Below are 144179 nucleotides of genomic sequence, written 5' to 3' on the forward strand. Positions count from 1 at the left end.
AACGCCCACCTCTGCCCCTATTTAACGCTATTTTTATCCCATCTTCCAAAAACGTGGTGACAGGTTCCCTTTAACTGCAAGCGGATGTATTAAAATTATTACTATATTACATATACAGGTGCTTCTCACTAAATTAGAATATCATCAAAAAGTTAGTTTATTTCAGTTCTTCAGTACGAAAAGTGAAACTCATATATTATATAGAGTCATTAGAAACAGAGTGATCTACTTCAAGTGTTTATTTCTGTTAATGTTGATGATTATGGCTTACAGCCAATGAAAGCCCAAAAGTCATTTTCTCAGTAAATTAGAATACTTTATAACACCAGCTTGAAAAATGATTTTAAAATCCTAATTGTTGGCCTACTGAAATGTATGTTCAGTAAATGCACTCAATACTTGGTCACGGTTCCTTTTGAATCAATTACTGCATCAGTTGCGGCGTGGCATGGAGGCGATCAGCCTGTGGCACTGCTGAGGGGTTATGGAAGCCCAGGTTGATTTGATAGCAGCCTTCAGCTCATCTGCGTTGTTGGGTCTGGTGTCTCTCATCTTCCTCTTGACAATACCCCATAGATTCTCTATGGGGTTAAGGTCAGGCGAGTTTGCTGCCCAATCAAGCACAGTGATACTGTTGTATATAAACCAGGTATTGGTACTTTTGTCAGTGTGGACAGGTGCCAAGTCCTGCTAGAGAATGAAATTTACATCTCCAAAAAGCTTGTCAGCAGAGGGAAGCATGAAGTGCTCTAAAATTTGCTGGTAGACGGCTGCGCTGACTTTGGTCTTAATAAAACACAGTGGACCTACACCAGCAGATGGCATGGCTCCCTAAACCATCACTGATTGTGGAAACTTCGCATTAAACCTCAAGCAGCTTGGATTGTGGCTAATCCACTCTTCCTCCAGACTCTGGGACCTGGATTTCCAAATGAAATGCAAAGTTTACTTTCATCTGAAAACAATGCCTTTGATCATCGAGCAACAGTCCAGTTCTTTTTCTCCTTGGCCCAGGTAAGACACTTCTGGCGTTGTCTATTGGTCATGAGTGACTTGACACCAGGAATGCAACACTTGTAGCCCATGTCCTGGATATGTCTGTGTGTGGCGGCTCTTGAAGCAATGACGCCAGCAGTAGTCCACTCCAGGTGAATCTACACCAAATTTTTGAATGGCCTTTTCTTAACAATACTTTCAAGGCAGCGGTTATAATTTTTCAAGCTGGTGTTATAAAGTATTCTAATTTCCTGAGATAATGACTTTTGGGTTTCCATTGGCTGTAAGCCATAATCATCAACATTAACAGAAATAAACATTTGAAATAGATCACTCTGTATGTAATGATTTTATATAATATACGAGTTTCACTTTTTGTATTGAAGAAATGAAATAAATTAACTTTTTGATGATATTCTAATTTAGTGAGAAGCACTTGTACGTATTATAATGTTTATTTATTATACTATAAGGGATTATTATTGTAAGTGGGTGAGTGATTGTAATCATGTTGCCAGGTGTGGGAGATCAAACTGCAGCATCTTTCCACTATATAACTACAAATTAAGTGCAAATTGCTTGCTTGCTGCTAATGACCACATGGTTTGAGTTTTATGAAACAAATTGTTATTATTTGCTGTTCAGACACTCATAACACGCGTCGAGGACGACATGAGTCCCAAGCTTAAGGATGGGCCGTGCCCCTCAGAGGCAAGTGCTTTGAGCTTGTGCCCCACAGGCCAACATTTGACAGTCGGCCCCCAAGGACAGAAGTTTATTAAGTTGTATACTGGAGATGGGGACAATGCAGGTTATAAACTTTAATGAAGAGGAGATTTCAGGTTGCTGTTAAAGGTTTGCATAGTGGTTGAGTCTTGTATATTAAAGTATGAAATTACTGAGCATGGGGAATGTGCTGAACTTTGGAAACGAAAGAATGAGGAGACAAGTGTAGAGCAGAGAAAAAGGATTTTCAAGAATCAAAGAATGTTTACAGGGAGGTACTGGGAGATTAGGGCAAAAAATGTTAAAAGGAGACAGATTGTGGACTGTCTTGTATGTCATTGTCAGTATTTCTTTATGTATACACTAGGAGATGGATAACCAGTGAAGGCACAGGCAGCGAGGACACGTGGTAGATGAATGAGGAGGGAGGTGGATGAAGTGGTCAAATGAGTCAATGATGGATTGGAAAGCTACAACAATAGTTGGGAGAAGAACAAGTAAGAGGATGTAATCAAGGAAAAGGTAAGGGTATGTGCAAGCGTATTGGTTCACTTAAGAAACCATTAGTAACAGAAAATTACAGATACTATGAAATTACTTTTATTTTGCTTCAAAATACACGCCATGAGTCCCAACTTCCAGAAACCAAATGATGATTTATTGTTCGGCAGGTAAATAAACTACAAGGACCTTGCCATTTTTGTACCTTTGCCTTTAAGGAACTCTGACAACCACCAGGACGGAGTCCACTCAATCCGATCCTACAAACCAGGCATAAATGTATAAAAGGACATTATTAGCTAAGCATCATCCAAAAATAACAATCTTCGGTCTTCCCGTCCTGCGAACGGCCGTCAGCGCCAGCTCCAACCACACAAAGCAAATCTGAAAAAAGATGAAAAACTACCTATACAGACTAAGTTTGTGTAGGTGACATATGACAACTATAAGCAACTCAAAGGGAGTATGTGATCACAAAAGAATGGATCCAACCAAGTACAGGCGCTCGGTGCACCCTTGGTGTGGCCAAACATTTCAGTACAATTTCTTGTTTTCCATCTAATCTATCTCTGCCCTCTTTGGGATATTGCGAAGCCAGAGCTGCCAGTCTAGGAATAGGGCGGTGGAGATAAGTAGAAAACAAGTAGGTGGGAGGGTGCACTGAGCTGTTTGGTCACACCAAGGGTGCACCAAGTCATTCTGTGCTGACAGACTCCCTTTAAGTGGATTATAGTTGTCTTCTGTCACCTTTAGGAGCTCAGTCTGTACAGGTAGCATTCCGTATGCGGTCAGCCCACTTTTTTGCAAATTGCGTTATATCATTGGAGTTGCAGCTGAGGAGGACGGGAAAACCGAAGATTATTTTTGGATGGATACTTAACCGATATTGTCCTTTATACATTTATTTCTGGTTTTCAGGATGGGATTGAGTGGGCTCTGTACTGTTGGGTGTCAGAGTTCCTTGTAGGTGAAGGTACAAAAATTCCATAGTCCTCGCAGTTTGAACAGTCCTTGGATGCTGATGGACTTACTTTAAGAACTAATGAACACAGGAGATAGGGAGGAGTGAATATATGAGCATTGAATTGAACTCACAGTGAGCGGCAGTCATCAAAAGATTCAGCGAGGACTGGACAAGTGATGCAAGGAGCGGAGGGGCCGGAGAGCTGAGCGGTAAGGTGAGTGTAAGTATTTTTTCTAATTATTTTTCCGTCTTACGTTTATTATGCTCTGGGGTCTTCAGAGCATAATAGGGGACATTAATTTTGAGGAGAATAACTTCTTTGTGAATCACATTTCCCATGAAACGCCGAGCAAACAAACAAATTAGAATTTTGCCTGATCCGCTCACGGTGTGATGCTGGGCTTGGATACAGCTTTTATGAGCCAGATGAACCTGCAGCACACCCTGTCTATAACGAAGGGACACTACTGTAATATCTTCAGATGGAAGATCCACATAACCCCCAACCTGAAGTCCTAGGCCAGCTCAATAATTCCAGATAATATTTAGCAGGGAGATCATGAAAAGTCCCAGATAATAATGTCTCAGGGGACACAGGAACATGCACATAATGGACCACCCTTACAATCTCCCGCCTAAATACAGTTCCATTTACTTTGGAAGGTATCTGAGACAGTTCTGTCTGCAAGTCATAGTCTCACTCTTTCCTGTCTCCCTCTTCAAAAGACGGCAGTAAAAATAGGAAATGCTATAGATCTATATAAGCAGATGTGGGTCCAGCTGTGTGGTTTGGTGCTCCAAGTTCACCAGTCTCCCACAGTCCTGCCCTCTAGTCATCAAATGTCACGTTCCTCGCTGACAGTGGGAGCCGTCACCCCCAGACTGACCCATGAGACTGCCGTATCACTGAGTGACAAAAACGAGGACTGGAGGGGGAGATGATTTGTAGGAAAGAAGTCTGAGGATCTCAAATGGAATTGGCAGTCAAAGTGTTAAATGTTAGTTAGCAGCCAACACATACTGGGCACAGTGAGCACCAGAGAAAGTCTTAGGGAAATAAGTTATGGGCGACCTTTAAGAAACATGGACATTGCATTTAAAAAGTAATTCAATGAACTGCACCAGTGATTCTGCCACAGATAGTTATTGGAGCCCTGGTAAGAGAAGTTGGGAGATTATTGTTCATGGCATTGCTGACCCCATCGTACAATGATACTCCAAGCCATGAAGAAGGAACCTCATATAACCCCACTCTCTGCTGGATGTGTCCAGGGAGAGGAAATGGTATTATCCAGCCACTATCACACAGCAGCACTGATTCCATCAGACGTAACAGGGTTGAGCATGTCATTTGCGTTGTCTGTGGATCTGAGACTTCCAAGAAACCTCGGTATACTTTTATCACAAGACAAAAGCAATGCAGCCCCCGAAGCCATACAGCAAATGTTACATCTGCAGCAGAAGACAGGAATCACAGTAGAATTTTTCTTTGCAATGGTTTGAGATATTCTAATATTACACTATAAAATGTATGCAAAATAGTCAACCCCAGCCTAAAGAAGAAACAAAGCAGTAAAAAGTTACCGCAGCACAGTGGCTCAGTGGTTAGCACTATTGCTTTACAGTTCTGGGTTCAAATCCCACCAAGAAAAACATCTGCAAGGAGCTTGTATGTTCTCCCCGTGTTTGCGTGGGTTTCCTCCAGGTTCTCTGGTTTCCTCCCACATTCTAAAGACATACTGATAGGGAATCTAGATTAAATATTAAATATACAAATTGCCTCTTCAGAGAAGAAGAGGACTAGAACTCCAGTGCCACCTATTGGAAGCAGCGATCCTAAACGTCAAAAGTAACCCTCTCTTTTCTCTTTATTAAGCGCCAACATATTCCACAGCGCTTTACAGATATTATCATCGCTGTCCCCAATGGGGCTCACAATCTAAATTCCCTATCAGTATGTCTTTGGAATGTGGGAGGAAACCAGAATACCCAGAGGAAACCCACCCAAACACAGGAAGAACATACAAACTCCTTGCAGATGTTGTCCTTGGTGGGATTTGAATCCAGGACTCCAGCGCTGCAAGGCTGCAGTGCTAACCACTTAGCCACCATGCTGCCCTTTAGAGTCTTGCCACATGACTCAGAATAAAAGTCAAACCAGTATCTCAATTTTCAGACACATGTTTCAGGGTGTTGCCCCCTCATCAGTTCAAATGAAGAGGTCTGACTTGGCTGTATGAGAGGCCATTAACTGGAGAGATAATAACTCTCATACCATGGGAGAGAAGCAGGACGAAGGCACAGCTGTATGACCTCAGGTTGATGAAGCTGCACACACACCAGGGATTACGGGTGCCACTTCTAAAGAAAAAGAATCTGTATGTCCATAGAAAAGAAAGCGGATTGGCACATACCGTCCCGTGCAACAAAATCCTTTATTGTGCCATCATCATACCAACAGCAGGCAGATAAAACAGTGGATATGACCTGTTGAAGCGCAATGTAAGCATGAAACAATTGTCGTCTGTATTTGCTCCACTGTTTTATCTGCCTGCTGTTGGTATGATGATGCCAATTTTGTTGCATGGGACGGTATGTGCCAATCCGCTTTCTTTTCTATGGCGATAATTAATAACTCTTCTTGCAACATATATAAACTAATGGTGGCTTCCAAGTAGAAGCCACCAGAAAAATGTACCATTCCCTACTTTTAACCTCTTCGTGGCTTTTTAAGTCTGAATCTGGTAAATGAAGTGACTAAAGACGGAACATGAGCACAAGTCATTTTCACGTTGCTGTGCATATGCTCATTCTTTTTTAACACTTATTGAGCTCTTTTTTCAGATGGGGGCCAGGCTGAATCAACCTGTGAAAGACGTCGTATGCACAAACCCTAAGGGTGCATTCAGACATCCATGCCAATCGGTTCGAGATTGGGCTGCAAGGCTGCGGGTCTCCCAATCCAAGCGTGACAACTTCATAGAAATATATGAAGCTGTCACACTTCGGTAGGGAGACCCGCAGCCAGTCTGTGCATTGCGAACCAATCTCTGACCGATTTGTACAGACATCTGAATTTCGCCCTTACGGAGAATGCCGAAGATAGCTGAGGGGTTCACTCCCTTTAGAATGAATGGAGCAGTAGTGTACATGACTACCGCTCTATTCTCACGGGGCTCATCAGAGTGCCGGTTCTCGGGGTCAGTCCCCAACGGCTGGATCCCCAGCTAGTGTAAAGTATTCCGTAACCCATTAAACGTGAGAAAACCCCTTAAAGATACCAGTAGTCAGTGTACATGTGCACTAGAATCTGCACCAGCAGGAGAGCAGAAGCAATAAACAGGAGGCTGTGCCTAGAGAGGAGATGGAGAGAAGAAAAGCATGTCTGCAGCCAGCGAACCAGTGGTTGAGGCTATAAGCGACCATGACACCCCTAGTAAAATAATGCTATTTGTTTAATCTTTTTTTAGAAGAGTCTCAGGTCTATACCTAAATGGATAGCCATGGTGATGTTTGCATTTCATCTGTACAGATCAGCCAAATTGGAAAGCAACCCCTTAATGGCTCCATAGTGTAACAGTCACCTGAAGTCTTCAAAATGCTAAAAGTATGATCAGAGACAACCACTTTTAATCCTGTAAACTTCCCACCTTCCTTTTCACTTTCAGTCTTCTCAAAACCATGACCCCGATAAAAGAAGCATTGGGCATGAAATGCTAACCTGCATCACCATCTCGTGGCAAAAACTAGTAATACAGCTAGAGATAGCTCAGCTTCCCTAGAACTGGAGAGCAATCCGAGAGCTATGAGAATCAGACATTTTCTTCTATAAAGCTGAATCAGAAACACTAATGAGATGTCTATTCCAGCATATACAGTTGGGGCCAAAAGTATTGACACCCCTGCAATTCTATCAGATAATACTCAGTTTCTTCCTGAAAATGATTGCAAACACAAATTCTTTGGTATTATTATCTTCATTTAATTTGTCTTAATTTGTCTTAAATGAAAAAACACAAAAGAGAATGAAGCAAAACATTGATAATTTCACACAAAACTCCAAAAATGGGCCAGACAAAAGAATTGGCACCCTCAGCCAAATACTTGGTTGCACAACCTTTAGCCAAAATAACTGAGACCAACCGCTTCCGGTAACCATCAATGAGTTTCTTACAATGCTCTGCTGGAATTTTAGACCATTCTTCTTTGGCAAACTGCTCCAGGTCCCTGATATTTGAAGGGTGCCTTCTCCAAACTGCCATTTTTAGATCTCTCCACAGGTGTTCTATGGGATTCAGGTCTGGACTCATTGCTGGCCACCTTGGAAGTCTCCAGTGCTTTCTCTCAAACCATTTTCTAGTGCTTTTTGAAGTGTGTTTTGGGTCATTGACCCATGACCTCTGAGGGAGACCCAGCTTTCTCACACTGGGCCCTACATTATGCTGCACAATTTGTTGGTAGTCTTCAAACTTCATAATGCCATGTACACGGTCAAGCAGTCCAGTGCCAGAGGCAGCAAAGCAACCCCAAAACCTCAGGGAACCTCCGCCATGTTTGACTGTAGGGACTGTGTTCTTTTCTTTGAATGCCTCTTTTTTTCTCCTGTAAACTCTATGTTAATGCCTTTGCCCAAAAAGCTCTACTTTTGTCTCATCTGACCAGAGAACATTCTTCCAAAACGTTTTAGGCTTTTTCAGGTAAGTCTTGGCAAACTCCAGCCTGGCTTTTTTATGTCTCGGGGTAAGAAGTGGGGTCTTCCTGGGTCTCCTACCATACAGTCCCTTTTCATTCAGACGCCGACGGATAGTACGAGTTGACACTGTTGTACCCTCGGACTGCAGGGCAGCTTGAACTTGTTTGGATGTTGAAATCTCTTGTCAATTTTTCTTTTCCGTCCACATCTAGGGAGGTTAGCCACAGTGCCATGGGCTTTAAACTTCTTGATGACACTGCCAACGGTAGACACAGGAACATTCAGGTCTTTGGAGATGGATTTGTAGCCTTAAGATTGCTTATGCTTCCTTACAATTTGGTTTCTCAAGTCCTCAGACAGTTCTTTGGTCTTCTTTCTTTTCTCCATGCTCAATGTGGTACACACAAGGACACAGGACAGAGGTTGAGTCAACTTTAGTCCATGTCAACTGGCTGCATGTGTGATTTAGTTATTGCCAACATCTGTTAGGTGCCACAGGTAAGTTACAGGTGCTGTTAATTAAACAAATTAGAGAAGCATCACATGATTTTTCGAACACTGCCAATACTTTTGTCCACCCCCTTTTTATGTTTGGTGTGGAATTATATCCAATTTGGCTTTAGGACAATTTTTTTTCTGTTTTTTCATTTAAGACAAATTAAATGAAGACAATAATACCACAGAATTTGTGTTTGCAATCATTTTCAGGAAGAAACTGAGTATTATCCGACAGAATTGCAGGGGTGTCAATACTTTTGGCCACAACTGTATCCTAACACTAGTTTTTGTACACATTTTTGCAGCTGAGTTATTGTGACCTTATCCCTATTGCCTACAAATATATTTTGAAAACTTTGCCCTTAAATTATTTTATTTATTTTAAATGCTTTCGGTTCAATCTCGAGTCATGGCGACTTGATGGGTGAACGATCTATAGGAAGATCCATCTTGTGCAAGCCTAGTTAGGTCAACCAGGGTCTTGTAATGGCTTGTAGCCACGGGCAAGCGTTGAGGCTTCTGCACCCCGGCCCGCTACAGAACTAGAAGGACCCTGTAGTCACTTGGATTCCTGGGTGTGTATGTTGCAGTGTTTCAGTGGAGGAGAACTCCAAGCTTACTTCTGGGGAAGGGATGTGAACTGAAGGTAAACTTCAGGGAATTGAAGGTAAACTAATCAAATTTGCAGATGATGCAAAGCTAGGAGGGATAGCTAACACTAGACAAGAAAGAGAAAGGAATCAGAAGGATCTAGATACTGTAAGCTTGAACAATGGGATGGGAAGCGACTAATAGAATAGTATTTAACAGGGAGAAATGCAAGATTCTACATCTGGGCAAGAAAAACTAAAATTACAGAATGGGAGGAATAGAACTAAACAACAGTACATGTGAAAAAGACTTGGGTATACTAATAGAACACAGACTGCACATGAGTCAAGAGTGTGATGCAGCAGCAAAAAGGCAAACACAGTTCTAGGATGTAGTAAGAAAAGCAGAAAAGAGTCTAGATCACGTGAAGTAATTATCACCCTCTACTCCTCCTTGGTCAGGCCTCATATGGAATACTGTGTCCAATTCTGGGCACCACATTTAAAAAAAACAAAACAAAAAAACTGGAGAAAGTTCAGAGAAGAGCTACCAGGATGGTGAGCGGACTCCAAAGTATGTCCTACGAGGAACGGTTAAAGTATCTGGGAATATTTAGCTTGCAAAAAAGAAGGCTAAGAGGAGACTTAATAGCAGTCTACAAATATCTGAAGGGCTGTCACAGTGTAGAGGGATCATCATTCTTCCCATTTGCACATGGAGACATGAGAAGCAATGGAATGAAACTGAAAGGGAGAAGATACAGATTAAATATTAGAAAAAAACTTTTTGACAGTGAGGGTGATCAATGAGTGGAGCAGGCTGCCACAAGAGGCGGTGAGTTCTTCTTCAATGAAAGTCTTCAAAAAGAGGCTGGACAGACATCTGTCTGATATGGTTTAGTGAATCCTGCATTGAGCAGGGGGTTGTACCAGATGACCCTTGAGGTCCTTTCCAACTCTAACATACCATATCTCCATGTTCCATTTGGACTGTTACTTATTGGTCAATGTAAAGGTTCCAATGGTGCTGATTTTAGATGATTCAGAACATCCTTATACTTCATGGTATTTCAAAGCTTCTGGTGATCAATATAGTTGAAGGCTTTGCTATATTCGGTGAAGCAAAGATACATCTTGTAGTCTTTAGCAGTTTCCATTATCCATCTAATATTAGCAATCACATCGCTTGTTCCTCTGCCTTTTCTGAATCCCGCTTGTTCCTCTGGGAGCTCTTTGTCAAAGTAAGGCTGTTGTGGTCATTGTAGGATCTTCAGTAGTGTTTTACTCACATGAGGTATGATCGCAATAGTCAGATAGTTTCCACAGTCAGTAGCATCTCCCTTCTTCGGAATAGGAATAAACACCAATATTGTCCAGTCGTTGGGCCATTTACCAGTTGCCCATATCTGTTGATACAGGCATGTGAAGACATCAACTGCTGCTTCAGAAAACATTATTAGCTCAATGGGAATACTGTCACATCCAGGCACTTTGCTGTTTAATAGAAGCTTTATTGTAGCAATGACTTTCAGGATGATTGACTCACTATAATTTCCACTCTCAGTTTCTTCCTGTATCACTGAGTAGTTCTTGTAGAGGTTCTCTGTGTATTTTTTCCATCTTTCCTTGATCTGTTCTGACTCAGTTAGTTTGTGCCCGTTGGCATCTTTCAATATTCCCACTCTTGGTTAAAACGTTTGTCGAGCGTTGTCGAAAGCAACACTCGCATTCAAATCAGCTCTCACCTCTGCTAAACAGGCCTACTTCACAACCCTTGTATCTTCCTTATCCCACAACCCCAAACAGTTGTTCAACACTTTTAACTCCCTCCTCCACCTATCACTGCCCCCTCCGAGTTCCCTAATCGTTGCCGAGGACTTTGCCACACACTTCAAAAATAAGATCGACCAAACAAGGCAAATCTTTGTCGTCAAACCACCACGACCCCTTTGTATACCAGACCAATGCCCAAACCCATAACTTCCCTCTCCAAAATCACTGAAGGGGAGCTTGCTCATCTTTTCTCTAAATCACACCTCACCACTTGTGCACTTGACCCCATCCCATCCCACCTCCTCCCCAACCGCACCACCACACTAATCCCATCCCTAACCCTTCTCTTCAACCTATCACTAACTTCTGGTACCTTCCCCACTGCTTTCAAACATGCCACAATCACACCTATCCTCAAAAAGCGATCACTTGACCCAAGGGCTATGCCCAGCTATCGCCCCATATCTTTGCGCCCATTTGCATCAAAACTCCTTGAGCAGCACGTCCATGCTGAATTTTCCTCTCACTTTGCATCTAACTCTCTCTTCGACAACCTACAATCTGGCTTCCGTCCCCACCATTCCAATGAGACAGCCCTGACCAAAATTACTAACGACTTACTTACAGCCAAAGCTAACCGACAATTCTCTATACTCCTCCTTTTAGACCTGTCCTCTGCCTTCAACACAGTTGACCACTGCCTCCTACTACAGATCCTCTCTTCCTTTGGGGTCAAAGAACTCGCCCTATCTTGGATCTCCTCATACCTTACCAACCGCACATTTAGCATTTCCTACTCCCATACTACCTCTTCATCTCGCCCCCTCTCTGTTGGTGTCCCTCAAGGCTCTGTCCTTGGGCCATTACTCTTCTCAATCTATACACTCGACCTGGGACAACTCATAAGGTCCTATGGCTTTCAGTACCATCTATATGCTGATGACACTCAGATCTACCTCTCCGGCCCAGATGTCACCTCTCTGCTCTCCAGAATCCCAGAGTGTCTATCAGCCATATCCTCCTTCTTCTCCTCTCACTTCCTCAAGCTCAATGTAGACAAATCTGAACTAATTATCTTTCCTCCATCTCGCATATCTTCCCTACCTGATCTATCTATCAAAATAAATGACATCACACTTTCCCCTGTCCCCAAAATCCGCTGCCTCGGAGTAACCCTGGATTCTGCCCTGTCCTTCAAACCTCCTGTCGCCTCAAGCTCAAAAATATTTCCAGAATCCGTTCTTTCTTCAACCCTCACTCTACCAAAATGCTTATCATTGCCCTAATCATCTCCCGCCTCAACTACTGCAACATCCTCCTCTGTGGCCTACCTTCTAACACTCTCGCACCTCTCCAGTCCGTCCTTAACTCTGCTGCCCGACTAATTAATCTCTCTCCTCGCTTCACTCCTGCTTCCTCTCTTTGCAAATCCCTTCACTGGCTCCCAATTTCCCAGCGTATCCAGTTTAAACTACTAACACTGACCTACAAAGCCATCCATAACCTTTCTCCTCCATATATTTCCAAACTAATCTCTCAATATCTTCCCTCACGAAATCTCCAGTCCTACCAAGACCTCCTTCTCTCCTCCAAACTTATTCGCTCCTCACCCAATCGCCTCCAAGACTTCTCCCGAATATCCCCCATCCTCTGGAATTCTGTGCCCCAACACGTCCGGTTATCCACCACATTTGGATCCTTCAAAAGAAACCTGAAAACCCACCTTTTCAAAGAAGCTTGCAACCTCTAATGACCACACGGCCACCTCAACACCATCGGAGCTACTGCAACCCTCAACCTACTGTCTCCTTCCCCATAATCCTGTAGAATGTAAGCCTGCAAGGGCAGGGTCCTCTTCCCTCTGTACCAGTCTGTCATTATTACTTTGCTCACTGTAAGTGATATCTGTATTTTGATGTAACCCCTTCTCTTGTACAGCACCATGGAATTAATGATGCTATATAAATGAATAATAATAATAATAATAATCTCTTTGAACTTTTGGTATGCCTTCCTGGTCTTGCCCCTCAGATGTTCACTTTCTATCTCTATACATATCTTTTGGTACTAAAGTTCTTTATCTGCTTGAATGGCTCTCTTTAGTCTTTTACTGATAGTGTCCTGCTTGTTGCCTTTTGCTTTTGTTATTCGTGATATTTAGGGTCTCTTTATGTTAACCGTGGCTGTGAAGGTATCTTCTGCCTCTTGTTTTATTGTCTTACTGTTTTTTTCAGCAATAATAGTCTTTATATGTGTCCATAATGGCCCTTAAATTTCTGGTTTTATTATAAGGCGAAGTTCCCGTGAATTAATATTTGCTTCATTTTTTTCTTGGAAAATCTTAATGTAAGCATTTGTAAAAATATGAAAGTGCTTTAGTCATCCCCCACAGACTGCACATTGGTGAGGAGGCTGTTTCCACTTCAGTCCCTATAGTCTGTGATGGATTAGAAACTTTCCTTCCCATGGAGAGATTTGCCGCTGGAATTACCCTGGGGAAAAAAAACAGTAGAATAATTAACACAGATTATATGCAAAATGTAGAGGGAACATAGAGTTCATGACTGCTTTTTTATTATAGAGAATGATAAGAGTATTGGGAAATGTCCATAAGGGCTTATTCACACATCCTATTTTTTAAGCCTATTTGATTTGCATAAGTGAGATCTGCAAATCGGTCTGCACCTTACTGTATATAGTATAAACGAGACAAATGCACAGACATACAGTATAGCAGAAATAGAAAGGTGGCACTCACCATCCCATTAAAAAAAACTGTTTTATTCAAAACCAACTTAAAATTATGGATGCAGGAGTATATAAACTACATGCAGGATGACGGCCCTTTCGCGTCACACCACACTTCTGACGGAGTAAAGCCGCACCTTTTTTAGGGAACACACCTCATGTCTACGTCACAATAGCCAACAAAATGTGGCGAAAACAGAAAAAAGACAACAAACCACAATATATTTAGTAAAAATATAGACTTATCACTCTTATCATTAAAACCCAAAGGGCCTTGCGCCCACGTGCACATGATCAGTTAACCCTCTCAAGACCTGCGAACCGAAAAACCTCAGGCTTTGAACAATGAACATCCTGAATATGTTTTATCAGCCTCGGAGAGCCTTTGCTTCATGTAATGGATCTAAAGTGCTCCCTAAACCGGATATACAGTGGTCTGATTGTTTTACCGATGTAATCAGGGTTGGACTGGCCCACCAGAGAACCGGTGGGCCCTGGCTTCTCCTTCAGGAGAGTTCATAGTGCAACCTTGCAGTTGCTATGGGGCTCTTCAGTGGGGGGAAAGGTGGGCCTTCAGAATCAAATCATTCGGTGGGCCCAATGTTCTTCAGTCTGACACTGGATGTAATAAAAACATCACAGGCAAAAAATAGTGTAAACCACAAATCGGGTTTTGCAGAAATTAAAATTGGGACATCTAATGTGACATGTGTAAGGGGCTAAGTGGGCTGATTAGAGTCATGGTGATATTCCCTGCAGCCTGCACTATTGGTTCTTCGGGCTTTAAGGTAAGGAATTCCGATAACTCAGCTGTTTCTTCTATCGCCAATGATGCTGCATTAATGGGGAGTCTAAGTGGTAACCTTCCTGACGTTGAGGACCCGGCTGAGGAGATTGCTATTAAACTTTTCACAGGTGGAATTAATTCCACCTTTATGATTCCGGTAGCAATGGGTAATGCTATTGATAATTTCTATGATCAGGCGGTTAGAGATATTGAGGTACTTATGTATCTCTATTAACGACCCCTTGGCTGAAGAGGAAATTAACATCCACTTTACAAGCCAATATCTCCACAATAGACATGAGAAATTAAAAAAAAAAAAAAATAGAAAAATTAAGTTTTAATCAGATCTTCAGCTACTTCATCACATTGTGGACAGTTTAGCTTGTAGAAAAATGGTGAAATGTCCTCTTAATGCAAGCTGCAGATAGCTGAGACAATGCTGATGCAGCAGTACTCTGGGGGAACTGAACAATGTAGCCTAGCACTGATTGGACAAAGCTCAGCCAACCAGCAATAAGCTTCTTTCCTATAGGCAGGCAGGGTGGCGACTCCTCCTCTGCAGGGCTTCTATTGAACAGCTGTTTACTGGTAGGTTAATGTGACCTCAATACACAGTGTATATGAACAACATCACCTCTCCAATTGAACACCAGATCCCAAGAGGATGCAGTCGGGGCCTATTGTTCACCAATCCATCAGCACACGCAGCACATGGACGCAATCAATGAGCTGCTCATGGATGTAATCATTTCTGCAATTTTGGGGATGTGACTGACTGGTGGATTCCTATGTTTAATTGAATTTACCCAAATACAGATGAAATACTGGTGATATGCTGTACTGATACAGTACTAATCACACACTGATAAATCTGTATCTTTCCCATTCTCTATAGACCTCAATGAGCCTAATTCATCAGCAAAAATGGAATTACAGTAGTACATGCAGTTTTTTTTATAATATATGAGTATTTCTTACATTCTTGTACTCTCTAAAGAGAGGAAGCCGCCAAACATAAGAGCTTATACCCTACAGGAGAGAGCGTACCCCACTGACCATAAAGATTTACACTCTACAGGAGAGAGAGGACCCCACTGACCATAAAGGTTTACACTCTACAGGAGAGAGAGGACCCCACTGACCATAAGAGTTTACACTCTACAAGAGAGAGAGCGTACCCCACTGACCATAAGGGTTTACACTCTACAGGAGAGAGAAGACCCCACTGACCATAAGAGTTTAAACACTACAGCAGAGAGAGGACCCCATTGACCATAAGAGCTTATACTCTACAGGAGAGAGAGAGAGGACCCCACTGACCATAAGAGCTTACACTCTACAGGACAGAGGAAGGACACCGCTGACCATAAGAGCTTACACTGTACAGGAGAGAGGACCCCACTGACCATAAGAACTTACACTCTACAGGAGAGAGGACCCCACTGACCATAAGAACTTACACTCTACAAGAGAGAGGAAGGATACCGCTGACCATAAAGCTTACACTCTACGGGAGAGAGAGAGGACCCCACTGACCATAAGAGCTTACACTCTACAGGAGAGAGAGAGGACCCCGCTGACCATAAGAGCTTACACTCTACAGGAGAGAGGACCCCACTGACCATAAGAACTTACACTCTACAAGAGAGAGGAAGGATACTGCTGACCATAAAGCTTACACTCTACGGGAGAGAGAGAGGACCCCACTGACCATAAGAGCTTACACTCTACAGGAGGGAGAGAGAGAAGACCCCGCTGACCATAAGAGCTTATGTAGCGCCCCCACCGCCGCAGGGCCGAGGGGTACCCGGTACCGGGCCTGTGAGTCTCTGCTCTGGGGTTGTCACGGTGGCTAGGCCCGGTCCGTGACCCTGCCGTGGGGCGCACAGAGATAAATATGGTGTAGTGGTGCAGTGCAGTAAATAACGAGGACACCAGGTTGCAGTCTCTTTACCTCTTTACTGAAGATCTCTGGGTCCTCAGTCCGGAATCCAGATCACCAGGCTGCGCAAGTCCGGCCGGTCCAATGGCACCTCCAGAGTTCTCTAAGCAGGTGGAAATCTGTGCCTTCCTTCTAGCGCTAGGTGTTGCGGTCCTTCCCTGCTGTGCTTACGGAAAGTCCCCACAACTGTTGTGTCCGTTTCTTAAGTTCCCTCACAACTCAATTAGATGATGTTCTGCTAATTCTTCCGTTCCTCCCTGTTGTTACGGTTAGAACGGCACCCGTTTGACGGGTAGGCTCGGAGCTCTTCCGGGACCCTAGAGTCGCCCCTCTCCACAAGTTGCCCCCCAAGACTGCATAGGTGATTTAGGTGAGACAGCCCGTCTTAGACTGACTGTCCTGCCGCTGTTTAGAGTATTGCTTGAAGCTGAATATTGTAATACTCCCTCGGCGTTCCGGCCGCCGGTTGTGCGCCTCAGTAGGGTGTTGCCTCGGTCTTACAGCATAACCCCTACTGGTATTCTCCTCTTGCTTTGATCTCGTTTCTCACTCAGCACAATCTATCTCTCTTCCAATCCTTCCTTGGGCACTGCCGCTATACTGAGCAGGCACGGTCCCGTTACGTTCTCTCTAGTTGCCAAGCCTCTGTCAGGATCCCACTCCTGCCAGAGACCCTACCGAATCTTCCCCTGCAACACCCTCTGCCACAAGGTGTTGCCTGGCTCCAACCCAGTCAGCTTTCTCACTAACTTCCTGCCTGACCCCCAGTTTTACCAGTGTGTGAGGAGTGGCCTAATGAATAGAACCCTTAGCTCCCCCTGGAGGCCCGGCGGTGAAATGTATTGGTGTCTGTGATACCTGCTCAGATGAACTCCTTCAGTGCCATCAGACGCACCATAGCTCCCCTTAGTGGCGGAGCCACAGTACTGCAACGACCAGGACTCTGGGGCGCTGCACTCCCCCCTGGTTAAATCCAGTACTCCGGGACTGGGAAGAAAACAACAATACAAGTTAGCAAAAAGACATACAATTTTGTTGAGTGCAATAACAATAAGTATATTTAAACAGAGCTTCCCTGTGAGGACACTTGAACGTTACAAACATGGTTAAATATCATAGCAACATGCTATAAATAACTTTTCTTACCCAACCGGGTATTCTACTTAGTACAAATTCTTGAACAATAATTTAACATCGCCTTTAAGGATGTACACTCTAAATCCGCTAAAGACCTTCCTATAATCACATTATAAGGCAATTTAACTTTTACATTCTCCTTCTTTAAATCTGCAGGACCCCCTGTCCTAACGGCACCAGACCTACTGCCTCTCCTTTCTTACAGGACCGCTCCTTTCAGCCCGAGCCTTCTGTCTTTTCAACTACTATACACAGTATAGAACGTAACATTACTTTCAGTTTAAGAGCACTGAGCCATCTCTATATGGCTCCTAGGAGGACTTAGGGTTTACCTTCTATCCCCATTTTCTGTCAACATTATCAAACATTTTCTATAAAACATTAAACTTTCTCATTACTTTCTTACTAGCAACTATGCAGGACACTACGTCTACCCCTACGGGCCCACTGCATCTTTCTTCTAACTTTCACTTTTCCTTCGGGGAACATTATCAGCATTCTTTTACAATTAACTAGTTAGTCACATTAACGATTACATATCAACATTATCACTTTCTTTTCGGTCAAGACATTATTGCTATCTATCTTAAAGCAATACCATTCTTTAAGTACAACAAGTGAACATCCCCTTTACGAAGGGACCAAGTCTTTATGAGGTAGCATATCTTCCCAAGCTACCAGTCCGTACTTAGCAAAGGTTCCAGTGTGGTATCTTCACAAAGAGTCCTTTCTGAAGTAAAACCAGTAGGGAGCACCTTTAATAAGGTGTAAACTATTTACAAAAAGTTTGTATCATGCACTGTTCATGATTGCGGCAGTTCTGGAAACTTGTGCAAAAACTTAGAGGAACAAACAAAACAAAAGGGATCCCGGGTCAACAAAGGGATCCCTTTAAAAGTTAACCCAGGACGGATTTAGCAGCAAAGACGATAGAACGGTAACTATATACATACTCATGGTATCGAGGTTTATTCCTCCAAATCTGGCGGTGGCTTCCGTGAGTACTGCCCTCCTCCAGCTACCATATAAAGGGCATCCACACCCTGAATAGGGGTCTGAGTACTCACGGTTCTCCTTGGAGTGATGGTCCGCAGGCATTTGGCACACAGGGAGATTGGGGCGATGACCGCTGGTCTTGAGGAATCATCAGAGGGCGGTGCTGTCACTTCCGGCTTGTATTTCCGCACGTGCAAGGCATACCACCCTTTGTCTCCCCAGTGGCGGGTATACCGAACTCGGTCCCCTGGATAGAGATCCCGGCCTGGGTGTCCCTCAATGAGATGCGCCTCTACATCCCGCCGGTTTACAAACACCTCCAAAGTAAGACCGGACTCCTTAATGAAGCCCCAACCTCCCTGCAGTCGGAAGGTGCTGATCACGCTGTAGCGCTGCGGGCCCCAGTTCTCCTCAGCAGCCTGCCTGACCTGAGCTTTAGTTTGGAGGTCCTTCTCTCGCTCAGCCTGACGCCGGAGCTCCTTCTTGCGGGCCCACTCCTCCTCCTGCTGGCGCAGCTGCTGGCGGTATTCCCTCTGGCGGATGACCTCAATACTCTCCCCCTCCTCCTGGACATCCCCTGGAAACCCCATCAGATTGGTAGTGGCTGCTCGGGTCCACTTGAAGGTTACCCATTCTCCTTGGAGCTGCGTGGGCTGCTTGATAGGTCGTAGGGGGCTATCGGCTGTCTGCAGAGTTTCCCAGGGCCTCTCGCATTCAATGCGGCTACACACCCGCCCAGGTGGTTGTGGTGGCGGTGAGTCTACATCCACCAGCAGGGGCTCTTCAGTCGCCGCGCCAGGGTCAGCGCCGTTACCTGCTTCTGAAGCATCTCCGGTGCTGGTCTCCTCTGTTGTCGGCTGCGGGATCGGTGCCTGGTGCTGGTGCGGCTCCTCGCCGGGGGTGGTTGCTCGCTGGCACAGACTCCGGAACTGCCGGCACAGCTCCTCTACCTCCGCCCCAAGGATCTCCTGATTCGCGCAGCCTGGTAAGAGCTCCTTCGGCTCCCATTGGCGGAGCCTGGTACGGGTCTTCTCTCCCTCTCCGGGGTGACTTCCGCACTCCATGCTGCCAATCGGATTCTGCCTCGTGGCGTTCAGAGGTTTTCGCTCCTCACCTTCCGGAGGGCGGCCCCTCTCTCCTCCACCATCCCACACTAGGAGGCGGACCCTTCTCCTTGATGAGCATATCCTCTGGACATAGTAATATCTGTGAGGGGTGGGTTCCATCTTCGCGCCACTCTTCCAAGCTACGCCCACGATGACACGCCCCCTCTCTCCTGCGCGCCACATAGTACTATAATGGCGGCGGTTTTGGCGGGGAATGGCGCAGCACAGTCTTCACAATAAAGTACAGTACAAGCACCATATATCACAGTTCCAAGGCACACATGACCTGATTCTTCAGGCTTAAGTAGATCCTGTTCGTGACGCCAAGTTGTAGCGCCCCCACCGCCGCAGGGCCGAGGGGTACCCGGTACCGGGCCTGTGAGTCTCTGCTCTGGGGTTGTCACGGTGGCTAGGCCCGGTCCGTGACCCTGCCGTGGGGCGCACAGAGATAAATATGGTGTAGTGGTGCAGTGCAGTAAATAACGAGGACACCAGGTTGCAGTCTCTTTACCTCTTTACTGAAGATCTCTGGGTCCTCAGTCCGGAATCCAGATCACCAGGCTGCGCAAGTCCGGCCGGTCCAATGGCACCTCCAGAGTTCTCTAAGCAGGTGGAAATCTGTGCCTTCCTTTTAGCGTTAGGTGTTGCGGTCCTTCCCTGCTGTGCTTACGGAAAGTCCCCACAACTGTTGTGTCCGTTTCTTAAGTTCCCTCACAACTCAATTAGATGATGTTCTGCTAATTCTTCCGTTCCTCCCTGTTGTTACGGTTAGAACGGCACCCGTTTGACGGGTAGGCTCGGAGCTCTTCCGGGACCCTAGAGTCGCCCCTCTCCACAAGTTGCCCCCCAAGACTGCATAGGTGATTTAGGTGAGACAGCCCGCCTTAGACTGACTGTCCTGCCGCTGTTTAGAGTATTGCTTGAAGCTGAATATTGTAATACTCCCTCGGCGTTCCGGCCGCCGGTTGTGCGCCTCAGTAGGGTGTTGCCTCGGTCTTACAGCATAACCCCTACTGGTATTCTCCTCTTGCTTTGATCTCGTTTCTCACTCAGCACAATCTATCTCTCTTCCAATCCTTCCTTGGGCACCGCCGCTATACTGAGCAGGCACGGATCCCACTCCTGCCAGAGACCCTACCGAATCTTCCCCTGCAACACCCTCTGCCACAAGGTGTTGCCTGGCTCCAACCCAGTCAGCTTTCTCACTAACTTCCTGCCTGACCCCCAGTTTTACCAGTGTGTGAGGAGTGGCCTAATGAATAGAACCCTTAGCTCCCCCTGGAGGCCCGGCGGTGAAATGTATTGGTGTCTGTGATACCTGCTCAGATGAACTCCTTCAGTGCCATCAGACGCACCATAGCTCCCCTTAGTGGCGGAGCCACAGTACTGCAACGACCAGGACTCTGGGGCGCTGCACTTACACTCTACAGGAGAGAGAGAGAAGACCCCACTGACCATAAGAGCTTACACTCTACAAGAGAGAGGAAGGATACCGCTGACCATAAAGCTTACACTCTACGGGAGAGAGAGAGGACCCCACTGACCATAAGAGCTTACAGTCTACAGGAGAGAGGAAGGACACCGCTGACCATAAGAGCTTACACTGTACAGGAGAGAGAGAGGACCCTGCTGACCTTAAGAGCTTACACTCTACAGGAGAGAGGACCCCACTGACCATAAGAACTTACACTCTACAGTAGAAAGAGGAATGGAACGCCCACCAGGGCCTAGGGGTACTCGCTACCGGGTTTGGTCATTATTAAAGGGGTGGTCACGGTGGCTGCGACCCGGTCCATGGCCCTGGGTGCCCAAGTAAAAGGGAATGTCTTTAAAGGGGTTTGTGGAATAAAGTTTGTGTTTGTGATGCCACTTGTAGTATTCGGTCAAGGATGACCGACGCTGCTTAAAGGGGTCCTCTAGGGTGATGTTATGGCAGCTAAGATGGTATACCTTCCCACAGGTGAAGCTGGGTCCCCAGGGCTCCCAGTGTGTAGATAAAGATGGTGGGTGGTGTAGTAAGAAACTGAGGACACAGGTTTGCAGTCTCTTTACCTGGTTTACTGATGAATTCAGGCAGCCACAGTCCAGGGTACCAGATCACGGATGCAGGTGTGGTCCGGCCGGCTTGGAAGCGAGTTGGGAGTCCCCCTTACCAGGTGGGGTTGGGAGCCTTCCCTCTAGCTTTGTGGTGTAGTCCTTTGCTACCTTAGGCCTTACACAAGGTCCTCACATATTCTCTCTGTCCCCCAAGTTGGTAGGACACTACCCGTACGACAGGTAGCTCGAGCCTTTTACCAGGGTCTCTATCATGACCCGGGCTCTATGCGCTACTGTGTCCTCAGGTTTCAATGGTGGACAGGTGACATGTAATCAATCCAGCTGTCCTGACAGTTTCTGTTGTGCGACCTGGAGTACTACACAACCCCGGTCTTCCAGCTATCGGTATCTGCGCTCAGTAGGGAGGTAGCTCAATCGCAGCTATCCCCCTAGTTCTTCACTCTCCTGCGCTTCACTTCCCCTCCATGCTCTCGACAGCTTGTCCAGCTTTCTGTTCTATCTCTTTCCAGGAGCTGCAGCTCCCTCGTGGCTGCATGGCCCCTCTTGTCCTCTCTCCTTTGTCCCTCTGACAGACTGTCTTCAGTTCCTGTCTCTGGCAAACTCTGCTCTCCTTTCCCTCCAGACCAGAATATATACAGGGGAGCCACCCACAAACTGGATGAGAGCTCCCCCTTCTGGCCTGGAGTATGAACATGTTGCATGCTTGTGATACCTGATAAAAGGAATCCTTTCTCACTTCCAAGTGTGACATCACTTTCCCCTGGAGGAAAGCAATGCCACTGTGACAACCAGGAACTTGGGGTGTCACAGGAACCCACTGACGATAAGATTTTACACTCTACAGGAGAGAGAGAGAGGACCCCACTGGCCATAAGAGCTTACACTCTACAGGAGAGAGAGAGGACCCCGCTGGCCATAAGAGCTTACACTCTGCAGGAGAGAGGTGGACCCCACTGGCCATAATACCTTACACTCTACAGAAGAGAGAGAGGACCCCGCTGACCATAAGAGCTTACACTCGACAGTAGAGAGAGGAACCCACTGACGATAAGATTTTACACTCTACAGGAGAGAGAGAGAGAGAGGACCCCGCTGACCATAACAGCTTATACTCTACAGGAGAGAGAGAGGACCCTGCTGACTATAAGAGCTTATACTCTACAGGAGAGAGAGAGGACCCCGCTGACCATAAAGCTTACACTCTACGGGAGCGAGGACCCCACTGACAATAAGAGCTTACACTCTATAGGAGAGAGTAGCCTATTGAAGATAAGATCTTGCACTCTACAGGAGAGAGAGGACCCTGCTTACCATAAGCACTTGGACAATGATGGTGAAAAGGGAGCGGTGTGTGGGATGAGAATAAGGAGGACATATAATTGACTTATGAACAGAGGGAGGGAGAGGAGGACCTTAGATATGGATGTACAATTAATTGTGTGGTGGAGAGTGTCCCTGATAGAGTCATACTGAATTGTGAGATGGGGAGGACGCTATCAGGGACTTAAAATTTATTGGGGAAGGGGAGAAGAGGGCATACCTCCCAACTTTTGAAGATGGGAAAGAGGGACAAAGTTCCCGCTTCGCGCGCCGCGGCAAATTTTAGGCCACGCCTCTGACCACACCCATTCATAATTAGTCACACCCATATCCACGTCTCAACCACACCCATTTAGCACTGCCGATCACACTGTTTCATATACAATAGTTATAAACAAAAAAATATGGCCACACATGATGCTCCATACTGTATAATGACCACACATGATGCTCCATACTGTATAATGGCCACACATGACGCTCCATACTGTATAATGGCCACACATGATGCTCCATACTGTATAATGGCCACACATGATGCTCCATACTGTATAATGACCACACATGATGCTCCATACTGTAAAATGACCGCACATGATGCTCCATACTGTATAATGACCACACATGATGCCCCATACTGTATAATGGCCACACATGACGCTCCATACTGTATAATGGCCACACATGATGCTCCATACTGTATAATGGCCGCACATGATGCTCCATACTGTATAATGACCGCACATGATGCTCCATACTGTGTAATGGCCCTACATGATGCTCCATACTGTATAATGGCCGCACATGATGCTCCATACTGTATAATGACCGCACATGATGCTCCATACTGTATAATGGCCCCACATGATGCTCCATACTGTATAATGGCCGCACATGATGCCCCATACTGTATAATGGCCACACAGTGCTCCATACTGTATAATGGCCACACATGATGCTCCATACTGTACAATGGCTGCACATGATGCTCCATACTGTATAATGACCGCACATGATGCTCCATACTGTATAATGACCGCATGCATACTGTATAATGGCCGCACATGATGCTCCATACTGTATAATGAACGCACATGATGCTCCATACTGTATAATGACCGCACATGATGCTCCATACTGTATAATGGCCGCACATGATGCTCCATATTGTATAATGACCGCACATGATGCTCCATATTGTATAATGACTGCACATGATGCTTCATACTGTATAATGACCGCACATGATGCTCCATATTGTATAATGGCCGCACATGATGCTCCATACTGTATAATGACCGCACATGATGCTCCATATTGTATAATGACCGCACATGATGCTCCATACTGTATAATGACCGCACATGATGCTCCATACTGTATACTGACTGCACATGATGCTCCATACTGTATAATGGCCGCACATGATGCTACATACCGTATAATGACCGCACATGATGCTCCATACTGTATAATGACCGCACATGATGCTCCTTACTGTATAATGGCCACACATGACGCTCCATACTGTATAATGAACACACATGACGCTCCATACTGTATAATGACCGCATGCATACTGTATAATGGCCGCACATGATGTTCCATACTGTATAATGACCGCACATGATGCTCCATACTGTATAATGACCGCATGCATACTGTATAATGGCCGCACGTGATGCTCCATACTGTATAATGAACGCACATGATGCTCCATACTGTATAATGGCCGCACATGATGCTCCATACTGTATAATGACCGCACATGATGCTCCATACTGTATAATGACCGCACATAATGCTCCATACTGTATGCTGGCTGCACATGATGCTTCATACTGTATAATGACCGCACATGATGCTGCATACTGTATAATGACTGCACATGATGCTCCATACTGTATAATGACCGCACATGATGCTGCATACTGTATAATGACCGCACATGATGCTGCATACTATATAATGACCGCACATGATGCTCCATACTGTATAATGGCCACAGTTCTCCATACTGTATAATGACATACAGGCACGCAGCTCACACACACGCTCACACACACGCACACAGCTCACACACACGACTCACACACACGCAGCACACACACAGCTCACACACGCACGCAGCTCACACACATGCAGCATCACACACACAGTATCACACATACACACGCAGCATCACAAACGCAGCTCACAAACACATGCAGCTTTGACACAAATGCATCACACACGCAGCCATCACACACACACACAGCCATCACACACGCAGTCATCACACACACACACACGCAGCTATCACACACACACACGCAGCCATGACACACACACACGCAGCCATCACACACACACACACACACACGCAGCCATCACACACACACGCAGCCATCACACACACACACGCAGGCATCACACACACACACACACGCAGCCATCACACACACACACCCCCAGCCATCACACACACACACCCAGCCATCACACACACACACACGCAGCCATCACACACACACGCAGCCATCACACACACACACACGCAGCCATCACACACACACACGCAGCCATCACACACACACGCAGCCATCACACACACACACACGCAGCCATCACACACACACACACGCAGCCATCACACACACGCAGCCATCACACACACACACGCAGCCATCACACACACACACCCAGCCATCACACACACACACACCCAGCCATCACACACACACACGCAGCCATCACACACACACGCAGCCATCACACACACACACGCAGCCATCACACACACACACGCAGCCATCACATACACACGCAGCCATCACACACACACACGCAGCCATCACACACACGCAGCCATCACACACACACACCTAGCCATCACACACACACACACCCAGCCATCACACACACACCCAGCCATCACACACACCAGATACCTCATACACACATGACACACACACAAATGCAGCATCACACACACACAATGACACACACATGCAGCATCAGACACACACACACATCACACACACACACACACAATCTCCTCTGTGTTGCAGGGGCGGCTGATCTGTCCATGTGCAGCTCTTCAGTTTCTCCGGCTGCTCACAGCTCTGCACTGTCCCGGCACCTCCCCCTTCTCTCCTTCTCTGCCGGGATAGCAGATAAAGCAGGAGAAGCCGGAGCGCCGTGCACACACAGGAGGTAGTGAGTCGCTGACCTCTCATCTTGATCGCTGCTGGCTCGCCTCTCTGCCTCAGCGTGGCACCGCCGCACACACAGGGGGCGGGGGGGGCGGGATCGGTCGGGAGGAGACCCAGCATGTATAAGAAAAAAAAAACAGCCACAAACCTAAGTTACTCAGGTGCCACCCCCTGCATTGTTCCCACCCTAGGCACGTAGTGCGGGACATTAGTGTCCCGCCCGGGATCCCGGGGCTGACTGTCAAAATCAGGACAGTCCCGCGGGATCCGGGATGGTTGGGAGGTATGGGAGGGCGTAAGTTGCATAGGACCCTTTATAATGAATATGTGCACACTTTCAGGATTTGGAGGGAAAAATTCTGCTGCACATCCTAATGTGCATGATACTTCAGGGATCTCATTCACTTTGCTTGTACAGTAAAACCTTACATGTTTTCTATAACAAAAATGCAGCATGTGCACATAGCCTTAACGTTAATTAGGGAGAGTAAGGCCGGCGTCACACTAGACGTATGAAAAATCGGTCAGAGTCTCCCTGCCGAGAGTCGCACAAGTTTTCTCGGTATGGTCATCCTTGTGTAATGTGTTTGCAATGCGATGATGCGATTTTCTCGCACTGATGTATTCTTATGACATTCATATGACATCTGTATGACATGAATATGGCTTTACATTTCTTACTGCTTTTCCCCATTTAATTTTATGGCTCAATGGGCTGAAATGAGGAGAATGTGTGCGTATTTGTCGCAAGTCACACTGATGGTCCTTGTGGTGTCCAATTTTTTTCTCCTACCCATTTCTTGCACGGGGGCCCCAAGCTGTCAGTGTCTGCCCCTGCCCCGCAGCATCATGATTTGCAGCTGTTAGAGAGCAGCAACACGTGCGGGGATTGTCTAACAAACAGACAATCCCCGGATGTGTTGCGGCTGTCTAACAGCTGCAAATTTTGCAGCTGCGAGGACTCAAACACATTTTTCGAGCACGCCCTAGATACTTGGATAACATCCGAGCATGCTCAGATAACACCTTATCCCAGCACGCTCACTCATCACTAGTTCCTATAAAAAAAATTGTATCACAAATCAGTACCAAACAACATTGAATGTCTTCCTTTTAACACCATGTTGAATTTCGTTACATAACTATGTGCCAATTAAACTATACAGTATGGATACGAGTCTTAGGTCAGACTTCTCTGAATTCAAGTTTTTCATCCAGTCCCATTGTCACAGGTGTATAGAATCCAGCATCTATCCATGCATATAAAACAGCTAAAAGAAAAGACACATGCAAAAAAGGGAAATGCACATCAAAAAATATTGCCTACAACCTGCAACAGTGACCCCATTCCTTCACATCTCCTGCAGTCTCTCTCACCCGTGGTCACCACTCACCTGACTAAAATATTTAACCTCTTTCTTTCTTCAGGTATCTTTCCCTCCTCATTTAAACATGCCATCATAACCCCTTTACTTAAAAAGCCATCCCTGGACCAGAACTGCACTGCTAACTACAGACCTGTCTCTAACCTTTCCTTCATCTCTAAACTCCTGGAACCCTTGGTCCACTCCCGTCTAATCCGCTATCTCTCGGATAACTCTCTTCTTGACCTCTTACAATCTGGTTTCCTCTCTTTACACTCCACTGAAACTGCCCTCACTAAAGTCTCTAATGATCTAATAACAGCTAAATCCAAAGGTCATTGCTCCCTATCTGAAACTAAATCTCTCCAAAACGGAACTTCTTGTGTTTCTCCCTTCTACTAACCTCACTCTACCAAACATCGAAATTACCTTGGAGGGTTCAACCATAACTCCCAAGCAGCATGCCCGCTGTCTTGGGGTCATATTCAACACTGAACTTTCCTTTACTCCCTATATCCGATCACTCACTCGCTCCTGTTACCTGCATCTTAAAAACATCTCCAGAATCCGACCTTTTCTCACCTTTGAAACTGCTAAGACTCTTACTGTTGCTCTTATTCATTCTCGTCTGGACTACTGCAACTCTCTTCTGATCGGTCTCCCTCTTACCAAACTTTCTCCTCTCCAATCCATCTTGAATGCGGCATCCAGGGTCATATTTCTGTCCAGCCGCTTCACCGATGCCTCCATCTTGTGCCAGTCATTACACTGGCTACCCATTCGCTACAGGGTCCAGTATAAACTCATCTCTCTCACCCTCAAAGCTCTCCACAGTTCTGCACCACTTTATATCTCCTCTCTCATTTCTATCGCCCTACACGTGCCCTCCGTTCTACAAACGACCTAAGACTAATCCCCTGTAATCCGAACCTCGCACCTCCGTCTCCAAGACTTCTCTCGAGCTGCGCCAGCTCTCTGGAATGCACTTCCCCAGACGATCAGACTGATACCTAGCCCCGACCTATTCAAGCATGCTTTGAAAACCCATCTCCTCAAACAAGCCTACCACATCAACTACTCAGTAAACTAACTTTGCCCTGTTCCCTCCTTCCAAATATTATTCTGAATCTGCACCCTACTATTCATCTGTCTCCACACCCTCCAGGCACATGATAACTGCACTTGATACTTGACTATTGCACTTAAACACACGGGCTTAAACACATTATGCTGCTGTCAGATGGGGCAGCAAAATCCTGCTGACTGATTCCCTTTAAGGGTTCAAAACTGGGAGAAAAAGGGGTCTCTTTGACGAGTTGCACAAAAATGAATGCTCAAATTAATTTCCATTCTTGACCTATAGAATAATGCGCTGCTTCAAGGAAACATTCAGATGTGTATAACTACTGTTTATAAAGTATAGAAAAACCTGCTACGGGAAGGACATCATTGAAATGATATATTTGCATAGTTTACATAGAGTGAGAAAGCGGCCACGTTGTACAGGTATACAGCTGAATTAATAACCACAACACAGCAAGTATTGACAGATGGAAACTGTGAAGTAGAAAGTTTAGTCAACTGAAAAATGTATGTTCCATACAGCATAAGTGATTTATACTTATTGAATATGTTGATCCTTACACGTTCACCCTAAAAGTGTGTTCATCAGACATTTTTTTTTCTAATTTGCTTTGTCTTTTCTAAGTGTTGTGTTCTTGGTAAAGTTTTTAGCCGTTTTCTCATAGGCTTTTATACAGGATATTAAAAAACACCTTAAAAAAAAGCCTAAAAGATGTATGAATAAAAAAGAAAAAAACAGTTGTAAAAATCTAAAGGACAGATAGACCTGGCTGGCGTCATAGAAGAGCAGTCTAAAGCTTGTTGATCCACCCACGATTCTCTTGAAGATCAAAAAAGACCTAAAGAGTAAGGCCCCTTTCACACATCAGTTTTTTGCCGTCAGTCACAATCCGTTGACTCGACGGATCCGTCGCAGAATGTAAAAAACTGATGCGACGGATTTGTTTTTTAGAGGAATCCGACTAGGGGGGCTGGCTACTTGGATCCGAAAAAAATCGGAGCATGCTCAATTAAAAAAAATGGAATCCGTCGCCGGATTCCGTCATTTGACGGATCTGGCGCTCATAGGCTTCCATTCTAGCAAACGCTGGATCCGTCGCTGTCCGTTTTTTCGACAGAGACAAAGACCGTTACTTTGTCCGTTGTCTCCGGCTGCCGGAGAAACAATTTTCGATGGATCCGGCGATCGACGGATGAAACGTGAGGCCATCCATCACAATCGGTCGCTAATACAAGTCTATGAGAAAAAACGCATCCGGCAGCATCAGTCGCTTGATCCGTTTTTTTCAAAATTCAACAGATTGTGACTGATGGCAAAAAACTGATGTGTGAAAGGGGCCTTAGGGCTCGTACTCATCTGCCAGGAAATCGCATGAGTGCAATCCGATAAAAAAATCAGACTGCACTCTGACCAATGTTAATCTATGAGTCCCTGCTCAGCTGCCATTTTTTTCTCAGCTCAAATAGTCTGCTGAGATTGTCCTCGTATCTTGGACGAGGCTTGCCAATGCAAGTCAATGAGTGTGGCAAATACTGTATGTAATAATAGTATAACGCACCCCCATACCGGTATAATGTGCCCCATACAGCGGATTTACACACAAAAAAAAAGTTTTCCTTACCTGGCCAAGCTCCAGCAGTGTCGCCCTCTCCGATTCAGATGAGGTGCGCAGCGTCATTCCGCCATGTGACAGAACCGTCATACATCGGCGATGTGCACCCTGATGTCAGCTGCCGGCCTGCGACTGGCTGGCAGCTGTTAACTGTTGCGTGTGGGAGGAGTCTCCTGCACGGCAACAGATTTTAACTGATCGTGCGTCGTAGGACTTGTGATCAGTTACTGAAGCGCATGGGCCCTGTGAGCAGAACAGAGGGGACCCGCTGTGGTAACGCCCGGATGGAACACCAAATCTTGTCCTTGCAACATTTTTATACACTGCTCAAAAAAATAAAGGGAACACAAACAACAGAATATTACTCCTAAGTAAATCAAACTTCTGTGAAATCAAACTGTTCACTTAGGAAGCAACACTGATTGACAATCAATTTCACATGCTGTTGTGCAAATGGAATAGACAACAGATGGAAACCGGTTTTTACTTACCGGTAATAGGATTTTACAGAGTCCACGACAGCACCCACTACGAGAGAGGGGATCCGCCCACCATCCGGACAGGAACCTACAGGTTAAAAAGGGGCGGCCCCCCTCGCCCTCCAGTTTGTGTTCCAGAGTACAAGGGATACCGCCAATGAATCAGTACATGACCACATTATCTTAAACAATACTAAACACCATCACCTCTATAGAGTGATCTCTAAAGGCACACCTTCCAACAGAGTGCAAGAATAAGTATCTAAATACAAGGGGGGGAATGTACGGGTGCTGTCGTGGACTCTGTAAAATCCTATTACCGGTAAGTAAAAACCAGTTTTCCTATCGCCACGACAGCACCCACTACGAGAGACTTTCAAAGACTACCTAACTGGGAGGGACCACAGCACTAAGTACTGAACGGCCAAAGTGTAAGCTGGAATTAGCAGATAGATCAAGGCAATAGTGCTTATAAAAGGTGGAAGGTGATGACCAAGTTGCTGCCTTACATATCATATCAATGGGGACATCTGCCTTCTCCGCCCAAGATGACGCCATAGCCCGAGTGGAATGCGCCTTGATGCCCTCTGGTGGTGTCTCTCCTTTGGCAGAGTAAGCAAGACATATCGCCTCCCTAATCTACCTAGCGATAGAATTCTTCGTGACACTTGAACCCTTCCTTCGATTCTGGAAAGAAACAAACAAAGCCCTACTCTGTCTCCAGCTTTGTGTCCTATTCAAATACTCTAATACTGCCCTTTTAACATCTAGAGTATGATATTTTTTCTCCTGTTCTGAATTTGGATTTTCATAAAAAGATGGTAAATAAATCTCCTGACTTCTATGAAACTTAGTTGCTACTTTTGGCAAGTATGCAGGATCTGGTTTTAAGACAATCTTATCCTGAAGAATTATTAGATAGGGAGGATCCACTGATAACGCTTGTATATCACTGACCCTCCTAGCAGATGTTAACGCTAAAAGTAGAGCTGTTTTTAAGGTCAAATTTTTAATTGGAATAGAATCCAATGGTTCGAAAGGGGGTTCAGTCAACACCTCAAGCACTAAATTTAGATCCCAAGGGGGTAATCTTACAATATGGATCGGGTTAGAACGCTGACATGCTCTAATAAACCTAGCAACCCATCTATTACCAGCTACATCACTGTTATACAGAGCCCCTAAGGCTGAAACATGGACTCTCAGTGCGTTGACTGCTAAACCCAACTCCCAGCCCTTCTGAAGGAATTCTAGAATAGCCGAAATTGGAACTTTGTCTGCTAATGGTTGCTGATAAAATGTAAGGAATTTTTTCCAAATTCTAGTATAGACAAGGTAGCTATCAAAGCCTTGGAGAACCCCCTCTCCTTCAGAAGCTCCCTCTCAAGTTCCACGCCGTTAAGTGAAGAGTCTCCAAATTGGGATGATGAAATGGACCTTGAGAAAGGAGCTCCGGAACCACTGGCAACACCCAGGGATCGGTCACTGACATTGTTCTGAGGAGAGAGAACCAAGGCCTCCTGGGCCAGAAGGGGGCAATTAGGATCATTCTGGCTCTCTCCTCCCTGATCTTCCTGAGAACTATCGGAATCAGGCACATTGGGGGAAAGGCATACGCCAGCGGAAAGTCCCAACGAATACGAAGGGAATCCACTACGAATGGTCGGTCTGTTATCTGTAGTGATGCAAACACCCTGACCTTCCTGTTCTCCCTCGTAGCAAACAGATCTATTACCGGCAAACCCCAGAGATCGACTATCTGCTTGAATATCTGTTTGTTTAGAGACCATTCCCCCTGTTGAAGGGAATGGCGACTGAGATAGTCTGCCTCTATATTGAGTTCCCCTTTTATATGAATTGCCGACAGGGAATGAAAGTGATTCTCGGCTAAGGACAATATCTGTGCTGTAGTGGACATCAGGGATCGTGATCTTGTCCCCCCCTGATGATTGATGTAGGCCACTACAGTCATATTGTCGGTCTGTATCTGTACATGCGAATCCTTCAGGGATGGTAGTAAGTGGAGAAGAGCCTGATTGAAAGCAGAAAGTTCTCATAAATTTGAGGAACTTTGGGATTCCCGAATCGACCACCGCCCTTGGGTTAGAATGTCTCCCATATGGGCTCCCCAACCAAATGGACTGGCGTCTGTTGTAACTACACTGTCTGGCGTGATGGTCCAGAGAACTCCTCTTGATAGATGAGACAGGCTGAGCCACCATCTCAGATCATGAAGAGTGGCTGGTGATAGACTGAACTTTCTGTTTAGAGAACCCCGAAGTTCTTTTTCTGCTTGAAGAATCTCGTACTGAAGCATCCGAGTATGAGCCTGAGCCCATCTCACGGCCGGTATACACGCAGTCAATGACCCTAGCAGAGACATTGCGTCTCTTAAACTTAAGTTTTTAACTCTCCTTACCGCCATGACTTTTCGAATAATCTTTTGCTTCTTTTCCTCTGGTAGAAAAGATGACTGATCTTCTGAGTCTAGAAGAACTCCTAGGAAAATCTGACATCTGGCAGGTTCTAGTTTTGATTTTTCCCTGTTGATTATCCAGCCGAGTTCCTGTAAGGATGATATTATGGTATTTACCCGAGCCGTATATCGAGCAATCGCATTTCCGACTATCAAAAAATCGTCTAGATAAGGTACTACAAGGGTCTCCCTTTCCCTGATATGGGCCATTACTTCCGAGATAACTTTTGTAAAAATTCTAGGTGCCATGGACAGGCCAAAGGGCATTGCCCGAAATTGAAAATGTTTAACCTGATGGTTTACCCATACTGCCATGCTGAGGAACTGTTGGTGATCTCTGTGAACTGGAAGATGGTAGTATGCATCTTTTAGATCCAGAACCGACATGTAGCACCTATGAAACAAAAGCTTAGTTGTTGATTTAATGGATTCCATCTTAAAAGCGTGGTATTGAAGAAATGTATTTAATTTACGCAAATTTATGATAGTCCTAAAGGACCCGTCAGGTTTGGAAATCAAGAACAGTGGAGAGTAGAACCCTGTCTTCTCCTGGTGTTTTGGAACTTCTTCAATAACTCGCTTTGAAAGCAATTGCTGAATCTCTAATTCTAAGGCCTGTTGTTGGGTCGGAGAGTCCAGCGATGTTATCACAAAATGATCTGGGGGAGTTCTCAAAAATTCAAATTTTAACCCTGACGCAACTACCCCCAATATCCAGGCACTAGAAGTTATTTTTGTCCATCTATCTAAAAAGAATTTTAATCTACCCCCTACTGGTAGATGTTTTATCTGTAGTTACGTCTACGTTTTGATGAAGATGAAGGGTTTCTATAGTATCCACCTTTCTTCTTTTGTTCTGATGATTCCCAGTCACGATTATATCCCTGCTGGTCTGACTGAAATTTCCTGAAGGGCATGCGTCTCCGGAAGGCGTTCCTAAAGGTAGGATTAAACACTTTAGGAAATCCCTTCTTCCTATCCTCTGCCTTTGCCAGGATATCATCCAGCAGCGGGCCAAATAGGTACTCACCCCTACATGGAATGGTGCACAACTTGGCTTTAGCCTGAGCATCCCCCTTCCAGGTCTTAAGCCACAGTGCCCGCTGGGCTGCATTTGAAAGACCCGCCGACCTTGCCGCCAATTTCAAAGAATCAATTGAAGCATCAGCCAGATAAGCCACTCCTTCTCTGATCTGGGACAGGGAATTCAATAACTTATCCCTAGGAACCTTCGCTTTAAGTTGTTCCTCTAACTGGCTCACCCAGACCATAACTGATCTGGCAGTACAAGTGCCAGCGATTGCGGGTTTAAAGGCTCCAGAAGATGACTCCCACACCTTTTTAAGGAGCATGTCAGCCTTTCTATCTGAAGGATCCTTAAGGAGTCCCACATCCTCTAGTGGTATCGAGGCTGTTTTTGAAGTAGAGGCTACCGCCGCGTCCACCTTTGGAATCTTCATCCACTGAGATAAGACGTCATCATCAAAGGGGTACCTTCTTTTTGTGGCAGAAGGTAAGAACCCCTTATCCTGCTTATCCCACTCCCGCTTGACCAGATCTTTAATTGTATCTACCACAGGGAAGGATTTACGACTTCTCTGGCACAGCCCCGCAAACATAATCTCCTGGGTCGTCTTTGCTTCCTTACTTTCCGCGACACCCATAGTCGCTCAGACTGTCTTAACCAGTGTTTCCATATTATCAACGGAAAAACAAGGCCTTCCCTCCTCATCCGAGGAGGATGGTGAAGAACTTCCCGAACATTCGCCTTCTTGCAAAGAAGGGCTAGAATCGGACATCATATCCATACTGACTTTCTCATGCCGTCTAGTTTTAAGGGAAGATCTTATCTCTTCCCTAATAACCTCCCTCAAATTTGATGTACGCAGAGGGGCTTCCTCTTCCAAGTACGGCATATACACGTCTGACACAACTTCTTTATATAGCTGTCAGGTAGTGGCTCCGTGCATAAAGCACACTGTTTATGCTTTGACTTGGTAACTTTCTTCCCCTATAACAAAGCATAGTACAAAAACAGTTGTATCAGCTACCAGTTTGGATTTAACACTCACCACGGCTGATAAAGTTGGAGTACCGGTCTCTGAGGGGGCGAGGTGCGACGTGACGTCGGGTTGCTAGAATCCTGCTTCCCGCGTACCACATCACTGCTGCGAGATCTGCTGCTGCTCTTTCTCTGCTGCTCTGCTAGCTGCAGGTGTTCAGCGTCTCCTATGGAGGACATGCTGCCGCACACACTCACCAAAGCGCTGCTCTGTTTTTAAATTTGCCGCGCTCCTCCTCCCGGTCTCCCCCGGAAGTCGAAAGGTACTTCCGGGTCATAAGCGCCGACCTGCTCCAGCAGCATCGCGCGCCCGCGTGGACGACCCAGGGCGGCATGCCTTCCCCCAGAAACGCCACCACTCTTTGCCAGAAGAGGGGGGGGCTGCCAACAGTACACCCCCTGACGCTGCTTCCGGACCCCCGATTCTGCCGTTCCCACCTGGACACCGCACAGAGGCTTGGCAGACCCGGGTAAGAGAAGAAACCTGCAGGCTCCCGCCGTCCGGACAGGAACCCAAACTGGAGGGCGAGGGGGGCCGCCCCTTTTTAACCTGTAGGTTCCTGTCCGGATGGTGGGCGGATCCCCTCTCTCGTAGTGGGTGCTGTCGTTGCGATAGGAAAATTATTGGCAATTATCAAGACACCCTCAATAAAGGAGTGGTTCTGCAGGTGGGGACCACAGACCACATCTCAGTACCAATGCTTTCTGGCTGATGTTTTGGTCACTTTTGATTGTTGGTTGTGCTTTCACACTCGTGGTAGCATGAGACGGACTCTACAACCCACACAAGTGGTTCAGGTAGTGTTGCTTATCCAGGATGGAACATCAATGTGAGCTGTGGCAAGAAGGTTTGCTGTGTCTGTCAGCATAGTGTCCAGAGGCTGGAGGCACTACCAGGAGACGTGGAGGTGGCAGTAGGAGGGCAACAACCCAGCAGCAGGACCGCTACCTCAGCCTTTGTGCAAGGAGGAACAAGAGGAGTACTGCCAGAGCCCTGCAAAATGACCTCCAGCAGGCCACTAATGTGCATGTGTCTGCACAAACTGTTAGAAACCGACTCCATGAGGATGGTCTGAGTGCCCGACGTCCACAGATGGGGTTGTGCTCACAGCCCAACACTGTGCAGGACACTTGGCATTTGCCACAGAACACCGGGATTGGCAAATTCTCATTGGCACCCTGTGCTCTTCACAGATGAAAGCAGGTTCACACTGAGCACATGTGACAGACGTGACAGAGTCTGAAGACACCGTGGAGAGCGATCTGCTGCCTGCAACATCCTTCAGCATGACTGGTTTGGCAGTGGGTCAGTAATGGTGTGGGGTGGCATTTCTTTGGAGGGCCGCACAGCCCTCCATGTGCTAGCCAGAGGTAGCCTGACTGCCATTAGGTACCAAGATGAGATCCTCAGACTCCTTGTGAGACCATATGCTGGTGCGGTTGGCTCTGGGTTCCTCCTAATGCAGGACAATGCCTGACCTCATGTGGCTGGAGTGTGTCAGCAGTTCCTGCAAGATGAAGGCTTTGAAGCTATGCACTGGCCCTCCAGTTCCCCAGACCTGAATCCGATTGAACACATCTGGGACATCATTTCTCGCTCCATCCACCGTCGTCACGTTGCACCACAGACTGTCCAGGAGTTGGGGGATGTTTTAGTCCAGGTCTGGGAGGAGATGCCTCAGGAGACCATCCGCCACCTCATCAGGAGCATGCCCGCACATTGTAGGGAGGTCATACAGGCACATGGAGGCCACACACACTACTGGGCATCATTTCCTTGTCTTGAGGCATTTCCATTGAAGATGGATCAGCCTGAAATTGGATTTTCAACTTTGATTTTGAGTGGGATTCCAAATCCAGACCTTCATTGGTTAATACATTTGATTTCCATTGATAATTTTTGTGTGATTTTGTTGTCAGCACATTCAACTTTGTACAGAACAAAGTATTCAATGAGAATATTTCATTCATTCAGATCTAGGATGTGTTATTTGAGTGTTCCCTTTATTTTTTTGAGTAGTGTATAAAGCTGTGTCAGTGTAGCAGGAGAAGGGTTAAGTTTAAAAAAAAAAAAAGGAGGAGGGGTTTCAGAGAACTTTCCTGGTGTGTGACTCAACCATTGCCTGACACAGATATGGATCCCCTGTCCCTGCTGTTACAGCCGCCTGTCTTCTATCCGGTGTGTACAGGATATTCCTGCTTGTTACTATGATAGGTCGCCACATATCATGTCTGTAGGTGTGTCATTTACTATCAGAAGCGCATTGCTTGCAGTCGTTGAGAGGGGTACGAGGGCCTGTTTTACTCCTGATTCCCCCCTCCCCTAAAGTACGCGCTCTGGAAAGGAAATGGTTAAAAAAAAAAAATAACATTAAAGAGGATTAACGAGACCAATTATAACTCAGTTTAAAACTTTTTGCTACGATTTGGATGCATATCGTATATTGCCGGTATTTAAGTGAGTCCTGTTAAGTAGAAATCGCAAAAATATCGCAGCCGTAATATTGACATTAAAATGTCGCTGCATCATGGTTGTCTGGGGGGAGAGGAGAGGTTTATGTATTGACAGATGGGCACTTACATAACATACTTGTTTCCCCCCACAATCTCCATGCCGTGGGTTCTGCCAGTGTGAACGCAGACCTGTCACTAGTCCACCATTGCAGATGTCAGACTTTCTATAGGGTCTGAGACTTTTTTGCTTCCCCCATCCACCCAGCACAGCTGACAACCTTTCACCCAGATCAGAGCGGCCAGACAAGTAGAGTGAGAGGCTTTGCTATTGTATTGAGGCTGTCGATATTTTCTATTTAAGCGAACGCAGAAAATGTAGTGTTTTATTTTTGCATTAAACATTGTGCAGACGTAACGTCCCCCTTTATGTCTTAAGGGTCACAAGTTATCGTCTCCCTTCATGTCTTATGGGTCACAAGTTATGGGAGGAAACCGTGTTTGTTATTCACTGACGTCAAGAAAGCAAAAACGAAATCTTCCTAAATATTTTCATTACACGTTCTGTAGAAAACGAAGTAGTAAATGTTCTCCTACAAATGAAGGGCCGTGCAGGACGTAACATTTTGTTGGCCACTTTTCAGATCAATTCTCAAAATTTGGTTAGTATGCCTGAGACCAAGTTCACACGTTCAGTATTTGGTCAGTATTTTCCATCAGTATTTGTAAGCCAAAGTCAGGTTTGGCATCATATAAAGTATAAGTTCTATTTATTTGAAATATTTGTGAATATTTGAATGTTTCTTAATAGTAAATATGTAAAGGCGATGAATTTTTTAGTGATTGTGTTACTTTGCCTTATGGTTATGCAGGTTGTTCCTTACGCATGTACGATATTTGGGGGTCTGCAACATGGACGAATGATCCTAATACAAGGACGTGTTGCCAGCGATGCTCTTCGGTATGTGGTTCGGTGCACTTGTCTCCTGTCACCATTTTTCTATTATCTAAAGGACATTCCTGTTTTACCTTATCATATTTAGGTATCATCTGTCTCTGGTAGGGTCTGATTCGTTATTGTTCCTATCACTGGTTTTACTTAGTTTCTGGCGCTTTTAACCCATTGCTGATTTGCGCCAGCTTCGCCTTTTAATTTTCAGCTTTTTTGATGTTTTTTAGACACCTGTTTTGTTTTTTTATTTTTTTTCATTATCGCACTGTGGATGTGATTTATGTTTTACGCTTATTTTGAAGTCAATTCATCAATTGTAAATTAAAAAAAAAAAAAAAAAAATTCTGTAAATGTACTCCAGTCCTTAACCGGAGTAATTATTATTTTTGAAAAAAATTGGAGGCCATGAATTTTTGAGCAAATGTTATGATTGTGTGCAACGGTTTGACGAATTTGGGGGAAATAAAATCAACAAATACATCTGAACCCGCGTAAAAAGGGATTTGGATGCATTTTGCAACAGGGCCATAGACTATAATGGAGACGGCAGAGCAAATATGTGCTCTGCTGTGCAGCATTTTCAAGTCTGTGCACCTACTGGAGGCGAACAGTCGAACATAGGCTCATGCATTCTGTTTTGTGGGAGGTTCAGATGTAAGCGCCATGCAGTGTGAAAGTGCCCTTAGGCCTCATTCAGATGTCCATGTTTCACATTCAGAGTTTTCATGGATAGAACATGCACCCGTTAGTCTATGGTGATGTTCACATGTCCATGTTTTTTTTTTTTTTTTATGGACCGTGTGTCCGTGCAGAAAATCATGGAGACTTGTCCATTTTTCACCTGCATAACATATGAATATTACCAATACAAGTCAATGGGTCTGTGAAAATCACATACATCACACAGATGGCATCGGACAGGAAAGCAGAAAACTTTTCAGTGTATAAATTCCAAATCAAATACATAGACATTTCTTCTTTAAAATACTTTTTTTTTGCTATGTAATCCTGAGAGCAGCATGATGTAGGGACAGAGACCCTGATTCTAGTAATGTGTCACTTACTAGGCTGTGTGCTGTTGTTTTAATAAAATCATTTCTTTTTCAGTAGGAGATTATTACTACAGAACTGGGTGTCTCATGCCTCCTGGCTTTCGTGCTCTGTTCAACCAGGTCCCCACCACAGAATAGCAGCTTTCTGTCTATGCACTGTGTACACAGAAATCTGCCAATCAGTGGTGTGGGTGGGGCTATACACGGCTCAGCATTCAGAGCTCTGCTAGATCTGCAGCAGAAAAAAAATGTAAATTTATCACAACTGCTGCACCCAGTAAACTAAGTGAAACATCGCAGGAATCAGGAACTCTGCCCCTACATTATGCTGCACTCAGATGCGGTAGCAGAAACCTGCTGACAGATTCCCTTTAAGCAATTATAAACATATTTGGAAACAAGATGGGGAAACATTGAAAACCTCCTGGAACCTCGGGTTGATATCTTGTGGATATGTCAGATACAAATCCATATTGGATTCCTCCACAATTACAGTAGCCAAACACTTCTCTGAGGTCCTACTGTACCTCTTCGTGCCTCCAATCTTATATTGTAGGTAGGAAGTCACATTTAGTAGCCGCTAATTAGAAGTACCAACCAGAATCACGCCTTTCATAAGCTACCAATCCATAGTTCTGATGGAATCTGCAATACTGCTCGATGAGCCGTGGGGGTGACATGCTGGAGTCAGGAGGGGGCTCATTTCTGACAGTTTGGTAAAATCTGCTTGTGATTCCCAGGTTCCAAATTGACTTCCAGTGTGGCTGCAGCACCCGTCCTCGCTCTGACATCGCCGTTCACTTCAATCCACGCTTTTCTTCTTCGGATGCACACGTTATCTGCAATGCCATGCGCAGGGACCAGTGGCTAGATGAGCAGAAATTCTCAGGCTTCCCACTTCGAAAAGGAGAGGCTTTTGTGCTTCTTTTTCTTTTTCTTGACGACAAAGTAAAGGTAAGAGGCTGATGGGATGTCATCTGCTAAAGCTTTATCATTTCACAAAAAAGAAATGGCAGCCCAAATTGTAACTTCATCTGCTCCAATGTATATCCAGGAGTCTACAGATTCACTTCTTACTTCTCTCCCCTTGTCTGTGCAACGTTTTGTAAAAAAAAAAAAAATATACTGTATGTATATATGTATATATATATATATATATATATATATATATATATATATATATATATATATATATATATATTTAGTGTTTATATGTTTTTTATTGCATTTACGGTACATGTGTAAAAAAATAAATAAATAAATAAATAAAATAAAAAAATAATATATATATACATAATTTTTTTTTCCCCCTCCAGTGAATGGAGCACAGTATATACAGGGGCATACCCCTCGATGCATAGCTAGGGGGTTCAGCTCCGGCAGAGGGTGCAAAACACCTGAAAGGCCCCTAACCAGTAGTCCTGATTACAACTACGGTGATGCACCTAGCTGTGGATACTCTATAGAATGACACCAACACTGATATTACTGTCATATAGTGACCTTGTAGTGGAGATCAAAGAGTACAGGTATAGATGGTGACTTACAGATGACATTTTTTCTGATGGAGTCGTTCAATTTTCCAAGTGGCCAAGACCGACATGACAAAGCCTCCAGCCACGACGCGGCTGCAGAGATTACAACAACACATCTGACTTCTCACATTTCCAGCACCGTCCATATCTATCCCCAACCTGCACAAACCACTCATCCTGCTGTCATCCTAATTCTAAACCGCTGCTGCTGCATGTGTCTCTAGTAATGCCCCTGCTGTTTAACACAATAAGGCCATGTTCACACATTCAGTATTTGGTCAGTATTTTCCATCAGTATTTGTAAGCCAAAACCAGGAGTGGGTGATAAATACAGAAGTGGTGACGGGTTTCTATTATACTTCTCCTCTGACTCATCACTCCTGATTTTGGTTTAGGAATACTGATGGGAAATACTGACAGTGTGAAAGTGGCCTAACAGTGCTCCATGCATAATAATCCCAACAACTTTTCCCCTTACAAAGTAAAATGCCTCTTTTATGCCCTGTAGATGGAAAATTTGAGCCCTTAAAAATATTAATGCCTTGTGCAAGTGCCCTAGAAAACAAAGTCCACATTTTTCTCTTAGAAAGTAATAATGTCCGATGATCCTTTGATGGTCATAGTACCCACTGTGCCCAATATAATAATAATACTTAATTGATCAGTTAACATTTAATAATGTCACCTGAGTCCCTACAACCACATACAATTTCCTTAAGCACAGTATAATCGGCCCACTGCTCCCCTGTACACAGTATGGTGGGCCCACAGCTCCCCTATACACAGTGTGATAAGCCCACAGCTCCCCTGTACACAGTATGATCGGCCCACAGCTCCCCTGTACACAGTATGATCGGCCCACAGCTCCCCTGTACACAGTATGATCGGCCCACAGCTCCCCTGTACACAGTATGATCGGCCCACAGCTCCCCTGTAAACAGTATGATGAGCCCACGGCTCCCCTGTACACAGTATGATGAGCCCACGGCTCCCCTGTACACAGTATGATGAGCCCACGGCTCCCCTGTACACAGTATGATGAGTCCACGGCTCCCCTGTACACAGTATGATGAGCCCACGGCTCCCCTGTACACAGTATGATGAGCCCACGGCTCCCCTGTACACAGTACGATGAGCTCACGGCTCCCCAGTACACAGTACGATGAGCCCACGGCTCCCCTGTACACAGTACGATGAGCCCACGGCTCCCCTGTGCACAGTACGATGAGCCCACGGCTCCCCTGTGCACAGTACGATGAGCTCACGGCTCCCCTGTACACAGTACGATGAGCCCACGGCTCCCCTGTACACAGTACGATGAGCTCACGGCTCCCCTGTGCACAGTACGATGAGCTCACGGCTCCCCTGTACACAGTATGATTAGCCCACAGCTCCCCTGTACACAGTATGATGAGCCCACAGCTCAGCTATACAAAGTGTGGTGAGACTACAGATACCCTTATACACAGCATGCTGTGCCCACACCACCCATATACACAGTACGATAGACCAATAGCTCCCCTGTACACAGTATGATGAGCCCACTGCTACAACAAAGCACAGTATAATGGATCCCAGAGTAGCCCCCACACTATATAATGGCCTACATTAGTTTGCACGCTGCATAATAGCCCCACATAATCTCCCATGCTGTGTAATGTTTCCACATTAGCTCCCACGCCGTATAATGTTCCCACATTTGCTCCCACACTGTATAATGTTCCTACATTAGCTCACACGCTGTATAATGTTCCCACATTAGTTCCCACTCTGTCTAATGACCCCACATTAACCCACAAATGGTATAAGAGCCCCACATTGGCTTCAACGCTGTTTAATGGCCCCCATAATTGCTCACACTCTGCATACTAGTCCTAACACTAGCTCCCACACTGTATGATTGCCCCCACAATGTATAAGGGGCACCCACAGTATACCCTACAATGTGTGAGGGGGTCCCCATACTTTAACATGCCCCACAGTTACACCACAAGTTTTTTATTTTGTTCAACACACCATATACTCACCTAATCCACAATCTTGACGAGTCCTCTGGCAAAGCACAGGTGGACCAACATACCTTCATCTAACCGGAACACGTACAGGTCAGGAGTCCTGACGCACCGTAGTGAAGTCACTGCGCCAGGACTCTGATGTCCCGTGCGTCACCGGTGTCTCAGCCAGTTCTGTAGACCACAGGCTGAGAGCAGTAATGCAGGGAGATCATGTCTCCCCACACTACGCAGGAAATAACTATACCGTTGCACTGTCCCTGCCAAGATAGTGAACAGTATAAGTAGCTTCAAGTTGGCCCCCCTGAGCGCAGGGCCCGGGGTGATCACACCGTCTGCCCCCCAGAATCTACTCTACTGTCCAGTACTTTTGCAAATATGTGTTCATCGGTGAGATAATAAAGTTCTTTATCTGTCTTTTACTGATCTCCTCTCAGCTGACTTAGACCACAAACTACATCAATGGAGATCTGGACTCTCATGTGCCCTCAACTCCTATTGACATATTATTCTTGTTAGTTGGACGTTTTTAATCCCTCGTGTATATTGTATTCCCCCTATTAAGAAAAACAATAAAGATTATTTGAAACATAAATCATCTGAGAAGCTTAGTAAAAGACATATATATAAAACAAGGCGGCGGTTTATTCTTCCGTTACTTTCTTCTCCCTTATAGGTCAGCATCGGTGGACATCATTTCCTGGACTTCTCCTATCGTCTCCCCCTCCGTGATGTGGACACATTGGGGGTTTATGGAGATGTCACTGTAAAGGAGATCTCATTTCTGAGCACTAATGTAAGTTATAGGGATCTTTACATTCTAACATTGGTTTGTTTTTCGAAACCTGATAATCCGGCTTCTATAACGTAACGACTTTTACTTTGTATTTCTTTCTATTAACTCATGTTTTATGTATTGGAAATATAATATCTAACTTTTTTTTACTTATTTAAATAGCCTTATCATGCTGAAATGACAGATTACCCGCTCTGCCAGGTAATGGATAGAATTTTGACCTAATGTACAACAAAAAGTCATTTTATGCTACTACATTAGCCAGAAAAATCCTAAATACGTTTATGCTCAAAAAATACAAAAGTGTTCTAGGAGTGATACGTTTATTATAATTTTTTTTTTTTTTCTGGTTAGCCAATAAAGGTATCACTCCTAGAATACTTTTGTCTTTTTTGGGCATGAAAGTATTTACATATGACTTGTATGAAATATAAGAAAATGCAATTTTCAGTTTATTCACCCAATGGAGCCACTCTGTGATAATACAATGCGAATGTTCTTCATTTTCAGGATTTTAAAAGTAGTTGTGCTCTAGAGTAAAAGAGGTTGGCCACTACTTTTTTTTTATTTATGACCTATCATCAATATCTGATCAGTGGGAGTGTGAAAAGTAATTGTACACTAGAGTTAAAGGAGTTGGTAACTACTCTTTTTTATTATTATTTTTATTGATGGTCTACCCTTGGGTGTCTGATTGATGGGGTGCAATAAACGGCACCTCCGCCGGTCAGCTGTTACCCGCACTGGCCAGATGTTCTCTGATGCTGCCAGTGCGGGTAACAGTCACCTAAAAATACGGTCATGTGAACTTGGCATAAGTTAGCTGATAAGGAATAAGGGTTCCCCTAATTTTTTTTTACAAAGGGGACCAATTGCTGTCTGTGTCCCCCCTTGCAAACAATAATGGCTATATCGTTATTTGCAAAACTGAAATTAATGTGTTTTATTTGTATTTCTTTTAAGCCTTTAAAACCTGGAAATTCCGATCTGGTAAGTGCTTGTATATAATATGTGATCATATAGAAAATAATTACAAACATTGTAGCACGTGCATCCACCGCACTGAGAGAAGGTGCATCCGGCCATTGAATGCATGTAACTATACTGTACCAGGACAAGGGTACAGTCGTATGATTTATTTGTCTGTGATTGATGTCCACATAATCATTTCATATTTCATCTTTCAATACATTCACATTTTAGGACATAATTTATTGAGTAACCTTCATTTCCTTTGCAAACAGAATCTCCCCCTGTCCAGGCCATTGCCCACGGGCTTGTCAGAAGGTCAGATGATCCTGGTTCGGGGTTTGGTAACTGAAAACCCACAAGAGTCAGTTAACTATGATTTTATTTTGACTTTCATTATGTCGTGTATTTCTATAATATTGTGTTACATTCTCGGTGCTAAAGAGTAGTTTGACTGCAAAGCAAAATCTGCACCCTTCCATTTTATATCTGACCCTCGGGCCTTCTTACGTGGCATTGTCGCCACTGGTTCAGACTAGGCATCAGGGCCAGGGTGCAGCTGCCACTCCTGTACCCCTTATAGATGATCTAGGCTGTATGGATAGTTTACCAAGACCATGATGCTTCATTGGGGGACACAGGAGCCACCTCACCAGGAGGCCGACACTAAGAAGAAATCTTTAGTTTAAAAAAAAAAGGCTACATGGGTCTGATATAGCATTGGTTTAACTGACCCAAGAGGTAAGGGGGCCCATTTCTACCTCTAAAACAGGTGGAATTGTGAAGGATGATGAACTATTGGGCTATCAAGGGCCCATATACTGTTCTTGGCTATGGGCCCTTTTATAGTCTGTGTCCACCAGTGCAGCCTACACCTGGCCAGCTGGCTCCCAACTCAATAGTATCAGCGCTGGGCAGCTCTACCCATCACTCCGTTCAGACATTTGGATGCCTTCTTGGTCTTCCCAATACGCTCTTGCAGAGATCGGATCGCCTCTAGGCATACCACTGGCAGATTGAAACCAGTGAACAATACAGAAGATCGGGCTAAGCTAGGACACCCCTGAAGGGCACTGCTTCCTCCGCCACCTTCGGTTGGTTGAAGCCGCCTATGAGGCCTCCAGGCATCTGTTCTTCCATTCCATAAGGCTGCTTATTCGTCAATTCACATCTTTGCAGAGCTCTTACTTTTGCGTCTATGAATGCAAATCTTACCATACGGGAACTACATGCAGCAGTTGCACAGATAGTAACCTCAGAGATTGCTATTTTTCCTTCCGCCACCAATGACTCAAAAGATCGCTAAGAAGTGCTCAGCTCAGGAAACAACAGCACATTGCTCCGGCTCGAGAACACACACGAAAGAATAGAAAGTCAAAGGCTTTCGACTGCATCCGCACTCCCCTGTGATCTCCTGAGCTGAACACTTCTCATATAAGCGAATGGTGGGGGTCTCAGGACACGGACCCTCACCTATTTAAATGCAATTAAAATGGCTGAAAATGTAAAAAAAATAATACATTGAGCGTTTACACTTTATACCTTACCTATTAGACTTTTCAGATAATTTTTCAGAATAATCTGTTGTGTATATACATGAGGAATAGCACAATTCCTATTATTAAGCCTCAGTTGTCTCTGAGCTAGTGGAGACTATCTGCCATGGTGTCTCCAGTACACGGGACACACAGAGACATGAGAGAATCCTGCTCTCTTATCACTGTGTTGTACAGATGCGGCAGCTCGGACATCGTATAGCAGTACTGAGCCGTGTAGTCTCTTCGGTTCATGTATAACCTATGCACAAGCAGGGTTATTTTGTATATACTCAGCCTTATTACAGAGGACGTAATCCCCTTTATATGATCAGTATTGGGGGTAATAACACTGATGTTTTTTATTCTCCATGAAGAATTGGGGTTTTCCACCGGTTTCTGATGTTTGATGTATTCTCTTATAGGATAACTCTCACATTGAAATCTAAGAACAATATCCCTTTTAAACTTGCTGCGAGCTTCAAAGATGAATCTTTGTACTACAACTATTCCATGGGACAGTCATGGGGGGAACCACAACAAATCCAGACGCCTTTCTTTGTGTTTCATACAAAGAAATATTTTGAGGTAAGTTCTTTGGCTATGATATGGAGGTGCAGACCGGTGATGCTTACAGCAAACAACAAGTCTGTGACTTACCAATATTATCAGCAAGCAGTTCTATCGCCATGACATGCAAATTGGGGCAAGGTCTGACACATCATTTTTACAGCTCATAATAAATGTCTACAAAGCTGAAGACAAAATTAAGCTATGTTCACACGTTGCGTTTTTGCTGCTTTTTTCCTGCAGGTTATGCTGTGGGTTTTTTTCTGCATTTTTGTGGTCTCTTGTGCATGCTAATAAAGTTTAGCGCCTCCTCAAAAAAAAATCATGATGCAACTTCCTTAAGGTTTTTCCACCAAAAACACAGCAAAAACTGATACCTGCATTTTTGCACTTACCCATTGTTTCGGGTGAAGAAATGCTGCAAATGCACAGAAAAAATGCTGAAAGAAGTGACGTGGCAGTTTTAAAAAAACGCAGCAGTTTTCCAAATCAGTCAGGAAAATAAAACCAATGTATGTGCATGAGAATTCTGAAATCTCATAGACTTTGCTGGTAGTGTAAAAAGCAGCTTAAAATTTGTATTAAAGAAAACGCAGAAAAAGAAAAGCAATGTGTGAATATTGACTAAGCGTTCTGCCTCCTATGAGCAAATTTGTCATAACTACAACTTGTCACACCATTTTGACAAAAAATAAATACAAATACAAGTTTCTTTAATGTGCCTAAAGCAAATATGTCAGCAGGTTATATGTATGTATGTAATCTGGGAGCAGCATGATGTAGGGGCTGAGACCCTGATTCCAGCAATGTGTCACTTCTTGATCTGTGTTTTGCTGTTTCAATAATATCAGTATTTTATCAAGAAGAGATCATCACTATAAGACTAGATGTCTCGTGCCTGCTAGTCCTCTTACTCAGTGTCACCCTGCTCCCACCACTGACTAGCAGCTTTCTGTCAATGCACAGTGGATACAGCTGCCAATCGGTCATGTGGGCGGCGTTCTACACAGCTCAGCTTTCTGAGCTCTGCTAGATCTGCGATCTGCAGCAAGAAAGTTGTGACTAGCAAGTGACACCTCAATGAAATCAGGGTTCTCTGCCCCTACATCATGCTGCTCTCAGATTACATGAGGATAAAATGTTATAGACACAAAAAAAAAAAAAAAAGTCCTATGAAATTCAGTTTTGTCAAAATTTTGGAAAGTGTTCTTGTATTTGGTGAGATATTGATTCAAAGTGGGTGTACTCATTTAGGCCACCTTCACACGTCTGTGTTTACGGTACATGTGGCTTCCATTTTCATACGTACTGGAGACACGTACAAACGGACACCGATTATAATTTATAGGGCATGTCCGTGTGTCATCCATGTGCTGTCCATGTGACACCTAATGGAATAGAAATGAAATATGTTTACGTGTTAAAGATGTGTAAATATAGAGATAGATAGTTAGATAGGAGGTAAATAGACAATAGATAAATACACTGTGTTCCAAATTATTATGCAAATTGGATTTAAGTGTCTTAAAGATTTAATTGTTTTGTTTTTCAAATAAACTCGTTGATGGTATTGTGTCTCAGGGCTCAATGAATCACTGAAATCAATCTTAAACACATGTGATAATTAGTTTTCCAGGTGATTCTAATTAAAGGAAAACTACTCAAAAATGATGTTCCACATTATTATGCAGGTCACAGGTTTCAAGCAATATGGGAAATAAAAAGGATCTCTCTGCTGCTGAAAAGCATCAAATAGTGCAATGCCTTGGACAAGGTATGAAAAAATTGGATATTTCACGAAAACTTAAGAGTGATCATCATACTCTGATGAGATTTGTGACTGAAACAGAGCACAGACAGAGTTCATGCAAATAAAGGCATAATGAGGAAGTTTTCTGGCAGACAAATTCATTGGATTAAGAGAGCAGCTGCCAAAATACCATTACAAAGCAGCAAACAGTTATTTGAAGCTGCTGGTGCCTCTGGAGTCCCTCGAACCTCAAGGTGTAGGATCCTTCAAAGGCTTGCTGTGGTGCATAAACCTATTATTCGGCCACCCCTAAACAGTGTTCACAAGCAGAAACGGTTGCAGTGGGCCCAGAGATACATGAAGACTAATTTCCAAACAGTCTTGTTTACTGATGAGTGTCGAGCAACTCTGGACGGTCCAGATGGATGGAGTAGTGGATGGTTGGTGGATGGCCACCATCTCCCAACAAGGCTGCGACGTCAGCAAGGAGGTGGAGGAGTTATGTTTTGGGCTGGAATTATGGGGAACCAGCTGGTAGGGCCCTTTAAGGTTCCTGAAGGTGTGAAAATGACCTCAGCAAAGTAAATAGAGTTTCTGACTGACAACTTTCTTCCATGGTCTAAAAAGCAGAAACGTGCCTTCAGGAACAAAATCATCTTCATGCATGACAATGAATACCTCTGAGTAATTGGCTGCTTTGGGCATAAAAGGAGATAAACTCATGGTGTGGCCACCATCTTCCCCTGACCTCAACCCTATAGAGAACCTTTGGAGTATCATCAAACAAAAGATCTATGAGGGTGGGAGGCAGTTCACATCAAAACAGCAGCTCTGGGAGGCTATTCTGACTTGATGCAAAGAAATACAAGCAGAAACTCTCCATAAACTCACAGTTCAATGGATGCAAGAATTGTGAAGGTGATATCAATGAAGGGCTCTTATGTTAACATGTAACTTGGCCTGTTAGGATGTTTTGGAGTTAAATAGCTTTTTTGTTCAGTGAATGTGACCTCCTAATGCTGCAAATTCCACAAATGAGCATTTTCAGTTCTTTAAAACATATCAAATGTTTAGAAATACTACTGTGCGTAATAATTTGGAACAGTGCATTTTGAGTTTTTATTCATTTTGGAGATTATACTGTTATCATTGGGAGGTTTCTTCAATAAAATTTGATGTATACTCTAACGGGTGATGACTTTTATTAGACTGATTGTCATTTGCACCGACCATTTAGGAAAATCCGAGAAAAATGTCATTTGCATAATAATTTGGAACATAGTGTAAATGAAAAAAATGAATTGGGGTCCCAATTTTGATAACCAGCAAAGGTAAAGCTGAGAGCTGATATTATCAGGCTGGGGGAGTGCTGTGATTATTGGGCCCTTCCCAGCCTAAGAATATCAGCCTGCAGCCGCCCATAGGTGGAGCAGCACTTAAGATGCTCCAATTCTTAGGCTTCGCCTTCACTCTTCCCGGTGCCCTGATGCATTGGCAATGGAGTTAATGAGGTTTGGGGTTGATGTCGGCTATGAATTATCCAAAAACACAGCTGGTAACAAGCCCTGGTGTTGGTAAAGGAGAGGTGCCTGCAGACGTAATCCAACAAAGTCTAGCGAAGTCCATCGAATCCTCCATACAAAAACTATGGAGCCTCGTTCTGAGACTCTATAGTCTTTGCAAACAACCACTGCCAGGTCGCTCTGTGCTGCGCCAGCCCTGGCGATTCTGAGCGGTTACGTCATTAACATGGACTTTGCTGGACTACATTGGATTCAGTGGACTACATTTTTTTTCTCTTTTTTTTTTTTAATTAGTGGTGAACCAAGGAAAGTGTCAGGGAGTGTTTATTTACCGTAAATAAAAAAAAATTCTGTGTTTTACTCTTCGCCACGACAGCACCCTACTGGAGAGAGGGATCCGCCCCGCAGGAACAGGAAACCTATTGAGAAATAAATGGGGGCGGTCCGCCTCTCCTCCTCAGTTTAGGTTTCCTGTTCCTGCGGGAACGACAGGACTTCTTAATGAGAAAGCATACCTGGGCTTGCATGCCGCCTGCGCAGTATCCGAGAGAACGGCAGGGGCTGCGGCTCAGAAGCAGCGTCGGGGGAGTTCCGTTAGACGGCTCCCTCCTCGTCTGATGGAGCGGGCAGACGGCCGGGTCCGGGAAAGGCCGACCGGCGTCCTTCCCAGCGTGCGGTACGGCAGCAGGAGCCGGGTAAGGTGACCTTCCATTGCGGCCCGGCGTTGAATCCCGGGCCGCACGTGCGCCGACCGCCGCACATACAGGCTACCCCGGAAGTGGATCTTGGACTTCCGGGGCGCCTAGGCCGGATCCAGGGCGGGGGAGCCGGCACTGGTCTGCGCATGCGCAAAAAAAAAAAAAAAAAAAAAACCCAACGTTTTGGCGCTCTATTTAAAGCACTCACTAACACTGAAACGGCGATGCAGAGATGTCATCCCCAGGTGCCATGGACCCCACAACCGGAGTTCCAGTACCCCCCGCCAAAGATCACGCCAGAGGATCCTCGGACACCGCTCGTAAAAGCGACGGTTCCAGAACAGGATCTCGGCCTTCTGATCCGGTATTATTTGCTTCACTGGGTGAGTTGTGAACTCTGCCTATTAAGCTAACGCTGTCTCCCTATCTCTCTCTTTTCCCTTTCTCTCTCTACTTACACGCTTAGAGCAAAAAACGACAAAAAACGAAGCACAGGGAATGTGCCTTGTGTAACCAGCCCCTCCCTGACTCATACCCCAAAAAACTTTGTGAGGACTGTTTTAAAGAAACAACACAGGGAGCAGCAGTGTCCATTACGGACCTACGGGCCATTATTAGAGAAGAACTAAAAAATATGACCCAGGAAAAAACGCGTAGTTCTAAATCTAAAACGCCGACACTTGTGTCAGACTCCGACAGTGACCAACCGATACTGTCAGACGCCTCCCTATCATCATGTCCAGCATCATCATCCTCATCAGAGATTGAGGGACGCTCATGTTTTCCCTTGGACAGTGTGGACAACTTGGTAAAATCTATTCGAAATACCATGGGGTGTGAGGAGTCTAAGGGTGCGCAAACCGCGCAAGAAATAATGTTCGCGGGTTTGGCAGACAGAAAGAGGAGATGTTTTCCGGTTATACCAGCAGTGAAAACCTTAATTAAAAGAGAGTGGGAGAAGCAAGATCAGAGAGGCTTTCTACCCTCAGCGTCAAAACGTAAATATCCGTTTAGTGACGAGGAGCTTCTTACTTGGACCAAAGTCCCTAAGGTCGACGCAGCTGTAGCCTCTACCTCCAAACAATCCACTCTACCTGTGGAGGATGCGGGACTATTGGTCGATCCTTTGGATCGTAAGGCTGAATCATCCCTTAAACGTTCCTGGGAAGCGGCTACAGGAATATTCAAACCTGCAGTAGCCAGCACTTGCGCGGCCCGGTCAATGATCATCTGGATTGATCAGTTAGACCAGCAAATTGAAAAGAAAAGCTCGAGGGAAAAACTAAGAGCAGCCATCCCTTTAATACGAGGAGCAGCGGCCTTTCTGGCAGACGCCTCCGCCGACTCACTCCGTTTAGCAGCAAGATCTGCGGGCCTTGTAAATAACGCAAGAAGAGCCCTATGGATGAAGAGTTGGAAAGGGGACGCGCAATCTAAATCTAAAATATGCGCAATCCCATGTGAGGGTGAGTACCTCTTTGGTAAAACCTTAGATGAGATACTCAAAAAGGCAAAGGACAGGAAGAAAGCTTTTCCTGAAACCTCTGTTCCGTTTTACAGGAGAGCCTTTAAGAGGAGGCCGTTTGGCAAAAGGAGGCAAACGGATAGGTCTACAACATGGACCCCTAAGGACGACAAGCAGAGAGGTACCATGTTTAGAAGACCCAACCCCCCAAAAGACAAATACTGAGGACATACCAGTTGGGGGCAGACTTAAATTTTTCACCACCCAATGGGAGAAGATAACATCTAGCTCGTGGGTTTTAAATATCGTCCGAGATGGAATTAAAATTCTCTCGTGTGCCCCACGAGTCTTATATTATAACAACTCTCAGCTCGCCTATACAGCAACAGGCTTTAGAGCTTGAAATTCAAACCCTAATATCAAAACGGGTCCTAGTCCAAGTGCCGGTGGGACAGGAGGGTAGGGGATTCTATTCTCCCCTATTCCTAATCTCTAAGCCCGACGGTTCTTTCAGAACCATCATAAACCTTAAAAAACTCAATTCATTCATTGAAAATTATACATTTAAAATGGAGTCCATTAGGTCCACCATAAAACTCCTCTTCCCAAACTGTATGATGGGGGGCATTGATCTAAAGGATGCTTACTATCATCTCCCCATTCATAACAGATACCAAAAATTCCTCAGAGTGGCGGTAAAAATCAACAACGAGGTTCGTCACTTCCAGTATGCGGCCTTACCCTTCGGCCTCTCAACAGCGCCGAGGATCTTCACCAAGATAATGCTAGAGGTGATGGCATACCTACGCCAGAAGGAAACTTTGATTGTGCCCTATCTGGATGACTTTTTGGTAATAGGAAATTCAGTTACTCAATGTGCTGATCGTTTAGCTCACGCAATTTCCTCTCTACAGGACCTGGGCTGGATAATCAATACCGACAAATCCAGACTCACTCCGCTTTCCCGTCAGGCGTTCTTGGGGTTCCAGTTAGACTCCATATCTCAAAAGTGTCTCCTGCCGCAGGTAAAAATCCTACTGATTAGACACAAAGTCCTAGCCGCAATAAATAATCCTCGTATATCCCTAAGACAAGCTATGTCGTTATTAGAGTCTCTTATCTCTTGTATACCAGCAGTAAGATGGGCTCAACACCATACTCGAGTACTACAACATCAAATATTACAAGAGGATAGACGGTTATTTGGTCACCTAAATACAAAAATAACCTTATCTCAGGAGGTTTTAACTTCCTTAGAGTGGTGGCTAGACTCAAACCATTTGTTGAGTGGGGTTCCATGGGTAATAACGCCATCTCACACCATAACCACTGACGCCAGTCCTCATGGATGGGGCGCTCATATGGGGAACGATTATTGCCAGGGATCATGGAGCATGGAAGAAAATTGCAGCTCCTCTAACTTTAAAGAACTGAATGCTGTAAAATACGCCTTATACCATTTCCTCCCACAGATTCGGGGGAAAGACGTCAGAGTCCTGTCCGACAACACCACCACGGTGGCGTATCTAAACCGGCAAGGAGGTGTACTTAACAAGGGTGCGGAGGACACCACTAAATATAACAGTATTGGGGCTCACCATGGACAGAGAAAACAGCAGAAAATGACCAAAGAAAAAAGATCATGTCCATACAAATGGGAGCACCACAAACCAAAATCAAGAGGATTAATGTACACAATAGATGCTTTTATTAATAAATAGCACAGCAAAACACACAGAATACAAAATTAAAAACATTTAAAAGTGCAATGTGCAACAACAACCTGCACATTAGTCATCTCCTGATATAGGGAAAAATGACAAACCACATCCCTACCCTCTCCCACTGAATAAGTTAAGGTGCAATAGCTGGAATGTTATAGACATGTCAGATGAAAAGAGTATACATACGCCCTATGGATCCAATACTGAGCCTGGCAGATGCAAAAATAGCTATTTTTCCCTGAGGAAGCCGCCACAGCCGCGGCGATACGCGTGGGTTCGCACCCCACATCCCTTTCCCTCCCTCTTATTGCTGATGTGTCTCCATCTGCTCTTGTACTCATTGCATCTGCCAGGCTCAGTATTGGATCCATGGGGCGTATGTATACTCTTTTCATCTGACATCTTGCTCACCCTTTGGCAATTTTCCTGTGGTGTTATTCAGCAGGCCAGGTGATACTGTGATACAGATAGGGCCCTGTGTATGTGCATACTGGGTGTATATATATATATTTGTATATTTCCACAGTCATGGGTCCAGAGCTGCAGGTCGATCATTTATACTCCTGCATTTTCTAATCTCAGCATGTCTTGTCTATAACATTCCAGCTATTGCACCTTAACTTATTCAGTGGGAGAGGGTAGGGATGTGGTTTGTCATTTTTCCCTATATCAGGAGATGACTAATGTGCAGGTTGTTGTTGCACATTGCACTTTTAAATGTTTTTAATTTTGTATTCTGTGTGTTTTGCTGTGCTATTTATTAATAAAAGCATCTATTGTGTACATTAATCCTCTTGATTTTGGTTTGTGGTGCTCCCATTTGTATGGACATGATCTTTTTTCTTTGGTCATTTTAAACCGGCAAGGAGGTACGCGATCAGAGACTCTGATGTCTTCTGCTACGGAAATCTTAAATCTAGCAGAAAGTCACCTAACATCCCTTACTGCATTGCACATAAGGGGAGCAAGCAATCAGCAGGCGGACTTCTTAAGCAGACACACCATGAGGCAAGGAGAGTGGTGTCTAAACCAGCAAATATTTCTGGACATAATATCTCTTTGGGGCCGTCCTCAGATAGATCTTTTCGCCACAAGGAAAAACAGAAAAGTCCGGAGATTTGCTTCTCTATCTCCAGCGGATCATCCAGACATTCTGGACGCTCTCCAAGCCCCTTGGCAGTTCAGTCTGGCGTACGCGTTTCCTCCGATCATATTGCTACCTCAAGTTATACGCAAAATCAGGGAAGAAGGGGCGAGAGTTGTACTGATGGCTCCATTCTGGCCCAAGAGACCATGGTTCTCATGGTTACAGACCATGTCGGTCTCAGATCCTTGGGTCCTCCCCTCAACGCCCAACCTTCTCTTCCAGGGTCCGTTTTTCCACCCTCAGGTGGACAATCTCCACCTGACGGCCTGGAACTTGAGAGGCAGATGTTAAGATCGAGAGGATTCTCGGGGGGTTTAATTGATACGCTTCTCCATAGTAGAAAACCCTCCACCACAAAAATCTATACAAGAGTATGGAGAAAATTTTTTCAATTCCATACATCTACCGACACATCAGAAATTCCGATACATTCTATCCTGGAGTTTCTTCAAAAAGGGAGAGAACTAGGTCTAACTGTAAACACCTTAAAGGTTCATGTTTCAGCACTAGGAGCCCTCTATGGCCATAACATTGCGGGGGATAGATGGGTATCCAGATTTATTACGGCCTGCGAAAGAATGAATCCAGTTAACATACCTAGGATTCCACCCTGGGATTTAAATTTAGTCTTACAAGCCCTAACAGACTCTCCATTCGAGCCAATAGACTCAATACCAATTAAATGTCTATCACTAAAAACGGCCCTCTTGGTAGCACTGACTTCAGCTAGGAGAATCAGTGACATCCAAGCACTCTCTATAGATCCACCTTTTTTGTTAACCTTTCAGGATAAGTTAATTCTTAAACCAGACCCTTCCTACCTGCCCAAAGTAGCGAAAAAATTCCACAGGTCACAAGAAATAATCTTGCCCACTTTCTTCAGTAATCCATCCACTCCTGAAGAACAAAAATATCACACTCTAGACGTTAAAAGAGTAGTGTTAAAATACATTGAAAAGACCAGCAGCTGGCGACAGAGTAGGGCTCTGTTTATTTCCTTCCAGGGCATCAAGAAGGGTCATGGAGTAACAAAAAGCACCTTATCCCGGTGGATCAGAGAGGCTATCAGACTGGCTTACTCCGCGAGGAAAGAAAACCCTCCGGAAGGCATAACGGCACACTCTACCAGAGCGATGGCATCCTCCTGGGCAGAGAGGGGAGACGTCCCGATTGAAACTATATGTAAGGCGGCAACGTGGTCAAATCCTTCTACTTTTTATCACCACTATAGGCTAGACCTATCGTCAACTTCTGACCTAGACTTTGGCAGGACTGTCCTCAGCACGGTGGTCCCCTCCCTAGGTGATGGTCTCTGAAAGATCTCCAGTAGGGTGCTGTCGTGGCGAAGAGTAAAAAGCCGGATTACTCACCGGTAATGCTCTTTTAGTGAGTCCACGACAGCACCCTCTTACATCCCTCCCTAGATTAATATAATACATATTATTTGAGTAAAATCCTTTTAATCATAAGCAAATAAGTTTAAACAATGAAATAAATGATATTTGCCTAATACTGGCGGTCCTCCGGGTACTCTGAAATCAAAACTGAGGAGGAGAGGCGGACCGCCCCCATTTATTTCTCAATAGGTTTCCTGTTCCTGCGGGGCGGATCCCTCTCTCCAGTAGGGTGCTGTCGTGGACTCACTAAAAGAGCATTACCGGTGAGTAATCCGGCTTTTTTTTTTTTTAATATTATTTGGTTAGTATTGGGGTTGTCTTTATGTCCGCTGTGTTTTTGGACAATTTACAGTTGACATCAATCTCAATACTCATTACTCTAATTGCCCTGGTGCCTTGGCAAAACCGAAGCACCAGAACTGGAGAATCTCATATGATGCTCCTCTTCTGGGGAATCTGAGGGCTGGTATTTAGGCTGGGAAGCTCAAAATAACCAAGGACCTGTCCGGCCTGATAAGAAAAGCCCACAGCTATCTGCTTTACCTTTGCTGGTTACCAAATTGGGGTCAAACGCAGACAGCGGCATTTAACTGGCGCTTCCGGCCGGGCGGCCGGAAATGAGCGCATCGCTGACCCCCGTCACATGATCGGGGGTCAGCGATGCTTCTGCAGAGTAACCATAGAGGTCCTTGAGACCTCTATGGTTACTGATCGCCGGCAGCGCACCTGCATTTCTGCTGCATAGCAGCGATCTGATGATCGCTGCTTTGTAGCAGAGGTGATCGCGTTGTGCCAGCTTCTAGCCTCCTATGGAGGCTATTGAAGCATGGCAAAAGTAAAAAAAAAAAAAAAAAAAAAAAAAATATGTGAAAAAATAAATAAAAAAATATAAAAGTTTAAATCACCCCCCTTTCGCCCCATTCAAAATAAATCAATAAAAAAAAATATCAAACCTACACATATTTGGTATCGCCACGTTCAGAATCGCCCGATCTATCAATAAAAAAAAGCATTAACCTGATCGCTAAACAGCGTAGCGAGGGAAAAATCGAAATGCTAGAATTACGTTTTTTTTGTCGCCGCGACATTGCATTAAAATGCAATAACGGGCGATTCAAAGAACGTATCTGCACCGAAATGGTATCATTAAAAACGCCAGCTCGGCACGCAAAAAATAATCCCTCAACCGACCCCAGATCATGAAAAATGGAGACGCTACGGGTATCGTAATATGGCGCAATTTTTTTTTAATTTTTTTAAAGCAAAGTTTGGATTTTTTTTTCACCACTTAGATAAAAAAGAACCTAGTCATGTTAGGTGTCTATGAACTCGTAATGACCTGGAGAATCATAATGGCAGGTCAGTTTTAGCATTTAGTGAACCTACCAAAAAAAGCCAAACAAACAAGTGTGGGACTGCACTTTTTTTGCAATTTCACCGCAGTTGGAATTTTTTTCCCGTTTTCTAGTATACGACATGCCTAAAACCAATGATGTCGTTCAAAAGTACAACTCGTCCCGCAAAAAATAAGCCCTCACATGGTCATATTGACGGAAAAATTAAAAAGTTATGGCTCTGGGAAGGAGGGGAGCGAAAAACGAACACGGAAAAACGGAAAATCCCAAGGTCATGAAGGGGTTAATACATGTACAGTAAGCTACACAAGCCACTCTGTCTGTCTGTCTGTCTGATCTAAATCTAATCTAAAAATGGACCGTCTGATGCCTACAATTTTTTTTTTTTTTTTTTTTTTTTAAGCAGCCATGTGAAGGAGCCTCATTCTGAGCATAAATACTTCTGATAGAATAATAGTCAATACAAAAGTTATTCTAATAATTAAATATAGTTCTAAAACAATGTCCGAGTAAGTGATGACACCTCTTGAGTGTTAATGTTTTGGGTTTTTTTCTCTTTTAGTAACCATTTTGTTTTTCTTTTTTATGCTAAATTCAGATACTAATCCTTCCTGAGTCTGGCATGTTCAGACTCGCCATCAACGGGACTCCGCTTGGTGACTTTGGTCCTCCAGAACTAGACCTGAAATCCATCGATGAGCTCCGGATAGAGGGCAGCGCCCTGTTATACTTTGTTAACTGCTAATCTGAAGTATCTGGATTTCCTTACCTAAATGTGGCTTGACCCATGGACACTTGCACTTTGAGCTCTGAAGACCAAGAAGACCCATCTGGACTGGTAGACCCTGCCATGCTGATTTGACCAATTTTGATCTCGCACCTTGGGACATCCGTTGTTCTGTAGGTGTTGACAATGTGCCATGTTTGAACCTTAATGTAACATGCTAAGACGTTGGAGGTGATTATATCCACATTCCATGTAACTTTGCAGTCCTAGGTCACTGGATGCCGCACCCGAGAGGACCTTCAGTGAAGATATCTGGGTGTAAGTTCTTGCAATAATTCTCAACTTACCGTTCTAAGAAAATATATGACGACACATGTGCCAAATATCACGCGACCGTTGCATCTGCACCAGCCGCCTCAACTTCTCCATTGTTCCTCTTGGCTATTTGTGACAAACGACGCTGACAGTGATGCATATGGTATCTGCTAAATTCACTACATTTATTAAACATTCATTGCAAAAAATATAATCATCCACTATTCTTTATAAATAATGCTGAACATCTACAGCATGGAAAACCTACAGAATATTAGAGAGAATTTTGTAAAACATTTTTGACACGTCAAATGCAACAAATAAAGCAAGAAATCCTACATTTTCTGGATACATATTCACTAAGAATCAGTTAAGTATTTTTCCGCTTTGTCACACTGTCCCCAATTCCTAGTTAATCATCCTTAATCGGCTCAGTACTCCTCACAAGACGGCGCGTGCTGCTTAACCCTTGCATGGCGGTTACTACCATGCAGTGGCGGTATAGTCATGCTGAATAATTGCTTTTCACACCAGTCTCGGCATTTTTGGTTCTATTTTACGGTCATTGTGTGTCATGTTATGTGTTCCTACTATACCTGATGGCTAAACTATAACCCGTTTGAAACATTATATAGCTGCCATTTATTTATGTTCATATCGATTTACTAGATGTATTTTTTGCCTTGACTTAAAGTTTGTACTTTAAAAAATAAAAGTTGATTACCTGTCACTTTCCATAATTATTTCATTTGTTTACTGGTGTAAATGCCGCTGTTCTCCTGAATCCGGCGATGTTTTTCTTTTGTTCCTGCGCCTCTCCGTTCCTAAGATATGGCCCGTTCTTTTCTTTTATAGAAATGTAAGCCTTGTTAGTCAAGTGGGCGTGCTCATCAACAGTTCTGTGGGCGTTTCCACTAGGAACACACCCAGTTAGCTAAAAAGATTAGATTTCTATCCAGAAACAGGGGGCCATATCTCAGGAATGGAGAGGCACAGGAACAAAAGAAAAACAAGGTCAGATTGGGGAAAACGGCAGCATTTACATCATGCAAAAAAATACATAAGTTTGAAAAGGGCTTGTTCAGGTTTAGAATTAAAGTCTGCAGTTCAGACTTCTGAATCCTGTCTGCGAGTGGTACGTTCACTTTCAGGATTCTCTGGTTTTGACGGCTAGACCGGACAGTAATGTCACCACAAGTATGGACATGCCGACTAGACGTGCTCGTCCTCACTCAATAGAAGGGCACTGAGGAAGAGCAAGCACGTCTAGTCGGAATGTGATGCAAATCGCATACTTGTCCTCGCGTAACTGCCCGCTCTCATGGACAACGCTGAGAATCCTGATGACGAGCGGACCACACACTGTCAGGATTCAGAAGTCTGCAGTCACTCCAAACCTGGACATTCCCTGTAACACAAGCCACATGGGGAATTTTCCAAATATATCATAACTTATTGTTCTCTGCTGCCTATACCATTCATGATAGTAGATCATGAACCTTACGAGGGCACATAGTAGCAGATGACGTGGCTTCAATCGATAAGAATGATAACTTTCTGCTTATTTCCGACACAAATTTCCTGCTATTGGGTTATTTATTATGTAAGATATGAAATATATCTGTAATAAAAGTAGGGAAATAAATGATTATAGGGTCTCCTTTACAGTTGACGTCTTCTCATAGCTTTGCCGCTATTGAGAAGACTGATTTGCACACTACGTATATCTTTTTCCCTTACTACATTGCTCTAACTTGCTAAATTTTTCATAACCGAGGCCTAAGCAACAAAAAAATCTCATATCCAATTAAGAAAACTTAAATTATGTCTGAGGAGCTGCTCTGGCATTGTAGATGTGAGTTGATGAGGATGATGGGTCCTTACAAGCTGCCATTAAACTATGTTCACCCACGTCTATAACCCATTCAGAAGTTGTGGAATAATCCACATCTGATAAGAGTTCTTTTTCACAGCTGCTTGCTCAGTTTTCGCACCTGCCTTTCTCTGGCTTCAAATGCCACCTTAGTGTCCATTAATTCATTGACCGAGCGTTTCACCTCCGCCAGGTCTCGTTCAGCCTGGGAGAATCGTTCTATGAGGTCTCTGTTTTCATTCCTGAGGTCTTCGCATAGTTGTCTCACGTCATCGCTCTGTTTTTGGCACCGTGCCCTCAGCGCCTCCGCCTCGCTTAAAAGGGTCTCGACTGTGCGGACCACTCCTTCCAGTTGTTCACGAGACATATCTGCAACAAGAGATGATAACTCTAAAACTTCAATAACCCTAAACATTGTAGAACTTTCGGGCTAACCCTAGACATGGTAGAACTTTCCGACTAACCCTAGACATGGTAGAACCGTCAGACTAACCCTAGACACGGAAGAACTTTCGGACTAACCCTACACATGGTAGAACTGTCGGACTAACCCTAGACATGGTAGAACTTTCGGACTAACCGTAGACATGGTAAAACTTTCGGACTAACCCTAGACATGGTAGAACTGTCGGACTAACCCTAGACATGGTAGAACTTTCGGACTAACCCTAGACATGGTTGAACTTTCTGACTAACCCTAGACATGGTAGAACTTTCTGACTAACCCTAGACATGGTTGAACTTTCTGACTAACCCTAGACATGGTTGAACTTTCGAACTAACCCTAGACATGGTAGAACTTTCGAACTAACCCTAGACATGGTAGAACTTTGGGGCTAACCCTAGACATGGTACAATTTTCGGACTAACCCTAGACATGGTAGAACTTTCGAACTAACCCTAGACATGGTAGAACTTTCGGGCTAACCCTAGACATGGTAGAACTTTTGGACTAACACTAGACATGGTAGACCTTTCGGACTATTGAAGAGCAAAACTGGTAATTTCCTGAAGTGACCTAAAATGACTAATGATAACAATGTCTTGTATGTAGAAAAGAACCATATTTCCAAAAATATGGCTGATATACCTGTTTGTTAGGCAATCCCTGCATGTGTTGCGGCTGTCGAACAGCCGCGAGACATGGAGCTGCAGGGACTCGAACATATTTTTCAAGCATGCCGAAGACACTCAGTTAACACCCGAGCATGCTTGGAGAACACTTTATCCGAGAACATTCGCTCATCACTAGTGACAACCTCTTTGGAAACAATGACTATGTTATGCAATGGATCCAGGGCTACCAGGTGTCATACACAGATCATCCGATCAGCTCAGAGCTGTATCCACACTCTGCTGACTACAGGGAAAAGGTAAAGCTGCTTGGCTGCGGTCACGTTACTCCATTGTCCATCTCACGCCACAATATCAATCTGATTTTTTTAAGAATGCATGGACCGATAACATCCTATACCGTGTCGCTTCTTGTACTATAATTTTATTTTTGGGTCGTTTCCTATAAATGTTTATGTTTTTGAATTTACTAAATATTTAAATACAATAAATATATAATCTAAAGGGTTTAGTAAATACAATGAATTCATTGTTGATTTTGATAGGGGAAAAAAAAAATTAGATTATCTATTTTAGGTCAGCAGGAACAGATGGGACATTTTTCTGGGACTGTTTGGACTGCAGAAAGACTTTCCAGAACTGGTATCCAACGTGTTTTGCATAGTATAATTGGCGTCTTGCACTTTATTTATTTTTTCAAACTTCAAGGTTACTTTTTTTTTTCAAATACAAAACATTACAAACAAGGTGCTTTTATTTTTACTATTTAAATGCATGTAATTGGGACCAAAAATTTATTTTTTTGCGTTTCATTAAAAACGTTCCACCATTTGCCTTCTATAGCCTCTATATCACAATGTTCATTGCTAGCTGCAGTATGAGTTAACTGAGAATCTGTCAGTCAGCCTTTTATGGGAGAATTTATTACCCTTTTCTCTTTGTGTCTTTTTCTGAGTTCCTCAGCTGATTTATGTCCACAGACCACATTAACGTTGACTGTGCAGAAACAAAGAACCTGTGAAAGCAAAACTGTGCAATTTTTTAAATTAAGCCCATTTGCAAAATTGATTTTAGCCTGAAATATATGTATTTAAGTAAAAAAAATCTTCAAAAGTGGACAGTCCCTTTTTAAGACATTAAAATCCATCCTGAAGAAAATGTTATTTTAAAGTCTCATTCACATGGCTGGTGTTGTGTTTTTTTTTTGTTTTTTTTTCCCTTTATAACTAATTTTTTTGGGGTAGTTTGTGTGTGAGATTTTATAATCTGTGTGACATCCTTTTTTTCAGGCGCAAATTAAAAAAAATTAGAGCTTATTTAAAGCTTTTCTTCCAACTTCTAGATGATGTGACTTTTTCATGGACTCAGTCACATTATTGGGTGAGTCTAAGCCACAAATTGGATAAAAAATGTCACCGTGCCCATTGACTACAGTGGATAGGAGTTGAAATACACGTATAGATCACGTATGAGAATAACCAATGTCTGAATGTGGCTTCAGTGTGGTTACACATACACAACATTTTTGGAAAAATTCCACTGCCAAAGGATTTTTTTTTCTTTTTGTACATGATGTATGATCCCATTTTGGCTAAAAAAAATATATAGATGTCATAGCTCCAATGAAAATTATGGTTACATTTATATTGCACTAGTTGTGTCAAATGTAATATGCGTGAAGTTATGTCCTCCAGAGTCAACACCTATAAGAACCAAAGACCGTATCTGCCAAGTGTAAAACAACAAAGCAAAAATTCATTAAAACATATACGAAAAAATATATATTTAAAAGGATATGAGTCATTATGTCAACTAAACATGCAGCAGTTTATGGTCACATAGCAATTTGTAATTGATGATTATTGTTATGTTTACTTGTAATTCCTATTGGTACCTGAATATTAAAGTGCTAGTGCATATATCTATATAGTATAATAGCAGCAAAGAAAAACAGTATCAAATCAGTGCAATAAAGTATACAGAAAGAGGACGCCATATGTAACGGCCTGACATGCATTGCATGGTCGATTCTTCCAGGATTACTGGTTTCTTTTGTTAGATCCCTGTAATTCCTATTGGTACCTGAATGTTAAAGTGCTAGTGCATATATCTACATGGTATAATAGCAGCAAGGAAAAATAGTATCAAATCACTGCAATAAAGTATACAGACAGAGGACGCCACATGTAACGGCCTGACATAGATTGCACCGTCGATTCTTCCAGGACTACCGGTTTCTGTTGTTAGAGCCCTGGAAGAAGCGATGGCGAAACACATGTTGGGCTGTTTCGTGGTCTTTATGCATTACAGCACTGTTTTGGAACTATGTATATTTGCTATTATACCATATAGATCTAGTTTACATAACTAAACTATATTCACTGTCACTTTAGAATTCAGGTATCAATATGAATTAAAGATATTTTAATATAAAAATAATTGACTATTGTTATGCGACCATAGACTGCCACATGTATGATTGGTATGGTGATTAATATATATAATTTTTATGTGTGTTTTATTTCAACTTTTTAATAATAAAGTCTATCTATTTTGCATTTCACCTCTATGGGACCCCTTGTTTATTTGTAGGTATTATATTAAATACAAGAACATGATCAAACAAGGCACATTTAGTTTTGTGTATTTTTTTTTCTACTGCCATCTTTGAACATACGGGTTGAGAATGTAATACTATAGGCTTTCCTGTGGCCCATTACACTAAGATAACGTTGAATGCTTGATTTGCAATAGGTGGTTGAGGACAAATCATCTCCCCGCAGAAGAAATGGAACGATGTTAAGGTTCTCAAAATTCTGTTCTGCAATCTTTTCTGTAAAAAGTGCAATTTTTTTCAATGTCATACAAGGGTATAATAAGTTTGAGAAGCTGGTACAGTATACTATACTATAACTGGAAATGGGAGAAGGTGGAGTAACAGATTATAGGGGATATTCCAAAAAAAAGTATGGGGAAAAAATAAATAAAAGTTACGGTAAATGACTCTCACCGTAGAAGCGACTGCTTTGCTTCAAGTAGACTTTGAGTTGAGTTAAAGGTTCCAGCGTTTCTGCAGTTTGCGCTCAATTTATATTTCTTGGTTCTCCCAGTATGGCGCTATTTTTTGTTATACTTTTTTGTAATTTCTTGTAAGCCTTTGTCGACGTTCGTGGTGGCGTCACTCCTCCCACATCGCTCAGTTGCTTGTAACCGCCGTGTCCATCGCTTTGACCATTACCTTATTCTTCCTTTGTGTCTCTGCACCTTTGTCACACTCTCGGTCTCTCTCTTTTTGTGATAATCTTTCCGTTAATCCCTTTCTTCTCATCTCCTCCCCCACAATCCTTACAGATCCCCAGCTGTTCCTTGCGTGGAGAAGATCGTCATTCTGATCCTGCCATCTTGTGCTTGCTACTTGGTTTTCTATCTCCTTATGTGTTCAGAGGTTTTTTCTTGAGCTCCTTCCCTGCCATACACCGTATCACCGTGCTCCTATTAGCAGTTGTATGTAGTGATGAGTGAACATGCTGGGATAAGGTGTTATCTGAGCATGCTCGGGTGCTGACCGAGTGTCTTCAACATGCTCAAAAAATATGTTCAAGTCCCTGCGGCTGCATGTCTCGTGGCTGTTCAACAGCTGTAAGGCTAGTTTCACACTAGCGTTCGGCAGGGCTGCAGCCTTCCTCTGTGAAGCCCCGCCCACTGCCGCGCCTCTTCCTTCAGCTCCGCCTATGGCTGAATGCGTCTTGCGTACCCTATTTTTAATATATTTTTAACAGCTCTGCCGAACGCTAGTGTAAAACTAGATTAACACATACAGGGATTGTCTGTTTTTTTAGGCAATTCCTGCATGTGTTGTGGCTGTCGAACAGCCGCGAGACATGCAGTCGCAGGGACTCGAACATATTTTTTGAGCACGCTGAAGCCACTCGGTTAGCACCTGAGCATGCTCAGATAACACCTTATACCAGCACGTTCGCTCATCACTAGTCACATCATGTGATAATACATTGAAATTTGTTCACATAAAATAACTGACTTATTGAATACTCTGCTATTCCAGTAGCCTCCTGCCGGTCTCACTACAATGATCCATCATTTGCGTAACTGCTGCAGCCAATCAACTGCTTCCGTGATCCTGTTGGCATTCACGACCCTGAGTACCAAAGCCGGCGATTGACAGCAGCGGTTGTGAATTAATGTGACATCATCGCTCCTGGGCCAAGTGGTATCACCAGAGCAGCAGTACTGAAGCACCGGGAAATCGGAAATAGGTAATTAATTCTTATTAATTATTTAAGCACATTGATACACATCTCCTTGTTTTTTAACCCCTTAAGGGCTCGTATTTTTGGTCCGAGCGCCGTCCGTGAAGAAAATGGACCGCACTTAGACTAATGTTATTGAATGGGTACTGGACTTCGATCCTGAGAATCAATTCACATCAACTCTAAAGCTGATCTATTGCTTAAATCAGGTTCTTTAATTAAGTGGAATATTATTTTATTTTTCTTAATTTTTTAATTTTTTTTTCTATTTCAAAATTTCTGTTCAAAAAATATACATAGTTGAAATCTTGCAAAACAAAGGCAACACTTTTTCACAAATTTGATTACCGACTTCGAAACGCGTTGTCTTTTTAAATAAACTTCTTCATCATTGTCCCGGATGGTCCTTGTTTGACAGTGCCTAGACTACAACATTTTTTTTTTTGTTTTCAAAGGCTAATTTTTCATTTCTTTTTTTTTTTTATATGGTTTTCAATCACTTTTATTGTTTTTTGTTTTTTTTCTAAAGCCACAAATACATTTTTTTTAATGGTACCATCATCAATTCATAATATATCTTAGGCTACGTTCCCATGAGAAGTTTTGGTGACTTTTTGATGTTCCAGATATTCTACACACAAGAAGTAAAATCAGTTCCTTGCATTTTTCAAAAATATGTGACGTAAAAAAAACTCACCAAAAACTCATTGTGGGAACGTAGCCTTACAGAAGTGAAGCTCACAGCTCGGTTCCAAATCTCAATCTCCCCTGCTTCCTCGCTGTCGCGGAGTAAGCCTAGGGTCACACCACGTTTTTGGAGATGTACATATTTATTGCGTGCAATATTGTGTATACTACACGGAAGAAAAATGCAGTCTATGTTTGCAGAACTACAGGTTTTTATTTGATTTTTTTTTCATTTGCCTAAAAATAGAAGTCTGTGGCATCAAGATCAGCCTGATGCTTCCTCTCTTAGTTTGATGCTTGCCTAAAATGCATGCAGCCACCACTAAGGGGCGCTAGCTGCATATGGATTTCTATAACCGGTTGTAAAAGCAATGTGAGTTGTTCAAATCTATATTTAGTGAGCACCCCCTAGTGGCACTGTAAGGAATAGTTGTGATGTGAAGCCTCCGAGTGACAGTTCACTCTCATTTTAGGCAGAAATAAATAATTGTAGAAATTGCATGGTTTGCTTCTACTGGTGCAAAAATGTTATAAGGAAGATCGGAAAACGTCTCTAGCATGTAAAGGGTCTATCCAATAAGGAAGCACGGCCATCACAACATTAGCAATGTCAGGACAAAAGGACAGAGAATGCTGGGATTGATGGTAGCAATAGTTACTGTGAAGTATAACTAGACTATTTGACCTAAAGTATGTTGGCATCCCACTAATTAATGAATTTGGTTACATTTGATGGCACTTAAATAATGTTCCGATGGTTTCCTGGAAATGTAGCTGCAAGGAGAAAATGAAGTTATATTCTCCCTGCAGCCGCTTGGAGCTGTGCATTGTTACAGTCACCACTCACTACACAGTGTAAATACCTGCACATTGATTGACAGCCTGCACATACACACTGCAGAGCGAACTGTCACTCAAAGTTCCAGGAGTGATTACAGTATTCACTGTATTGAGAGCCATGTAAAGACCCAATGATGAGAAGTAGCCCGATATCTACAGATAAATAGTTTTTTTTGGAGGTGATAAATTACTGCAGGATCACAGACGAAGAGAACACATAACAATACAAATTCTATATTTCTTTTATTAATATTTAAATACTGGAAATATTAGTGCAATATTACATAGAATATAATATAAAATGTGATATACAGTATTAGACAGCGGATAGAAGAGTATAGGAAGCAGATAGTTCTGCTCACTACTTCGGACACTGTTGTAGTGTATTTTGCATTGGTCCTAAGCTACAGACTGTATTCTAGAAGGAGTAGTCTGTAAAACTAGAATAAGATAAATAATGTGATGTATTACAAAGTTATTTAACTTAATATGTACATTATGAATAATAAATATATGAATAAGCTTTCACTTATTATTTCACACTAATATTATATACCTTCATTAAAAAGCGTCATCGTTGCCAAAACAATCCCAAAAAAACACCTTGACGTCTTTTGAGCTTTTTCATTGACTTAGGCTACTTTCACACTAGCGTCGTGCACTGCACGTCGCTATGCGACGTTGTGGCGCACCAACGCTAGCTGTGAAAGCGCCGCACAACGGTGGCAGCGGATGCAGTTTTTCAACGCATCCGCTGCCCCATTGTGATGTGCGGGGAGGGGGAGGCGGGGGTGGAGTTCCGGCCGCGCATGCTCGGTCGGAAAAGACGCTCACGACGCAGCAAAAAACGTTACATGCAACGTTTTTTGGTGGCGACGGTCCGACGCAACCGTCGCACGACGGTCGCGACGTGTGGCAATGCGTCGCACTGCGTCGCTAATAAAAGTCTATGGAGAAAAAACGCATCCTGCAAGCACTTTTTCAGGATGCGTTTTTTCTACAAAACGACGCATAGCGACGTGCAGTGCACGACACTAGTGTGAAAGTGGCCTTAGAGCATAGAGAGCATCTTCAAAGCAGAAAAAAATAAAAACCTCATAGATAGATCTATCAGACTTGATGAGACTGATGTATTTACACTGAAAATCCACTTGAGAATGGCTCTATAATCTGAATATTAAGACAGACGGCAGAAGCTGGAATCCTAAAAATGTACTTTTTAATATAAGTTAGGAACGTTTTCCAAAAGTATAATAACGGGCAATCTGGCATGGATTTTCAAAGTAAATACAACAGCTTCATCAGGTTTAGGAGATTTATTTTAAAAAAATGTATGCAGTTTATTTTGTGACAGATCTATTTAGAAAAAAAAACAAATTAGCAAAAATGTTGCCGCACACAAACGTATTTCGATGTTCTCATTGGTTTTGTCTTCTGCTTCTGGTAACGACAGCTATGGCAGCCAGAACAGCAGCAAAGATTCCTCCTCCGACAGCCGTGTACACCGCAGCGTTGGCAACCTGAAACAACGAAGAATTGATTTGTCTGTACAATATAAACGATATAGAAAACTGCAAGACAATCGCATTGTACTGAAACAAAAATATTAAAGGGAACTGGTTGACCCAAACTTTCAGTATAAACTAGCCACAAAGTCTTACATGGAGTATGGTTCCTACAAAAAGGTCTTCTAATGTCTGCCTCGATTCTGCAAAAACTGATGTTTAATCAAATATGCTAATTAGCTTGCTTGGTGTACCCTGGGTGTGGGCAAGAAGCTCAGTTCACTGCTCCACCAACTGGTTTTGCATGTCTCCGCCTCCCTCGCTGGTGATGGACAGCACTGCCTTGAGCAGAGAAAGAGCTAAATAGCGCACTAAAGTATGCTACAGTAAAGGTGCACCAAGGCACAACACAATAAAACTGTTTACTATTCTTTTTTTTTTACTATTTATTTTAAATAGGTAACTTGAGAATCAGCCTATAAGAGATCGACCCAAGTGAGAAGTGATTGGCTCCAAAGTGGGGTTATCTTCTCCAGGACATTAAGGATTGTTTGGTCCTCCGGTGGAAAAGTTCAACGTTGAACACCTTGTTTAGATGCTTCACAATTTTTCTTTATTCTACCATTAAAGTTCCTTTAACCCCTTCATGACCGTGGGATTTTCCATTTTTCCGTATTCGTTTTTCACTCCCCTCCTTCCCAGAGCCATAACTTTTTTATTTTTCCGTCAATTTGGCCATGTGAGGGCTTATTTTTTGCGGGACGAGTTGTACTTTTGAACCACTTCATTGGTTTTACCATGTCGTGTACTAGAAAACGGGAAAAAAATTACAAGTGCGGTGAAATTGCAAAAAAAGTGCAATCCCACACTTGTTTTTTGCTTGCCTATTTTGCTAGGTTCACTAAATGCTAAAACTGACCTGCCATAATGATTCTCCAGGTCATCATGAGTTCATAGACACCTAACATGACTAGGTTATTTTTTACCTAAGTGGTGAAAAAAATTCCAAACTTTGCTAAAAAAAAAATAAAAAATTGCGCCATTTTCCGATACTCGTAGCGTCTCCATTTTTCATGATCTGGGGTCGGTTGAGGGCTTATTTTTTGCGTGCCGAGCTGGCATTTTTAATGATACCATTTTGGTGCAGATACATTCTTTTGATCGACCGTTATTGCATTTTAATGCAATGTCATGGCGACCAACAAAAAGTAATTCTGGCGTTTCGGATTTTTTTCTCATTACGCCGTTTAGCGATCAAGTTATTGCTTTTTTTTATTGATAGATCGGGCGATTCTGAATGCGGCGATACCAAATATGTGTAGGTTTGATTTTTTTTTATTGATTTATTTTGATTGGGGCGAAAGGGGGGTGATTTAAACTTTTATGTTTTTTTTATTTTTTTCACATTTTTTTTAACTTTTTTTTTTTTTTACTTTTGCCATGCTTCAATAGCCTCCATGGGAGGCTAGAAGCAGGCACAACTCGATCGCCTCTGCTACATAACAGCGATCATCAGATCGCTGCTATGCAGCAGAAAATCAGGTGTGCTGTGAGCGCCGACCACAGGGTGGCGCTCACAGCTACTGGCGATCAGTAACCATAGAGGTCTCAAGGACCTCTATGGTTACAATACTGAAGCATCGCCGACCCCCGATCATGTGACGGGGTCGGCGATGACGTCATTTCCGGCCGCCCGGCCGGATGCGGTAGTTAGATGCCGCTGTCTGCGTTTGACAGCGGCATTTAACTAGTTAATAGCGGCGGGTGAATCGCGATTTCACCCGCCGCTATTGCAGGCACATGTCAGCTGTTCAAAACAGCTGACATGTCCTGGCTTTGATGCGGGCTCACCGCGGAGCCCTGCATCAAAGCAGGGGACCTGACATTGGACGTACTATCCCGTCCGACGTCAGGAAGGGGTTAAAGGGAATCTGTGAGCCGTTTTTTTGCTATGTAATCTGAGTACAACATGATGAAGGGGCTGAGAGCCTGATTCCAGCAAAGTATCACTTGCTGGTCTGCACGCTGTCCTCATCATACAATCTTTTTTCTATACTGCAGATCTAGCAGTGCTCTGAATGCTGAGCTGTGTATTACCCCACCCACCCCTCTGTTTGGTAGCATCCTATGTTCACTGTGTATGGGCAGAAAGTTGCTAATCAGTGCTGGGGGCATGGTTAGATCAGAAGACATGGGAAACCTAGTCCTATGGTGATAATCTCCTGATGATAAAACACTGATTTTATTGAAACAGCAACACACAGCCCAGTACGTTATACATCGCTGGAATTGTTATGGAAATTTGGTTTGGATAAATCTATCCCTGTGTGTGCTGCAGCCGTTCCCAATAAGACTGAGTGTTTTGAGCGCTCAAGGAATGAGACTGCACATCTGTCAGCCGCAGGAGGCAGAATAAAATGTGAGCTGCTTTTTCACATCCTGGTGTGGCGCTATCCGTTTCTTCATTTGAATTTGGATCCGTGTACTGGGATGGACCCTCTGGTAAGGACGTGCGCCCCTGTGTCCATAGAGACTGTGTAACTATAGGGTGCGGCCTTACTATTTTTTGATACTTGCACATCTGTCAGGACTCTGAACATTTTTTATTACCTTTTTTGCATTACTGCCCTTTTCCATGATGGCGTCTTTGGCCTCATGTGCACTGTGTCTTCCTGCTATAAAATTCCACCCCAGCCTTCAGTCTGTGCTAGAGTATTCTGCCTTGCATCCAGCTCCTGACCTCTGGTGACTCCCTGGCTATGTACTTGCTCCTGTGAACCTGTGTGGTGATCCTGCTACTCTGCTCTGAGTTCCTGCTGCATACACCAGTTTCCAGTCATCCTCCTTCATCTGCTGCTCGTGTTTACTTCCATCTGCATTTGCAGGACATGTAAGCTGTTGCTGCTCTGCAAAAACCTGAGACTATTACCCAGGCCTCCCTGGTTGAGCTAAGATATTATTTGAACTGCCTTATAAGCATATCTATCTGTGTTTGGACTAAAACAAGGACTTATTCGTGTCAAGTATCCTCAAGAATAATTGTGCTTCATAGACTTTCTGCGTGATTGCATTTTTTCTCTGAAGTTTCCTATAGACTGCTAAGCTGCGTTTAATATTTACTCCGGGTGTTGTGGACTTGAGTTTCTCTCTGCACCTGTTTGAATCACCGTGTGATAATATAGACTTTATCACTTATAAACTGTGTCCTGTAGTTGTCTTGTTCCACGCAAAGAGTCTCCTGAGTTATCCCCTATAATTATTGTAACACCATTGTGTCATTAACATTCCATCAATACTGATGATTTATTGTGCATACATGGATTTATAATTGCATATAGAAAAGGGTGGTTAGTGGTTGTTAGTTAATTACCATATTGTCTAGGTCCTCTGTTATTGGTTATCTAAATATATATATATATATATATATATATATATATATATATGGAATATTGTGATTAATGCACATATGAATGCTGATTAAGCAACTAAAGTGTAGCTCTCTGCATCTAGGACAAAGTTGAGACATCTGATCATCACTTAATACATCTGGCGTTGTTCTGCTTTTGCTTGGAAAACCCCATACAGTCTGTCTGGCTTATATCAGTTTATGTCAGCCTTTTTAAGCCATTGAATATATTGTATATATTAGCTGTGAGTATGTATGAGTATACATGCAAGTGAGATCTACATGCTATATATATTTCCATCACAGAATCAGGGTCTCTGTCCCTACATTATGTATATCAAAAACCTTCTCATAGATTCTCTTCAATTTAAGCATTGAGAATTCTTCACTATTCCTGCACAAATCACGCATCCCTAAATCATGAGAAAACAACATATTTCCTGCTGTATGGAAACACATTTTTTATCAAGTTGTCTTTTTTGCCATCTGTACCCTGCGGTGTCACGGCACCAATAAGATTGACACTGCGTCTAGGTTATGCACCATACCTGGTCGGAGAAGCCTTTTCCATATCGCAGTTCTGTGGCAAAGTGTTCACAATTGGCGCGGGTAACACTGTATGGCATTGTCTGATCTACCAGCTCCAGGGCTGCCCGCACCACCTTTTCAGGGGGGTATGGTGGGATTTTCTCATCATATTTGTTATTAACCTTGTAGCAGCATCCTTTTGCAACATTCTCCAGATGGTCTTTTCTGACTACTGCCGAGCCCCCAAAAGCGGATGACAGGCTGGACCCACCTTCTTGATCTGAAAAAAATAAGAATAGCGTTAACGCCAAGATTGTCACTTTCAATGTACCATGGCCATATAACAAGCAAATACTTAACACATCTATCTATATATTAACTGTAAGCTTGTTTTAGACACTAAACTATAACGTAATAAGTGACTCAGACTTGCCATGTTTACAATAAAATCAACTTTTGACGCATTGTGCACTGAGCGCTAAATACTAGTAAAGAGTCCTCTAGGCGTTACCACCAGCAAAGAGAGTCACAGAGTCCTGGGTTCGAATCCTCTCAGTCCTGACTGATGTCCCTCTGACCATTAACCAATTCCAGCCTCCCCAAAATCTCAACCATCCACTATGGTGTCGCACTAACTGCACAAGCACAGAGCAGCAATTTATACTCTCCCCAGTTTCCATTTAGTACAGAGTATGTGCCACTATCTGGGGAATGCCAGTTGAAGAGTCCACCGTACTCAGTTCAGTATGAGGGATTGTCAGAAGATTATTCCTGCATACTCCTAGGAAGTGGAATCTCATTATTGTTGGTCAGAGTTGAACCAATCACTCCAGTGCTAACCGCTGAGCCACTGTATTACCTGGCAACTGCCACTGTGCTACACTATAAGCATCAACAAGCCATCACCATGCATCACTGCAGGAATCACTAAGGTCCCACTATGCTTCACTGTAGTTATCCCCAAGCCCTCCGCCATGTTTCTGTCATGTCGGACGCTGTTCATACCAGGGCGTTCGACAGACAGCGGTAATTCCGCTTTTGTCCACTATGTGCTCAGTGGCGTCGGCTAGATTTTATCTAGCTGGTCCGGGGTTAATTTAGCTGGTGCTCGGATTGGAAGCTGAGCCACGCCCACTGCCTTTAAATAGTTCTTCTGAACATTGGGCGTTGCCGATTATAGCTTCTGTCTAGTGCTTGGTTATCTCGGTCTGGAGTGGTGAGCTAGGAGTTGGAGTATCGTATCTGGTGGTGTATTTCCCGTTGTCTTATTTTCTCCTTCCTATATTTGTATTTATTTTGCCCTGTGCATTTATAGTGTATTCCTGAGTGACTGCGGCGTGGTGTATATTTTCCGTTATCCTTGTCTGTGCTAACTGTGGGTATTGGTGTATTATCTTTTCACTGGGTGGTGGGCGGTGGTTTCAGCCTAGGGTTGAAACAGGAGACAGGGTGAGGGTCGAGGCCTAGACATGCACACCATCAGTGTAAACTCTAGGTAGAGGGTCAGTCAGGATTTCCCTACTCTGAGGGAAATTGCAGGGGCCCGGGTTATTAGCTCTTGCCCACCTAGTCTTCCCGTGACATTATAATCGGCCTTAAAAACAAAAACAGGGTTTTCCTTTTTTTGTTTTGTCATGGATCCCATGACTTCCATAACCGGCCAGTTGGAGGCGCTGTCCCTACAGGTCACTGAGTTGAGGGGGGCAGTTCAGCAACAGGGACTAGCAGTATCTAATGTGCAAGCTGGAGCGACAGGTAGAGTTGCTGAGCCTAAGTTTCCTTTGCCTGAAAAATTTGCTGGGGAACGCAGTAAATTTGTTTCTTTTCGTGAAGCTTGCAAACTATATTTCCGTATGCGCCCGATCTCCTCGGGTAATGAGGCTCAGCGTGTGGGCCTGTTGTTGTCATTGTTAAGCGGGGATCCCCAAGCATGGGCGTTTTCTTTGCCATCTGATTCTGCTGCATATGACTCTGTGGAGAGTTTTTTTCCTTTCTTGGAAACATTTACGATGAGCCTGACAGAATGGCTCTAGCAGAATCTAAGGTACGCACTATTCGCCAGGGGGAGCGAGTTGCAGAGGATTACTGTTCTGAATTTCGTTGCTGGGCGATCGATACACAGTGGAATGATCCAGCGCTGCGGAGTCAGTTTATTCATGGGGTTTCTGGAAGGGTTAAAAAAGCCCTTCTGATGTACGAGAATCCTGCTTCTCTAGATTCCGCTATGAGTCTGGTTGTCCGCATTGATCGCCGTTTGCGTCAGGGGGAGCATGAGACACCGCCTATGGGAGAGGGTTTAGGTTCACGTGAGGTTGCTGCAGGTGAGCCCACGGAGCCTATGCAAATCGCAGGGGTGTCACATGTGAAGCGTCGAGCCCCTGAGCTCAGGAAGCAGGGAGCCTGTTTTTACTGCGGTAAAACTGGTCATTTTATTAACATCTGTCCTCTGCTGTCTAAGAAAAACGCAACAGCGGAAAACTTCTAAGCTCAGAGGGTGTGGAGGAGACCAATCTGAGCTTATGTATATCCTCCATGGTGGTTTCTCAATGCATGCTCCCTGCTAAGGTTATTATCGCTGGCAGTGAGCTGCCAATTACTGTTTTTGTGGATAGTGGTTCAGCCACAAATCTCATTGATGAGGAGTTTGCACGCACAGCAGGTTTTAGGATTGAAAAACTGCCTCATCCTATCCGTGTAGTCACCATCAATGCTGCTCCTCTCTCTCAGGGGGAGATTACTGAATTTGTGGCTGAGATGAAACTCCACATTGGGGTTCTACATTCCGAGCAGGTTACATGTAAGGTGCTCAGGAATCTTCCTGCTCAGGTGGTTTTGGGTTTTCCATGGTTGTCTATGCACAACCCGGTAATTGACTGGAAAACTCAGGATATAATTCAGTGGAGCGAGTTCTGCCAGGAGAATTGCCTGGCCACATGTGTGTCTGCTGTGACTTCAAGCGTTCCGGAGTCACTTCTGGATTTTGTGGATGTGTTCTCTGAGAAGGGTTGTTCAGAGTTGACGCCACATCGTCCCTATGACTGCACTATCAGGTTTAAACCAGGGGCCAAATTGCCTAAAGCAAGGATGTTTAATATCTCCGGTCCGGAGAGACAAGCGTAAAAGGATTACATTGCTGAAAGTTTGAGCAAAGGGCACATCAGACCTTCATCCTCGCCTGTGGCAGCAGGGTTCTTCTTCGTGAAGAAGAAAGATGGCGGATTACGGCCGTGTTTGGATTTCAGGGAATTGAACCAGATTACGGTTCGTGATCCATACCCTATGCCACTGATACCAGATTTGTTCAACCAGGTGGCAGGTGCTAAGTGGTTTACCAAGCTTGACCTCAGAGGGGCGTATAACCTCATAAGAGTCCGTCAAGGTGATGAGTGGAAGACGGCTTTTAATACCCCTGAGGGTCATTTTGAAAATTTGGTGATGCCATTTGGGTTGACTAATGCACCTGCAGTGTTCCAACATTTCATTAATGATGTGTTTTCGCATGTTTTGGGGAAATTCGTTATCGTGTACCTAGATGACATTCTCATATATTCTTTCGACCGTGATACTCATTTAGATCATGTCAGGCAGGTGTTACAGCTTCTCAGAGAGAATAAGCTGTATGCTAAACTTGAGAAATGTGTATTTTCCGTTCAAGAGTTGCCTTTCTTGGGTTATATTGTGTCTGCTTCTGGTTTTAAAATGGACGCCGCTAATGTGCAAGCGGTGCTGTATTGGGAACGGCCTGATAACCTGAAAGCACTTCAGCAGTTCCTTGGGTTTTCTAACTACTATAGGAAATTTATCAAGGATTTTTCCATCATTGCTAAACCGCTAACTGACATGACTAAAAAGGGTACCAATTTCTCCGTTTGGCCTGAGGCTGCTGTGCGCGCATTTGAATTTCTTAAGAACAGTTTTGTTTCAGCCCCAATTCTTGTGCAGCCAGACGTATCAAAACCTTTTGTTGTGGAAGTCGATGCGTCTGAGGTTGGTGTGGGGGCGGTACTATCACAAGGCTCATCTTTGAAATCCCAAGAAACAATGAAAACCCTATATTAAGGGTCACCAATCTAACCCAAGAAGAGGTGCGAAACCGGCTAAATAAGATTAAAATAGATAAATCTCCGGGTCCGGATGGCATACACCCACGAGTACTAAGAGAACTAAGTAATGTAATAGATAAACCATTATTTCTTATTTTTAGGGACTCTATAGCGACGGGGTCTGTTCCGCAGGACTGGCGCATAGCATATGTGGTGCCAATATTCAAAAAGGGCTCTAAAAGTGAACCTGGAAATTATAGGCCAGTAAGTCTAACCTCTACTGTTGGTAAAATATTTGAAGGGTTTCTGAAGGATGTTATTCTGGATTATCTCAATGAGAATAACTGTTTAACTCCATATCAGCATGGGTTTATGAGAAATCGCTCCTGTCAAACCAATCTAATCAGTTTTTATGAAGAGGTAAGCTATAGGCTGGACCACGGTGAGTCATTGGACGTGGTATATCTCGATTTTTCCAAAGCGTTTGATACCGTACCGCACAAGAGGTTGGTACACAAAATGAGAATGCTTGGTCTGGGGGAAAATGTGTGTAAATGGGTTAGTAACTGGCTTAGTGATAGAAAGCAGAGGGTGGTTATAAATGGTATAGTCTCTAACTGGGTCGCTGTGACCAGTGGGGTACCGCAGGGGTCGGTATTGGGACCTGTTCTCTTCAACATATTCATTAATGATCTGGTAGAAGGTTTACACAGTAAAATATTGATATTTGCAGATTATACAAAACTATGTAAAGCAGTTAATACAAGAGAAGATAGTATTCTGCTACAGATGGATCTGGATAAGTTGGAAACTTGGGCTGAAAGGTGGCAGATGAGGTTTAACAATGATAAATGTAAGGTTATACACATGGGAAGAAGGAATCAATATCACCATTACACACTGAACGGGAAACCACTGGGTAAATCTCACATGGAGAAGGACTTGGGGAACCTAGTTAATGATAAACTTACCTGGAGCAGCCAGTGCCAGGCAGCAGCTGCCAAGGCAAACAGGATCATGGGGTGCATTAAAAGAGGTCTGGATACACATGATGAGAGCATTATACTGCCTCTGTACAAATCCCTAGTTAGACCGCACATGGAGTACTGTGCCCAGTTTTGGGCACCGGTGCTCAGGAAGGATATAATGGAACTAGAGAGAGTACAAAGGAGGGCAACAAAATTAATAAAGGGGATGGGAGAACTACAATACCCAGATAGATTAGCGAAATTAGGATTATTTAGTCTAGAAAAAAGACGACTGAGGGGCGATCTAATAACCATGTATAAGTATATAAGGGGACAATACAAATATCTAGCTGAGGATCTGTTTATACCAAGGAAGGTGACGGGCACAAGGGGGCATTCTTTGCGTCTGGAGGAGAGAAGGTTTTTCCACCAACATAGAAGAGGATTCTTTACTGTTAGGGCAGTGAGAATCTGGAATTGCTTGCCTGAGGAGGTGGTGATGGCGAACTCAGTCGAGGGGTTCAAGAGAGGCCTGGATGTCTTCCTGGAGCAGAACAATATTGTATCATACAATTATTAGGTTCTGTAGAAGGACGTAGATCTGGGGATTTATTATGATGGAATATAGGCTGAACTGGATGGACAAATGTCTTTTTTCGGCCTTACTAACTATGTTACTATGTTACTATGTTTGAGTGATTTGCGTCCATGCGCCTATTTTTCCAAGAAACTGTCGTCCGCCGAACGTAACTACGATATCGGCAACAGGGAGTTGTTGGCAATCAAGTTGGCCTTTGAGGAATGGCGACACTTCTCGGAGGGGTCGGTTCATCAGGTTACTGTTATTACCAATCATAAGAATCTGCTGTATTTGGAGTCAGCCAAGCGTCTGTCCCCCAGGTAGGCTCGCTGGGCTTTGTTTTTCACGCGGTTCAATTTTGTTGTCACTTACAGACCGGGGTCTAAAAACACTAAGGCTGATGCTCTGTCCAGGTGTTTTCCGGGGGGAGAACCTCGGGAGGATCCAGTACCCATCCTCCAAAAGGGTGTTGTGGTTTCGGCTATCACTACCGAGGTTGAGGCTGAGATTGCCGAGGCTCAGGAGGAGGTACCATTTGAGCTTCCCATCAACAAATCTTTTGTACCGCTTCATCTCCGCCTAAAGGTTTTGGCGGCGCATCATGATGCTGTCCTGGCTGGCCACCCAGGGCTTAGAGGTACCTTGGAGTTGGTGTCACGTCGGTTTTGGTGGCCCAAGATCCGAAAGGACGTGGTCTCATATGTGTCAGCTTGTACCACATGCGCTAGGGCTAAGACGCCCCGCTCCCGTCCTGTTGGCACACTACTTCCTCTTGAGGTACCTAGTAAGCCATGGACGGAAATCTCCATGGATTTCATCACTGATTTGCCCTCCTCAGCTGGGAACACGGTCATCTTGGTGATTGTTGATCGGTTTTCAAAAATGTCGCACTTTGTGTCTTTGCCTTCGTTGCCTAACGCTAAGACTCTGGCTCAGGTATTTGTGCAGGAGGTGGTCAGACTTCATGGGGTTCCGTCTGACATCGTGTCTGATAGGGGTACTCAGTTTGTGGCAAAATTTTGGAAAGCATTTTGCTCACGGCTGGGGATCAAGTTGTGTCATTCTTCGGCGTTTCATCCTCAGTCAAATGGTCAGACTGAGCGTATGAACCAAAATTTGGAACAGTACTTACGTTGCTTTGTCTCTGATAACCAGGAGGAGTGGTCTACGTTCCTTCCTTTGGCTGAGTTTGCCATCAATAATCACCGCCAGGAGTCGTCTGGGGAGTCTCCGTTTTTTGTGTTTACGGGCTACATCCTCAATTTTGTACTTTGAGTCAGAGGGGCTCTTCCGGCGTTCCGGAGGAAGACCAGTTAGGAGCACAATTGACATCAGTCTGTAGGAGAGTTAAACAGTGCCTGTTGAGTGTGGGTGCTAGGTACAAATGTGTGGCTGACAGTAGGCGTGTGCCAGGTCCGGACCTGAGTGTGGATGACTGGGTGTAGTTATCCACAAAAAACATAAGACTCAAGATACCATCCCTTAAATTGGGTCCAAGGTTTATTGGTCCATTTAGGGTCGCCGCCGTCATTAACCCTGTAGCGTACCGATTGGAGCTTCCTACGGTGTTACACAACGTGTTCCACAGATCGTTGTTAAAGAAGGTGGTGGGTCTTGTGTACACGACACCAATGCCTTCTCCAGTCTTGGTGGATGGTAATTTGGAATTCGAAGTCTCCAAGGTGGTTGACTCTCGTGTAGTGCGCCCAGTGGCGTAACTACAAAGTTATGGGCCCCGGTGCGAACTTCCAAATGGGGCCCCCCCCTGCAGCCCTGCCATACAACTCAATGTAACCCCCATAGAATACAACGCAGCCCCCTCAGACAATCCCTGGACATTTCAGGCTGCGCCATAACTGTGATCCCACTGGTTTACGAGTTCGTGGCATTGACAGAGTACATTGTGGTACACGTGGTGGTGATCTAAAAAGAGTTCTGGCGCAGCTTGAATGCGGGTGGATTGTCTCCTTAGGTACATTGGCACCCCATGGCTTGAACGAAAAGCTCTCTTTTGCCCCATTTCTCTAACTTCCATTGATGACCCCTCTTTCCAATTTTTTCCTTCCCTTTTCATCTGCTCCTTTTTTGGTTTTTAATATAGTATGTCTTTTGTACTTGTTTTTTATGCTTTTTATTTTTATCAACAGTGTCCTGTCTAATGGGCTGTCTCTGCCTTTTTTCTGCACAATCCATTAATGTGTATTGGAATAGCACTTTGGACGCATCTGAATGAGCTATGAGGCCGGTAATGACAACATGAAGCCGGGACTATACATCGAGAATATGGGGCTTTTGTCATGCCTGTCCCTCCTCCTGTGACCTGAATAGTATATATCCATCAGGACTTGCTCTGGCATTATGCATCCCCTTGTAAAAATTTACACATATATAGATTCTGTGCGTATTAACGGATCTAAACAGGCACTTTTTATTCACTATTATGTGTGTTTTTTTCCGTTTTTTTCTATTTTTCATTCATGTGTGCGTACTATATTAAACATACTGTACCTGACATGTGGTTTCGTTATATCTGCAGCCTTGAGCATAACTGCTCCCGTTGCCATCTAGTGCCCGATTGCTGCCAGACGCGCATGCGTTGGGTTGTCGTAGGCCTGCCTACATCGCCGAAGTCGTCCTCTGGGTTTCGATGCGGGCCAGTGACGTCACAGGAAGTTTCTCCTTTGACCCGCATCAGAAACCGGATGTACGGAAGCGTCGCATGGCGGCCGCGGTCTCACCCCGCATGCGCTCACATGTGTAGCACTCAATGAGCATATTTAAGAGGCTGCCACATGTCCGGTGTATCCACACGGTCCCCTGAAGAAGCTTGCAACGCGAAACGCGCATCGGGGCAGTGCGGATACACGGCGACTGTGTCACCACCTCTCCACATGGGTAAGCTACCACTCTAACCTCTTGCTGCTGTTTTGCACTATTTGCACTTTTCGCACCAGCACTTTCTTGGATAGCATTTTAGTCATTGTGTGCAATCAGCAGGAGCTAGATGTCTATAGATAACCGGGGGTTATACCCGGTCTAGTACACTTTTTTGACATCTGTTTTTTGGTTGGGTGGACAGGTCTTGGAAACCAAAGCACTATAGCGGGGAGATTCTTTCCTGGCCTGTTCTATAGGGGTGATGTTTCTACAGTTACCGTGTATTTTGCCTTTTTGTTTTTCTCCCCAAATTTGCATACTCGCCCAATAGTACTTTTTTGGTAAATTTTTGTATGTTTACTGGGTCTTTTTTGTATTGGACTTATGTATTGTTGTCTATATGTTTGACAAAATAAAATTATGTCTGGTTTCATGTAATTCTAATTGTATTTATTTGACCTCAGTAGTTTTATGGGTCGCTAACTCCTCTTTCTCATATAGGAAAATAAGCAGCCCCCCTCATAGTATAATGCAGCCCCTCCATACAAAGGGCAGTGAGAAATACACGAGCAAATGGTGACGAGGGGGCAAGGGAGAGGGCACAAGGGGGCTAGGGGAGACAGGCACAAGGGTAACATAGGGGGGCTAGGGAGCAAGGAAGACAGGCACAAGGGGACACATGGGGGCTAGGAGGCAGGGGAGAAGGTTACAAGGGGACTAGTGGGCAAGAGAGACTGACACAAGGGGACAAGGGAGACGGGGACAAGGGAGACTGACACAAGGGGACTAGTGGGCAAGGGAGCCTGACACAAGGGGCACACGGGGACTAGTGGACAAGGGAGACTGACACAAGCACAAGGGGACAAAGGAGACAGGCACATGGGGACACACAGGGACTAATGGGCAAGGGAGATTGGCACACGGGGACAAGGGACACAAGCATAAGGGGACAAGGGAGACAGGCTCAAGGGGACACACGAGCCCCTGACCTGCCAGAGCCGCTTGCAGCAGCGACCGCTGCAACTGTGGTAATTATGCCCCTGCCTCACACACACACACACTACAGATATCACACACACACACATACTACAGATATCACACACACACACACACACACTACAGATATCACACACACACACACATACTACAGATATCACACACACACACATACACACACTACAGATATCAGACACACACACCAGATACACACACACACACTACAGATATCACACACACTACGATATCACACACACATACTACAGATATCACACACACACATACTACAGATATCACACACACACACTACAGATATCACACACACACACATACTACAGAACGAACACACACACACACACACACACACACCAGATACCAGCTCATATACACAACTCACAATCTCCTCTCTGGTACAGGGGTGGCTGATATAAATCGGCTGCAGCTCCTCAGCTTCTCCTGACTAATCGGCTCTGTCCCGCACCTCCCCCCTGCTCTCACCTTCTGTTCCGGGGCTGCAGAGCAGAAGCTGACAGTCTCACCATGATGACTGGAGCTGCTTCCTGTCTCTCACGTGCCCCGGCTGCCCCCTCCCCCTAGATACGCCTCGGACTGTTGTCGTGCAGGAGGAATCTCCTGCACTGCAGCATGGTGTTGGGTGCCTCTGACCTGCTGGGCCCCCGACCTGCCGGGCCCGGTCGCACTGGCGACCGCTGCGACCGCGGTAGTTACGACCCTGAGTGCACCGCACTTTACAGTACTTGGTACACTGGCATGGTTATGGGTCTGAGGAAAGGTCCTGGGTACCAGCCTCGGACGTTCATGCGGACCGGCTGGTCAGTATGTTTCACCGCCGTCATCCGGACAAGCCGGGTCCTATAAGCCGTGAGGGCCCTGGGGTCCCTCGTAGAAGGCGGGGTACTGTCATGTCGGACGCTGTTCATACCAGGGCGTTCGACAGACAGCGGTAATTCCGCTTTTGTCCACTATGTGCTCAGTGGCGTCGGCTAGATTTTATCTAGCTGGTCCGGGGTTAATTTAGCTGGTGCTCGGATTGGAAGCTGGGCCACGCCCACTGCCTTTAAATAGTTCTTCTGAACATTGGGAGTCGCCGATTATAGCTTCTGTCTAGTGCAAGTTCTTCTGAACATTGGGAGTCGACGATTATAGCTTCTGTCTAGTGCTTGGTTATCTCGGTCTGGAGTGGTGAGCTAGGAGTTGGAGTATCGTATCTGGTGGTGTATTTCCCGTTGTCTTATTTTCTCCTTCCTATATTTGTATTTATTTCGCCCTGCGCATTTATAGTGTACTAGATTGTGGCCCGATTCTAACGCATCGGGTATTCTAGAATATGCATGTCCCCGTAGTATATGGACAAGGATGATTCCAGAATTCGCGGCAGACTGTGCCCGTCGCTGATTGGTCGAGGCAACCTTTATGACATAATCGTCGCCATGGCAACCATTATGACATCAACGTCGATACTGTGCCCGTCGCTGATTGGTCGAGGCCTGGCGGCCTCGACCAATCAGAGACGCGGGATTTCCATTATGACATCATCGTCGCCATGCTGTGCACATCTCTGATTGGTCGAGGCCTGGCGGCCTCGACCAATCAGAGACGCAGGATTTCCAGGACAGACAGACAGACAGAAAGACAGACAGACAGAAAGACAGACAGACAGATGGAAAAACCCTTAGACAATTATATATATAGATTCCTGAGTGACTGCGGCGTGGTGTATATTTTCCATTATCCTTGTCTGTGCTAACTGTGGGTATTGGTGTATTATCTTTTCACTGGGTGGTGGGCGGTGGTTTCAGCCTAGGGTTGAAACAGGAGACAGGGTGAGGGTCGAGGCCTAGACATGCACACCATCAGTGTAAACTCTAGGTAGAGGGTCAGTCAGGATTTCCCTAGTCTGAGGGAAATTGCAGGGGCCCGGGTTATTAGTTCTTGCCCACCTAGTCTTCCCGTGACAGTTTCACTGTAGGCCGCATGTTCCTTTCAATGTATGCTTCATTTTTCCTCCTTCAAACAGTACATAATGACGCTGACACTTGGGTTACAGCATAATGACACAAACACTTTGGGTACAGGGTAATGACACTGATACCTTGAATAGGGAGTAATGATGCTGAAAATTACAGAACAGAATAATTACACACTGATTCTTGGGATATATAATAATGACACTGAAACTTGAGGTTCTCCTCTTTCTGGCTGGATGTTCATCTAGTTCTCATCATCCATTAGTGGCAATAACCCTGACGGTGGTGAACCATCCACTGACCCAGTGTGAGGATAAGGCGGTGTCACGATCCATTTTTGGCTTTGTAGCAGCTCTGGTTCCACTTTGATTTAAATGGAGCTTTTTTCCTTTCAGGACCAGCGGGGGTTAATGTGAGTTTCCCCTGTTGGAACCCTGCTGCAGCTGCAGAGTGGCTAGGTCAGCTTATGTGAGTGGTGACCACTCCGACCATCCTTTAAATAGTCACCTGATGTATCAGCTGACTGTCGGTGATAGAGCATTCTATATTGATCAAGCCTGGAGGAAGGAGCTCTCTGGCTGCTGTGGTGTTTTAGCTGGTTTTGTGGTTTGGGTGCCTTTCTTCTGCTGTGCAGTGCTTTGTAGCAGAGAAGGCTATTAAGCTAAGCTTGGTGTTTTTGTCTTCATCGGTGTAGTGTTTGTCACTGTCCTCTGTGTCGTTCCATCTGCATTGATGAGGCTAGCGCCCTTGCCAGCCAGTGCACTAGCCAGGGCAGTGCTAGGTAACAGCAATGGATGAGATTAATGATGTTGGTGGGGGAAGGACCCACTTAGGGCATTAGGGAAATGCAAGGTCAGTCTCAAGTTGGAGCAGGAGGTGTGCATCCCTCATTTCCCTATCAGTAGGGCCTTCCTCTCTCCGTTTCCATCACATATTGCTGGATAATCAACAGCTTACTAAAGGAAAAGAAGCTCTGATTGAGGTAGCAGTTAGGATGAGTGGGCTACAGGACAGCCAAGAGCAAGAGGACCCGGTTCCTGCCAGTGCTGCTGCTGCTGTTCATTCATCCTCATCAGATGAGGAGTTTGATTTTGAAAAGTATTTGGACGACATGGAGCAGGCAAAGCGTTGCTGCAGGGAAAAAGATTCCACTCCCATAGAAAACAGATTGACCATATTTCAGCAACATTTTTCACTTGCTCTCAAAGAAGTAGAAGAGTTCAATCATTCATCAAAACTGACTGTGCACAAGGCAATTCCATTATACCCGGAAATTGTTAGAGATGTCGCCCATGTGGATACTGCTTTGCCACCAACCCAAGTTAGTGTAGAGAGGTTGTTCTCTAGCCTTAAAGTACAGTGCATTGCAAAAGTATTCGGCCCCCTAGAACTTTTCAAACTTTTCCCACATATCATGCTTCAAAACATAAAGATACCAAATGTAAATTTTTGGTGAAGAATCAACAACAAGTGGAACACAATTGTGAAGTTGAATTAAATTTATTGGTTATTTTAAATTTTTGTGGAAATTAAAAAACTGAAAAGTGGGGTATGCAACATTTTTCGGCCCCTTTACTTTCAGTGCAGCAAACTCACTGCAGAAGTTCATTGTGGATCTCTGAATGATCCAATGTTGTCCTAAATGCCTAATGATGATAAATATAATCCACCTGTGTGTAATCAAGTCTAAGTATAAATGCACCTGATCTGTGATAGTCTCAGGGTTCTATTTGAAGCACAGAGAGCATCATGAAGACCAAGGAACACAACAGGCAGGTCTGTGATACTGTTGTGGAGAAGTTTAAAGCCGGATTTGGATACAAAATGATTTCCAAAACTTTAAACATCCCAAGGAGCACTGTGCAAGCGATCATATTGAAATAAAAGGAGTATCATACCACTTCAAATCTAACAAGACCCGGCCATCCCTCTAAACTTTCATCTCAAACAAGTAGAAGGCTGATCAGAGATGCAGCCAAGAGGCCCATGATCACTCTGGATGAACTGCAGAGATCTACAGCTGAGGTGGGACAGTCTGTCCATAGGACAACAATCAGTCGTACACTGCACAAATCTGGCCTTTATGGAAGAGTGGCAAGAAGAAAGCCATTTCTCAAAGATATCTATAAAGAGTGTCGTTTAAAGTTTGCAGCAAGCCAACTGGGAGACACACCAAACATGTGGAAGAAGGTGCTCTGGTCAGATGAAACCAAAATCGAACTTTTTGGCAACAATGCCAAACGATATGTTTGGCGTAAAGGCAACAAAGCTCATCACCTTGAACACACCATCCCCACTGTCAAACATGGTGGTGGCAGCAACATGGTTTGGGCCTGCTTTTCTTCAGCAGGGACAGAGAAGATGGTTAAAATTGATAGGAAGATGGATGGAGCCAAATACAGGACCATTCTTGAAGAAAACCTGTTGGAGTCTGCAAAAGACCTGAGACTGGGACGGAGATTTGTCTTCCAACAAGACAATGATCCCAAACATAAAGCAAAATCTACAATGGAATGGTTCAGAAATAAACGTATCCAGGTGTTAGAATGGCCAAGTCAAAGTAGAGCCCTCAATCCAATCGAGAATCTGTGGAAAGAGCTGAAAACTGCTGTTCACAAACGATCTCCATCAAACCTCACTGAGCTCGAGCTGTTTGCCAAGGAAGAATGGGCAAGAATTTCAGTCTCTCGATGTACAAAACTGATAGAGACATACCCCAAGCGACTTGCAGCTGTAATCGCAGGAAAAGCGCAACAAAGTATTAAGTTAAAGGGGCCGCATAATATTGCGCGCCCCACTTTTCAGTTTTTGAATTTCCACAAAAATGTAAAATAACCAATAAATTTCATTCAACTTCACAATTGTGTTCCACTTGTTGTTGATTCTTCACCAAAAATTTACATTTGGTATCTTTATGTTTGAAGCATGATATGTGGGAAAAGGTTTAAAAGTTCCAGGGAGCCGAATACTTTCGCAAGGCACTGTAATTAGGCCAGATTTGAGGTCATCTATGAAGGAAGATCTGATAGAGGCGATACTATTTCTCAGAACAAATTCATAGACTGCACAAATGTTATTCAGTACTTTTTTGTTGCAAGCTGTATTTTTTCCACTTACTGCATAGTGTATAATAAATTGCAAATATGCAAAAGTTTTTTGTACTAAAGTTGTATTCCAATAAATATTTTATATTCTATCTAAATGGCTTGATTATTGTTTCATAATGATGATTAAAAGCCTGATGTTACCATTTTACTAAAGTAAATTTATCATTTAAACTTAAACATGAGCCCGGTATGAGGGAGTCGGAGTCGGTGTCATGGAAATTGAGGAGTCTGAGTCGGAGGTTTGGCTTACCGACTTCACAGCCCTGATTTTGTGTGACTGTGTGGGTTTCCTCCCATGTTCTGAAGACAAACGTGTAGGAGATATGGCCCTGATGGGTGCAGTGATGTCTGTAAAGTGCTGTACAATCAATATGCTTATTTATTATGCTTCATAAGAACGGTCTCACTTTGCAGACATTATTGCCCCGTCAGGACTCACATCCTATCAGTATGTCTATAGAAGTGGAGCTGCTCATACTATGCTCCATTCATTGACCGTCTGAGAACACAGAGCTCCGTCATTTCCAGACAGTCCCGTAGACAATGAATACAGTGGAGGATAAAACTGTGCACCTCTGCTCCATTCATTGTTTATGAGATCATCTGGGAAAGCAGAGCTCCATTATTCCAGACAGTCCCATGGACAGTGAATGCAGTGGAGGATAAGCCCATGCATGGAATGGATCTTGTGCACCGAGCTCTGGACACCGTGTCATGGAGATTATCACGTGATGTTTTCAAGTACGTGGATGTGTCAGAAATGTCCCACAGTAAACGGCCACCCTCGCCAGTCTCTTGTCTAAGAACACAGAGACTAAAAACCCTTTGTTCCCATCTCATAGATCGGTGCACAGCCTGCTGTTGCTGGTGGTTAAGCATCCATGGGGCAGCATGGTAACACTGTTGCTTTCTTTTTCTTGCTGCTGTTTTCATTGGTTCAGCTCTGACCAAGAACAATGAGATTCCTCCTCTCAGACACATCTCAGACAATGAAATCAGTGACCACAAGGGAACCTGCTCTTCCTTTTCTTTCTTTTTTTTTAACACATAATTTTTTTGATTGAAAAAATCCAAATTATAAAACAGTTCAATGTAAGTTCCAGAACGATACAGATTTTCCAGTTCAGTTTTTTCATTAAGCAACAGCCTTAATCAATATCCCACCATCCCCCACTTCCTCCCTACCCCACACCCAAACCCTAACCAAATAAACTTTATTTTAACCCCTTCACCCCCAAGGGTGGTTTGCACGTTAATGACCGGGCCAATTTTTACAATTCTGACCACTGTCCCTTTATGAGGCTATAACTCTGGAACGCTTTGACGGATCTTGGCGATTCTGACATTGTTTTCTCGTGACATATTGTACTTCATGTTACTGGTAAAATTTATTCGATATAACTTGCGTTTATTTGTGAAAAAAATGGAAATTTGGCGAAAATTATGAAAATTTTGCAATTTTCCAACTTTGAATTTTTATGCCCTTAAATCACAGACATATGTCACGCAAAATACTTAATAAGTAACATTTCCCACATGTCTACTTTACATCAGTACAATTTTGGAACCAAAATTTTTTTTTGTGACGGAGTTATAAGGGTTAAAAGTTGACCAGCAATTTCTCATTTTTACAACACCATTTTTTTTTAGGGACCACATCTCATTTGAAGTCATTTTGAGGGGTCTATATGATAGAAAATACTCAAGTGTGACACCATTCTAAAAACTGCACCCCTCAAGGTACTCAAAACCACATTCAAGAAGTTTATTAACCCTTCAGGTGTTTCACAGGAATTTTTGGAATGTTTAAATAAAAATGAACATTTAACTTTTTTTCACACAAAATTTATTTCAGCTCCAATTTGTTTTATTTTACCAAGGGTAACAGGAGAAAATGGACCCCCAAAGTTGTTGTATAATTTGTCCTGAGTACGCTGATACCCCATATGTGGGGGTAAACCATTGTTTGGGCGCATGGCAGAGCTTGGAAGGGAAGGAGCGCCATTTGACTTTTCAATGCAAAATTGACTGGAATTGAGATGGGACGCCATGTTGCGTTTGGAGAGCCCCTGATGTGCCTAAACATTGAAACTCCCTACAAGTGACACCATTTTGGAAAGTAGACCCCCTAAGGAACTTATCTAGATGTGTGGTGAGCACTTTGACCCACCAAGTGCTTCACAGAAGTTTATAATGCAGAGCCGTAAAAATAAAAAATCATATTTTTTCACACAAATGATCTTTTCGCCCCCAATTTTTTATTTTCCCAAGGGTAAGAGAAGAAATTGGACCCCAAAAAATGTTGTGCAATTTGTCCTGAGTACGCTGATACCCCATATGTGGGTGTAAACCATTGTTTGGGCGCATGGCAGAGCTTGGAAGGGAAGGAGCGCCATTTGACTTTTCAATGCAAAATTGACTGGAATTGAGATGGGACGCCATGTTGCGTTTGGAGAGCCCCTGATGTGCCTAAACATTGAAACTCCCTACAAGTGACACCATTTTGGAAAGTAGACCCCCTAAGGAACTTATCTAGATGTGTGGTGAGCACTTTGACCCACCAAGTGCTTCACAGAAGTTTATAATGCAGAGCCGTAAAAATAAAAAATCATATTTTTTCACACAAATGATCTTTTCGCCCCCAATTTTTTATTTTCCCAAGGGTAAGAGAAGAAATTGGACCCCAAAAAATGTTGTGCAATTTGTCCTGAGTACGCTGATACCCCATATGTGGGTGTAAACCATTGTTTTGGCGCATGGCAGAGCTTGGAAGGGAAGGAGCGCCATTTGACTTTTCAATGCAAAATTGACTGGAATTGAGATGGGACGCCATGTTGCGTTTGGAGAGCCCCTGATGTGCCTAAACATTGAAACTCCCTACAAGTGACACCATTTTGGAAAGTAGACCCCCTAAGGAACTTATCTAGATGTGTTTTGAGAGCTTTGAACCCCCAAGTGTTTCACTACAGATTATAACGCAGAGCCGTGAAAATAATTTTTTTTTTTTTTTTCTCAAAAATGATTTTTTAGCCCCCAGCTTTGTATTTTTACAAGGGTAACAGAATAAATTGGACCCCAAAATTTGTTTTCCAATTTGTCCTGAGTACGCTGATACCCCATATGTGGGGGGGAACCACTGTTTGGGCGCATGACAGAGCTCGGAAGGGAAGGAGCGCCATTTGGAATGCAGACTTAAATGGATTGGTCAGCAGCCGTCACGTTGCATTTGCAGAGCCCCTGATGTACCCAAACAGTACAAACCCCCCACAAGTGACCCCATATTGGAAACTAGACCTCCCAAGGAACTTATCTAGATGTGTTTTGAGAACTTTGAACCCCCAAGTGTTTCACTAAAGTTTATAGCGCAAATCCGTGAAAATAAAAATTCTTTTTTTTTTTCACAAAAATGATTTTTTAGCCCCCAGTTTTGTATTTTCACAAGGGTAACAGGATAAATTGGACCCAAAAAGTTGTTGTCCAATTTGTCCTGAGTACGCTGATACCCCATATGTGGGGGGGAACCACTGTTTGGGTGCATGACAGAGCTCGGAAGGGAAGGAGCACCATTTGGAATGCAGCCTTAAATGGATTGGTCTGCAGGCGTCACGTTGCATTTGCAGAGCCCCTGATGTACCCAAACAGTACAAACCCCCCACAAGTGACCCCATATTGGAAACTAGACCTCCCAAGGAACTTATCTAGATGTGTTGTGAGAACTTTGAACCCCCAAGTGTTTCACTACAGTTTATAACGCAGAGCCGTGAAAATAAAACATCTTTTTTTTCCCACAAAAATGATTTTTAGCCCCCCAAATTTTTATTTTCCTAAGGATAACAAGAGAGCTTGGACCCCAGAAGTTGTTGTTCAATTTGTCCCGAGTACGCTGATAACACATATGTTGGGGTAAACCCCTTTTTGGGCGCACGGGAGAGCTCGGAAGGGAAGGAGCACTGTTTTACTTTTTCAACGCAGAATTGGCTGGAATTGAGATTGGACGCCATGTCGCGCTTGGAGAGCCCCTGATGTGCCTGGACAGTGGAAACTCCCCAATTCTACCTGAAACCCTAACCCAAACACACCCCTAACCCTAATCCCAACGGTAACCCTAACCACACCCCTAGCCCTGACACACCCATAATTCTAATCCCAACCCTAATCCAAACGTAAATGTAATCCAAACCCTAACCCTAACTTTAGCCCCAACCTTAACTTTAGCCCCAACCCTAACTTTACCTCCAACCCTAGCCCTAACCCTACCCCTACCCCTAACCCTAAACGTGACTGAAATACGTGGCACTGAAATACGTGGCACTGAAATACGTGGCACTGAAATACGTGGCACTGAAATACGTGGCACTGAAATACGTGGCACTGAAATACGTGGCACTGAAATTCGTGGCACTGAAATACGTGGCACTGAAATACGTGGCACTGAAATACGTGGCACTGAAATACGTGGCACTTAAATACGTGGCACTGAAATATGTGATACGTGGCACTTAAATACGTGGCACTGAAACACGTGGCACTGAAACACGTGGCACTGAAATACGTGATACGTGGCACTGAAATACGTGGCACTGAAATACGTGGCACTGAAATACGTGGCACTGAAATATGTGATACGTGGCACTTAAATACGTGGCACTGAAATACGTGGCACTGAAATACGTGGCACTGAAATACGTGGCACTGAAATACGTGGCACTGAAATATGTGATACATGGCACTGAAATACGTGGCACTGAAATACGTGGCACTGAAATACGTGGCACTGAAATACGTGGCACTGAAATACGTGGCACTGAAACACGTGGCACTGAAACACGTGCAACTGAAATACGTGGTACTAAAATATGTGGCACTGAAATACGTGATACGTGGCACTGAAATACGTGGCACTGAAACACGTGGCACTGAAATACATGGCACTGAAATACGTGGCACTGAAATACGTGGCACTGAAATACGTGGCACTGAAATACGTGGCACTGAAATACGTGGCACTGAAATACGTGGCACTATGACTGTCAGAAAATGTTCATTAAACGGTTAGGGGTGAGGTTAGGGGTAGAGTTAGGGTTAGGGTTTGGATCCCTTTATCACAATGATGGTGGTGGGTGGCTTTTCAGTGTGTTTTCTGTTTTTTTTTCGATAAAAATGCATGCGTTTTTAACGCAAACAAACGCATGTGCTTAAAAACGCAAGAAAATACTGCAGGTTGTATTTCTGAAAATTAACGCATGCAGAAAAAAACCACATGCGTTTGAAAACGCGACCAAACGTGTACAAAAAATCCGCATGCGTTTTCAATGTTAAATATAGGGAAAAAACGCATGCGTTTTTTTGTGCAAAAAACGCTGCAGACAAAAACGCAAGTGTGAAACCAGCGACGCTTTTTATAGCAAAAAAGTTTTTGCGTCTCCACATTTTGAGAGCTATAATTTTTCCACATTTTGCTCCACAGAGTCATGTGAGGTCTTGTTTTTTGCGGGACGAGTTGACGTTTTTATTGGTAACATTTTCGGACACGTGACCGTTTTTGATCGCTTTTTATTCCGATTTTTGTGAGGCAGAATGACCAAAAACCAGCAATTCCTGAATTTCTTTTGGGAGAGGCGTTTATACCGTTCCGCGTTTGGTAAAATTGATAAAGCAGTTTTATTCGTCGGGTCAGTACGATTACAGCGATATCTCATTTATATCATTTTTTTATGTTTTGGCGCTTTTATACGATAAAAACTATTTTATAGAAAAAATAATTATTTTGGTATCGCTTTATTCTCAGGACTATAACTTTTTTATTTTTTTGCTGATGATGCTGTGTGGCGGCTTGTTTTTTGCAGGACAAGATGACGTTTTCAGCGGTACCATGGTTATTTATATATGTCTTTTTGATCGCGTGTTATTCCACTTTTTGTTCGGCGGTATGGTAATAAAGCGTTGTTTTTTGCCTCGTTTTTTTTTTTTTTTTCTTACGGTGTTTACTGAAGGGGTTAACTAGTGGGGCAGTTTTATAGGTGGGGTCGTTACGGACGCGGCGATACTAAACATGTGTACTTTTATTGTTTGTTTTTTTTATTTAGATAAAGAAATGTATTTATGGGAATAATATATTTTTTTTTTTTTTTCATTATTTTGGAATATTTTTTTTAATTTTTTTTTACACATTTGGAAATTTTTTTTTTAACTTTTTTACTTTACCCAGGGGGGGACAATACAGATCGGTGATCTGTCAGTTTGCATAGCACTCTGACAGATCACCGATCTGCGAGAGGTGCAGGCTGCTTCACAGTGCCTGCTCTGAGCAGGCTTCTGTGAAGCCACCTCCCTCCCTGCAGGACCCGGATCCGCGGCCATCTTGGATCCGGGTCTGGAGCAGGCAGGGAGGGAGGTAAGACCCTCGCAGCAACGCGATCACATCGCGTTGCTGCGGGGGGCTCAGGGAAGCCCGCAGGGAGCCCTCTCCCTGCGCTATGCTTCCCTGCACCGCCGGCACATCGCGATCATGTTTGATCGCGGTGTGCCGGGGGTTAATGTGCCGGGGGCGGTCCGTGACCGCTCCTGGCACATAGTGCCGGATGTCAGCTGCGATATGCAGCTGACACCCGGCCGCGATCGGCCGCGCTCCCCCCGTGAGCGCGGCCGATCGGCTATGACGTACTATCCCGTCGGCGGTCATGGGGGCCCACCCCACCTCGACGGGATAGTACGTCGGATGTCAGGAAGGGGTTAAACAATGTACGTCACAGCTTAGCACATTTATATACAACTTTCCATTACCTCACTTTACAAAATAACATTTTATCGAAAGCAATTAGGCGGCATCCATCCTATTCTGCAGTAGTTCAGCTGAAGCCACACCTGGATAGTCCATCCATCCACCCCACACTTTTCAAATTGCGTATTTTGACCTCCCTTAATAGATATATTTCTTTCCATTAAGATAATAAAGTTTATTCAGTTTTTCATTCAGCCAATGCACCGAGATAAGTTTCCTAGCAGCACACAGAAACTTGTCTATAGCCAATCTCCCCCATTCATCCATAGCAATATCTATCTTCCACACATCCCAGTAGGCAAGTCAGTGGAGTACGCAGAATATTTACACCCATCACCTCCTGAATCAAGTTAAGTATCTTCACCCAAAAAGGCTGAAGGCGAGGACACGAACACATCAGATGTAAAAGATCAGTCCCCTCATCAGAACATCTTGGGCATTTTGAGTTCCTTCTCAGTCCTGCCTTCATCATCCACACTGGGGTCCTGCACACTCTATAGACTAAGTACAAATGCGACACCCTTCTGGCCTCACTCATAGACACTCTGGGAATATACTGCAATATGGACTCCCACTGAGACTCCGAAATCGGACCCAGGTCTGCCACCCATTTCCCTCTCATCGTTAACGGGTGTCGCAGTAAGAATGTTTCCAGCAGACCCCTGTACATTAATGTAATGAACCCCCTCGTGTTCCTCCGAGGTCCTATGAGATTCAATAAACTGTCTGATTGCAGAAGCCCCCGTGAGACATCAATCTGCTTATTAAGAGCATGTCTCAGCTGCAGATACTGGAAAAATAAATTCTGGTTCAAAGGAAACTCCCTCCCGAGCATTTCAGACGTCTTTAGTACGCCACCATCAAGCAGCTGTGACACAAACCAAATGCCTATACGCCTCCACTGACCAAACACTCTCAATCGCATCAGCTCCACCATTCTAGGGTCACACCAGATCGGTGTGTAACATGTAAACTCCATTATACTTCACTGCTTGATTTTCTGCCAGATTTTCCCCATCATAGCTATAGTTGGGACATTTTTGCTCTTCCTTTTCATGACCTGTCGGTGGGTACTGATAGGCATATTGATGACCAAGCCACTAGGTAATCCTATGGTGGCTGAGTGGTTAGCGCAATTATCTTTTAACACTTGGGTCCTTAGTTCAATTCTGACTGAGATCTGAGTTATTCTACCTCTCACTTGTAATTTAGAAAATGCAAATGACCTACTCTAGTTTTTCCTGATCTTCCCATTAGTGCTGTGAGTCATATCAATGATTCTGCCAAAGGTTATCTTCTGAGCAGCATGGTGGCTCAGTGGAAAGGACTGGTGCTTTGCAACATGGGAGTCCAGGGTTCAAATCCTACCATGAATGACATCTGCAAGGAGTTTTTATGTTCTCCCTGTGCTCAGGTGGGCTGCCACCCGTGCTCCAAAGAGGTAGGGGCCAGTGATGGAAGTGCTATGGCTAATGATGTGTCACCTGTGCAGCATCCAGGAGGGCTTCTTGCCTGTCCACTTCATTGGCCAAGTATCCTGATCCTTATTAGATGAATGTCCTGATACAAGAAATGTTCTTGTTATATATTCAGCTCAATTGCAACTTAGCTGTGAAAGTCCATTCTGGAACACAGGATAGCAGCTGTTTACCTCCTTGATACAGGTAACACCATCATTTAGCACAGCACTTCCATCACTGGCTCCTACCTGTGTGACTTTGGAGCATGTGTGGCAGCCCACCTGAGCATAGGAAGAACATACAAACTCCTTGCAGAAGTCATGAATGGTGGGAGTTGAACCCTGGTCTCCCATGCTGCAAAACACCAGTGCTTTCCACTGAGCCACCATGCTGCTCGGAAGATACCATTGGCAAGGTCATTGATATTACTACCAGAACCAATGGGAAGATCAGGAGAAACTAGAGCAGGCCCATTTGCAAATTTCTAAAGTACATCTGAGAGGTAGAATTATTCAGACCTCAGTCAGAATTGAACTAAGGACTCAATCATTGAAAGGTAATCAAGCTAACCACTGAGCCACCGTGCTGCCTGAGAATTTGCTGATGGCTAGGTCATCAATATGTTTATCAGTGCCCACCGACAGGTCATGAAAAACTAGAGCGGGTCCAATTGCAATTTCTAAAGTAGATCTGTGAGGAGGAATTACTCCAACCTCAATCAGACTAGAACTAAGGACCCAAGCATTGAAAGGTAAGGGAGCTAACCACTGAGCCACCGTAGCATTACCTGATGGCTAGGTCACCAATATGCCTATCAGTACCCACAAACAGATCATGAAAAGGAAGGGTAGGTTTCTGATTTCACTTTCTAAGATGTGTCTGAGAGGAAAAATCTCATTGACCTCAGTCAGAGTCGAACTAAGGACCCAAGTGTAGGATGGCAATTGAGGTAACCACTGAGCCACTGTGCTGCCTGAGAGTTTATTGCTGGCCAGATCATCAATAAGACTCTCACCATTTATGGGAAGGTGAGAAAAACTAGAGAAGGTACCATTCCAATCATTAGCTACAATTTCTAAAATACACCTGACAAGAGAATCTCATTGTCCTCGGTCAGAGTTGAACCCAGGGCGCCAGCATTGGACAGCTGCAGTGCTAGCCACTGGGCCATCATGCTGCCCGAGTTCTAACCTCTGGGTAAGTCATCTATATGACTCCCGGCACCTATGGGAAGGTCAGGAAAAATAGACATAGCTGCCCAACACATCTAACCAATCTGTTCATTGATTCCAATTTCTAAAGTGAGGTGGGAAAAGATGATTCTCATGTAATCAGTGCATTATGAGGAATTGTCATAAGATGATTCGTGCATACTCAGTGCAAATGAGGGATTGTCAGAAGATGGTTCATCCATACTCAGAACAGTATGAGGAATTGTTAGAAGATGGTTCCTCCATACTCAGTACAGTATGAGGGATTGTCAGAAGAGGATTCCTTCATACTCAGTACAGTATGAGGGATTGTCAGAAGATGGTTCCTCCATACTCAGTACAGTATGAGGGATTGTCAGAAGATGGTTCATCCATACTCAGTACAGTATGAGGTATTGTCAGAAGAGGATTCCTTCATACTCAGCTCAGTATGAGGGAATATCAGAAAAGGATTCGTCCATACTCAGTACAGTATAAGAGAATGTCAGAAGATGATTCCGCCATGCTCAGTATAGTGAGGGATTGTCAGAAGATGATTCCTCCATATTCAGTACAGTATGAGGGATTGTCAGAACAGTGATGAGGACACTTCTATATACTGCTCAGGCTTCAGGAGTAGTGTACTGTATATTACATGGCCGTTGAAGGGTAAATGAATGGCTGTCCACACCAACTCATAATGCCGGGGTTCAGCTTGAAGTAGAAATAGGTTACCTGTGAGATGTACGACATAGCCGTCACCAACATATATGCCCCAGTGCTGATAAAAGGGGCGGATGAATTCAATCAGGTCGCCAAGTTGAGGAGGTGGACCCTGAAAAATGACATCAAAGGAATAACACATTACTGTAACAAATCTATCCACATGGAATATATTTAGAGCTTCAACAAAACCTGCAGAGACTGTAGTGAGTACCTGCTCCAAGGTCACACCGATGATGACTGAGATACGTGGATACCTACCCGAAGTCATTGAACACAATGGACATTTTTGGTCTAATGACAACATTCACAGTCACATCACATGAGCAGTCAATGGAAAATCAGAAAATATATATCCAGGAGACATTGATTATTAGGTCCATGCCTAACAGCATTCATACCTACTTTTACCACAAAACTATTATGAACATATATATTTTCCTTGCAAGCAGGGATTTCCCTGGGAGATGTTTGTTGTTACATTGGCTTTTTTACCTGTTGCCTACACCTCTCATAATACTCTTTTCCATTTTTATATTATTATTCACATTTTATAATTCATCAAAAAAAGATAATTAATTTAAAATATGTATGATTATCCTTAGTAAACTAATAAGACAAATCACACAATCCACCTCCCCTCCTAAAAAAACAAAATTAAGGAAGACAAACTAATTCCCAACCACATTCTACCTATCTGATCAAAATATCCTAATTTCTGCTTTCATACACTTTCAAAAACAAGGGCCCATATTATCTAATGCTGTCTAGTGGTTAGACAACCTTAACTTAACTCCTTCACCCCCGGAGCTTTTTCCGTTTTCGTTTTTCGCTCCCCTCCTTCCCAGAGCCATAACTTTTTTATTTTTCTGTCAATTTGGCCATGTGAGGGCTTATTTTTTGCGGGACGAGTTGTACTTTTGAACGACATCATTGGTTTTACCATGTCGTGTACTAGAAAACGGGAAAAAAATTCCAAGTGCAGTGAAATTGCAAAAAAAGTGCAATCCCACACTTGTTTTTTGCTTGCCTATTTTGCTAGGTTCACTAAATGCTAAAACTGACCTGCCATTATGATTCTCCAGGTCAGTACGAGTTCATAGACACCTAACATGACTAGGTTCTTTTTTACCTAAGTGGTGAAAAAAAATTCCAAACTTTGCAAAAAAATAAATAAATAAAATTGCGCCATTTTCCGATACCCGTAGCGTCTCCATTTTTCGTGATCTGGGGTCGGGTGAGGGCTTATTTTTTGCGCGCTGAGCTGGCATTTTTAATGATAGCATTTTGGTGCAGATACGTTCTTTTGATCGCCCGTTATTGCATTTTAATGCAATGTCGTGGCGACCAAAAAAACGTAAATCTGGCGTTTCGATTTTTTTTTCATTACGCCGTTTAGCGATCAGGTTAATGCTTTTTTTTTATTGATAGATCGGGCGATTCTGCACGCGGCGATACCAAATATGTGTAGGTTGGGTTTTTTTTTAATTGATTTATTTTGATTGGGGCGAAAGGGGGGTGATTTAAACTTTTATATTTTTTTTATTTTTTTCACATTTTTTTTTACTTTTTTTTTTAACTTTTACCATGCTTCTATAGCCTCCATGGGAGGCTAGAAGCAGGCACAGCACGATCGCCTCTGCTACATAGCAGCGATCATCAGATCGCTGTTATGTAGCTAAAATGCAGGTGTGCTGTGAGCGCCGACCACAGGGGGGCGCTCACAGCCACCGGCGATCAGTAACCATAGAGGTCTCAAGGACCTCTATGGTTACAATGGAGAAGCATCGCCGACCTCCGATCATGTGACGGGGGTCGGCGATGCGCTCATATCCGGCCGCACGGCCGGATGCGGTAGTTAAATGCCGCTGTCTGAGTTTGACAGCGGCATTTAACTAGTTAATAGCGGCGGGTGATCGCGATTTCACCCGCCGCTATTGCGCGCACATGTCAGCTGTAAAAAACAGCTGACATGTCGCGACTTTGATGTGCGCTCACCGCCGGAGCGCACATCAAAGCGGGGGTCCCGACATGTGACGTACTATTCCGTCACATGTCGGGAAGGGGTTAAAGAGGTTGAAGTCATTTTTGTTCAACTAAACTTTGGGCTAAACATCATTTTTGCAATCGGATTGTATTAAAAATGTTGCACCGTTTGGCTTTTTACAGACTCTTTGTTTCCCCAGCAGGTTCAACTTTAATGTGATCAGTGGATATAAAGCAGCTGAGTGAAGCTAAAAAAAAAGACTGAGGGATTCTCAGTTTACCTTTTATCATTACTCTTTGGTAGTATTCTGCTATCTGATGACTACCCTTGGTATTGCATTCTTATGTTGGTTATTTTATGTCTCTCATTGGCTTCTCCTTGTTTTCATTGTTCTTTGTTTTTACTATTAACTTTTAAAATTTCTTTTTGTGTGTAGTTTTGTTGTGTGTTTCAATCAAATATTTATTGTGTGTATTGTAGGGGATCAGTGCTCTTTGGTAGCCTCTAGAATACATGTAGGTAATATCTCTGGTCCAAACAAGATGAGGTTTATTCAGTTCATAAACTCCAGCGGTCCTCAAACGATGTAAAGTGTCCTTTTTTGGCACAAGGTTAAAACAGAAAATTAACAGTTTGTACAACAGAATGGGTACACCAGCTTAGTTATAGGTCCAACTCTCTCCAGACAAAACACAGCTTATATACCTTCCCTCCTTCCTCACACGAACACTAAAAGAGGCAACTCAGATACCTTTTAAATTATATGCAAAGCCTGCTTAGTAAAATATGGGAATGACCAGTCCCGCCCAGCTCTTCTAGTTGTTCCTAAAACCGGGAACCAAAATCCAGGCCCATTAAAAAGAACCCTTAGCACTATTAGTGCTTCACATCACCAAGGCTAACCAACTAGGTGACATATATCTCCCATCCAGGACCTGTCCAGCTCCATCCTTAAGCCGGGGTCACACTTGCGAGTTCAATGTGAGAAACTTGCGCGAGTCTCTCACATCAAGTCCTGCGCCACCGCCGGCACTCGGACCGGAGCACGCGGCTGCATAGAAATACATGCAGCCGCAAACTCTGGTCCAGAGTGCCGGCGGCAGTGCCGGGACTTGATGCGAGAGACTCGCGCAAGTTTCTCGCATTGAACACGCACGTGTGACCCCAGCCGTACAGTATATATGCATTTTGTCTGCTGTTTGATTAAATTGGAGCCACACTTGTATATATATATATATATATATATATATATTATAGTATATATATATATATATATATATATATATATATATGTATATATATATATACACACACACACACACACACACACACACACACACACACACACACTACCATTCAAAAGTTTAGGTTCACTTAGAAATTTCTTTAATTTGAAAGAAAAGCACAGTTTTTTTTCCAATGAAGCTAACATTAAATGATTCAGAAATACACTGTATACATTGTTAATGTGATAAATGACTATTCTAGCTGCAAACGTCTGGTTTGTAATGCAATATCTTCATAGGTGTATAAAGGTCCATTTCCAACATCCATCACTCCAGTGTTCTTATGGTACTTTGTGTTTGCTAACTGTGTAAGAAGGCTAATAGATGTTTAGAAAACCCTTGAAAACCCTTGTGCAAGTATGTTAACACAGCTGAAGACAGTTTGGCTGATTAAAGAACCTATAAACCTGACCTTCCTTTGAGCTAGTTGAGAATCATTACATTTGTTGGTTCCATTAAACTCTCAAAATGGCCGAAATAAAAAGAACTTTCATGTGAAACTCAACGTTTTATTCTTGTTCTTAGAAACAAAGGCTATTCCATGTGAGAATTTGCCAAGAAACTGAAGATTTCCTACAACGGTGTGTACTACTCCCTTCAGAGGAGAGCACAAACAGGCTCTAAACAGAGTAAAAAGAGAAGTGGGAGGCCCCGCTGCACAACTGAGCAACAAGAACAAGTATATTACAGTCTGTAGTTTGAAAAATCGTCACCTCACAGGTCCTCAACTGACGGCTTCATTAAATAGTACATGCAAAGCGTCTACAGTGAAGATGCGACTCCGGGATGCTGGCCTTCAGGGCAGAGTGGCAAAGAAAAAGCTATATCTGGGACTGGCTAATATAAGGAAGAGATTAATATGGCAAAAGAACACAGACATTGGACAGAGGAAGATTGTAAAAAATGTGTTATGGACAGACGGATCCAAGTTTGAGGTGTTTGGATCACACAGAAGAACATTTGTAAGATGCAGAACAACTGAAAAGATGCTGGAAGAGTGCCTGACGCCATCTGTCAAGCATAGTGGAGGTTATGTGATGGTCTGGGGTTGCTTTGGTGCTGGTAAAATGGGAGATTTGTACAAGGTAAAAGGGATTTTGAATAAGGAAGGCTATCACTCCATTTTGCAACGTCATGCCATACCCTGTGAACAGCGCTTGATTGGAGCCAATTTCATCCTACAGCAGGACAATGACCCAAAGCACACCTCCAAATTATGGCAGAACTATTTAGGGAAGAAGTAGGCAGCTGGTATTCTATCTGTAATAGAGTGGCCAGTGCTGTCACCAGATCTCAACCCCATTGAGCTGTTGTGTGAGCAGCTTGACCGTATGGTACAAGCAAAATGTGCCCATCAAGCCAAACCAACTTGTGGGAGGGTCTTCTGGAAGCATGGGGTGAAATTTCTCCAGATTACCTCAGCAAATTAACTGCTAGAATGCCAAAGGTCTGCAATGCTGGAATTGCTGCAAAAGGAGCATTCTTTGACGAAAGCAAAGTTTGAAGGAGAAAATTATTATTACAAATAAAAATCTTTTTTTCAAACCTTGTCAATGTCTGGACTAGATTTTCAATTCATTTGGCAACTCATGTGATTAATAAAAGTATGAGTTTTCATAGAAAACACAAAATTGTCTGGGTGACCCTAAACTTTTGAACGGTAGTGTATATATATTCCCCATACGGTCTATCTATATAATCGTCTAAGGGGTACTTCCGTCTGTCTGTCTCGAAAATCCCACGTCGCAATCAGTGACGGGCACAGTCCGGCCGCGAACTCGCCCCTCCCTACTTCCATCCAGTCAGTGCCCACTCTATACTCCCCTCCAGTCAGCGCTCACACAGAGTTAATAGCAGTGTTAACGGACCGCGTTATGCCGCGGTGTAACGCACTCCGTTAACGCTGCTATTAACCCTGTGTGACCAACTTCTTACTATTGATGCTGCCTATACAGCATCAATAGTAAAAAGATATAATGTTAAAAAAATAAAAAATCGTGCTATTCTCACCTTCCGAGGTCCACCAATGCGTGCGATGCTGCCGCCATCTTGGCACAGCTTCGCTGGATGCCGGAGGGTGAGTATATAGCTATTTTTTATTTAAATTTTTTTTTTAATAGGGATATGGTGCCCACACTGCTATATACTATGTGGGCTGTGTTATATACTGCGTGGACTGTGTTATATATTGCGTGGGCTGTGTTATATACTACGTGGGCTGTGCTATATACTATGTGGGCTGTGCTATATACTACGTGGGCTGTGTTATAAACTACGTGAGCTGTGCTATATACTACATGGCTGTGCTATATACTATGTGGGCTGTGTTTTATACTGCGTGGGCGTGTTATATACTACGTAGGCTGTGTTATATACTGCGTGCCTGCACTATATACTACGTGGCTGTGTTACATATTATGTGAATGCTAAATTCTACGTGGATCATATATAATACGTGGCTGTGTTATATACTAAGTGGCTGCTATATACATACATACATATTCTAGAATACCCGATGCATTAGATTCGGGCCACCATCTAGTTTAATATAAACTATTAAAAACCAGCTTGAATACTGTTAGGCTATGTGCACACGTTGAAGATTTTGTTGCGGATCCGCAGTGTTTTTTTCCACGCAGATTTGCACCAAATCCACAAAGGGTAGCTTAAGCAATGTTAATGAATGGTAATCCAAAATTGTTGTGCACATGCTGCAGAAAATTTCGCACTGATTCTCAGCGTTTTATTCTCCGCAGCATGTCAAATCTTTTTGCGGATCTGCAGCGTTTCTGCACCCATTGACTTACATTAAGTCAGTCAAACCTGCAGCTAAACCGCAGGTGTAAAAAGGTCTGCAGATTAGCTGTTGATTTGCATGCAAAAAATGCCGTAGAAAGGAAGGAGGAAGAGTGTGTGGGCGGAGACTATGCGTGAGAGGAGAATATCTGCAGGTCTCTGTGTGTGTCTGCATCTGTCTGTGTCTGCCTGCGGGTATCTGTCTACAGGTGTCTGTGGGTGTGTGTGTCTTTGTGCGCGGGTGTCTGTGCGCGGGTGTCTGTGTGCGGGTGTCTGTGTGTGAGGGTGTCTGTGTGCGCAGGTGTCTGTGTCTGCGGGTGTCTGTGTGTGTGTAGCCAGTGTGATGCAGCGGTAGGACCATACGCAGTGAAACGGCAGTGACCCATGCAAGTTCAAACAAAACGTTCCTTTATTGTTACTTCACACAGCCTATTAGCAATACATAGTAAATGGCTTCTTCATCCAGACCAATGGAAAATACGCAGTACACGGCTTCTTCACACAGTCTATCAGAAATACACAGTAAACGGTTTCAGTTTGCAGTCCCTACAGAGGCCAGAGTTCCCTTTGTCCAGTTTTCCTGGGGCGACCGCCCGCTGATACCAAGTCTCTACTCACGCCGTGCACATCACGCTATCCTCCGGATTGCAGTCAGGCAAACACAAGACAGCCTGGGACGTAGGGTGTCAGTCTCTTTGGTTCCTTTTGCCCCTGTGTTGCTCCACACAGAAAAGCTCTGCAGACAACTGCTCTGTCTGCTTCCAAGACCAACACTGACACATCTCCCCCTCTACTACAGGACTTTTAATCAGTCACTGCTTCACTATTCTAATTACAGCCACACCTGTGTCAGCAGTACGCCCTCATGGCCTCACTATGCCTCCAGGCGCACTCTGGAGAGCACAAACAGCACCCCCTAGCTGTAACAGGGGTCACTGCCTCACACCAGGCATCGTCTGGCTACACACATCAGATGATTACCCCATCCAGCTATGTCTGCTGTCACATATAACAGTGACAACATGAGCTAATGATGGGATAGTAGTCCCATCATCCGGCGACTGTGTTCAATTGTAAAACCAAAATAAACACATTCATACTTACCAAACACCTATTCCCCGATGCCCTCGATCTCCTGCAAGAAAAATAAAATAATAAACCAACATATACTTACCTTTCTGCCGTAGTCCATTTAATAACGAGTGTTACATGGCGATCTCACGTGTAGAACAGTCACATCGGGAGATGTGACCGCTCTACATGGCTCCAGTGATACACTGGCAGGAGATGATCTTCCTGTAGTGTATCACTGCTCCGCTCTTAGAGGTCACCGGAGTTCGTGCTGTCACTTGCGGCACTGCTGTGTGAGAAAATTCTCACGCAGCAGTGCTGTAAGTGAGAGTACGTACACCGGTGAACTCTCAGTGATGCACTGCAGGAGCAATTACCTCCTGTCAGTGTATCACCGGAGGCCGGGTAGAGTGGTCACATCTCCTGATGCGACTGTTCTACAAGTGAGATAGTCGTGTGACACAATCGGTATTGGACTACGTTGGACAGGGAGTATTTGTGTTGGTTTATTATTTTATTTTTGTTGCATTAGATCGAGGGATTCGAGGATTAGGCGATGCAGTAAGTATGGTACATTAAGATTCAATAAAGGAGTGTGTGTGATTATTTCAAATAAAGGATTTTATTCTGGCTGTGTCATTATTTGCCATATAACTATAGGATTAGTAATGGATAGGTGTCTTATTGACGCTTCTCCATTACTAATCCGTGGGCTTGATGTCACCGGACAATACAAAGCCCAATGCAATTTAAAAAAAAAATGTTTTTGTAAAATAAACAGACATTGTGTTTTACGCAAATTTCATTTGTGTGTTCGTGTCTTTTGTTTAACTCTTTATGTAACATTTTATTAAGGAGGGTATCTGGCTTACACATACATATATATATATATATATAATATATATATAATTAACTTTATATTTGTTTTGTTTGTGTAAACATTATATTTGAACATGGTATGTAATGGTCTTCAATGGAGAATGTAAAAGAAGAGGTTGGACAAGGAAATTACATCACAATTTTTTTTTTTTTAAATATTATATCTATAGTTAGCTTGCAAATCCACAGACAAATCCGTATGAAAAAACTCATGAAAATCCGCATCAAATCCGAATCAAAACCGCATAAAAACTGTGAGGATTTTCAACTGCATTTTCTGCCAAAAGAGGCAGAATCTGCGCAGATTTTTACAAAGGCAAATCCGCAACATGTCCAATACCATTACTGGAGTTCGATAACGTGAAAAAAGTCAGCCCGTTTGAAGGACCCTTGTGTCCAGACAGTTGAAGGATGCATTAAATTTGTGAAACTGGTTTAACAGGAAAGTTCAACATAATTGTCTCATTGATGAGTGAAATCAATTTTTCACATGTAAACACAAAATTATTCACCCCAATTCTAAGTTTATGGATGGAATTAGACACTGGTTATTTTCGTATTCCTTGGTTAAGTAGTTACAATAGGAGATTATTTCACTCACCGACTCCAGAGGCATGTCTCTCCGTGTCTCTGACCTTCTAATGGGACGTCTGCTCTCTAATTTTCCATCATCTAGTCAGCAGGACTCAGGAAATATGGCTCTGCTTATAAATAAATATGAGGTTGCAAAAACAGATGCGTCACAGTCAGACCACTCCTATTCACAGATTTCTAGAAGGCCACATAGACATAAACTGAGAGCCCTGAACAGAAAGGGTGGAAAAGCTGGCAGTCACAGATGACAAGGGGGTGAGAGCGAGCAAGGATCACAGTCTAGTGCAGCGTTCACATTTCTCACATTCCAGTCGCCAAGGCAGTCGATATGGAGCAATATTAGGATTAATATATATTCTATACATTCTAAATAATAAGGCTTATAAAAAAGAGCAAAAATACTAGGCCCATGCACAGTCTGCAATTACTGCTGAAAATCGGAGAGTAGGAGGAAGAGGCTGAGACTGGCACCAAGCACATGACTTGGCTCCGAGTATTCGCAGCACACAGATAATGCAATCTCTGGAGTTTTGGCTTCCAAAATGTCAATACAAGCAAAAAGCCATAATATGCACAAAACAAACAAAAAAAAACAATTAAAGGATTAAGCAATTTACATAATCTTTGGGTTTAAAGGGTTAAAAATAGGCCACTGCTGAGGAGATGCCGCCCTCAGTTACTACAGTAATGGGAATAAAAGAAGCAAAAATCTGAGTAAGCAGCTTTATAGCTGGGAGGGGGTTAGAAAGGCAAATTATGACTTTAGAGTGTTTCATCTTTCAGTATTTATTACGTATTAGTGTAGTGTAAAATAAAATCAAAGGATCTAGATGTAGTAAAATAATACAGAGTGGCCCAAAAGTACAGTTGTGGCCAAAAGTATTGACACCCCTGCAATTCTGTCAGATAATACTTAGTTTCTTCCTGAAAATGATTGCAAACACAAATTCTTTGTTATTATTATCTTCATTTAATTTGTCTTAAATGAAAAAACACATTATCTGACAGAATTGCAGGGGTGTCAATACTTTTGGCCACAACTGCAGGTATATAGTTGCATCTATGTTATTAGATCAGATTTTATGGGTACACACATCCGCAATATATACACCAACACGCTACATTTCAGGCATTTAAGGCTATGTGCACACGATCCGGATTTGCTGTGGATCCGCAGCGGATTTTTCCGCACAGAAACGCTGCAGATCCGCACTGTGATGTACGGTACAATGTTATTCAATGGGGGAAAAAAAGCTGTGCAGATGGTGCGGAAAAATCAGTGCGGAATTGCTGTGGATTTCAAAGAAGTGCATGTCACTTCTTTTGTGCGGATCTGCAGCTTTTCTGCACTCCTCCATGTTAAAAATCCGCAGTGGCAAAAACCGCTGAAAATCCGCACAAAATCCGCATCAATTCCGCATAAAAACCGCACAAAATCCGCATAAAAACCGCGGCAAATCCGCAGCTGCGGATTCTGCCAGGAGATGAGGATTATGTGCAGATAATTCTGCACCTCGCCTAAATATCGAAGCGGAAGTTGGAAAGAATAATATTTGTGTTATGATCTGCTATGATAAATGTAATTGATTTAACTGTCACCTGATATAACATAAGTGGACAGATTTTTTTTTTCATGTAGGATCTATCCAGGCATTATCATTTATTATTATTATTATTATACATTTTTATAGCGCAATTTATTCCATGGCGCTTTACATGTGAAGAGGGGGCAAATATAGACAAATACAATAAACATCAGCAAAAAACAAGGCACTAAGGCTACTTTCACAGATCAGGTTTTCTGTTTCAGGCAGCATCCGGCAAATAGTGGAAAAACTGATGCAACGGATCCGTTTTTCTGCCGGATCCGGTTTTTAACATGGAGTTTACAGTGAGTTCTTTCCTGGAAAAAGAGAGAGAGAGACTCCAGAATGGAAAATCTGCGTGATTTCAATGGAAAATGCTTTGAAAACCGGATCCGGACACCGGATTCATTGTTTCACATCTCAGTGTCATGCGTTTTGGACCGGTTAGTCACTGTGCACTTTTTTCGCCGCACAAAAAAACGTTCCTCTGGACTTTTTCTCCGTCCGCCGGAAACGACTATTTAGATGGATCCAGAAAAAAATGGATGCTAATACAATGGATCCGGCGCTAATACAACTCTATGAAAAAAAAAACGGATCCGGCGTAAAAAAACGGATCCATTTTTATCAAAACTTGCTGGATTGTGCCTGAAACAAAAAACCTGATGTGTGAAAGTAGCCAAACAGGTACCGAAGGAGGGAGGACCCTGCCCGAAAGGGCTCACAGGCTGCAGGCATGGCAGAAATGTTTTGAGGAGCCTGCAGAAACGCACATGTATGGAATGGAGCTTTTCTGGATCACTTCTTGCAATCACGTATTTTGATTATGTAAGACATAGTTCTAGAAAGCGGTCAGAAAGACTTGGACTGTAATTTAGCCCCGGCATTTGAAAGTACAAAGACCAAAGCTGTCACTTCCACATCCCCCCTAACACACTGTTCCAGACTGAGGGCCTCTACTACAAATATGACCATACCAAAAGTAGGAGGAAATCAAGATTTACTGCAAGACTAATAGTAAAAAAAAACGCAAGTCTGTCAATCAACAAAGAAAGAAGCAGTGGTTAATGCAAATTGAGGGAGCGCAATAGTGCACCGATCAACTTTTTATAAAGGACTACAACAAAGTTATGTTTTTTTATAGGGGCTAAATCCCCCATATGTCTATGGGCTTAGTTTAAATTATAATTTTAGGGTCAAAAAGTTCATTTAAATCTGCCTAAGGCAATATGTCAGCAGGTTTTTGCTATGTCATCTGAGAGCAGGATGATGTAGGGGCTTGCTGAGCCCAATCCTGATATTTCCGGTACTGGAAAAACCAATACCAGAAATATCTGTGTCCGTGTGTTTAATATGTGTGGAAACCATGTACTGTCCGTGTGCCGCATCAGTATCACACGTACCTGCGCCTGGGAATCAGCAGTACTGTTCGTGCTGTTCCCCGGTGCCGGGTGCTGAAGACAGCTCACATCACTGTTCCCTGCCTTTGCTGCAATCAGCACTAGCAGGAGACAATGTTGAGAGTTTTATTCAACTGTCAACAGCGAGATCAGGTGGCGGCTGATGGGAGTATTCATCAGCCACCTGGGCTATAAATAAATAAAAAAAAGACATTGAATTCCCCTGTTTTTTTATAACCAACCAGATGAAACTGACAGCTGCAGTCCGGAACCCTCAGTTGTTAGCTTTCGCAAGGCTGATTATCAAGAATAGAGGGGGTCTCCACGCCTTATTGTTTAATTATTTAAATAAATAATTTGAAAAAACGGTGTTGGATTTCCCCCATTTTTGGCGACCAGTGAATCTAAAGCAGACAGCTGGGGGTTGGTATTCTAAGGCTGGTAAGCCAAGGATATTGGCCTCCACCAGCCTAAAAATAGCAGCCTGCAGCTGCCCAGAAAAGTTGCATCTATTAGATGCATCAACCCTGACGCTTTGCCCAACTCTTCCCACTTGCCGTGTGTGCAATGGCAAGTGGGGTTCATATTTGTGGGGTTGATGTCTATAAGACACCTCTCCATTACTAATCCTATAGCTATATTGTAAATAAACATGCAGACAGAATATAGTCCTTTATATGAAAGAATAACACAGAGTATTCCTTTTTTCCTTGTCTCCTGTAATAAAACAAAAATAAAAAACAATATCCCTCCCCTGTCTGCCCTGTCTGTAGTTCTGTCCACCGCCTTAATCCATGTCTGAGGATAAACAGTTTTCAACCTGGATAGTGCCAAGATGCAACCATCCAGGCTGGGAACCACTGGCGAATGAGCTGCTGTGATACAGCATCAGTGACTAGTGGTAACATCATCAAGGTTGCCGTGGGTTACTGAGACTACGTTCCCAAATGGGCCAATGAATGGCGGTGACCTCATCACCGTGAGAAAAAGTCAGTGATTTCACTGCAGTTCAGCTCAGTGAGTTCACCGTGAGAAATTGAAATTATTCCAGAAAATGAAAAGTTTCTCCTAGAAAATTATTGCAATTACACATATTCTGTTATACACATTTGTGTGTAGTGGAATAACACAAAAAAAATTAGAAAAAAAGGCAAATTGGACATAATTTCACATAAGACCCCCAAAATGGACTGGACAAAATTGTTGGCACCTTTCCAAAATTATAGTTAAACAGCTTTGTTTCAAGCATGCGATGTCCATTTACACTCATTGTGGCAAGTAACAAGTGTGGGCAATGTAAAAATCACACCTAAATTCAGATAAAAACGGGAGGAGTTGACTCAATCTTTGCTTTGTGTGTCTGTGTGTGCCACACTAAGCACAGAAAACAGAGGAGAACAGAACTGTCTGAGGACTTGAGAACCAAAACTGTTGAAAAATATCAACAATCTCAAGGTCACAAGTCCATCTCCAGACATCTTGATGTTCCTTTGTCAGCGGGGCACAACATAATTAAGACATTTAGAACCCATGGCACTGTAGCTAATCTCCCTGGATACGGATGGCAGAGAAAAACTGATGAAACTTTGCCACGAAGGAAAGTCTGGATGGTAGATAAGCAGCTCCAATCGAGTTCCAAAGAAATTCAAGCTGTCCTGCAGGATCAGGGTGCATCAGTGTCAGCGCGAACTATCCATTGGCATTTGAATTATTTGAAGCACTATGGCAGTAGACGCAGGAGGACCCACTGCTGAAACAGAGACATAAAAAAGCTAGACTGTAGTTTGCCAAAATGTACGTAAGTCAAAATTCTTCTGGGAAACTGTCTTGTGGACAGATGAGACCAAGATTGAGCTTTTAGATAAAGCACATCATTTTACTGTTTACTAAAAATGGAATGAGGCCTAAAAATAAAAGAACACAGTACCTACAGTCAAATATTGTGGAGGTTCAAAGAAGTATTGAGGTTGTGTTTTTGCCTCTGGCACTGGGTGCTTTCACTGTGTGCAAGGCATCAAGAAATCTGAAGATTGCCAAAGTATATTGAGTCGCAATGTAGTGCCCAGTGTCAGAAAGCTGGGTTCGTGTATGGCTTCCCACAGGTGAAACAAGGTCCCCAGGGCTCCCACTGTAGTAGAGGAAATGGTGGTCGGTGGTGTAGTAAGAAAACAAAGGACACAGGGTTGCAGTCTCTTTACCTCTTTACTGTATCATTCAGGCAGCCACAGTCCAGGGTACCAGATCACAGGTGCTGGTGGTGGTCCGGCCGGCTTGGAAGCGTCTCAGGAATCCCCCTAACCAGGTGGAGTTGGAAGCCTTCCTTCTAGCGCTGTGTTGTTGTAGTCCCTTGCTGCCTTAGGCCTCACACAATGTCCTCACGTTCTCTCTGTCCCCTTTTAGGTAGGACACTAACCCGTATGACAGGTAACTCGAGCCTTTTTACAGATTCTCTATCACGACCCGGGCTCTATCTGTTACTGTGTCCTCGGGTGTTAATGGTGGACAGGTAACTTAAAATCTAGCTGTCCACTCGTTTCTGCCGTGGGGCATGAAGTTACGAAGTTACCCCCACAACCTCGGTTTTCCGGCTACCGTTATAGTCGCTCAGCGTGGAGGAAGTTCAGTCGCAACTTCACTCTCCAGCTCTTCACTTCACCTTTGCTCCAGCCTCCTTTCAGTCTATTTACAAGTTGCTCTGTTCTCTTTTTCCTTCCCAGGAGCTGCAGAATCACTCGTCTGCACGGCCCCAGCTTTCCTTCCTCTCTCCTCGCCCTCCTCTCACCAACTGACTAACTCTCCCCAACTGCCTAGCAACTGCCTAGCAACGACTCCTCCTCCCGCCAGAGAGAGCAGCTACCCTGAAGTCCGGTGTTGAGCTCTCCCTTCTGGCCTGGAGTCAAAACGGTGTTGTATGTGCTGAATACCTGTTAAAGGGATTCTTCCAAGCTTCCAAGCATGACATCACTCTCTCTGTGAGGAAAGCAATGTTACTGTAACAACCGGTTACCTGGGGTGTTACACTCCCCCCCAATTAAATACAGTACTCCCAGACTGGGAAAACAAAAAGACAATAAATGGTGTGATGCAGTGACCCCTGTTACAGGTAGAGGGAGCTCCATGGTCTCCCCAGAATACACAGGAAGGTGTATTGAGGCTATTGGAATGCATGGCAATTGCAGGCATAACTGTGGTGATGAGTCAAAGTCCGGCATTACTGTGAATGGACGGTTTTTGTGCCGCAGAGGAAGATACTCTGCACTGTCAGCCTGAAGTAAGGATGCTCTGGGACATGTAGTCCCGCAAGTAATTGTGCTGTTTTAGAGGGAGGCTGGCAGGGCTAGTTATGAGGGCTGGGCGGGTCGAACTAGCCACACACACACACACCCCATCTGTGGGAGTGGTTAAAAGCATGTAATGTGACCAGGGTGTGGGTCACATGGCCTGTAAAAGGGGTCACTGCATCACATATCCTCCCTCTGTTCAAACCTGTGGGGTTGAACATTTGTCACACACCAGGGATCTCGAGAACGGGTACCCAAGTCACCTTGCCCTACCAGTCAAGAGGGCCTTCACAGTCGGATTTGAGCATCCCTCATCATCATAACCTTGTTAGGTTTTTCCTGCCCCAGCGGTCAACAAGTAGGCCTTGAGCTTTGGCCCTTAAGTCACAGTCTGTCTGTGTCACTAGACCTTTAGTCACTTTTTTCCAGTACGCCCTGTTGTGAATTCTGCTCTTGGGCTCCCTCCGGTGGTTATAAGTGGTAGCGCTGCTGTCTGTCTTTCACAGCAGTCATCAGGTGTGTCCACTTCGGACTGGGCTATTTAGTCTGGCTTCACCCTTTAGTCAGTGCCAGTTGTCCATTGTTCCTGGAGGATTCACATCCTTTCCTGGTCTCTCCTGCTTGCTGTGCATTTCATCAAAGATAAGTTCTGGTTTTGCTTTTTGCTGTCCACATGCTGTGGGCTTAATAGTTCAGTTCATTTTCATGTTTGTTTTGTCCAGCTTGGTCTGTGCAAGGATTTGTTCAGCCATGCTGGTATCTCTGGTGATGCAGATATACCCTCCATATCTTTAGTTAGATGTGGAGCTTTTGTATTTTTCTGTGGTGGATATTTTCTAGTATTTTAATACTGACCGCATAGTACTCTGTTCTTTCCTTTCTATCTAGCTAGTACGGCCTCCTTTGCTAAATCCTGATTTCAGTCTGCGTATGTTATTTCCCTCTCCTCTCACAGTCAAGATTTGTGGGGGGCTGTCTATCCTTTGGGGGTTTTCTCTGAGGCAAGATAGTTTTCCCTTTTCTTATCTCTAGGGGTATTTAGATCTCCGGCTGTGACGAGGTGTCTAGGGAGTGTTAGGTACATCCCACGGCTACTTCTAGTTGCGGTGTTAAGTTCAGGGTCTTCGGTCAGTACAGGTACCACCTTCTCCAGAGTGTCCCCCATGCTGCTCCTAGGCCACCATATCACAACAGTACAACTGGCCAACAATGAGTTAATCGCATCTCAGAAGAAGAAAAGAAAAGTGCTTAGCCATTTTTTTTCTGTAGTCTGTTGTTTTTTTTTTCCTCTTTACCTCTGGGTGGCTCAGGAGTTAGGTGCTGGCATGGATATTCAGGGATTGGTTTCTCGAGTGGATCAACTTGCTGCTAGAGTACAGGGTATTTCCGATTATATTGTTCAGACTCCGGTTTAGGAGCCTAGAATTCCAACTCCTGATTTGTTTTTTGGGGATAGGTCCAAATTTTTAAGCTTTAAAAATAACTGTAAACTGTTTTTTGCTCTGAAACCCCGTTCCTCTGGTGATTCCACCCAGCAAGTTAAAATTGTCATTTCTCTGCTGCGTGGCGACCCTCAGGATTGGGCATTTTCCCTGGAATCTGGGAATCCGGCTTTGCTTAATGTAGACACCTTTTTTCAGGCGCTAGGGTTATTGTATGAGGAACCTAATTTAGTGGATCATGCTGAGAAGACCTTGTTGGCCCTGAGTCAGGGTCAAGAAGCGGCAGAATCGTATTGCCAGAAATTTAGAAAATGGTCTGTGCTTACTAAATGGAATGAGGATGCCTTGCCGGCAATTTTCAGAAAGGGTCTTTCTGAATCCGTTAAAGATATTATGGTGGGGTTCCCCACGCCTGCTGGTTTGAGGGATTCTATGTTTCTGGCCATAGAGATTGATCGGCGCTTGCGCGAGCGCAGAGTTGTGCGCACTGTGGCGTTGTCTCCCGAGCCGAGTCCTGAGCCTATGCAATGTGATAGGATTGTGTCTAGAGCTGAACAACAAGGATTCAGACGTCAGAATGGGTTGTGTTTTTACTGCGGCGATTCTGCTCATGTTATTTCTGATTGCCCTAAGCGTGCAAAGAGAATCGCTAGTTCCGTTACCATCAGTACTGTACAACCTATATTTCTGTTATCTGTGACCCTGATCTGCTCATTATCGTAATTTTCTGTCATGGCATTTGTGGATTCAGGCGCCGCTTTGAACTTAATGGACTTAGAATTTGCCAGACGTTGTGGTTTCCCCTTGCAGCCTTTGCAGAACCCTATTCCTTTGAGGGGAATTGATGCTACACCGTTGGCTAAAAATAAACCTCAGTTTTGGACACAGCTGACCATGTGCATGGCGCCAGCCCATCAGGAAGATTGTTGTTTTCTGGTGTTGCATAATTTGCATGATGCTATTGTGCTGGTTTTCCCATGGTTACGGGTGCATAATCCGGTATTAGATTGGAAATCTATGTCTGTGACTAGTTGGGGGTGTCAGGGGGTTCATGATGACGTTCCTTTGATGTCAATTTCCTCTTCCCCCTCTTCTGAAATTCCTGAGTTTTTGTCAGATTTCCAGGATGTGTTCGATGAGCCCAAGTCCAGTTCCCTTCCACCGCATAGGGACTGTGATTGTGCTATTGACTTGATTCCAGGCTGTAAGTTCCCTAAGGGTCGACTTTTCAACCTGTCTGTGCCAGAACATGCCGCTATACGGAGTTACGTTAAGGAGTCTTTGGAGAAGGGGCATATTCAGCCATCTTCTTCACCATTGGGAGCGGGGTTTTTTTTCGTTGCCAAGAAGGATGGTTCCTTGAGACCCTGTATTGATTATCGCCTCTTGAATAAGATCACGGTCAAATTCCAATACACTTTGCCTCTGCTCTCTGATTTGTTTGCTAGGATTAAGGGGGCTAGTTGGTTTACTAAGATTGACCTTCGAGGGGCATATAATCTTGTTCGTATTAAACAGGGTGACGAATGGAAAACTGCATTTAATAAGCCCGAAAGGCCATTTTGAATACCTTGTGATGCCATTCGGGCTTTCTAATGCTCCATCTGTGTTTCAATCATTCATGCATGATATCTTTCGGAATTATCTTGATAAATTCATGATTGTATATTTAGATGATGTTTTGATTTTTTCCGATGATTGGGAGTCTCATGTGAAACAAGTCAGGATGGTATTTCAGATCCTTCGTGATAATGCTTTGTTTGTGAAGGGGTCTAAGTGCCTCATTGGAGTACAGAAGGTGTCTTTTTTGGGCTTTATTTTTTCTCCCTCATCTATAGAAATGGATCCGGTTAAGGTTCAGGCCATTCATGATTGGATCCAGCCCACCTCCGTGAAGAGCCTTCAGAAATTTTTGGGCTTTGCTAATTTTTATCGCCGTTTCATTGCCAACTTCTCCAGTGTGGTTAAACCCCTGACCGATTTGACGAAGAAAGGCGCTGATGTGACAAATTGGTCCCCTGCGGCCGTTTCTGCCTTTCAGGAGCTTAAACGCCGATTTACTTCTGCCCCTGTGTTGCGTCAGCCGGATGTTTCTCTTCCATTTCAGGTTGAGGTTGACGCCTCTGAGATTGGGGCAGGAGCCGCTTTGTCTCAGAGGAATTCGGATGGTTCCTTGATGAAACCGTGTGCCTTCTTTTCTCGAAAGTTTTCGCCTGCGGAACGCAATTATGATGTCGGCAATCATGAGTTGTTGGCTATGAAGTGGGCATTTGAGGAGTGGCGACATTGGCTTGCGGGGGCCAAGCACCGTATTGTGGTCTTGACCGATCATAAGAATCCGATTTACCTCGAGTCTGCCAAACGGCTGAATCCTAGACAGGCCCGATGGTCCCTGTTTTTCTCCCGTTTTGATTTTGTGGTCTCGTATCTTCCGGGTTCTAAGAATGTTAAGGCTGATGCCCTTTCTAGGAGCTTTTTGCCCGATTCTCCTGGGGTCCTTGAGCCGGTCAGTATTCTGAAGGAAGGGGTGATTCTTTCTACCATCTCCCCTGATTTACGACGGGTTCTTCAGGAATTTCAGGCTGATAAACCTGACCGCTGTCCAGTGGGGAAACTGTTTGTTCCTGACTAGGGTTGAGCGAAACGGGTCGTTCATTTTCAAAAGTCGCCGACTTTTGGCAAAGTCGGCGTCTCATGAAACCCGACCCGATCCCTGTGGGGGTCGGCCATGCGGTACGCGATCTCGGCGCCAAAGTCGCGTTTCGTATGACGCAATTAGCGCCATTTTTTCAGCCAATGAATGAGCGTGGGCAGAGTGATGACATAGGTGTTAGGGGAGTGAACGCCTATCGTCATGTTATCGCTTGTGCGCAGTAGCGATTTGGAATGTGCAAATCGAAATTTTCTGATCGGGGACGGAGGGGGAGAGAGAGAGAGAGAGAGAGAGAGAGAGAGATAAAAAAAAAAAAAATAAAATAATATCTTCACTGGGTTTCGTGTTTCGGCCGAAACCCGACTTTTCACTGTGGTCGGCCGATTTCACTCGACTCGACTTTTAAGACAGTCGGGTTTCACAAAACCCGACTCGACCCTAAAAAACTAAAGGTCGCTCAACCCTATTCCTGACAGATGGACTAGTAAAGTGATTTCTGAGATTCATTGTTCGGTGTTGGCTGGCCATCCTGGGATTTTTGGTACCAGAGAATTGGTTGGTAGGTCCTTTTGGTGGCCTTCTTTGTCACGGGATGTGCGTTCCTTTGTGCAGTCCTGTGGGACTTGTGCGCGGGCCAAACCTTGCTGCTCCCGCGCCAGTAGGTTGCTTTTGCCTTTGCCGGTCCCTGAGAGGCCTTGGACGCATATTTCTATGGATTTTATTTCAGATCTTCCGGTTTCCCAGAGGATGTCAGTTATCTGGGTGGTTTGTGACCGGTTTTCTAAGATGGTTCATTTGGTACCTTTGCCTAAATTGCCTTCCTCTTCTGAGTTGGTTCCCTTGTTTTTTCAGCATGTGGTTCGTTTGCATGGCATTCCGGAGAATATTGTATCCGATAGAGGTTCCCAGTTTGTTTCTAGGTTTTGGCGGGCCTTTTGTGCTAGGCTGGGCATTGATTTGTCTTTTTCGTCCGCATTTCATCCTCAGACAAATGGCCAAACCGAGCGAACTAATCAGACTTTGGAAACTTATTTGAGGTGCTTTGTGTCTGCTGATCAGGATGATTGGGTGGCTTTCTTGCCATTGGCCGAGTTTGCCCTTAATAATCGGGCTAGTTCTGCCACTTTGGTTTCACCCTTCTTTTGTAATTCTGGTTTTCATCCCCGTTTTTCTTCAGGGCAGACTGAGCCTTCTGATTGTCCCGGGGTGGACTCTGTGGTTGACAGGTTGCAGCAAATTTGGGCTCATGTGGTGGACAATTTGGTATTGTCTCAGGAGGAGGCTCAGCGTTTTGCTAACCGTCGTCGGTGTGTTGGTTCCCGGCTTCAGGTTGGAGATCTGGTCTGGTTGTCCTCCCGTCATGTTCCTATGAAGGTTTCTTCCCCTAAGTTCAAGGTTTATTAGTCCTTATAGGATTTCTGAGATTATCAATCCTGTGTCTTTTCGTTTGGCCTTTCCAGACTCTTTTTCCATCCATAATGTTTTTCATAGATCTTTTTTGCGGAAATATGTGGTGCCCGTGGTTCCCTCTGTTGATCCTCCTGCCCCGGTGTTGATTGATTGAGAGTTGGAGTATGTGGTGGAGAAGATCTTGGATTCTCGTTTTTCAAGGCGGAGGCTTCAGTATCTTGTCAAGCGGAATGGTTATGGCCAGGAGGATAATTCTTGGGTTGTTGCCTCCGATGTTCATGCTGACGATTTGGTTCGTGCCTTCCATTTGGCTCGTCCTGATCGGCCTGGGGGCTCTGGTGAGGGTTCGGTGACCCCTCCTCAAGGGGGGTACTGTTGTGAATTCTGCTCTTGGGCTCCCTCCGGTGGTTATAAGTGGTAGCGCTGTCTGTCTTTCACAGCAGTCATCAGGTGTGTCCACTTCGGACTGGGCTATTTAGTCTGGCTTCACCCTTTAGTCAGTGCCAGTTGTCCATTGTTCCTGGAGGATTCACATCCTTTCCTGGTCTCTCCTGCTTGCTGTGCATTTCATCAAAGATAAGTTCTGGTTTTGCTTTTTGCTGTCCACATGCTGTGGGCTTAATAGTTCAGTTCATTTTCATGTTTGTTTTGTCCAGCTTGGTCTGTGCAAGGATTTGTTCAGCCATGCTGGTATCTCTGGAGATGCAGATATACCCTCCATATCTTTAGTTAGATGTGGAGCTTTTGTATTTTTCTGTGGTGGATATTTTCTAGTATTTTAATACTGACCGCATAGTACTCTGTTCTTTCCTTTCTATCTAGCTAGTACGGCCTCCTTTGCTAAATCCTGATTTCAGTCTGCGTATGTTATTTCCCTCTCCTCTCACAGTCAATATTTGTGGGGGGCTGTCTATCCTTTGGGGGTTTTCTCTGAGGCAAGATAGTTTTCCCTTTTCTTATCTCTAGGGGTATTTAGATCTCTGGCTGTGACGAGGTGTCTAGGGAGTGTTAGGTACATCCCACGGCTACTTCTAGTTGCGGTGTTAAGTTCAGGGTCTGCGGTCAGTACAGGTACCACCTTCTCCAGAGTGTCCCCCATGCTGCTCCTAGGCCACCATATCACAACAACGCCCCTTTACCCGACCTTTCTCTCCATGGCTGCCACCCACGGTTGGTGTGGTCATGAGACCCACTTACAGTCGCTGGTCTGAGTCTGAGTCTGGCCCATCTAACACTTGACGGGCTACTGTCTAGGTCTCAGTCTCATACTGGGAATAGAACTGCCACTTGCAGATTCTCGGCATCCTAGTCTTGTTGAGCGTTTTTGGCTGTCAACAGTTCCATTACTTGGAGGGCCGCTTCTGTTCCCTTTTCCTTGGGTTGAAGGTGGCCGCTATCTTCCTTCAATTGGGCGCAGCCGTCCTGTAAGGTGCTGTCTTTCAAGCCTTAACTGCTCTCTTAGCCTAACCAGCTCTCTTAGATATGCCACACGGTACTCCAGCAGAGTCTGTACATTTCCAAGACTTTCCACTGTTCAAACAACGAAGAAGGGAACCATACCCTTTTCCCAGGGTAACTGGTTTTCATGGACTCCAGGTATTCTCAACCTCACCACTCACTTATCCACCATCTCTTGCATGGCTTGACCTTTCCTTCCAATGACTTTCTTCAACATAGAGATGGGCACCTGTATTACACCTTCCTGAAGACTCCGAACTTTCCTCATATGTTCCAGCCGCCTAGCAGCATCTTCATTCCTCAATTGGATCATCCACTTTGTACGTAAGTGCAGCGCCCCAGAGTCCTGGTCGTTGCAGTGCTGATGCTGCGCCGCTAAGGGGAGTGATGGTACGTCTGATGGCACCTAAGGAGTTCACCTGACCAGGTATCACAGTCACACATTACACGTCACACTCTGGCCACCAGGGGGAGCAAAGGGTTCTATGATTAGGCCACTCCTCACAATCTGGTAAAACGGGGGGCCGGACAGAAAGCTAGTGAGAAGCTGACTGGGTTGGATCCAGGCAACATCCTGTGGCAGAGGGTGTTGCAGGGGAAGATTCAGGGGGGTCCCTGTCAGGGGTGGGATCCTGACAGAGGCCTAGCGAACAGAACAGAACGTTACAGAACCGCGCCTGCACTTCATTGCGGCGGAATCCTAAGAAAGGACATGAAGCGAGGTTTATTGTAGAGAAGTGAGAAACGAGATCGCAGCACAAAGGAGATAAAGCCAGTAGGAGTCGTGCCGTAAGATCGAGGCAACATCCTACTGAGGCGTGTAGCCGTGGCCGGAACGCCGAGGAAGTATTGGGCTCCACGCATTACTTCAAACAGCGGCAGGACAGTTAATTATAGGTTGGCTGTCTCACCTAAATCACCTAAGCAGACATAGGGGGCAATTGTGGGAGAGGGGCGACTCTAGGGTCCCGGAAGAACTCCAGGCCTACCCGTCATACGGGTGCGTCCTAGCCATATCATCTGGGGGACGGAGAAGAACATCAGAACAGATACGAGTTGTGAGAAATAACATCAGAAACAGACACAACAGTTATGAGCACTATCCCGTGGTGCTCAGCAGGGAGGTACTACAACACACAGGCGCTAGAAGGTAGGCACTGATTTACACCTGCAAAGGGAACTCTGGATGTGCCTTCGGACCGTCCGTCTCAGCCAGCCCTGTTAGCAGTACTCTGGATTGTGGATCCTGAAGCCTTCAGTAAAGAGGTAAAGAGACTGCAACCCTGTGTCCTCGTTATTCATCGCGACTTGCACCACGCACCCCCATCACACCTTTCATTGGACGTCCCTTAGCAGGGTCACGGACCGGGTCTAGCCACCGTGACAACCCCAGAACTGAGACAGAGAGGCCCGGTACCGAGTACTCCGCGGCCCTGCGTCTGGGGGCGCTCCACATATATCTCAAGTGCATCTCACTCAGGGTATCTACTCTCTTCGCTGTGACATCAGTTGTGGACAGTATCATTAACTGACTAGTTTCCGGGGTCCAGTTCACCTTACATGCCCCCACAGCCTTCTTGAACCCTTCATGCATAGACTCCCTCCCACATGCCTCTCTCAGGTCTTCAGGTACGTCTATCAAGCGTTTAAACAGATAAGTTTCTTTCTTTCCTGTTGTCATTAGACACCCATCTTGTTCAGGTTTCAGGGCCATCTTCCTCTGAATGTCACCTGCTTCCAGATGTTTGGCCAGGATAGACACTTGCCGCTCCATCTTCCTCAAGGCTGCTGTATTCATCGACTGGCTTTCTGCCAGGCGACCTCTGAGCTCTGCCACCTCTTTCTCTAAGGCACCCACACAGCACTCAGTAGCCTGTCTCCGAAACTCCTCTTGCTTCAACCGGGTTTCTACAGTCTCTTGGACCCTCCTTAGCTCGCTTCCTCCATCCTCGGAAATGGTTGAGCTTTCATCACTCAAGGAGGTATCTGCTTCAGGCCCCACTTCTTTGGTGGCTTCCTCCACTTCTGCATCCTCGGTCTTCACCTGCGACTCAGCAATGACATCTTCAGTCCTCCTTGGGTATCCCAGCTCCTCCGTATCAGGTATTATGGAGCCTTCACCACACTCCGCTATTTCACCCCTCCCTGTCACCGCAGAAGTGGGTCTACAACAGGTCAGTTCCTCATTACCTCCGTGGATTCTCACTCCACCAGCGCTCTCCAGGTTTTTTTCTCCTACAGCGCCATCAACTGGCCGGTCATCCAACTCCAACCTAGCGGTTGCTAGGGGCAACATGAACGCATCTATCTTCCTGATACATTCTGGAAGAGAATTCACATCTGGAACAAAAGCGCAAGACACTGTTATTTTTTTATTCCTTTCTTCACCAGGTGCATCTGGTTCAACTTCTTTGCGACCTTTACGTCTCTGGCGCCGAGAGGACTTGCCCTTCTTTACTGTGCTTCCTTACTTCCTCAGAGTCACAGTCATCCCCGGAGTCTGTATCACACCCCACAGTATGGTGAACCCCCAAGTCACTCTCTAATCGGGTGTCAGCTCCACTCTGTTTAACAACCATATCATTATCAGTCACATTGTGGTACTCTTCAGGTGACGTCAGGTCAGTAAGTTGGGCAGGAGCATCCTTTCCTCAGGTCACCCTTATGTCTGACCCGTCAATTTTGGAGGTATTACCACCTTTAAGTACACAACCCCACCAGCCGAGAGCCCTCCATTCTCCTGCTGTAGAGACGCTCCCCTGTGCAACCTGGCTTACGGTGTGGTTTATGATGCTTAAATAAACCGTATGGACTGTTTTGTGTGGAAAACCGTGCCTGACTACATTAATCCGCTGCCAAGCGAGTATTCCCTTACCCGTTAGTGAGTGCTATCTCACAATGGTTAAAGACATATGCAAAAATTATAAAATATGCATTACAATAGGTTATGTAAACTTTTCTTCCCTTTTTTGGGAGGCTGCTTTCCTTAAACGTTGCAGGAACATATATACAAGTGCAGAAAATAACTTTGCTTCCCTCTATGGGAGGTTTCTTTCTTGAACGTTACATAACACAAGCGCAAACATTTTTCAAGTACACAACATTACATTAATAACACTTTTACTTCTTGTTCCAGGGCAGGTCCTCAGGCCTGCATCCTCTTGTACTGGAGGCCAGTTGGATCTTCTCTTTTGGGAGCACTTGAATGGACTACACAAATTTGGCTAGTGCAGCTATGCTTTTAGTCAGTTCCTGGACCTGGAGGCGCAGTTCTTTGGAGGGATCATCATCCAGGATCTGTGCGTCGGCCTGAGGAAAGGGTGCCACCTCCTGTTGGTACGTGAGGGCTGGATGCCTAGGGGGCACTGTGTGGCTGGGCTGAGGTTCATGCAGCACCCGGATGGCCCTGTCTTTAAATTGTACAAAATCCAGGTCAGGGTTTTGCAAGGCCAGGATGCGCAGCTGTGTCCTGTGGTTACTGGACAAGAGACCCTCAACGAACTGCTCCTTTAATAGCTTGTCCCAATCCAGCACGCCGTTAGGGTCAACCTGTTTAATGGCCCGTAGTGCCTCCTGGAGATTAAGGGCATAGTCCCGTATGCTATCTTGTGCTCTTTGTTTGCACCCGAAAAACCTCATTTTGATTTCTGCAGCGGTGCGGGTGTCAAAAGTAGTTTTAAGTTTGGCAAATATCTGATTAACAGTTCCCTTTTCAATATCTGGCAAGGATTTAACTTCTAATTGGCCAGTTAAGATGTTGACCTTTTGATGTTCTATCAGAGGATATACTTCAAATAGGCTGCAGACCCTTTCTTTAAAGTCACTTAACGTATGGGACTCCCCTGAATATTGTGGCAGCCAGGCCGCTCCTGGCATATAGGGCATGGATAGTGGCATTATAGGAGCTGTTATTGCGGTGGGGTCCGGCCAGTTTGCAGGAGCTGAGGGCACCGCGGGGCCCGGTGTTATGGACCTGGTAGTTAGGAGCACTAGGAAAGACCTGATGGTTGAACTGTAGAACAGGACAAGCTCTGGGAAGTGGGAGCTCTGCTGACCGCAAACCCTAATCCTATCACACACACTAGAAATAACCGTGGAGCGTACCTAACTCTGCCTAGATGCCTCTTCACAGCCTAAGAGCTAACTACCCCTAAAGATAGGAAATAAAGCCTTACCTTGCCTCAGAGAAATTCCCCAAAGGAAAAGGCAGCCCCCCACAAATATTGACTGTGAGTTAAGATGGAAGTCACAAACACAGGAATTAAACAGGTTTCAGCAAAGGAGGCCAGACTTCACTAAACAGACAGAGGATAGAAAAGGTATCTTTGCGGTCAGCACAAAAAACTACAAAATGCCACGCAGAGTGTGCAAAAAGACCCCCGCACCGACTCACAGTGTGGAGGTGCCACTCTGCATCCCAGAGCTTCCAGCTAGCAAGGCAATATCATGATAGCAAGCTGGACAAGAAAATAATAAACAACAAATCAACTAGCAGGGACTTAGCTTCTGCTGGAGTAGACAGGTCATCAGAAAGATCCAGGAGAGATCTGAACCAGTGCTAAGACATTGACAGCTGGCATGAAGTAACGATCAGAGTGGAGTTAAATAGAGAAGCCAGCCTAGCACTAAACGAGGTCAGCTGAGGAAGGAATCTCTGAACCAGCAGCTCCACTCACAGCCACCAGAGGGAGTCCACGGACAGAACTCGCCGAAGTACCATTCACGACCACAGGAGGGAGTTCGAGAACGGAATTCACAACAGCCCGGCAGCATAATGGGGCCTGTGGCTGCGTCCACTGCAAAGCCTGGGGGCATCATGGGGCCTGCGGCTGCGACCGCCGCAAATTCTCCTTCCTGGTCGGACATTTCCCTTCCCCGTGCTAACCTTCAAGTAGGCCTGACGCTTCACCACCGGAGTCTGCAGCGTTGCCTCCTGCGCTCGGTGCGGTGCTCCTCCCGGTCCTTCTTCCGGGGCTTCCGACGTCCTCACTTGCAGTTCTCCTGTCAGCACAGCACCCACTTCCTCTTTACGCTCTCTTCAGGCTCTGCCCATGATGGCACACCCCTCTTTTCCTGCGCTCCTCGCGGCGCTCTTTATGGCGCCTGTTTTTGGCGGCTATTTTGAAAATAAAGCGTGGGCACCATGTGACGCAGTCATGGAGCTGTTTTAAAAGTTCATTAAAATCTCTGGCACACAACTCAATAAAGTTTCTCTTTTAAGTATATAGTCTCTTAGGGGCACAAGACCCAGTTTGCTGGGTCAGTCCATTCTGTTTTTGATGCCAAAATAAAACGCCCGCCAGGGCCGTGGGGTACTCAGTACCGGGTGCGGTACTTAAAGGGATATGTCATGGCAGCGGCGACTCAGTCTGTGGCCCTGGGTGCGCATGTTAAAAGGACGGTTTTTAAAAGTGTTAGTTGAAATAATAAAAGTTTGTGACGCCACCTGTGGTATTCGTTCAGAGACGACCGACGCTGCTTAAAGGGGTCCTCTGGGGTGTTGTTATGGCAGCTGGGATGGCATGGCTTCCCACAGGTGAAACAAGGTCCCCAGGGCTCCCACTATAGTAGAGGAAATGGTGGTCGGTGGTGTAGTATGAAAACAAAGGACACAGGGTTGCAGTCTCTTTACGTCTTTACTGTATGATTCAGGCAGCCACAGTCCAGGGTACCGGATGGTGTGGTCCAGCTGGCTTGGAAGCATCTCAGGAATTCCCCTAACCAGGTGGAGTTGGAAGCCTTCCTTCTAGCGCTGTGGTGTTGTAGTCCCTTGCTGCCTTAGTCCTCACACAAGGTCCTCACGTTCCCTCTGTCCCCTTTAGGTAGGACACTAACCCGTACGACAGGTAACTCGAGCCTTTTTACAGGATCTCTATCACGACCTGGGCTCTATCTGTTACTGTGTCCTCGGGTGTTAATGGTGGACAGGTAACTTGAAATCTAGCTGTCCGCCGGTTTCTGCCGTCGGGCATAAAGCTACCCCCACAACCTCGGTTTTCCGGCTACCGTTACATGCGCTCAGAATGGAGGAAGTTCAGTCGCAACTTCTCTCTCCAGCTCTTCACTTTGCCTTTGCTCCTTCCAGTCTATTTACAAGTTGCTCTGCTCTCTTTTTCCTTCTCAGGAGCGGCAGAATCACTCGTCTGCACGGCCCCAGCTTTCCTTCCTCACTCCTCGCTCTTCTCTCACAACTGACTAACTCTCCCCAACTGCCTAGCAACTGCCTAGCAACTGACTCCTCCTTCCGACCAGAGAAAGCAGCTCCCCTGAAGTCGGGTGTAGAGCTCTCCCTTCTGGCCTGGAGTCAAAACGGTGTTGTATGTGCTGAATACCTGTTAAAGGGATCCTTCCACGCTTCCAAGCATGACATCACTCTCCCCGTGAGGAAAGCAATGCCACTGTAACAATCGGTTACCTGGGGTGTTACATATATGCCCATCATCCTGGTATATACTGTATGTCCCAATGCTGGTATATATGGTCCCCATTCTGGTATATATGGTCCACATGGTCTCCATCATGGTATATATGCCCCCTTCCTGGTATATATGCCCATCATCCTGGTATATACACTCACCGGCCACTTTATTAGGTACACCTGTCCAACTTCTTGTTAACACTTAATTTCTAATCAGCCAATCACATGGCGGCAACTCAGTGCATTTAGGCATGTAGACATGGTCAAGAGAATCTCCTGCAGTTCAAACCGAGCATCAGTATGGGGAAGAAAGGTGATTTGAGTGCCTTTGAACGTGGCATGGTTGTTGGTGCCAGAAGGGCTGGTCTGAGTATTTCAGAAACTGATGATCTACTGGGATTTTCACGCACAACCATCTCTAGGGTTTACAGAGAATGGTCCGAAAAAGAAAAAAAATCCAGTGAGCGGCAGTTCTGTGGGCGGAAATGCCTTGTTGATGCCAGAGGTCAGAGGAGAATGGGCAGACTGGTTCGAGCTGATAGAAAGGCAACAGTGACTCAAATCGCCACCCGTTACAACCAAGGTAGGCCTAAGAGCATCTCTGAACGCACAGTGCGTCGAACTTTGAGGCAAATGGGCTACAGCAGCAGAAGACCACACCGGGTACCACTCCTTTCAGCTAAGAACAGGAAACTGAGGCTACAATTTGTACAAGCTCATCGAAATTGGACAGTAGAAGATTGGAAAAACGTTGCTTGGTCTGATGAGTCTCGATTTCTGCTGCGACATTCGGATGGTAGGGTCAGAATTTGGCGTAAACAACATGAAAGCATGGATCCATCCTGCCTTGTATGGAGCATCTTTGGGATGTGCAGCCGACAAATCTGCGGCAACTGTGTGATGCCATCATGTCAATATGGACCAAAATCTCTGAGGAATGCTTCCAGCACCTTGTTGAATCTATGCCACGAAGAATTGAGGCAGTTCTGAAGGCAAAAGGGGGTCCAACCCGTTACTAGCATGGTGTACCTAATAAAGTGGCCGGTGAGTGTATGTCCCCATCCTGGTATATATGCCCATCATCCTGGTATATATGTCCCCATCCTGGTTTACATGGTCCCCAATCCTAGTGTATGTGTCCCCGTTCTGCCCTTTATGCACAATTAAAAACATTTTCCTCACCTTTCCTCGGCTCCCAGGTCACCCAGTTTCTTTTGTAGCCACCGCACAGCCGGCAGCTGACATCAGAGTGTGAGCCATTGTCATGCGCCGCTCCCTGTGGCTGCACCTCCGACGTCAGCTCACAGCCACTGCGCCGGCAACAAGATGCATACCATACTTAAAAGGAATCGGCCACCGCCATCAGGGGCTTATCTACAGCATTCTATTATGCTGTAGATAAGCCCCCGATGTAACCTGCAAGATGAGAAAAACAAGTTACATTATACTCACCCAGGGACGGTCCGGGTCCGATGGGCGTTGCAGTCCGGCGCCTCCCATCTTCATACGATGCAGTCCTCTTCCTTGCTTCTGTCGCGGCTCATGCGCAGGCGTACTTTATCTGTCCTGTTGAGGGCAGAGTAAAGTACTGCAGTGCGCAGGGCCTCTCTGATCTTTCCCGGGGCCTGCGCACTGCAGTACTTTACTCTGCCCTCAACAGGGCAGATAAAGTATGCCTGCACAGGAGCCGTGACAGAAGCAAGGAAGAGTACGTCATCGCATGAAGATGGGAAGCGCCGGAATTGGACCGTGATGCCCATCGGACCCGGACCGCACCAGGTGAGTATAATGTAACTTGTTTTTCTTATCTTTCAGGTTACATTGGGGGCTTATCTATAGCATAACAGAATGCTTTAGATAAGCCCCTAATGGCAGTGGCCGCAGCTTATATGCAAAAAATGAGGTGACAGATTCCCTTTAACCACTTTACCCCCAAGGGTGGTTTGCACGTTAATGACCAGGCCAATTTTTACAATTCTGACCATTGTCCCTTTATGAGGTTATAACTCTGGAACGCTTCAATGGATCCTGGTGATTCTGACATTGTTTTTTCATGACATATTGTACTTCATGATAGTGGTAAAATTTCTTTGATATTACCCGCGTTTATTTGTGAAAAAATGGAAATTTGGTGAAAATTTTGAAAATTTCGCAATTTTCCAAATTTGAATTTTTATGCCCTTAAATCACAGAGATATGTCACACAAAATACTTAATAAGCAACATTTCCCACATGTCTACTTTACATCAGCACAATTTTGGAACCAAAATTTTTTTTGTTAGGGAGTTATAAGGGTTAAAAGTTGACCAACAATTTCTCATTTTTACAACACCATTTTTTTTAGGGACCACATCACATTTGAAGTCACTTTGAGGGGTCTATATGATAGAAAATACCCAAGTGTGACACCATTCTAAAAAATGCACCCCTCACGGTGCTCAAAACCACATTCAAGAAGTTTATTAACCCTTCAGGTGTTTCACAGGAATTTTTGGAATGTTTAACAAAAAATGAACATTTAACTTTTCTTGACAAAAAATTTACTTCAGCTCCAATTTGTTTTATTTTACCAAGGGTAACGAGAAATTGGACCCCAAAATTTGTTGTGCAATTTGTCCTGAGTACGCTAATACCCCATATGTGGGGGTAAACCACTGTTTGGGCGCATGGCAGAGCTCGGAAGGGAAGGAGCGCCATTTAACTTTTCAATGCAAAATTCACTGGAATTGAGATAGGATGCCATATCGCGTTTGGAGAGCCCCTGATGTGCCTAAACATTGAAACCCCCCACAAGTGACACCATTTTTGAAAGTAGACCCCCTAAGGAACTTATCTAGCTGTGTGGTGAGCACTTTAACCCACCAAGTGCTTCACAGAAGTTTATAATGTAGAGCCGTAAAAATAAAAAATCATATTTTTTCACAAAAATGATCTTTTGGCCCCCAATTTTTTATTTTCCTAAGGGTAACAGAAAAAAATTGGACCCCAGAAGTTGTTTTGCAGTTTGTTCTGAGTACGCTGATGCCCCATATATGGGGTAAACCACTGTTTGCCCGCATGGCAGAGCTCGGAAGGGAAGGAGCACTGTTTGACTTTTCAATGCAAAATTGGATGGAATTGTGATCGGACGCCATGTCGTGTTTGGAGAACCCCTGATGTGCCTAAACAGTGGAAACCCCCCAATTCTAACTGAAACCCTAACCCAAACACATCTCTAACTCTAATCCCAACCCTAGCCATAACCCTAACCACACCCCTAACCCGAACACGTCACTAACCCTAATCCCAACCATACCCCTAACCCCAACACACCCCTAACCCTAATCCCAACCCTAACCACACTCCTAACTCCAACACACCCCTAACCGTAATCCCAGCCATAACCCTAACCACTCCCCTAACCCTGACACACCCCTAACCCTAATCCCAACCATAAATGTAATCCAAACCCTATCCCTAACTTTAGCCCCATGCCTAACTTTAGCCCCAACCCTAACCCTAACTTTAGCCCCACCTCTAACCCTAACATTAGCCCTAACCCTAATTTTAGCCCCAACCTTAACTTTAGCCCCAACCCTAACCCTAACTTTAGACCCAACCCTAACCCTAATGGGAAAATGGAAATAAATACATTTTTTTATTTTATTATTTTTCCCTAACTAAGGGGGTGATGAAGGAGGGTTTGATTTACTATTTATAGCGGGTTTTTTAGCGGCTTTTTATGATTGGCAGCTGTCACACACTAAAAGACGCTTTGTATTGCAAAAAATTGTTTTTGCGTCTCCATATTTTGAGAGCTATAGTTTTTCCATATTTTGGTCCACAGAGTCATGTGAGGTCTTGTTTTTTTGTGGGACGAGTTGACGTTTTTATTGGTACCATTTTCGGGCACGTGACATTTTTTGATCGCTTTTTATTCCGATTTTTGTGAGGCAGAATGACCAAACACCAGCGATTCATGAATGATTCTTTTGGGGGGGGGGGGGGCGTTTACATTGTTCCACGTTCGGTAAGATTGCTAAGAAGTTTTATTTTTCGGGTCAGTACGATTACAGCAATACCTCATTTATATCTTTTTTTATGTTTTGACGCTTTTATACAATAAAAACTATTTTATATAAAAAATAGTTATTTTTGCATTGCTTTATTCTGAGGACTATAACTTTTTTATTTTTTCACTGATGACGCTGTATGGCAGCTCGTTTTTTGCGGGACAAGATGATGTTTTCAGCGGTACCATGGTTATTTATATCCCTCTTTTGATCGCGTGTTATTCCACATTTTGTTCTGCGGTATATATATAATAAAGCGTGTTTTTTTGCCTTGTTTTTTTTTTTACGGTGTTCACTGAAGGGGTTAACTAGTTGGACAGTTTTATAGGTTGGGTCGTTACGGACGCGGCAATACTAAATATGTGTACATTTTTTTTATTATTATTTAAAGAAATGCATTTATTGTAACAATATTTTTTTTGTTTCTCTTTATTTAGGATTTTTTTTTACACATGTAAATATATATATTTTTTTACTTGTTTACTTTGCTCCAGGGGGGACATGACCATATAGTGTCAGATCGCTGATCTGACACTTTGCAGTGCACTGTGTCAGATCAGCGATCTGACAGGCACCGCAGGGAGGCTTCTTGGCGCCTGCTCTGAGCAGGCGCTTGCAAGCCACCTCCCTGCAGGACCCGGAAGGAGCCCCATGGCCATTTTGGATCCGGGGCCTGCAGGGAGGAAGAGGGAGGAGACCCTCGGAGCAACGCGATCACATCGCGTTGCTCCGAGGGTGTCAGAAGAGACTAGGTGAGCTAGAGCTAATAACCCGGGGCCCTGCAGTTTCCCTCAGACTAGGGAAATCCTGACTGACCCTCTATCTGGAGTTTACACTGTAGGTGTGCATGTCCAGGCCTCCACCCTTGCCCTATCTCCTGAGCTCAGCCCTAGGCTGCAACCTCCACCCTCCACCCAGTGAAGATGTTATTCCCCAATACCCACAGTTAGCACAGACAAGGATAAAGGAAAATATACACCACGCCGCAGTCACTCAGGAATACACTATAAATGTGCAGGGCAAAATAAATACAAATATAGGAAGGAGTAAATAAGACAAAGGAAAATACACCACCAGCAACGAATCTCTAACCACCAGCTCTCCTCACCAGACCAAGATAACAAGGCACAAGACAGAAGCTATAATCGGCGACGCCCAAAGATCAGGAGGACAATTTAAAGGCAGTGGGCATGGCCCAGCTTCCAATCCAAGGATTAGGTAAATTAACCCTGGAACAGCTAGATAAAATCTAGCAGACGCCAATGAGCAAATAGTGGTCAAAAGCGGTATTACCGCTGTCTGTCGGACGACCTGATCTGAACAGTGTCCGACATGACAGTACCCCGCCTTCTACGAGGGACCCCAGGGCCCTCACGGCTAATAGGACCCGGCTTGTCCGGATGACGGCGGTGAAAAAAACCTGACCAGCCGGTCAGCATGAACATCCGAGGCTGGTACCCAGGACCTCTCCTCAGGCCCATAACCACGCCAATGTACCAAGTACTGTAAAGTGCGACGCACTACATGAGAGTCAACCACCTTGGAGACTTTAAACTCCAAATTACCATCCACCAAGACTGGAGGTGGCATAGGCGCCGCGTCCACAGAACCCACCACCTTCTTTAGAAGAGACCTGTGGAACACGTTGTGTATCTTATACACCGTAGGGAGCTCCAATTGGTACGCTACTGGGTTAATGACGGCGGTGACCCTAAATGGACCAATAAACCGTGGACCCAATTTAAGGGATGGTATTTTGAGTCTTATGTTTTTTGTGGATAACCATACCCAGTCATCCACACTCAGGTCCGCACCTGGCACACGCCTACTGTCAGCCACACGTTTGTACCTAGCACCCACACTCAACAGGCGCTGTTTAACTCTCCTCCAGACTGATGACAATTGTGTTCCTAACTGGTCCTCCTCCGGAACGCTGGAAGAGCCCCTCTGACTCAAGGTACAAAATTAAGGATGTAGCCCGTAAACACAAAAAAACGGAGACACCCCAGACGACTCCTGGCGGTGATTATTGATGGCAAACTCAGCCAAAGGAAGAAAGATAGACCACTCCTCCTGGTTATCAGAGACAAAGCAGCGTAGGTACTGTTCCAAATTTTGGTTCATACGCTCAGTCTGACCATTTGACTGAGGATGAAACGCCGAAGAATGAGATAGCTTGATTCCCAGCCGTGAGCAAAACGCTCTCCAAAATTTTGCCACAAACTGAGACCCCCTATCAGACACGATGTCAGACGGAACCCCATGAAGTCTGACCACCTCCTGCACAAATACTTGGGCCAGAGTCTTAGCGTTAGGCAACACAGGCAAAGACACAAAGTGCGACATTTTAGAAAACCGATCAACAATCACCAAGATGACCGTGTTCCCAGCTGATGAGGGCAAATCAGTGATGAAATCCATGGAGGTTTCCATCCATGGCTTACTAGGTACCTCAAGAGGAAGTAGTGTGCCAACAGGACGGGAGCGGGGCGTCTTAGCCCTAGCGCACGTGGTACAAGCTGACACGTATGAGACCACGTCCTGTCGGATATTAGGCCACCAAAACCGACGTGACACCAACTCCAAAGTACCTCTAACCCCTGGGTGACCAGCCAGGACAGCATCATGATGCTCCGCCAAAACCTTTAGGCGGAGATGAAGCGGTACAAAAGATTTGTTGACGGGAAGCTCAGATGGCACCTCCTCCAATCTCAGCCTCAACCTCGGTAGTGAGAGCCGAAACCACAACACCCTTTTGGAGGATGGGTACTGGATCTTCCCGAGGTTCTCCCCCCGGAAAACACCTGGACAGAGCATCCGCCTTAGTGTTTTTAGACCCCGGTCTGTAAGTGACCACAAAATTGAACCGCGTGAAAAACAATGCCCAGCGAGCCTGCCTGGGGGACAGACGCTTGGCAGACTCCAAATACAGCAGATTCTTATGATCGGTAATAACAGTTACCTGGCGACCCCTCCAAGAAGTGTCGCCATTCCTCAAAAGCCAACTTAATTGCCAACAACTCCCTGTTGCCGATATCGTAGTTACGTTCGGCGGACGACAGTTTCTTGGAGAAATAGGCGCACGGACGTAAACCACTCAAAGATGAGCCTTGAGATAGTACCGCCCCCACACCTACCTCAGACGCATCGACTTCCACAACAAAGGGTTTAGATACGTCTGGCTGCACAAGAATGGGGGCTGAAACAAAACTGTTCTTAAGAAATTCAAATGCGCGCACAGCAGCCTCAGGCCAAACGGAGAAATTGGTACCCTTTTTAGTCATGTCAGTTAGCGGTTTAGCAATGATGGAAAAATCCTTGATAAATCTCCTATGGTAGTTAGAAAACCCAAGGAACCGCTGAAGTGCTTTCAGGTTATCAGGACGTTTCCAACGCAGCACCGCCTGCACCTTAGCGGCGTCCATTTTAAAACCAGAAGCAGACACAATATAACCCAAGAAAGGCAACTCTTGAACAGAAAATACACATTTTTCAAGTTTAGCATACAGCTTATTCTCTCTGAGAAGCTGTAACACCTGCCTGACATGAACTAAATGAGTATCATGGTCGCAAGAATATATGAGAATGTCATCTAGGTACACGATAATGAATTTCCCCAAAACATGCGAGAACACATCATTGATGAAATGTTGGAACACTGCAGGTGCGTTAGTCAACCCAAACGGCATCACAAAATTTTCAAAATGACCCTCAGGGGTATTAAAAGCCGTCTTCCACTCATCACCTTGACGGACTCTTATGAGGTTGTACGCCCCCCTGAGGTCAAGCTTGGTAAACCACTTAGCACCTGCCACCTGGTTGAAGAAATCTGGAATCAGAGGCATAGGGTATAGATCACGAACCATAATCTGGTTCAACTCCCTGAAATCCAAACACGGGCGTAAACCGCCATCTTTCTTCTTCACGAAGAAGAACCCTGCTGCCACCGGCGAGGATGACGGCCTGATGTGCCCTTTGCTCAATCTTTCAGCAATGTAATCTTTTAACTCTTGTCTCTCCGGACCGGAGATGTTAAACATCCTTGCTTTAGGCAATTTTGCCCCTGGTTTAAACCTGATAGAACAGTCATAAGGACGATGTGGCGGCAGCTCTGAACAACCCTTCTCAGAGAACACATCCACAAAATCCTGAAGTGACTCCGGAACTCTTGAAGTCACCGCAGCCACACATGTGGCCAGGCAATTCTCCTGGCAGAACTCGCTCCACCGAATTATGTCCTGAGTTTTCCAGTCAATTACAGGGTTGTGCATAGACAACCAAGGAAAACCCAAAACCACCTGAGCAGGAAGATTCCTGAGCACCTTACATGTAAGGCTGGTTTCACACTTGCGTTTTTGTCTGCAGCGTTTTTTGCACAAAAAACGCATGCGTTTTTTTCCCCTATATTTAACATTGAAAACGCATGCGTTTTTTTGCACATGCGTTTGGTCGCGTTTTCAAACGCATGCGTTTTTTGTCTGCATGCGTTCATTTTCAAAAATGCTACCTGCAGTATTTTCTTGCGCGTTTTTTTGCCACGAAAAAACGCATGCGTTTTTTCGCGGCAAAAAAATGCATTGCTGTCTATGTAAACGCATGCGTTTTTAAGCACATGCGTTTGTTTGCGCTAAAAACGCATGCGTTTTTATAGAAAAAAAACAGAAAACACACTGAAAAGCCACCCACCACCATCAAGGTGATAAAGGGATCCAAACCCTAACCCTAACTCTACCCCTAACCTCACCCCTAACCGTTTAATGAACATTTTCTGACAGTCATATTGCCACGTATTTAAGTGCCACGTATCACGTATTTCAGTGCCACGTATGCCACGTGCCACGTATTTAAGTGCCACGTATCACGTATTTCAGTGCCACGTATGCCACGTGCCACGTATTTAAGTGCCACGTGACACGTATTTAAGTGCCACGTATTTAAGTGCCACATGCCACGTATTTAAGTGCCACGTGCCACGTATTTAAGTGCCACGTATTTCAGTTGCACGTATTTCAGTCACATTTAGGGTTAGGGGTAGGGGTAGGGTTAGGGTTAGGGTTTTCTTGTGTTTTCTTGTGTTTTTCTATAAAAACGCATGCGTCTAAAAAACGCATGCGTTTTACCGCGTTTACATGCGTTTTTCACACATGCGTTTTTTTTAAAAAACGCATGCAGACAAAAACGCAAGTGTGAAACCAGCCTAACCTGCTTGGAATGTAGAACTCCAATGTGGAGTTTCACCTCAGCCACAAATTCAGTAATCTCCCCCTGAGAGAGAGGAGCAGCATTGATGGTGACCACGCGGATAGGATGAGACAGTTTTTCAATCCTAAAACCTGCTGTGCGCGCAAACTCCTCATCAATGAGGTTTGTGGCTAAACCACTATCCACAAAAACAGTAATTGGCAGCTCACTGCCAGCGATAAAAACCTTAGCAGGGAGCATGCACTGAGAAACCACCATGGAGGATATACATAAGCTCAGACTGGTCTCCTCCACACCCTCTGAGCTTAGAAGTTTTCCGCCGTTGCATTTTTCTTAGGCAGCAGAGGACAGATGTTAATAAAATGACCCATTTTACCACAGTAAAAACAGGCTCCCTGCTTCCTGAGCTCAGGGACTGGATGCTTCACATGTGACACCCCTGCGATTTGCATAGGTTCCGTGGGCTCACCTGCAGCAACCTCACGTGAACCTAAACCTTCTCCCATAGGCGGAGTCTCATGCTCCCCTCCCCCTGACGCAACCGGCGATCAATGCGGACAACAAGACTCATGGCGGAATCTAGAGAAGCAGGAGTCTCGTACATCAGAAGGGCTTTTTTAACCCTTCCAGAAATCCCATGTATAAACTGACTCTGCAATGCTGCATCATTCCATTGTGTATCGATCGCCCAGCGGCGAAATTCAGAACAGTAATCCTCTGCAACTCGCTCCCCCTGGCGAATAGAGCGTATCTTGGATTCTGCTAGAGCCATTTTGTCAGGTTCATCGTAGATTTTCCCAAGACAGGAAAAAAAACTCTCCACAGAGTCAAATGCAGCAGAATCAGATGGCAAAGAAAACGCCCATGCTTGGGGATCCCCACTCAACAATGACAACACCAAGCCCACACGCTGATCCTCATTACCTGTAGATATCGGGAGCATACGGAAATATAGTTTGCAAGCTTCACGAAAAGAAACAAATTTACTGCGTTCCCCAGCAAATTTTTCAGGCAAAGGAAATTTGGGCTCAGCAACTCTTCCTGTCGATCCAGCTTGCACATTAGACACTGCTAGTCCCTGTTGCTGTACTGCCCCCCTTAACTCCGTGACCTGTAGGGACAGCGCCTCCAACTGGCGGGTTATGGAAGTCATGGGATCCATGACAAAACACACACACAAAAAAAGAAACCCTTTTTTTTTCTTTCTTTTGTGTTGTTAGGCCGATTATAATGTCAGGGAGAGACTAGGTGAGCTAGAGCTAATAACCCGGGGCCCTGCAGTTTCCCTCAGACTAGGGAAATCCTGACTGACCCTCTACCTGGAGTTTACACTGAAGGTGTGCATGTCCAGGCCTCCACCCTCGCCCTATCTCCTGAGCTCAGCCCTAGGCTGCAACCTCCACCCTCCACCCAGTGAAGATGTTATTCCCCAATACCCACAGTTAGCACAGACAAGGATAAAGGAAAATATACACCACGCCGGTCACTCAGGAATACACTATAAATGTGCAGGGCAAAATAAATACAAATATAGGAAGGAGTAAATAAGACAAAGGAAAATACACCACCAGCAACGAATCTCCAACCACCAGCTCTCCTCACCAGACCGAGATAACAACGCACAAGACAGAAGCTATAATCGGCGACGCCCAAAGATCAGGAGGACAATTTAAAGGCAGTGGGCATGGCCCAGCTTCCAATCCAAGGATTAGGTAAATTAACCCTGGAACAGCTAGATAAAATCTAGCAGACGCCAATGAGCAAATAGTGGTCAAAAGCGGAATTACCGCTGTCTGTCGGACGACCTGGTCTGAACAGTGTTTGACATGACAGAGTGTCTCAGGGAATGTCTATGTCTGGACCTGGTCAACCTTTATCTACGCTTGCCCTTTCTGGCGCCATGGGAGTGATTCAAACACACTTTAGGTACAGTTTGCATTTAGTGTGGTCTTGCATTTAATACATTTAGGAGGCCTTTATGGCACAGCAAATATAAAAAACGTAGAGTAGGACTGTCCCATTATGAGAATGCCGTGACGTGGCAGGGTGGCTCAAAGAATTGATCAATTGTTTGCTAAATGTCTCATTTTGAAATACAGTTAGAAATGTGCACTTTATGTATTGTGTTCTGACCATATGCAGCGCTGGCTTCTCCCCTCTTTGTATATTGTAAATACATTCCCCTGTAGTTTTTATCTCCCCCACCTCATTGTAGATAGTAAGTTGTTACGAGTAGGATGTAGGATGTTTTTTTTTTCGTTTTAACTATTGTTATCGTTATTACTTAGTGTAGATTGTAAGCTGTAACGAGCAGGGTTGTTTTATTTCTTTTTAATTATTGTATTATTGTTATCGGTGTTACTTAGAACTGTTGTGTTTGAAACTGTAGATATGTTGACGCTATATAAAAAAATATAAATATTAATATTAGAACACAGACAAGCAGGATGGAGATGTTAATTATGGCATCATTGCCCTCACCATCTTGGTGAATTCCTCAAAGTTTTGGAGGATGGTACATATGTCTGACATCCATGTACACTCCTGAGATCTTATGTGTGAAGTCAGAACTGAACACCGATGGCCTTGTTGATGCTGGTAGCAAACAACTGCCCTCTTCTGCTCACAAATCCTTTCCAAAATATGCAGTGTAGAGTTCCAATGCATGGGGAGAACATGACACACCAGTCAGTGAACCAAAAGCTGCAAGCGCTGCAGAATCACGTCAAAGGCGGATGAAGCTCTAGCTGACTTTCTAAAATGGGTACGCAGAGCCTCGTACTTTTCCTAGCAGATCTGGCACCTCCGTGTCGCTTTTCAGAAAATGTTGAACAATGAGGTTAAGCACATGGGCCAGGCATGGCACATGTGTTAGCTTGCCTCGACACAGAGCAGCCACCAGGTTCCAGCCATTGTCACACATGACCATGGCTGGCTGTAGGTTCAGCGGTGTCAGCCACAGATGTGCCTGCTCTTTGAGAGCTGTCCACAACTCTTCAGCATTTTGCGGCTTGTCACCTAAGCATATTAGCTTCAGCACAGCCTGTTGCCGCTTGGCTGAGGCAGTGCTGCAGTGCTTCCAGCTTGTGACTGATGTGCTACTTGCGGAGATGGAGGCAGAAGAGAAGGAGGTGCAGGAGATGAAGACTGTGGGGGCAACCCAGATTGATATACAGCCCGCAATACTTGGGGTTGGTCGGACGTGCACCGTCCCAAGGTTGGACTGGGTCCCGGCTTCCACTATGTTAACCCAGTGTGCTGTTAGTGTGATGTACTGTCCCTGATCATAAGCAATTGTCCACGTGTCTGTGGGTGGGTTGACTTTACCAATAACAGCATCTTGGAGGGCATGGATGTTTTGGGACACGTGCCTGTGTAATGCTGGGACACTACACCGGTACAAAAAGTCCCGCATGTTCGGGGCCATTTAGACAGTGCCCTGTGCATGGTCGGAGAGGCTTGCCGCGGCCTGGTGACCCGAATGTTGTCATGACGACATCGGGTCACCATGGCTCTGATCGAGCCCCTGCGTCTAAATGCTGCGATCGCTATCGCAGAATTTTTGGGGGTTAAACTGCCTGGTGTCAGCTGCGAGATCGGCTGACCATCCAGCGGCGATTATGCGCACAGCTCCTGTTGCCTGCAAAATTGCCTGGATGTGCTCAGTACGTCCAAGGTCGAGAAGGGGTTAATATTTGTGTGGACTTACAGGTGACATTATGTGGCATCTCTGCTGCATGTGAAGGCATCCTTTAGGCCTCATTCAGGAGTCTGTCTTGCATGTCCATGTTGTATCCGATTTCACATGGACCCATTATAATTAATCATATTTTTCATGAACCATGTGTCCGTGCAAAATACAAGAAGACATTTGTTTTTGTTGCCGCTGCATAGATGAAAAGGGCCAATGCAAGTCTATGGGTCCGTGAAGAACACGTAGAGCACACGGATGGCACCCCTGTGTAACAATGCAAAGTATAGGAGAAGTTTTGCAATCTATTTATTTATCCATCCAGAAAAAAACACTGATGAAAGACTGATGGTAAAAATGGACACACTGGTCAGGTCACTTCAAGGCCTTCCAAGCCCGGCACAGCTGGAAGCTCAGAAATACTGAACACAGGTACAGCACGTCATTATGACACTGCAGTCAGGACATAGGTTCTTTATTGCAGAAGTTTCTTAGAAGGTGATACAAAGGCAGAATCTCCCTGATAAAGAGGTCATGTGCACACACCCTTAGTTCCGTTTGCAATAACTTTGTCATAAATTCTAGTTTTTCATAAAAAAAAGGCAGTTTCCAAGTGTGGGGGCACTATAGTGTGTGTGGTGGGCACGGTGGGGGCATTATAGTATGTGTGTGGTGGGCACTGTGGGGGCATTATAGTATGTGTGTGATGGGCACTGTGGGGGCATTTTATGTGTGTGGTGGGCACTGTGGGGGCATTATAGTGTGTGTGGTGGGCACTGTGGGGGCATTATAGCATGTGTGTGTGGTGGGCACTGTGGGGGCATTATTGTATATGTGTGTGTGGTGGGCACTGTGGGGGCATTATAGTATGTGTGTGGTGGGCACTGTGGGGGCATTATAGTGTGTGTGTGGTGGGCACTGTGGGGGCATTGTAGTATGTGTGGTGAGAACTGTGGGGGCATTATTGTATGTGTGTGGTGGGCACTGTGGGACATTATAGTGTGTGTGGTGGGCACTGTGGGGGCATTATTGTATGTGTGTGTGGTGGGCACTGTGGGGGCATTACTGGGTGGGGTGGGCACTGTGGGGGCATTAGTGTGTGGGGTGGGCACTGTGGGGGCATTATAGTGTATGTAGTGGGCACTGTGGGGGCATTATAGTATGTGTGTGGTGGGCACTGTGGGGGCATTATAGTGTGTGGTGGGCACTATAGTATGTGTGTGGTGGGCACTGTGGGGGCATTATAGTGTGTGGGGTGGGCACTGTGGGGCATTATAGTGTGTGTGTGGTGGGCGCTGTGGGGGCATTATAGTGTGTGTGGTGGGCACTGTGGGGGCATTATAGTATGTGTGTGGTGGGCACTGTGGGGGCATTATAGTATGTGTGTGATGGGCACTGTGGGGGCATTATAGTGTGTGGGGTGGGCACTGTGGGGGCATTATAGTGTGTGTGTGGTGGGCACTGTGGGGGCATTGCACAGAAAAATGGAGCAAGAACATCCATAACATCATAGTTAAGAAATGTATATAAAGTTTATTTTCATCAAATACAAAATATCCACACCATAAATAGGTGCTATATATGAACCCTGTTGAGGAAGCGATCACGCGAAACGCGCGTCCAGGGGCACCAGGCCAGCCGGGGACACTCTTTTTGGATACACAATAATGGGTAAGCGTGACCTCTGTCACGGCATGGATATTGTATGCTGTTGATGCTAATTATTGATGTGTGGATACCAGTTGGACCATGCTATATAGGGGCCATTTTGCTTGCAAATCCATGTAATTTATGTGATTTACTCTGTGTCTCCCTGCTGTGAACCTGGTTACCGTCATGTCCTCTCTTCATTGCCCTCCATGTTGTGCACTATGCATATAGCACCTATTTATGGTGTGGATATTTTGTATTTGATGAAAATAAACTTTATATACATTTCTTAACTATGATGTTATGGATGTTCTTGCTCCATTTTTCTGTGCTGTTCCTTGTTCGGAGCTGTCCTGCTGCATTGGCACCTGTTGAGTGCCCGGGGAGAGCTAGATCAGTCTGCTCTCTTTTTTATTCTATTATAGTGCTTCATGATCCTGTTAATAAATACTGTGGGGGCATTATAGTGTGTGTGGTGGGCACTGTGGGGGCATTATAGTATGTGTGTGTGGTGGGCACTGTGGGGGCATTATATGTGTGGGGTGGGCACTGTGGGGGCATTATAGTATGTGTGTGTGGTGGGCACTGTGGGGGCATTATATGTGTGGGGTGGGCACTGTGGGGGCATTATAGTATGTGTGTGTGGTGGGCACTGTGGGGGCATTATATGTGTGGGGTGGGCACTGTGGGGGCATTATAGTATGTGTGTGTGGTGGGCACTGTGGGGGCATTATATGTGTGGGGTGGGCACTGTGGGGGCATTATATGTGTGGGGTGGGCACTGTGGGGGAATTATAGAATGTGTGGGTGGGCACTGTGGGGGCATTATATGTGTGTGGTGGGCACTGTGGGGGCATTATATGTGTGGGGTGGGCACTGTGGGGGCATTATAGAATGTGTGTGGGGTGGGCACTCTAGCGGTATTATAGACTGTGTGGTGGGCACAGTGGCAGCACTGTAGTATGGGGTGGGCACTGTGGGGGCAATGAGATCGGTACGGCCCTGTGTGGGAACACTATGGTGGCAGCAGCATGTCGGTGTGGGGCATATAGAGTATTAGCCGATATTGGGGGCTTAGTGTTAAATATGTGTCTGTCTTCCTGCCTTTCGCAGTTGGGGTATTTGGTGCTGGCAGGGGGGAACTTGTGGAGATACAGGGGATCCCAGGAGACCCTCTAATGTACATTATTCATCTGTTTATACTGGCTGTCTGCTCACTCCGATATATATATATATATAGATAGATAGATAGATATACACCCTGGCACATGCTGCATCGCTCAGCACCGCTGTCATGGAGCGCACACATACATAGAGCAGCTCAGGCAGCAGCCGGACACCGGGGCGCGCTCACTGAGGAGCCGGACGGCGGACAGTGAGGATAAAGCAGGGCAGGGGACAGTGCCGGCAGACGTCCAGCAGTACTCGGTCCGCAGCCGCTGCCTCATGTGCAGCCACAGCCTCCGGTTATAGCGAGACTATGGGCTCCTCCCTCCAGGTCCTGACTTTGCTAAGCCAGAACACGCCCCCCGGTATGACACGCCCCCTGTTACCAGGCAACCGTGGCTCTGCGGCCTACAGTGGGGGGAGCGCTGTCAGCCTTGCCCCGCATTACCAGTTAGGGGGCGTCTAGATTGGCGGCTCCTGTGAGACTCCTTCCAGCAGCGCCAGCCTAGACAGCCTTCTGGGAAGTGACTCGGTGCAAAATGTCGTTTTTTTCTGATTAGTGTTTCTGCATAATGAGCAGGATTGGCGTGTTTAATGAGGTGCGGGGTGGGGCGTGTTTAATAACAGGAGGGGTGGCGCGGTTTAATGAGGGGAGTGGGTGTGTCTAGCTCGGAGGACCTGCTCAGTGTCATTTTTTTCTGTAATATGGTTACAGTCCAGCAGCCAATCAGGGCTCAGAATTTAGAAAAGATCCACAACATCCTGACACAAGGTCTTCTGTGATTGGCTGCAGAAGTCACATGTCCCTGTCCCTGTAAAGAGGAGACATCTTGTTCCTGGTGCCATTTCCTCAGTGTAACAGCACAGAGAAGATGCTCCTGGTGCTGAACGGGAACTTGTCCGTTAGCTAGATAGGATGCTGTTCTGTGTGAAATCCATCTTCCAGCATCTAGCTAGATAGTGCTAAAACAGTGTTGCAGCCAGGAGGCCCCATTTTATCTTAAAAAATTGTTAGGCCTAGTATAGGGGTTCCATCAGAAGGCCGTATTACCTAATCCAAATCGTTTTGGATAAAACTGTGCTGCAGTGAAGATTCAGTAGGACACATTTCCTCTCAAAAATCATTAGGCCTAATATAGGGGTTCAGACAGGAGAGTAGGGAGAGCTGCTGCCGAGATAGGGTCAGAATCGTGGGTTTTAGAGGTAGTGTAGGTCTGCAACTCTAACATCCACAACTCCTGAGAGACCAACAGTCCTTTTTAGGGCTAATTTGTGGGTCCCGATATTGCCGCACTAGGTAGGCAGGGCACGGCATATCCACATCAGTGCAAGGCCTGCAGACACTGTGCGTCCATCGCTCCCACTGCATCCCTCCCAAAGCTCCATAACTGCTGCTGTTTATTTACTATATTCCTATATACCTAGCTGCAGTTTTCTTTTTTTTTTTTTTTAAATTTCACCAACCCCTTCCCCCCCCTAAAATTAATACAGTCTGTTATGTGAGACTGAGGCCTCATGTATCTTTAAGGCCGGGATCACACATACGCGAGATGCGGCCGAGTCTCGCAGGTGAAAACCCAGCTCTGGCGCCGGCACTCCGGAGCGGAGCGTGCGGCCGCACAGCAATACATGGAGCTGCACGTTCCGTTCTGGAGTGCCAGCGCCAGAGCTGCGAAACTCGGACGTATCTCGCGTATGTGTGATCCTGGCCTAAAAATCATAGTTTTGCAGGCATACGTAGCGTACTTGTGTGCTAGCCTTGTGCCACTTTTTTTTTAATTCACCCAAAAGCAAAAAAAAATGTAATACAGTCTTATGTCAGGCTGAGGCTGGTGTTTCTGTTTTTGAAAAATCGTATTTCCGCAGGCATGCGTAGCATAGTTCTGTGTGCTAGCCTTGTGCCCCCTTTTTTTTTTTTTTTAAATTCACCCAAAAGGAAAAAAAAATTAATACAGTCTGTTATGTCAGGCTGGGGGCTGGTGTATCTGTTTTTCTAAAAATAGTATTTCCGCAGGCATACGTAGCATAGTTCTGTGTGCTAGCCTTGGTCGATTTTTTTTTGTAGTTAAATTCACCCAAAAGCAAAAAATAATGTAATACAGTCTGTTGTGTCAGCTGAGGCTGGTGTTTCTGTTTTTGAAAAATTGTATTTCCACAGGCATACGTAGCATACTTCTGTGTG

The 144179-nt window shown here is 44.6% G+C and overlaps 2 protein-coding genes and 1 long non-coding RNA gene across 5 annotated transcripts; 1 reads left to right on the plus strand and 2 right to left on the minus strand.

Annotated features, from left to right (window-relative positions):
* The first annotated feature begins 37151 nt into the window (after positions 1–37151).
* LGALS12 (galectin 12) lies at positions 37152–59807 on the plus strand. 3 transcript variants are annotated; one of them, XM_077287710.1, is made up of 9 exons: positions 37152–37285; positions 38430–38518; positions 40302–40515; positions 43785–43904; positions 44067–44105; positions 44868–44894; positions 45149–45237; positions 46834–46996; positions 58636–59807. In XM_077287710.1, the coding sequence occupies exons 1-9, from the start codon at positions 37241–37243 to the stop codon at positions 58780–58782; spliced, it is 933 nt and encodes a 310-aa protein (XP_077143825.1). In that variant the 5' UTR covers positions 37152–37240; the 3' UTR covers positions 58783–59807. The 3 variants fall into 3 exon arrangements, with proteins under 3 accessions (XP_077143825.1, XP_077143824.1, XP_077143826.1); XM_077287709.1 differs by lacking the exon at positions 37152–37285 and adding an exon at positions 37778–38219; XM_077287711.1 differs by lacking the exon at positions 37152–37285 and adding an exon at positions 37851–37872.
* On the minus strand, positions 59427–65645 carry LOC143806792 (uncharacterized). The gene is made up of 2 exons (XR_013221558.1): positions 65037–65645; positions 59427–61321 (listed from the first exon to the last, which is right to left on the minus strand). It is a non-coding gene; the product is annotated as an uncharacterized LOC143806792 (long non-coding RNA).
* Positions 65646–68047: 2402 nt separating this feature from the next.
* On the minus strand, positions 68048–107040 carry LOC143806793 (phospholipase A and acyltransferase 2-like). Its single transcript, XM_077287713.1, has 4 exons — positions 106594–107040; positions 97986–98085; positions 73281–73540; positions 68048–69341 (listed from the first exon to the last, which is right to left on the minus strand). Exons 1-4 carry the CDS (start codon positions 106606–106608, stop codon positions 69240–69242), a joined length of 477 nt encoding a protein of 158 aa, XP_077143828.1. The 5' UTR covers positions 106609–107040; the 3' UTR covers positions 68048–69239.
* Positions 107041–144179: the final 37139 nt, after the last annotated feature.

Source organism: Ranitomeya variabilis, chromosome 2 (assembly GCF_051348905.1).
Source record: "Ranitomeya variabilis isolate aRanVar5 chromosome 2, aRanVar5.hap1, whole genome shotgun sequence".
Lineage (NCBI taxonomy): Eukaryota > Metazoa > Chordata > Amphibia > Anura > Dendrobatidae > Ranitomeya > Ranitomeya variabilis.

Coding starts and splice junctions, on each gene's coding strand:
- LGALS12 (XM_077287709.1), top strand. CDS start 38,157: ATGAAGGGCCGTGCAGGACGTAACATTTTGTTGGCCACTTTTCAGATC. Junction 40,516..43,784: donor TTCTTGACGACAAAGTAAAG/GTAAGAGGCTGA, acceptor TCTCCCTTATAG/GTCAGCATCGGTGGACATCA. Junction 44,106..44,867: donor CAGATTACCCGCTCTGCCAG/GTAATGGATAGA, acceptor ATTTCTTTTAAG/CCTTTAAAACCTGGAAATTC.
- LOC143806793 (XM_077287713.1), bottom strand. Junction 73,541..97,985: donor CTATGTCGTACATCTCACAG/GTAACCTATTTC, acceptor TATTTTTTTCAG/ATCAAGAAGGTGGGTCCAGC. Junction 69,342..73,280: donor GAAAAGGCTTCTCCGACCAG/GTATGGTGCATA, acceptor TCGTTGTTTCAG/GTTGCCAACGCTGCGGTGTA.